The sequence below is a fragment of the Crinia signifera genome, chromosome 2, assembly GCF_055691185.1.
Source record: "Crinia signifera chromosome 2, ASM5569118v1, whole genome shotgun sequence".
Lineage (NCBI taxonomy): Eukaryota > Metazoa > Chordata > Amphibia > Anura > Myobatrachidae > Crinia > Crinia signifera.
In genome coordinates, this window is record NC_139218.1 from 402,248,537 (window position 1) to 402,376,537 (window position 128,001).

The following is a 128,001-nucleotide window of genomic DNA, read 5'->3' on the forward strand; positions in this document are numbered from 1 at the left end:
GTCAGACACTCTTCCAGCATCTGTTCACCTCCAGCCTGGATATGTCTCTAAATAAAGTAAAGGCCCACATACATTAGTCCTAAGGACAAGTCGGACCTGATTTCCCCTGCAGCTCCCCAGGAGGGGGACACACGATTAGGCACTTGATGTGCCAAGTTTTGCATATGATAAATCATGTGATTTATCATATACACAGGGTTGCTTATGTAGGGTACACACCAGGACGACCACCGTCGTCCACGACCGATAGACGACCATGGAACGATTTCCCTTGGACTTCCCGGGAGCTCCCAGGCAGTCCCCAGCAAACGATTAGCAAATATTGTGTTTTTTTTGCGGAACGATCTAGATCCGATCCCGATGCGCCTGTGATGGTCGTTAAGACGGTCGGATCGCTGGTTTTTGTTTTTTTGCAAGAACACATGCGACCGTCGTCAGATTGGCCTTTGAAATTTGAATGAAGGGGCTGGACTAGCAGAGGGGGATAGGAATAGCAGCATCCATTTTAAACCAGTGTATTTCTGCTTTGTGACTAGTGAGGCTTGGTTTATACCTGCTGAACGCTGGACATAGCTATTTACACATTACTTTGTTTTGCCTGCCATTACAAAGTGTCTTTTAACCCTGCACTATGGAGAATGCAGTGATGGGTAGTCACCAGCAACAGTACCTGCTCTATTATGCAGTGCTGAAGCTCAGGCGTCAGAGAGCCCAGCGCAGGAGAGAAAGATCATGCTGGACAAAGCAGTGGCTACTTCAGCGTCAGACTCGATCGCACATGCCACTGCTCAGGGACATCAGGGAAAATAACCCAGACGATTTCCGGAACTTCTTAAAGATGGATGATGCCACATTCCAGGAATGGCTGCGTCTGGTGACTCCCCACATCGAGAAGCAGGATAACAAGTATCGCATTGCTATCCCTGCTGAGGAACGGCTGGTGGTGACCCTGAGGTTTCTGGCGACAGGACGGTCTCTTGCTGACCTGAAGTTTGGATCCCTCATCTCCCTGCAAGCTTCGGGCCTCATCATCCCGGAGACCTGCAAAGCCATTGTGAAGGTGCTGCAGTACCAGTATTGCAAGGTAAGGATGAAAAATACACCGTACACTTTATTGTGCAAACAAAATATTTTTATTTATAATTTAGGCCTAGGACAGAAACAGGTTTTTTAGGCCTTTCATATGTAAAACATGTAAAATAGTAAATAGATTTATTGTGTCAACACAAATATATTATAATACCATATATAAAAGATATTGTACAAAAACACACACTATATATAAACATTTAAGTATGTATGACCCAGTTTAAACTTTCCCAATAAGTACGGGCTACTGTGTGGCAGAGGATGTCTGCCGCAGATATGTAAAGGCTGCGGCCCACATGGCGCAGATGCAATGGTCCCGGCCCCATTGATGTGTGCCATACGACATGTGAGCAGTGGCCATCACATACCTGCAGCTGAGACCATGTCTGCCGCACAGTACCCCATACTATTGGCAAAGACAAAAGGGCAATAAATGGAGTTTGCTCTCCAGATTGAGGAGAATCCTGTTCTCCCTCTGGTAATGCAGGTACAGGTAGCAGCATATATGTAGAAAACCAAGACAAAAGACACTCTGGTAACTTATGAAACAGGCCCTTGTGTGGCAGAGGATGTCTGCTGCAGATATGTAAAGGCTGCGGCCCGCATGGCGCAGATGCAATGGTCCCGGCCCCATTGATGTGCGCCATACGCCATGTGAGCAGTGGCCATCACATACCTGCAGCTGAGACCATGTCAATGGTAAATGATAAAATAGCCTATTTTTTAAGACAGATCCTCAAAAACAGGAGACTCTGGATCTTCTATCAGTAAAGAACTGTAGAATTGACGGTACTGGGGGGGTTGAGAAGGCTGTGTAGGTGTTGACTGGGTATGTGTTGGAAGTGTGCTCGACTGGCCTGGTACGGTGGTAGTTGGTACGGTGGCAGACGGAGTAGGCACTGGTGAATCTAATGACAGTGGTGTGTCTGGTGCACTACCCATGCCAACTATTTTAGTGCCACTGTTGAGATACCCTAAACTGCCATTATACACCAACTCCATGCATAACTTTTCAAAAGTAAGTTGCTGGTCCGGAGCCATGTTGCGAACACACTCTGCCACATAAGTGAAGTAGTTGTCATGTTTGTCCGGGTTTCTTTGCAGGACTCGCTGTGCCCGCATCATAAATTCTTCATGTGCTGCTGCTTCTCCTTTTTTTCCTTTGCCACGCATTTTTTTGGCACGGGGGAGTGGGTTCCAGGGTGGGTGGCGGAGTGCGTGCCGGAGTAGGAGCTTCGCTCGATGTGCATGCATTATCAGATAGGACAGACAGGTCTGGGGTTGCAGGTGGGTAGTCACCAAGCTGTAAAAAAATTGAACATGTTTACTAATCAATTCTATTTACTTCTAATTTCAGTTCCCTACCAGCGTGAATGAATGGAAAGTCATCGCAGAGGAGTTTGAACAGCGATGGAACTTTCCAAATTGCGGTGGAGCCATTGATGGCAAACATGTCCGCATAGCCCAGCCTATCAATAGTGGTTCCTACTACTTTAATTACAAGGGCTATTTTAGCATTGTACTAATGGCTGTGGTGAATGCGAACTATGAGTTTATCTTCCTGGATGTAGGAAGGAATGGCCGTGCATCGTATGGTGGCACTTTAAAGGACACAAAGTTCTACGAAAGGCTCATAGCGAACACCCTTCACTTGCCGTCTGTCCAGGAAACTAAACAGGGGCTTAACTTTGTGTTTGTGGCAGACGAGGCTTTTGGCCTGCACGAGCATGTCATGAAGCCATAAGCGCAAAGGGGCCTGAACCATGACAAAACGATCTTTAACTACAGGCTATCCAGGGCACGGCGTATTGTGGAAAATGCTTTTGGCATCCTGGCTAGCCGGTTTCGCATTTTCCACACTGCCATTAACCTGAGGGTGGACAAAATTGACTGGGTTGTCACGGCGTGCTGTGTCCTGCACAATTTGCTCCGCAGAAAAGCCACACAGCAAAGGGCTACAGGCACAGCACTCCAAGAAGACCAAGATCTGCCAGAGGAGGTAGTGCCGATATCCTCCTTGCAAACCCCAACACAACACTTCACAGGGAGTGCACGAGCCAAACAGGTGAGGGAAGAGTACATGGCCTACTTTAATGGGGAGGGGGCTGTGGATTGGCAGGAGGAATCAATTAGATAGCCCAAAAAATAGACTCACCGATGCAGACTGCGAATTCTCCTCCTCCTGCGCCATGACTTCTTGGTTTTCGTGTTCGACCATCAGGACTACTCCTGTCCTCATCGACTCCTGGCTGAGGGTGAACGTCAACCTGTCGTAGTACCAGAGCGATGTTTGATACATCTCGTCGACTCCAGCACCAGACTTCTTTGCAGCCTCCACCTTCTTGTGTTCCTTTAAGAACACCGTGCGCAGATTCTGGATGCGTTTCCGCACCCATTCTACATTGGCCTCTGGGTGAAATGGGAGACTGTAGCGAGACAAGTCCTCCAAGGCTTGGGTTCTTTTCATTTTATTTGAATACTCCTTGGACTTGGTTCGCCACAGGCATTCGTGTGAACGATACTTCTCGATAAACCCTTCTAAAAATTCTTGTTCTTTTGCGTTGGACATTGGGACTGTAAAAAGATAAAACCATTTTAGTTGTTATATAGTTATATCCATGTTTTGTTTCATATTTAAATGTTTATAGTTATAGTTACCAGTTTACCTAGTTCTTATGTTTTAAGTATTTAAAATGTTAATAAACTTTTATGAAAACCACTATACATTTTATTGTGCAGATTGCTATTCACACACACAGGTGAATGGGGCCTAGCAGAGAGGAGTGCATGGAATACTGCAATGGTGGACAATGGTTATATGTATATATCTATATATACACAAACACACACACAGGTGAATGGGGCCTAGCAGAGAGGAGTGCATGGAATACTGCAATGGTGGACAATGGTTATATGTATATATCTATATATACACAAACACACACACACACAGGTGAATGGAGCCTAGCAGAGAGGAGTGCATGGAATACTGCAATGGTGGACAATGGTTATATGTATACACACACACATGGGGCCCACCCGAGCAAACAGTGACATGGTCGGGTGCACGGTTGCCAAACCAGTGCTCTATACACACTATATACATTGGTGGCAACAGTGGGCATGCATAGGAGAGCATTGGGAGTGCAAACATACCAGGTTGTTGTTCTGGGAGATGAGACAAGAAGGAGAGTCCAACTGCTGCACCAGCACTGTTTGCTATGTGGAAAAACATGGCGCCTGGGGAGTGTTTACTAAATGCCACTCAAATAGGCTGGATCAAACGACGGACGCACCGACGGACGGCCGACGGAGGCGGCAAAAAACACTCATGATCTGCATGCGATTGACGGTCGGCCGGCCTGGGATTGAGGGATCCTACCTGCAGCGACCAAACGAGTGGCGTGTACGCGCATCGGATCGGAATCGGATCAAATAAATGACAAAAACACACAAAAGTACATACAATCTGCATACAACCGGTCGGAATTGGATCTAAATTGACAGAATCGTGCCCTAGTCGTCCTGGTGTGTACCCAGCAATTACCCTCCCGGAATGGCCGGGAGGGTCCCGGAAATCGGGTCCCCCTCCCGGTCCCCCGGAAAGGGTGGCAATCCTCCTGCATATCCCCCCCAGCTCCCGGAATGTGTCCCGGGGCGGGGGGGGGGGGGGGGTCCGCAGGTAAAATGCTGCAATCGAGGCATTTTAGCCCCGCCCCCGCAATGCAATGACTGAAATACCGGCATTGCACGGCGGGGGGCAGGGCTAAAATGCTGTGATGCTGTAGACATGCCCCCTGTGTGGCCACGCCCCCGGACCACCTCTTTTTCCAGTCCTGGAAATGGCCCCGCCCCCCTGCCTGACAGAGCTGGCTGCCCTCTCCCAGAGAGGGCAGCTCAAAAGTCTGCAACTATGCATATACAGCCCCCAGGGAGCTGCAAGGTGGAGGGAGCAGGGGGGCGTCGGACATCGAGGTGGCGGGCGGGGGACGCTGGGGGGGACACAGGCGGCAGATGCCGGTGAGGGTAACGGAGATCTAGACAGGGGGAGCCAGAGCAGGGAGCTTTCAGTGCTGCAAGAAAAAAAAAAGTCCATACAATGAGTGGGCAGCCAGTGATTGGCTGAGTGCTCTCTTAGCCAGTCAGCAATTGGCTGAGAGAGCGCTCAGCCAATCACAGGCTGCCCATTCATTGTATGGGCTTTTTTTTTTCTTGCAGCCTCACTGTGATCAGTGCTGCCCAGTGTGGAAAGTATTGGTGGGCGGCCTACTAATGGATGTGGACGTATTAACTTAGCACAGCTTCAAGTAAGCCTGCTCTCCTGTCCTGCTGGTGTCCCCAGATTCAAGTGATCCTGCTTCCTGTCCTGCTGGTGTCCCCAGCTTCAAGTGATCCTGCTTCCTGCATTGCTGGTGTCCCCAGATTCAAGGGATCCTGTTTCCTGCATTGCTGGTGTCCCTCAAGGGATCCTGCTTCCTGCATTGCTGGTGTCCCTCAAGGGATCCTGCTTCCTGCAGTGCTGGTGTCCCCAGCTTCATGTGATCCTGCTTCCTGCATTGCGGGTGTCCCCAGATTCAAGTGATCCTGCTTCCTGCATTGCTGATGTCCCCAGCTTCAAGTGATCCTGCTTCCTGCATTGCTGATGTCCCCAGCTTCATGCGATCCTGCTTCCTGCATTGCTGGTGTCCCCGGATTCAAGGGATCCTGCTTCCTGCATTACGGGTGTCCCCAGCTTCATGCGATCCTGCTTCCTGCATTGCTGGTGTCCCCGGATTCAAGGGATCCTGCTTCCTGCATTACGGGTGTCCCCAGCTTCAAGTAATCCTACTTCCTGCATTGCTGATGTCCCCAGCTGCAAGTGATCCTGCTTCCTGCATTGCTGGTGTCCCTCAAGGGATCCTCCTTCCTGCATTGCTGGTGTCCCTCAAGGGATCCTGCTTCCTGCATTGCTGGTGTCCCCAGATTCAAGTGATCCTGCTTCCTGCATTGCTGATGTCCCCAGCTTCATGTGATCCTGCTTCCTGCATTGCTGGTGTCCCCAGATTCAAGTGATCCTGCTTCCTGCATTGCTGATGTCCCCAGATTCAAGTGATCCGGCTTCCTGCATTGCTGGTGTCCCCAGCTTCATGCGATCCTGCTTCCTGCATTGCTGGTGTCCCCAGCTTCAAGTGATCCTGCTTCCTGCATTGCGGGTGTCCCCAGATTCAAGTGATCCTGCTTCCTGCATTGCTGATGTCCCCAGCTTCATGTGATCCTGCTTCCTGCATTGCTGGTGTCCCCAGCTTCAAGTGATCCTGCTTCCTGTATTGCTGGTGTCCATCAAGGGATCCTGCTTCCCGCATTGCTGGTGTCCCTCAAGGGATCCTGCTTCCTGCATTGCTGGTGTCCCCAGTTTCAAGTGATCCTGCTTCCTGCATTGCTGATGTCCCCAGATTCAAGGGATCCTGCTTCCTGCATTGCTGGTGTCCCCAGATTCAAGTGATCCTGCTTCCTGCATTGCTGGTGTCCCCAGATTCAAGGGATCCTGCTTCCTGCATTGCTGGTGTCCCCAGATTCAAGTGATCCTGCTTCCTGCATTGCTGGTGTCCCCAGATTCAAGGGATCCTGCTTCCTGCATTGCTGATGTCCCTCAAGGGATCCTGCTTCCTTCATTGCTGGTGTCCCTCAAGGGATCCTGCTTCCTGCAGTGCTGGTGTCCCCAGATTCAAGTGATCCTGCTTCCTGCATTGCTGATGTCCCCAGATTCAAGTGATCCTGCTTCCTGCATTGCTGATGTCCCCAGATTCAAGTGATCCGGCTTCCTGCATTGCTGGTGTCCCCAGATTCAAGTGATCCGGCTTCCTGCATTGCTGGTGTCCCCAGATTCAAGTGATCCTGCTTCCTGCATTGCGGGTGTCCCCAGATTCAAGTGATCCTGCTTCCTGCATTGCTGCTGTCCCCAGCTTCAAGTGATCCTGCTTCCTGCATTGCTGCTGTCCCCAGCTTCAAGTGATCCTGCTTCCTGCATTGCTGCTGTCCCCAGCTTCAAGTGATCCTGCTTCCTGCATTGCTGGTGTCCCCAGATTCAAGTGATCCTGCTTCCTGCATTGCTGGTGTCCCCAGATTCAAGGGATCCTGCGTCCTGAATTGCTGGTGTCCCTCAAGGGATCCTGCTTCCTGAATTGCTGGTGTCCCTCAAGGGATCCTGCTTCCTGCATTGCTGGTGTCCCTCAAGGGATCCTGCTTCCTGCATTGCTGGTGTCCCCAGCTTCAAGTGATCCTGCTTCCTGCATTGCTGGTGTCCCTCAAGGGATCCTGCTTCCTGCATTGCTGCTGTCCCCAGCTTCAAGTGATCCTGCTTCCTGTATTGCTGGTGTCCATCAAGGGATCCTGCTTCCCGCATTGCTGGTGTCCCTCAAGGGATCCTGCTTCCTGTCCTGCTGGTGTCCCCAGATTCAAGTGATCCTGCTTCCTGCATTGCTGGTGTCCCCAGATTCAAGTGATCCTGCTTCCTGCATTACGGGTGTCCCCAGATTCAGGGGATCCTGCTTCCTGCATTACGGGTGTCCCCAGATTCAAGTGATCCTGCTTCCTGCAGTGCTGCTGTCCCCAGCTTCATGTGATCCTGCTTCCTGCATTGCTGGTGTCCCCAGCTTCAAGTGATCCTGCTTCCTGCAGTGCTGCTGTCCCCAGCTTCATGTGATCCTGCTTCCTGCATTGCTGGTGTCCCCAGCTTCATGTGATCCTGCTTCCTGCAGTGCTGCTGTCCCCAGCTTCATGTGATCCTGCTTCCTGCATTGCTGGTGTCCCCAGCTTCATGTGATCCTGCTTCCTGCATTGCTGGTGTCCCCAGCTTCAAGTGATCCTGCTTCCTGCATTGCTGGTGTCCCCAGCATCAAGTGATCCTGCTTCCTGTCCTGCTGGTGTCCCCAGCTTCAAGGGATCCTGCTTCCCGCATTGCTGATGTCCCCAGCTTCAAGTGATCCTGTTTCCCGCATTGCTGATGTCCCCAGATTCATGTGATCCTGCTTCCTGCATTGCTGGTGTCCCCAGCTTCATGAGATCCTGCTTCCTGCATTGCTGGTGTCCCCAGATTCAAGTGATCCTGCTTCCTGCATTGCTGGTGTCCCCAGCTTCAAGTGATCCTGCTTCCTGCATTGCTGACATTCCCAGTTGCTAGTATCAGACATCCTACCGTCAGCCATTGACTCTTCTTGTAAACCTCTTCTTTATGAATACAGTACAGGTAGGTCTTACATCAAACTTGCTAGCTTCCATCCTTGTACACCCAGCCAATCGGGAATCTGCTCTCATCCGGATTCACGACAACCTTGGCCCTGACAACCCTCTCTCCTCTCTATGGGGCCCATTTCCTATTGGATCACATATGCAATGCGATCTGGGCACATTCCTTTCTCCTGTATGTATATATGTCCCTGCAGACACAGGGACAGCCCCCCATCCCCCCGACCCTGCTCACAACACTGCCCCAATGGCAGTGCGGTCTGTAGCAATAGGCTACAATGGGCTCCTGCCATTTTAGAATGCTGGTAGCCCAGGCACCTACTGTGATGCAAAACCTATGGGGGATGTGGCTGGTGGCAAGGAAGGAGGGATTGCAGCTTGGATTGGAGTTTCCTGCTGCGTTCCCTCCATGATACATGGGGGGTACTTAATATTCATTGCTAACCAGGAGTTTGGGGGGAATTAACCACAAATATTTAGGAGGAAATGGGCCCCTATGTTCTCTATCTCCCTATCCTCTCCCATCTCTTCTCCCTATTCCCTCTATCTCTCCATGTCTATCTCTTTCTATCTTCTCTCCCCTCTCTCTCTCTCATCTATCTCTCCCTCTCTATCTATCTCTCTCCCTATCTTCTTTCTCTCTCTTCTTTCTCTATTCTCTCCCCTCTCTTTTTCCCTATCCTCTCCCTCTCCTTATCTCCTCTCTATCTCCTCTCTATCCCCTCTCTCTCCCTCTTACTATCCTCTCCCCTCCACCTCTATCCCCTCTATCCTCCTTGTCTCTCCCTATCTTCTCCCCCTCTCTTAACTCCCTCTCTATCTCCTCTCTATCTCTGTTCCTCCCTCTCTATTTCTCCCTATACTCTCCCCTCTTTCGCTTCTCTCTCCCCTACGAACTCCCGTCCTATACTCTCTCTTCCCATCTTTTTTTCTCCCCCTCTCTCCTCTATCCCTTCCGGTCTATCTCTCCCTCTCCTCCCAAACCCCTCTCTTATCATGCCTGTCTATATCTCCCTATCCTCTGTCCACCTTTCTCCATATCCTCTCCTCATCTCTCCTATCTAACCCTCCCTCCATCTCTTTCTATCCCTATCTCCCCCTCTCTATCTCACACCCTGTTTATCTCACTTTCCACCTCTCTCTGCTCTCTCTCCCTATCTTCCCTGTCTCTCTCTCTCTCAATCCTATCACACCCTCTCTCTCCTTGTCTATCTCTTAATATCCCCTGTCCCCCTCTCTCCCTATCCTCTCCTATCTTCACCCCCTCTCTTTCCCCTCTATCTATTCCTCCCTGTCTATCTCTCCCTGCCCTTTCTCTCTCTATCCTCTCCCGCCTATATCTCTCTCCCTCCATCTCTCTCAATATTCCCCCCCTCTCTATGCCCTCTATCTCCCTTTCTTCTCCCTATCTGTCTCTTCCTATTCTATCTCCTTTAACTCTATATTTCTACCTCCCTCTTTCTATCTCTCTCTCTTACTCACCATTTCTCCTTATCACCCTATTCTCTCTCCCCTCTTTCCCTTTCTCCTCTCTGTCCCTCCTTTTCTCTCTCATCCTATCCTCTTCCCTCTATATCTCCCTATCCTCTCCCCTATTTTTCCTTTCTATCCTATGTCCCTTTCCTCTACCTCCACTTCTCTCCTCTCTATCTCCCTCTCTATCCCATCTATTGTTCTCATTCTCCCTCTCTATCTCTCACTATCTTCTCCCCCTCTCTATCACCCTATTCTCTCTCCCCTCTTTCTCAACTCTATCTTTCTCCCTTTCCCTGTCCTCTCTCCCTATCTTCCACCCCAATCTCTCTATTCTCCCCCCCCTCTCTCTCTCTCTCTCTCTGTATCCTCTCTCAGCACCTCTCATCTCTCTATCTCTCTGCTAATCCTCTCCCTCAGTCTCCTCGCTATCTCTCCCTATCCTCTCCTTATTCTCTCTACCCTCTATCTACCTCTCTTTACCTATTCTCTCCCCACCTCTCCCCCATATCTCTAATCCCTCTCTCTCTCTTTCCTTATCCTTTAGTCTCTCTCTTAGCTGTCACATCTCATTTTCCTTTCTCTCTCTTCCTATATGCCCTCCTCGCGCTCTCCTCGTATTCTTACCTTTTTCTTCCTACCGGTCTTCATTTCCTCTTACCTCTCTCACACTTTCTATCCTTTCTCTCTACCTGTCTCCCCTTCGCTCTTCCTACTCTCTATATTTCTTGCTGTCTCTCTTTACATATCCTCTTCTCCCTCCTCTCTATTCCCTCTAACTCTCTATCCTTAATCTCACATCCCTTGTCCCCCTCTTTCTTCCTACTGTATATGCCCTCCTCTCTCTCCTCTTCCATTATCTCCCCTCTCTCTATATCATTGCCCCCCTCTCTCTCCCTATCCTCTCTCCCTCTATCTCCTCTTATCCTCTCCCCCTTTCTCTCCCTGTCCTCTGTTCCTCTATCTTTTCCTATCCTCTCCACCTCTATCTCTTCCTATCATCTCCCCCTCTCTGTCCCTATCCTCTCCCCCCTCTCTCATCCTATCCTCTCCCCTCTCTATATTCCTATCCTTTCTCCATCTATCTCTCCCTATCCTCTCTCCCTCTATCTCCTCCTATCCTCGACCCCCTCTCTCCCTATCCTCTCTCCCTCTATCTCCTCCTATCCTCTCCCCCTCTCCATCTTCTTATCATCTCCCCCTCTCTGTCCCTATCCTCCCTTCCTATCCTTTCTCCCTCTCCTTATCCTCTCCCTCTATATCTTCCTATACTCTCCCTCTCTCTCTTCCTATTCTCTCCCCCCTCTCTCTCTCTCTCCCCCTATCCTCTATCCCTCCATCTCTTCCTATCCTCTATCCCTCCATCTCTTCCTATCCTCTCACCCTGCTCTCTCTTCCTATCCTTTCTCTTATCCTCTGTCTCCCCTTCTCTCTCTTCATAACCTCTCTCCCTCCTCTCATCCTTTCTCTCTGACCCTCCCGTCTCTTCTCTTTTTCTTTCCTCTCTCCACTTTTTTCCTTTTTCTGTCCCCCTGTTATTCTCTCTCCCCCTCTCTCCATCAGTCTCTCTCTTACTCCTGCTCTCTTTAATCCTCTCTCTCTTTCAATTATGTCTCTCTCTGCAGTCTCCCACTTCTTTTCTTTTTTTCCCTCTTCCCCACCTCTTTGCCTTTTTATCCTCATTTCTCTCTCTCTTTCTCTCTCTCTCTCTCTCTCTCTCTCTGTCTGTCTCTCTCTCATGTGTGTGTCTATCTATCTATCTATCTATCTATCAATCAGTAAAGCCGCTGAAGTGCTGGGTGCCACTGGGGGAGAGGATGAGACAGTGCTATCTGTTTCACACTGTCTTACAGGAGAGAGCAGAGTTCTGACCCAGGACATCTAATTACACATGTCAATCACCACAGCTGCCAGGAGTTGGCCAGGAGTCCCATTGATGTTGCTGTGAATTAGCCATCTCATTGTGTTCCTCAGTGACAGCTGATAGTTGCAGTACTATCAGACAGCCAGAGGAGGGAGCCCGAGCACTGTACACACAGTACAGAGCAGGAGGCAGTGGTGGGAATGTGAGCTTATCCCCAGCACACACGCTGACTGGTCCCAGTCTCTGACTGCCAGCACAGGAGCAACCTGCTACTACTCTACAGGAGGCACAAGCATGGGAAGAGGCAGGAGAGACACAAAGTGACAGGGAAGTCACCATGAGAGCACACCTGGCTCTGGGGATATAGGAGATGACACAAGGAGCCCTCACATAACCTGGACCAAGGGGAGAAGATGGACAACCTGCGGCTGCCAGGGAACATCACTTACCAGGAGCTTCTGTGCAGACAAAGCCTTCTCCACAGGCTCAGCAGCTCCAGCTGGCACAACCTGACCACCAATGCCACCGGGAACCTGACAGCTGGCCTCCAGGGCTTAAACCTCAGCTGCGAGTCCCTGTGGCCGAGGAAAACCCAGAACCCCACCGGTAAGGAGGAGGGGGGTCATGGGGTACCTGGTGGGACCCGTAGTCCTGGGTCTCTCCTGTGCCCAATAAATATTATAGGCATCCAGTCCTCAAGTACCACCAACAGGTCATGTTTTCAGGATGTACTGTATATCAGTGGAAACAAGAGAATTACAGACCCAACAGCAGGGGAACGCCGCCGGGACGCCGGACCAGACTAAGTCCTTGCAGAAAACTCTGCCATTCTGGACCTTGTAGTGCTTGTGTACATGCGTCTGGGTGTCTGTGACATGTTACTGAGTAGAGATTACAGCCTCACGTAGGGCCCAGGGATGGGGTAATAACCGGAGCGGTCCGCACCATATGGAGGTGCTGTCATCTCTCCCTACCCGCTATTGTTACTATTACACGCTTCCCCTGTGTTAGCTGGCACAGGAAACTCCCAGACAGTGACCGATGGGGAGGTGCACTACAAGTTCCAGAAAAGCGGAGCTTGCTGCAGGGAGTCAGGGGCAGATTTATTAAGCTTGGTGAAGTGATAAAGTGTCTGGTTTTTATCACCGGCCAATCAGCTCCTACCTGTGAAGTTACAGGCTTGGTTTGAAAAAAGACAGGTAGGAGCTGATTGGCCGGTGATAAAAACCAGACACTTTATCACTTCACCGGACCTAATAAATCTACCCTTCAGTCTTGTCCAGCGCCCACTAACTACATACATAATCTAATCTGTGCTATTATTCCCTGTATTCCTCTGTGCTGCTGTAACCCATCATACTCAGCGTCCCCTTGTCCTGTTCTGTGCTACCGACTTCTGTATTCCTCTGTGCTGCTGTAACCCCTCATACTCAGCGTCCCCTTATCCTGTCCTGTGCTTCTGACTCCTGTATTCCTCTGTGCTGCTGTAACCCCTCATACTCAGCGTCCACTTATCCTGCCCTGTGCTACTGACACCTGTATTCCTCTGTGCTGCTGTAACCCCTCATACTCAGCGTCCCCTTGTCCTGTTCTGTGCTACCGACTTCTGTATTCCTCTGTGCTGCTGTAACCCCTCATACTCAGCGTCCCCTTATCCTGTCCTGTGCTTCTGACTCCTGTATTCCTCTGTGCTGCTGTAACCCCTCATACTCAGCGTCCACTTATCCTGCCCTGTGCTACTGACACCTGTATTCCTCTGTGCTGCTGTAACCCCTCATACTCAGCGTCCCCTTATCCTGTCCTGTGCTTCTGACTCCTCTATTCCTCTGTGCTGCTGTAACCCCTCATACTCAGCGTCCCCTTATCCTGTCCTGTGCTACTATCACCTGTATTCCTCTGTGCTGCTGTAACCCCTCATACTCAGCGTCACCTTATCCTGTCCTGTGCTACAGACACCTATATTCCTCTGTGCTGCTGTAACCCCTCATACTCGGCGTCCCCTTATCCTGTCCTGCGCTACTAACACCTGTATTCCTCTGTGCTGCTGTAACCCCTCATACTCGGCGTCCCCTTATCCTGTCCTGCGCTGCTGACACCTGTATTCCTCTGTGCTGCTGTAACACCTCATACTCAGCGTCCCCTTATCCTGTCCTGTGCTACTGACTCCTGTATTCCTCTGTGCTGCTGTAACCCCTCATACTCAGCGTCCCCTTATCCTGCCCTTTGGTACTGACACCTGTATTCCTCTGTGCTGCTGTAACCCCTCATACTCAGCGTCCCCTTATCCTGTCCTGCGTTACTGACTCCTGTATTCCTCTGTGCTGCTGTAACCCCTCATACTCGGTGTCCCCTTATCTTGTCCTCAGCTACTGACACCTGTATTCCTCTGTGCTGCTGTAACACCTCATACTCGGCATCCCCTTATCCTGTCCTGCGCTACTGACACCTGTATTCCTCTGTGCTGCTGTAACCCCTCATACTCAGCGTTCCCTTATCCTGTCCTGTGCTACTGACACCTGTATTCATCTGTGCTGCTGTAACCCCTCATACTCAGCGTCCCCTTATCCTGTCCTGTGCTACTGACTCCTGTATTCCTACGTGCTGCTGTAACCCCTCATACTCGGCGTCCCCTTATTCTGTCCTGCGCTACTGACACCTGTATTCCTCTGTGCTGCTGTAACCCCTCATACTCGGCTTCCCCTTATCCTGTCCTGTGCTACTGACACCTGTATTCCTCTGTGCTGCTGTAACACCTCATACTCAGCGTCCCCCTTATCCTGTCCTGTGCTACTGACTCCTGTATTCCTCTGTGCTGCTGTAACCCCTCATACTCAGCGTCCCCTTATCCTGCCCTGTGCTACTGACACCTATTCCTCTGTGCTGCTGTAACCCCTCATACTCAGTGTCCCCTTATCCTGTCCTGTGCTACTGGCTCCTGTATTCCTCTGTGCTGCTGTAACCCCTCATACTCGGCTTCCCCTTATCCTGTCCTGTGCTACTGACACCTGTATTCCTCTGTGCTGCTGTAACACCTCATACTCAGCATCCCCTTATCCTGTCCTGCGTTACTGATTCCTGTATTCCTCTGTGCTGCTGTAACCCCTCATACTCAGTGTCCCCTTATCCTGTCCTGTGCTCCTGACTCCTGTATTCCTCTGTGCTGCTGTAACCCCTCATACTCGGCATCCCCTTATTCTGTCCTGCGCTACTGACACCTGTATTCCTCTGTGCTGCTGTAACCCCTCATACTCAGCGTCCCCTTATCCTGTCCTGCGCTACTAACACCTGTATTCCTCTGTGCTGCTGTAACCCCTCATACTCAGTGTCCCCTTATCCTGTCCTGTGCTCCTGACTCCTGTATTCCTCTGTGCTGCTGTAACCCCTCATACTCGGCATCCCCTTATTCTGTCCTGCGCTACTGACACCTGTATTCCTCTGTGCTGCTGTAACCCCTCATACTCACACCTGTATTCCTCTCTGCTGCTGAAACCCCTCATACTCAGTGTCCCCTTATCCTGTCCTGTGCTACTGACTCCGGTATTCCTCTGTGCTGCTGTAACCCCTCATACTCAGCGTCCCCTTATCCTGTCCTGTGCTACTGACTCCGGTATTCCTCTGTGCTGCTGTAACCCCTCATACTCAGCTCCCCCTTATCCTGTCCTGTGCTACAGACTCCTGTATTCCTCTGTGCTGCTGTAACCCCTCATACTCGGCGTCCCCTTATCCTGTCCTGCGCTACTAACACCTGTATTCCTCTGTGCTGCTCTAACCCCTCATACTCGGCGTCCCCTTATCCTGTCCTGTGCTACTGACTCCTGTATTCCTCTGTGCTGCTGTAACCCCTCATACTCGGTGTCCCCTTATCCTGTCCTGTGCTATTGACTCCTGTATTCCTCTGTGCTGCTGTAACCCCTCATACTCAGCGTCCCCTTATCCTGCCCTGTGCTACTGACACCTGTATTCCTCTGTGCTGCTGTAACCCCTCATACTCAGCGTCCCCTTATCCTGTCCTGCGCTACTGACACCTGTATTCCTCTGTGCTGCTGTAACCCCTCATACTCGGCGTCCCCTTATCCTGTCCTGCGCTACTTACACCTGTATTCCTCTGTGCTGCTGTAACCCCTCATACTTGGTGTCCCCTTATCCTGTCCTGTGCTACTGACTCCTGTATTCCTCTGTGCTGCTGTAATCCCTCATACTCAGCGCTCCCTTATCATGTCCTGTGCTCCTGAGTCCTGTATTCCTCTGTGCTGCTGTAACCCCTCATACTCGGCGTCCCCTTATCCTGTCCTGCGCTACTGACACCTGTATTCCTCTGTGCTGCTGTAACCCCTCATACTCGGCGTCCCCTTATCCTGTCCTGTGCTACAGACTCCTGTATTCCTCTGTGCTGCTGTAACCTCTCATATTTGGCGTCCCCTTATCCTGTCCTGTGCTACTGACACCTGTATTCCTCTGTGCTGCTGTATCCCCTCATACTCAGCGTCCCCTTATCCTGCCCTGTGCTACTGACACCTGTATTCCTCTGTGCTGCTGTAACACCTCATACTCAGCGTCTTCTTATCCTGTCCTGTGCTAATAACTCCTGTATTCCTCTGTGCTGCTGTAACCCCTCATACTCAGTGTCCCCTTATCCTGTCCTGTGCTACTGACTCCTGTATTCCTCTGTGCTTCTGTAACCCCTCATACTCTGCGTCCCCTTATCCTGTCCTGTGCTAATGGCTCCTGTATTCCTCTGTGCTGCTGTAACCCCTCATACTCAGCGTCCCCTTATCCTGTCCTGTGCTACTGAATCCTGTATTCCTCTGTGCTGCTTTAACCCCTCATACTCAGCTTCCCCGTATCCTGTCCTGTGCTACTGACACCTGGATTCCTCTGTGCTGCTGTAACCTCTCATACTCAGCGTCCCCTTATCCTGTCCTGTGCTACTGACACCTGTATTCCTCTGTGCTGCTGTAACCCCTCATACTCAGCGTCCCCTTAGCCTGTCCTGTGCTACTGACACCTGTATTCCTCTGTGCTGCTGTAACACCTCATACTCAGCGTCTTCTTATCCTGTCCTGTGCTACTGACACCTGTATTCCTCTGTGCTGCTGTAACCTCTCATACTCAGCGTCCCCTTATCCTGTGCTACTGACACCTGTATTCCTCTGTGCTGCTGTAACCCCTCATACTCAGCGTCCCCTTATCCTGTCCTGTGCTAATGACTCCTGTATTCCTCTGTGCTGCTGTAACCCCTCATACTCAGTGTCCCCTTATCCTGTCCTGTGCTACTGACTCCTGTATTCCTCTGTGCTGCTGTAACCCCTCATACTCTGCGTCCCCTTATCCTGTCCTGTGCTAATGGCTCCTGTATTCCTCTGTGCTGCTGTAACCCCTCATACTCAGCGTCCCCTTATCCTGTCCTGTGCTACTGGCTCCTGTATTCCTCTGTGCTGCTGTAACCCCTCATACTCAGTGTCCCCTTATCCTGTCCTGTGCTGCTGACCCCTGTATTCCTCTGTGCTGCTGTAACCCTCATACTCAGTGTCCCCTTATCCTGTCCTGCTGACCCCTATATTCCTCTGTGCTGCTGTAACCCCTCATACTCAGGGTCCCCTTATCCTGTCCTGTGCTACTGACACCTGTATTCCTCTGTGCTGCTGTAATCCCTCATACTCAGCGTCCCCTTGTCCTGTCCTGTGCTACTGACACCTGTATTCCTCTGTGCTGCTGTAGCCCCTTATACTCAGTGTCCCCTTATCCTGTCCTGTGCTACTGACTCCTGTATTCCTCTGTGCTGCTGTAACCCCTCATACTCAGCGTCCCCTTATCCTGTCCTGTGCTAATGACTCCTGTATTCCTCTGTGCTGCTGTAACCCCTCATACTCAGTGTCCCCTTATCCTGTCCTGTGCTACTGACTCCTGTATTCCTCTGTGCTGCTGTAACCCCTCATACTCTGCGTCCCCGTATCCTGTCCTATGCTAATGGCTCCTGTATTCCTCTGTGCTGCTGTAACCCCTCATACTCAACGTCCCCTTATCCTGTCCTGTGCTACTGGCTCCTGTATTCCTCTGTGCTGCTGTAACCCCTCATACTCAGTGTCCCCTTATCCTGTCCTGTGCTGCTGACCCCTGTATTCCTCTGTGCTGCTGTAACCCTCATACTCAGTGTCCCCTTATCCTGTCCTGCTGACCCCTATATTCCTCTGTGCTGCTGTAACCCCTCATACTCAGGGTCCCCTTATCCTGTCCTGTGCTACTGACACCTGTATTCCTCTGTGCTGCTGTAATCCCTCATACTCAGCGTCCCCTTGTCCTGTCCTGTGCTACTGACACCTGTATTCCTCTGTGCTGCTGTAGCCCCTTATACTCAGTGTCCCCTTATCCTGTCCTGTGCTACTGACTCCTGTATTCCTCTGTGCTGCTGTAACCCCTCATACTCGACGTCCCCTTATCCTGTCCTGTGCTACTGACTCCTGTATTCCTCTGTGCTGCTAAAGGGCGGGATGTATTAAAATACATCGCCGCCCATCGCGGCCCCCCCGCCGCGATGCCGCCGCATATGTACTAACATATGCGGCTGGCATCGCGATGCGGTGACGGAGGCCCCCCGCGATACCTGGAATGTGGTGTGCGGGGGGTCTCCGTCACCTCTCTGCCCCCTTCTGCATCCCTCACGCCGGGGACAGCTATGCAAGCTGTCCCCGGCGCCTCTTCCTCCCCCCTGCAGCCGGAAGGACGTCCGGCTGCGTCACTAGGGGGAGGAAGGTGTTACCTTCCGGGTCCAGGAGGACCTGGATCTGGTAAGAGAGGGAGGGGGAGAGGGGGGTCAGCGGGTTTTTCGGCGGAGGCGTCGGGCGGCGAAAAGAAGCCCATAGGCTTCTATAGGGTATCGCCACCCAAAGGTGGCGATACCCTACACTGCGGTGACGGTGCGGTCGGGTAATAGTACATAGGAAAATGCGGTAAAACGGGGGTTTTACCGCATTTTCCCTTTAGTACATCTCTCCCTTAACCCCTTGAGTGGTGGGTTTTGCTGGGGCAGGACAAACCTACCAGGGTTTGTCCTGCCCCAGCAAAACCCATCACAGATCGTAGGAAGCCGCCTCGTTAGTACGCCGGAGCTCCCCTGCCCACACAGGCGGCAGGCTCGGGGATGTTTTGCGGCGGCTCGGGAGGACTCGGGGGCCTGAACTCTCCCGAGTCCCCCTGAGCCACCCCGAAAATCCCAGAGCCTGCAGCCTACGTCACTACAGTATGGTGATTGGCGGCGGGGGAGGTCGTACGCCGGGTACACCGGAGCGGAGGGACCGACATGAGGGGTGGGGGAGTGATGGAGGGGGGAACCGACCCCTAAAGGTAGTGCGCCAGTGGTGCTCCGATTGAGGCACCATTGGTGCGCACCTACTACATAGTGGTATACCCGGAAATTTTCCGAGACAGCCCGCTACGGCAGCGCAGCTGAGCCTAGAAAATTTCACCGCATACCACTCAAGTGGTTAAAGTCTTTACGTGGTTCGGTGATAGGATGCCTCCTTTACGTGATACTCTGATAGATGTCGCCATTACGTGATACTCTGATAGATGTCGCCATTACGTGGTACTCTGATAGGATGCCGCCATTACGTGGTACTCTGATAGGATGCCGCCATTACATGGTACTCTGATAGGATGTCGCCATTATGTGGTACTCTGATAGGATGCCGCCATTACGTGGTACTCTGATAGGATTCCGCCATTACGTGGTACTCTGATAGGATGCCACCATTACTTGGTACTCTGATAGGATGCTGCCGTTACGTGGTACTCTGATAGGATGCTGCCTTTACGTGATGCTCTGATAGGATGCCGCCTTTACGTGATGCTCTGATAGGATGCCGCCATTATGTGGTAATCTGATAGGATGCTGCTGTTATGTGGTAATCTGATAGGATGCCGCCGTTATGTGGTACTCTGATAGGATGCCGCCATTACGTGGTACTCTGATAGGATGCCACTATTACGTGGTACTCTGATAGGATGCCGCCATTACGTGGTACTCTGATAGTATGCTGCCTTTATGTGGTACTCTGATAGGATGCCGCCATTACGTGGTAATCTGATAGGATGCTGCCGTTATGTGGTAATCTGATAGGATGCCGCCGTTATGTGGTAATCTGATAGGATGCCGCCGTTATGTGGTAATCTGATAGGATGCCGCCATTACGTGGTACTCTGATAGGATGCTGCCTTTACGTGATACTCTGATAGGATGCCGCCATTATGTGGTAATCTTATAGGATGCTGCCGTTATGTGGTACTCTGATAGGATGCTGCCGTTACGTGGTACTTTGATAGGATGCTGCCGCCATTACGTGGTACTCTGATAGTATGCTGCCGTTATGTGGTACTCTGATAGGATGCCACCATTACGTGGTACTTTGATAGGATGCCGCCTTTTGTTGGTACTTTAATAGGATGCTGCCTTTATGTGGTACTTTGATAGGATGCTGCCTTCATGTGGTACTCTGATACGATGCCGCCTTTACGTGGTACTCTGATAGGATGCCACCACTACGTGGTACTCTGATAGGATGCTGCCGTTATGTGGTACTCTGATAGGATGCCACCATTACGTTGAACTCTGATAGGATGCCGCCATTACGTGGTACTCTAATAGGAAGCCACCATTACATGGTACTCTGATAGGATGCTGCTGTTACGTGGTACTCTGATGGTACGGGGCTGGCTAGGAGGGATAATGGTACGGGGGCTAGCGGGGGCAGGAATAGTTTGGGGGCTGGCGGAGGGGGAATAATGGTACGGGGGCTGGCAGAGGGATAATGGTCCGGGTGCTGGTGGAGGAGGGATAATGGTACAGGGGCTGGTGGAGGGGGTATAATGGCATGGGGGCTGGTGGAGGAGGGATAATGGTATGGGGGCTGGTGGAGGAGGGATAATGGTACAGGGGCTGGTGGAGGAGGGATAATGGTACAGGGGCTGGTGGAGGAGGGATAATGGCATGGGGGCTGGTGGAGGAGGGATAATGGTACTGGGGACTGGTGGAGGAGGGATAATGGCACGGGGGCTGGTGGAGGAGGGATAATGGTACTGGGGACTGGTGGAGGAGGGATAATGGTACAGGGGCTGGTGGAGGAGGGATAATGGCACGGGGGCTGGTGGAGGAGGGATAATGGTACAGGGGCTGGTGGAGGAGGGATAATGGTTCAGGGGCTGGTGGAGGAGGGATAATGGTACAGGGGCTGGTGGAGGAGGGATAATGGTACAGGGGCTGGTGGAGGAGGGATAATGGTACAGGGGCTGGTGGAGGAGGGATAATGGTACAGGGGCTGGTGGAGGAGGGATAATGGTACAGGGGCTGGTGGAGGAGGGATAATGGTACAGGGGGTGGTGGTGGAGGAGGGATAATGGTATGGGGCTGGTGGAGGAGGGATAATGGTACTGGGCTGGTGGAGGAGGGATAATGGTACATGGGCTGGTGGAGGAGGGATAATGGTACAGGGGCTGGCGGAGGAGGGATAATGGTACAGGGGCTGGCGGAGGAGGGATAATGGTACAGGGGCTGGTGGAGGAGAGATAATAGTACAGGGGCTGGTGGTGGAGGAGGGATAATGGTACAGGGGGTGGTGGTGGAGGAGGGATAATGGTATGGGGCTGGTGGAGGAGGGATAATGGTACTGGGCTGGTGGAGGAGGGATAATGGTACATGGGCTGGTGGAGGAGGGATAATGGTACAGGGGCTGGCGGAGGAGGGATAATGGTACAGGGGCTGGCGGAGGAGGGATAATGGTACAGGGGCTGGTGGAGGAGAGATAATAGTACAGGGGCTGGTGGTGGAGGAGGGATAATGGTACAGGGGCTGGTGGTGGAGGGATAATGGTACAGGGGCTGGTGGTGGAGGGATAATGGTACAGGGGCTGGGTGAGGAGGTATAATGGTACAGGGGCTGGTGGAGGAGGGATAATGGTACAGGGGCTGGTGGAGGAGGGATAATGGTACAGGGGCTGGTGGAGGAGGGATAATGGTACAGGGGCTGGTGGAGGAGGGATAATGGTACAGGGGCTGGTGGAGGAGGGATAATGGTACAGGGGCTGGTGGAGGAGGGATAATGGTACAGGGGCTGGTGGTGGAGGAGGGATAATGGTACAGGGGCTGGTGGAGGAGGGATAATGATACAGGGGCTGGTGGTGGAGGGATAATGGTACAGGGGCTGGGTGAGGAGGGATAATGGTACAGGGGCTGGTGGAGGAGGGATAATGGTACAGGGGCTGGTGGAGGAGGGATAATGGTACAGGGGCTGGTGGTGGAGGGATAATGGTACAGGGGCTGGGTGAGGAGGGATAATGGTACAGGGGCTGGTGGAGGAGGGATAATGGTACAGGGACTGGTGGTGAAGGGATAATGGTACAGGGGCTGGGTGAGGAGGGATAATGGTACAGGGGCTGGTGGAGGGATAATGGTACAGGGGCTGGTGGTGGAGGGATAATGGTACAGGGGCTGGGTGAGGAGGGATAATGGTACAGGGGCTGGTGGAGGAGGGATAATGGTACAGGGGCTGGTGGAGGAGGGATAATGGTACAGGGGCTGGTGGAGGGATAATGGTACAGGGGCTGGTGGTGGAGGGATAATGGTACAGGGGCTGGGTGAGGAGGGATAATGGTACAGGGGCTGGTGGAGGAGGGATAATGGTACAGGGGCTGGTGGAGGAGGGATAATGGTACAGGGGCTGGTGGTGGAGGGATAATGGTACAGGGGCTGGGTGAGGAGGGATAATGGTACAGGGGCTGGTGGAGGAGGGATAATGGTACAGGGGCTGGTGGTGGAGGGATAATGGTACAGGGGCTGGGTGAGGAGGGATAATGGTACAGGGGCTGGTGGAGGGATAATGGTACAGGGGCTGGTGGTGGAGGGATAATGGTACAGGGGCTGGGTGAGGAGGGATAATGGTACAGGGGCTGGTGGAGGAGGGATAATGGTACAGGGGCTGGGTGAGGAGGGATAATGGTACAGGGGCTGGGTGAGGAGGGATAATGGTACAGGGGCTGGTGGAGGGATAATGGTACAGGGGCTGGGTGAGGAGGGATAATGGTACAGGGGCTGGTGGAGGAGGGATAATGGTACAGGGGCTGGTGGAGGAGGGATAATGGTACAGGGGCTGGTGGAGGGATAATGGTACAGGGGCTGGTGGTGGAGGGATAATGGTACAGGGGCTGGGTGAGGAGGGATAATGGTACGGGGGCTGGCGGAGGGGGAATAATGGTACGGGGGCTGGCAGAGGGATAATGGTCCGGGTGCTGGTGGAGGGGGTATAATGGCATGGGGGCTGGTGGAGGGATAATGGTACAGGGACTGGTGAGATCCGGGTACAGATCAGTGAGATACAGCCTGGTTCTGTAAAAAAAAAAAGCATAACCAGCTACGGGCTCATTGAACCGATCCTGGTTCCCCAAATACAGAGAAAAAATCGTCAGAATCCCCCCGTATTTAAGAAACTAGCAACAGGCTATTGGACCAGTCTTGTTTCATAAATATAGGGGACAAAAAGGCTTGGGGTTCAGATAAACCTCCGCCCTGATAGAGTGAAATGTAATTAATGTGATCACTGTGGATGTGTATGGAACTGTGCAAATACATCCAAACCGCATTATAACGGACTCGCTTTCTAATGATTAGTATACTTGGCACAAATTATCGCAGACTCAGAATAGCCCAGGACATACTCGGCGGTGCGATGGAAAAAGATGTATCCGGCCTGGAGCTGATGCCACACACCCTCCCCTAACACACTCAGGCACGCTTACCGTTTCCTTAGATGACCCCAGCGTTATTCCCGGACGCTCCCGGCGTTATCCCCGAGCACCCCTGGCATTATCCCCGGACACTCACGGCATTATCCCTGGATGCTCCCAGCATTATCCTCAGACACTCCCATCTGTCACATGCCACCACAGTAGTACACTGCGGGCATGCTACTCACCTGTCCTTGTCCGCCGTCGGCTAGCATGTGTCCACCGGGGTCTGCGGGCCTGTGAGCGGCGGCAGAGGGAAGGTGGTCGTGAGTCTGACTTTGCTTGGTGGCGCTGTGACGCCGGTGCTGCCATCTCGACTTAGGGCAAGTGATTATTGGGCCAAGTCAGGGTCTTTCCTGAATGTTTGAATAGAATAGAATTCCTTTATTCGTCTCACAATGGAGAAATTTCAGTGTTACAGCAAGGTTCAAGTACAGATAAGAGTAGTAGCATAATAATAAGAACACACATAATAAGATAAGATCCAAACAATATAACTCAAGAATCTAGGACCATGCAGGTCTTCTTCAGACCATGACAGTTGTACATTCTAATTGCAGCCGGAAGGAACGATCTGCGATATCTCTCCGTTGAGCATCGAGGGTGAAGCAACCTATCACTGAAAGTGCTACACAGATCTGTCAAAACGTTTTTGAGCGGGTGTGAAGCATTATCCAATAATGATGTCACCTTGCTGATCATTCTCCTCTCACCCACAACCTCTACAGAATCCAAAGGCATTCCTAGGACAGCACTGGCCTTCCTTACCAGTCTGTTTAGTCTCTTATTGTCGGCTGTTGAAACACTGCTGCCCCAGCAGACCACTCCATAGAATATGGCTGATGCCACTACACAGTTGAAGAAGGTCTTCAGGAGCGCTCCCTGCACTCCACAGTACCTCAGTCTCCTCAGCAGATAGTCTACTCTGCCCCTTCCTATACAGAGCAGCAGAATTATCAGACCAGTCCAGTTTATTGTTAAGGTGAAAACCCAGATACTTGTAAGTTCTTACGATCTCAATATCCATTCCCTGAATGCTCACAGGAGTTGGGGGGGTATGCTGACGTTTCCTGAAATCAACTACCAGCTCCCCAGTTTTCCTCGTATTGAGTTGAAGATGGTTCCCCACACACCAGGTAGCAAAGTTCTGCACAAGTTCTCTGTACTCCCTATCGTCCCCATCTACGATAAGGCCCACAATAGCAGAGTCATCAGAGCACTCCTGTAGATGACAGGTTGATGAATTGTATGTGAAATCTGCAGTATAGAGAGTAAAGAGAAATGGTGCCATAACCGTTCCCTGCGGCGCCCCTGTACTACAGATAATAGTATCGCACTGGCACTCCTTGGTCCTCACATACTGTGGACGGTTTGTAAGGTAATCCAGGATCCAGGTGATTAGATGATGATCCACCCCCGAGTCAACCAGTTTCTCCCCCAGGAGCATGGGCTGAATGGTATTAAAAGCACTGGAGAAGTCAAAGAACATTATTCTCACGGTGGCCCCAGCTCCCTCCAGATGAGGTAGGGCCCTCTGCATCAGATGTATGACAGCATCATCCACACCAATTCCAGGCTGATAAGCAAACTGCAATGGGTCCATAGAAGTTCTCACTAGAGGTCGAAGATAGCCAAGGACCAGCCTCTCCAGGGACTTCATCAGCTGAGATGTCAACGCCACCGGCCTGTAGTCATTGAAGTCCTTAGGACGTGATGACTTTGGCACAGGTACCACACACAAGTTTTTCCACAGCATCGGAACCCTCCCTTGCTCCAAGCTTAGATTGAAGATGGCCGCTACTATCCCACACAGCTGACCAGCACAGGACTTAAGGACACGTGAACTGATACCATCTGGGCCCTCAGCCTTCCTTACATTACACCTACTTAATTCTCCCCTCACCTGATTTGTTGTCAAGGACAGGGTGGAGGTGGAACTATGCCCAGGCTTTGGTGATAGAGGGCCCCGCTGTTGGTGGTGACAGTTTACCGGGGGTGAGGTGACAGTCTGATCAAATCTGTTGAAGAAAACATTCAAATTATTCACCCACTCAAAATCCTCCTTAGGCTGGGATACCGCATCTTTGAACCCGGAAATAGTTTTTAGATATCTCCAGACTCCCCTAACATTCTTACGCTGGAGCTGTTCCTCCATCCTCCTTCTATAGCTCAATTTACCCTCCCTAATCTTCACCCTCAATTTCCTCTGCACAGACCTTAACTCCTCCTTGTTGCCTGACTTAAAAGCCCTCTTTTTATCTTTGAGAAGAGCCTTTATACCAGAATTAATCCAGGGTTTATTGTTTGAGAAGCACCGTACTGTTTTTACAGGCACAGTGTTCTCCACACAAAAGTTGATATAGTCCGTAACACAATCCGTTAGACCATCGATGTCCTCCCCATGGGAGTCTATGAACACATCCCACACAGTAGAATCAAAACAGTCCTTCAGGGCCTCCTCTGACTCCTCAGACCATCTTTTCACAGTACGAGTTGACACTGGCAGCCTGTTTACAATAGGCACATTTACCAGTTGGATGTGTACCAAGTTGTGGTCCGATCTTCCCAGGGGAGGAAGAGATGATGAACTATATGCCTCCTTAATGTTGGCATATAGTAAGTCCAGTATTTTATTGTCCCTGGTGTTACAAGTGACGTACTGAATAAATGTTGGCAAAGTGGTGGCCAGAGAGGCATGATTAAAGTCTCCCGAGATCAGAAGAAGGGCATTGGGGTGCTGAGACTGCATCTTGCTTACAGAAGTATTAATCACATCACATGCCTCATCAGCATTAGCAGAGGGGGGGATGTACACAGCTACTGTAATAACATGCGAGAATTCCCACGGCAGATAGAACGGCCTCATGCCAACGGCTAATAGCTCAATATCCTTACTGCAGATCTGATCCTTAATAGTGATGTGCCCAGGGTTACACCATCTATTATTCACAAACACAGGTAGCCCTCCTCCCTTCCTCTTACCACTCTCTTTTGACCTATCCGCCCTCAGCAAGTAAAAGCCATCCAAAGAAGCATTCGTGTCTGGTATTATCTCAGTTAGCCACGTTTCTGTAAATAACATGATACTGCATTCCCGATACACCTGCTGGTGCCAGGTCAGCGCTGTTAGCTCCTCCATTTTATTGGGGAGAGATCGAAGGTTCCCCATAATGACGGTTGGAAGGACAGGTCTATATCTCCTTCTTCTATCCCTCCGCTTCACCCCTGCACGGCATCCCATTCTCCTCCTCAATTCGCAGGGAACTACTGGTCTATCTGCAGTTAGCGTCTCCACCCTCCGGAGAGCCAGCAGTTGATCTCTGGTGTACGCAATACAGTTCTGGTTCCCTCCCACACCTCCCACCACAAACATTACAACAACAAATAAAATAAAATAAGTAAATTAAAATAAATGTGGACTGGAATAGATAGAAAAATAGAAATAGACAGAAAAACTACACAGAGTAAATAGAATAAGATATGCTGTAACAGGCAGCCACTCTCGCAGCGCCAGCTGGGACCACTGTAGTGGTGAGATCAGTGCTTCAGCAAAGCACAGAGGGATACCAAGAAGGCCACCACCTCATATACAGGCATTAACTGGCTGGGGAAACAGTACCAAGCAAAACATAAAAAACAGTCTGAGCCTCACCAATGGCTCATCTTATCTACCAGCAGGTCTGCAGGAAACCTAAGTTAGTACCTGCAGCTCAGGAGTGACTGGGGACAGCGTGATGGCTGCAGCTGAGTCCTGGAGCTCCAGGCCGGGCAGAGACAAAATCAAGGTCCCGACTCCGTTCAGTGATAGGCCGTGATCTTTCTGAGGCCTATGCTAGCTCCCAACTCCTCCGTGCGTCCCCGCAGCACCTTGTTTGTATAGAGGAGGACCCCCTATACAGGCACTGTTGTTGTGGCAGGTCCGGCGTGTCCTGAGGCCGAGCAGCTTCCACGGGTGAGTGCTGGAGCTCCAGACTAGGCCTATGCCAAATCGAGGCCCCGGCTTCCGGACTGAAGTAGGCCGCAAACTTGACTGGAGCCTCTGCTAGCTCCCAGCTCGTCCGTGCATCCCTGCAGCACCTTGACTACGCAGAGGAGAACCCCCGATACAGGCCGCTCTGGAGTGCACGGAGGCCGTGCTACATCCACAGGTGTGAGCTGGAGCTCCAGGCCGGGCCTATGCCAAATCGAGGCCCCGGCTTCCGTACCAAGGTAGGCCGCAACCTTGCTGGTGCGGGGACAAGCTCCCTGTTTCTCAGATTTTCCTCGCAGCTCCTTTGCAGGCTTCAGTTGCAGTTGTAGCTATAGAGTGCTGTAATCCCCAAGTAGTCAATGATATTGCAGGCCCCCCAATTCCATGTATAATGCTAGGTAGGAATTCACCTCAGAACGGAGCCCAGCTGAGGCACATCCACCACCTTCAGTGGTTAGTCCAAATAGGAGAGGAGAACCGGTGCCTGTATCGGGGGTTTGCCCTGTCCGCCAATGGCAGTCATCTACTAGGTATAAAGGGGATCTGCCTAGGCTGATCTGGGTCAGTGCAAAAAGACTTCTGAGCCGGTTGCATCGTTTGGGAAGATTCCTGACTCTCCTAGTGCCTGTTGCTGCTCCCAGCCTAACCTGTCAGTTCTCTTCTGCTGGCCTGATCCCATTGCATTATTCACAGCCTGTCCCAGTCCATGTCCTCGGGTCCAGTCCAACTGGCCTCCTGTGGTTTTGACAGTGCTCTTCTGCTCCGGTTCCTGATCCACCTCCAGTCAAGTTCCAAAGTCTTTCTGCAAGGGATAGTCAGCCACCTGGAACAATTAGCGGCGTCCCAGTAGTAAGTGGTTCAATATCTTCAAACTCTAATACCTCTGTTGCACCTGCTCCTCCATTGGTATCTTAAATTGCTTCTTCATCAGCCTCCGTATCTGCTCCAGCCAGTTCCAGGTCACCTACACTTACCCACGCCAAATAAATACGACGGGTCTCCTAAGGATTGTTGTGGGTTCCTTAACCAGTGCAATGTGAACTTCACTTTGCAGAAGTCCAACTTTCTGACACCAAAGTCTCACTCCTCACTGGTCCAGCCCTGGAATGGGTCTCTCCATTATGGGAATGATCTGACCCATTGCTGCTTACATTACCACCTTTCGACGGATCTTCGACGAGCCGGGGAGAGTTTCTTCTGCGGCTACGGAAATCCTGAAAATCCGTCAAGGTGGACGACCAGTGGGCTAATATATTGTACAATTTAAGACTTTATCTTACAAATTAAGTTGGAATGAAGAGGCTTTGGTGTCTGCCTTCTGGAATGGTATCACCTGTAAGATTAGCTCACTACACGTGACATGCCTTCCACTTTAGATGAGCTGATATCCCTATGGAATAAAGCGGATCTACGGTTTCAGGGTGTCCGTTGGAGAGAAGTAGAGCAGATCTTCTCAGATTCCGGCCTCCTCCCAGTCCTACTTCTGCGCTTAGACCTAGTCCTTCCTTGATTCTACCACCAGAAGAATCAGTGGAGGTCAGTTATTTCTGCCTCTCTCAGGAGGAGAAGACTCCGTGAAGGAAGGAGAATGTATGTATGTACTGCGGATACTCCTCTCACTTAGTATCTGCATGTTCCCATCGTCCGGAAAACGACCTCTATTAATCTCCAAGGGAGCGGTTAGATTAGGAGTTCTGTTCTAATCTCCCACTCCAGTCGAATCCTTCATCTTTTTCACCCTCATCATATCCCAGAAGAAGACTAGGGTTAAGGCATTATTAGACTCCGGAGCAGCCAGCAACTTCCTCTCTTCCAAAATTGTTACTCAGCTCTCCCTGCCTGTGCAACCATTGGACCAACCCCTCTTCCTGACAGTAGTAGATGGCAGTCGCATTCCCAATGGACAGACCTTGCAAAGTCCACTGGGGCTTCTAGTAGGGGCTCTTCATAGGGGTAAATGTACTAAGACGTGTATTCTACTTCACATGTGATGTTGCTGTGGGCAACCAATCAGAATCTACTTCTTAGTTATTTAGCACCCTCTAGAAGATAGTAGACAGGGTCTGATTGGTTGCCCATAGCAACATCACATGCATTATCCCCGGACACTCCCAGCATTATCCCCGGACACTCCCAGCATTATCCCCGGACACTCCCAGCATTATCCCCGGACACTCCCAGCATTATCCCCGGACACTCCCAGCATTATCCCCGGACACTCCCATCATTATCCCCGGGCACTCCCAGCATTATCCCCGGACACTCCCAGCATTATCCCCGGACACTCCCAGCATTATCCCCGGACACTCCCAGCATTATCCCCGGACACTCCCAGCATTATCCCCGGACACTCCCAGCATTATCCCCGGACACTCCCATCATTATCCCCGGACACTCCAAGCATTATCCCCGGACACTTCAAGCATTATGGAATATGACTTAGCCGACGCTTGGAATATTCCCAGGTGGTCACAGGTTCTCTCCCATGCAACGGGTGGCATATGAGAATAAGAAATGATATATGATAGTGAAGTACGTTTAGACAACTTCATTTAATACATATAAAAACATTCATGAAAGACATATGCCCATAATAAAACGATGTAAGCACATAAACAAGTGCTTCAACTTTAAAAGTAATTCAATCCTTGAATGCAATAGGGAAGGTAATTACCGGATCCAGGGGGAACTTGCTGTTAAGCAGTTCCACAAAAGCATGTGAGAGTCACAATCCAACGTAAACAGCTGCTGGGCTCATCACCATGAATTTCTTCTGGTCCCTCCTTGCTTCAGGATAGCTCTTGTGCAGATCACCAACGCGTTTCTTCCCCTTATGGGGTCTTTTTCAAGGTGTCCTGTCTGAATGCACATGAGCCCTTTAAATACCACAAAATTCCCGCGCCGCAGCTGGACTCCTAATCAGAATCGTATGCCTACAAGTCCCATAGTCCCCTGCTGCGGCGTAGGACTTCCTGTCTAGCCGTCTCCGGCTTCCAGGGTTTCCATAGCTGCCACAGCATCTGACGCAGCAGCACATTGGGAGCCGTTCTGTCACATCCGGCCAGGCGTGTCTCTGTGCTTACTCTGCGGCATCTCGTGTATGTCGTTTCTCATAGGGTCCAGGGTGCCGAAACGTCACTACCGGTTTCCCCGTCTTCCAGTTATATTGAAGGTGGTATTGATCGGCATTTCGTCACCTTCTAGCCGCATATAGTGTAAACATCTGTTGCTAGGTAACGCCTGCCGGAATCTTATGTCTGGTATTCATACCTATTACACAATAAGTGAAAACAGAGCAAAGTTAGTAATGGGACTCCGAACATACACAAATCACCATGGGGCATTTATTTCATAGAAATCATTTGATTTCGAAGTCCGTATTGAGACCAGCGGGACTCAGTGTGTTTAGATCGTAAATAGTCTGCATTTCTGCTTTGGCTAATCTACTAGCCAGGTCCCGCTGTCTCCAATTTGCTTTTATTTGCCTAAGGCCACAGAAACATTTGATCCCAGAGGGGCAACTGTTGTGTTTAACCCTAAAATGTTCGGACAGCGCATGTGTTGTTACACCTTTCCTTATATTTCTAAGGTGTTCGCTGATCCGAGTTTTAAGTGGTCTCGATGTCCGACCTATATACCACAGGTCGCATTTGCAGCCAATGGCATATACTACATTGCTGCTATTGCAAGTGACGAAGTCCCTTATTTTGAAATTATTTTTGTTGATGGTCACCTCATTGATCTTAGTTCCTCTAAGATCAATGAGGTGACCATCCGGGGATAACGCCGGGGATAACGCCGGGAGTGTTGGGCTTCTCCAGCGGCTTCCCTGTTGGGTCCCTGTGTGGCGACGTTGGGGCTGATACGGTCATCGGTGACGCAGGGACCTATGCTGCTTCCAGGTCTGAAGAAGCAGAGGCTGGCTTGCTGTTGTTGAGGAGGCAATCCGTGGTTCCAGCAACAATGTAGACTCATTGGCCTCCATGGTTTTGATGTACCTAAAATTTTGTATAGAGATCAGTGTGGCAGGGGATTAAACATATTACGAACCGCAGTGGTTCCAATTCTGGTTTATGTAAAACTAATGGGCCTTCTGCCAAAGAGTTTAATCAATTGTATGCCAGGTTTGAGGAGGAGAATTTGAACCCTGCAGTTAAAATCCATAAGCGGTCAGATTCCCCACTGGAATTATCAGAGTCAGAAGTTAGGGTGTTTCTTCGGCAAACTAATGTTAGGAAAGCCCCAGGCCCAGACGGTATCCCAGGTAGGGTCTTTCGTGCCTGTGCTGACCAATTAGCAGGAATCTTTACAAAGATTTTTAACTTCTCGTTAGCATATATTGTTGTTCCACAATGTTTTAGTCACTACAATTATTCCTGTCCCTAAGTCGGCGGGGGTATCTTGCTTGAACGATTACTGCCCGATTGCCCTCTCTTCCTTAGTTATGAAGTGTTTTGAGAGAGTGTTTTTGAATCACCTAAAGGGTGTCATCCCGGCAGAATTTGACAGTTATCAGTTTGCGTATAGGTGAAATCGATCCACGAGGATGCTGCTCTTGCTGTCCTTCATAGGATTCTCCTAAATGGTAAAAAGACCAAGGAGGTGGTTATTGACTTTAGAAGATCCAGAAGCTCAATCATCTGTCTGCTGGGTTTAAATAGTGAAGAGGTGGAGAGGGTTACTAATACTACATTTTTGGGTATTACGTTCTCTGAAGATCTGTCCTGGTCCACACACACACACCGCCATGACAATGGGAAAGGCTCAGCAACGCCTTTTTTTTCTGGGAAGATTACGGGCAGCCGGTTTATCTAGGCCTATGCTTATGAACATTTACTGCTGCGTAATCGAGAGTCTGTTGACTTATGCCATTGCGGTATGGTATGGGAATTCAAAGTGCTCTGATCGTAGATCCCTAGACAGGATAGTTACGGCTGCAGAAAAAGTCATTGGCCAACCCCAGCCTAGGATGGCAGATAAGTGGAAAAGCGAAGGCTAAAAAATTTATTTTAGACCCTAGTCATCCCTGCTATTCTCTTTTCTCCCTGTTGCCCTCTGGGAAACGTTCCAGGTGCTTGAGTTGCCGTACTAGTCGGTTGCGGAACAGTTTTTTCCCATCTGTTATTTTGTGTTAGTATGTGAATTATGATGAGTATTTCCTTATCTCTCTTCTTTTTTCCATTTGAATTTCACTTACGCATTTTTAATGTTGTATGTGACAATAAATTATTATTATTATTATTATTATAATGTTGTTATAATAGGGGGTGTCCGGGGATAATGCTGAGAGTGTCCGGGGATAACGCTGGGAGAATCCGGGGATAACGCTGGGAGAGTCCGGGGATAACGCTGGGAGAGTCCGGGGATAACGCTGGGAGTGTCCGGGGATAACGCTGGGAGTGTCCGGGGATAATGCTGGGAGTGTCCGGGGATAACGCTGGGAGTGTCCGGGGATAACTCTGGGAGTGTCCGGGGATAACGCTGGGAGTGTCTTTTTCCATGGCAGCGCCGAGTACGTCCTGGGCTACGCTGAGCCTGCGATGACTTGGCTGTGCAATCAGATCTGAATTACCCCCACAGTGTGTATGTTACTGTACATGTGTTGGGTGCAGACCTATATGTGTAATACAGCTGTAATATGACGGCAGTGACTAGCAGGGATAATACAGGATTACACGGCATGGCCACGGTATAGACAGGGGATTTATTTCCATTTCAGGATTAATAAAATACATCATTCTGACCCAGAGTAACACAGCCACACACCTATTACACATGGAGAACACGCAGAGTAACACAGCCACACACCTATTACACATGGAGAACACGCAGAGTAACACAGCCACACACCTATTACACATGGAGAACGCGCAGAGTAACACAGCCACACACCTATTACACATGGAGAACACGCAGAGTAACACAGCCACACACCTATTACACATGGAGAACACGCAGAGTAACACAGCCACACACCTATTACACATGGAGAACACGCAGAGTAACACAGCCACACACCTATTACACATGGAGAACACGCAGAGTAACACAGCCACACACCTATTACACATGGAGAACACGCAGAGTAACACAGCCACACGCCTTTTACACATGGAGAACACGCAGAGTAACACAGCCACACGCCTATTACACATGGAGAACACGCAGAGTAACACAGCCACACACCTATTACACATGGAGAACACGCAGAGTAACACAGCCACACACCTATTACACATGGAGAACACGCAGAGTAACACAGCCACACACCTATTACACATGGAGAACACGCAGAGTAACACAGCCACACACCTATTACACATGGAGAACACGCAGAGTAACACAGCCACACACCTATTACACATGGAGAACACGCAGAGTAACACAGCCACACACCTATTACACATGGAGAACACGCAGAGTAACACAGCCACACACCTATTACACATGGAGAACACGCAGAGTAACACAGCCACACACCTATTACACATGGAGAACACGCAGAGTAACACAGCCACACACCTATTACACATGGAGAACACGCAGAGTAACACAGCCACACACCTATTACACATGGAGAACACGCAGAGTAACACAGCCACACACCTATTACACATGGAGAATACGCAGAGTAACACAGCCACACGCCTATTACACATGGAGAACACGCAGAGTAACACAGCCACACACCTATTACACATGGAGAACACGCAGAGTAACACAGCCACACACCTATTACACATGTAGAACACGCAGAGTAACACAGCCACACGCCTATTACACATGGAGAACACGCAGAGTAACACAGCCACACACCTATTACACATGGAGAACACGCAGAGTAACACAGCCACACACCTATTACACATGGAGAACACGCAGAGTAACACAGCCACACGCCTTTTACACATGGAGAACACGCAGAGTAACACAGCCACACACCTATTACACATGGAGAACACGCAGAGTATCACAGCCACACACCTATTACATATGGAGAACACGCAGAGTAACACAGCCACACACCTATTACACATGGAGAACACGCAGAGTAACACAGCCACACGCCTTTTACATATGGAGAACACGCAGAGTAACACAGCCACACACCTATTACACATGGAGAACACACAGAGTAACACAGCCACACACCTATTACATATGGAGAACACGCAGAGTAACACAGCCACACGCCTTTTACACATGGAGAACACGCAGAGTAACACAGCCACACACCTATTACACATGGAGAACACGCAGAGTAACACAGCCACACACCTATTACACATGGAGAACACGCAGAGTAACACAGCCACACGCCTATTACACATGGAGAACACGCAGAGTAACACAGCCACACGCCTATTACACATGGAGAACACGCAGAGTAACACAGCCACACACCTATTACACATGGAGAACACGCAGAGTAACACAGCCACACGCCTATTACACATGGAGAACACGCAGAGTAACACAGCCACACGCCTATTACACATGGAGAACACGCAGAGTAACACAGCCACACACCTATTACACATGGAGAACGCGCAGAGTAACACAGCCACACACCTATTACACATGGAGAACACGCAGAGTAACACAGCCACACACCTATTACACATGGAGAACACGCAGAGTAACACAGCCACACACCTATTACACATGGAGAACACGCAGAGTAACACAGCCACACACCTATTACACATGGAGAACACGCAGAGTAACACAGCCACACGCCTATTACACATGGAGAACACGCAGAGTAACACAGCCACACACCTATTACACATGGAGAACACGCAGAGTAACACAGCCACACGCCTATTACACATGGAGAACACGCAGAGTAACACAGCCACACACCTATTACACATGGAGAACACGCAGAGTAACACAGCCACACGCCTTTTACACATGGAGAACACGCAGAGTAACACAGCCACACACCTATTACATATGGAGAACACGCAGAGTAACACAGCCACACACCTATTACATATGGAGAACACGCAGAGTAACACAGCCACACACCTATTACACATGGAGAACACGCAGAGTAACACAGCCACACACCTATTACACATGGAGAACACGCAGAGTAACACAGCCACACCTTTTACACATGGAGAACACGCAGAGTAACACAGCCACACGCCTATTACACATGGAGAACACGCAGAGTAACACAGCCACACACCTATTACATATGGAGAACACGCAGAGTAACACAGCCACACGCCTATTACACATGGAGAACACGCAGAGTAACACAGCCACACACCTATTACACATGGAGAACGCGCAGAGTAACACAGCCACACACCTATTACACATGGAGAACACGCAGAGTAACACAGCCACACACCTATTACACATGGAGAACACGCAGAGTAACACAACCACGCACCTATTACACATGGAGAACACGCAGAGTAACACAGCCACACGCCTATTACACATGGAGAACACGCAGAGTAACACAGCCACACACCTATTACACATGGAGAACACGCAGAGTAACACAGCCACACACCTATTACATATGGAGAACACGCAGAGTAACACAGCCACACGCCTTTTACACATGGAGAACACGCAGAGTAACACAGCCACACGCCTATTACACATGGAGAACACGCAGAGTAACACAGCCACACACCTATTACATATGGAGAACACGCAGAGTAACACAGCCACACGCCTTTTACATATGGAGAACACGCAGAGTAACACAGCCACACGCCTATTACACATGGAGAACACGCAGAGTAACACAGCCACACACCTATTACACATGTAGAACACGCAGAGTAACACAGCCACACACCTATTACACATGGAGAACACGCAGAGTAACACAGCCACACGCCTTTTACACATGGAGAACACGCAGAGTAACACAGCCACACGCCTATTACACATGGAGAACACGCAGAGTAACACAGCCACACACCTATTACACATGTAGAACACGCAGAGTAACACAGCCACACACCTATTACACATGGAGAACACGCAGAGTAACACAGCCACACACCTATTACACATGGAGAACACGCAGAGTAACACAGCCACACGCCTATTACACATGGAGAACACACAGAGTAACACAGCCACACGCCTTTTACACATGGAGAACACGCAGAGTAACACAGCCACACGCCTTTTACACATGGAGAACACGCAGAGTAACACAGCCACATGCCTATTACACATGGAGAACACGCAGAGTAACACAGCCACACACCTATTACACATGGAGAACACGCAGAGTAACACAGCCACACACCTATTACACATGGAGAACACGCAGAGTAACACAGCCACACACCTTTTACACATGGAGAACACGCAGAGTAACACAGCCACATGCCTATTACACATGGAGAACACGCAGAGTAACACAGTCGCACGCCTATTACACATGGAGAACACGCAGAGTAACACAGCCACACACCTATTACACATGGAGAACACGCAGAGTAACACAGCCACACACCTATTACATATGGAGAACACGCAGAGTAACACAGCCACACACCTATTACACATGGAGAACACGCAGAGTAACACAGCCACACACCTTTTACACATGGAGAACACGCAGAGATCACATGCACAATACACACTCAGCGTGCTCAGAGTACACATATACCGCCCCCTGCCTGCACACCGCCCCCTGCCTGCACACTGCCCCCTGCCTGCACACCACCCGCTGCCTGCACACCACCTCCTGCCTGCATTAATGATTGCTGAATATTTTTGGGATGTTGCTCCACTGTGACTGCGTCAGACTTTCTTAGGCTGCCCATTGCAGGGCGGATTGCAAGCCAAGCCTCTTCACAGAAAACACCCCCATTTCCGGCAACCCAGTCTGCCCCCTCAACACAGACTGACCACACAACGGTGTGTCCTCGATAGCTGTGCCCGAGATGCCAGGTGCAAGTGAGCCACCAGGTGCCGCTTCACTGAGCCACCAGGTGCCGCACACCTCTTACTGTGTAATGTGATGTGCCACCTGTATACTGTCTGCGACTGAGTCTGTATATGGAGCGTGACAGAAAAAAGCTGCAGCTGCTACTTTGTAGCACTTTGTGTACAGATAAGAGACTGTAATGGCGATCTACCGGCGATGTGTGGAGTGATCTGCCTAGATAGCTCAGCACACATCGCTTCGTGTGTATGGGCGATCTACCGGCGATGTGCGGAGTGACCTGCCTAGATAGCTTAGCACACATCGCTTTGTGTGTATGGGCGATCTACCGGCGATGTGCGGAGTGATCTGCCTAGCCTAGATAGCTCAGCACATATCGCTACGTGTGTATGGGCGATCTACCAGCGATGTGCGGAGTGATCTGCCTAGATAGCTCAGCACACATCGCTTCGTGTGTATGGGCGATCTACCGGCGATGTGCGGAGTGACCTGCCTAGATAGCTCAGCACACATCGCTTCGTGTGTATGGGCGATCTACCGGCGATGTGCGGAGTGATCTGCCTAGATAGCTCAGCACACATCGCTACGTGTGTATGGGTGATCTACCGGCGATGTGCGGAGTGATCTGCCTAGCCTAGATAGCTCAGCACATATCGCTACGTGTGTATGGGCGATCTACCGGCGATGTGCGGAGTGATCTGCCTAGATAGCTCAGCACACATCGCTACGTGTGTATGGGTGATCTACCGGCGATGTGCGGAGTGATCTGCCTAGCCTAGATAGCTCAGCACATATCGCTACGTGTGTATGGGCGATCTACCAGCGATGTGCGGAGTGATCTGCCTAACCTAGATAGCTCAGCACACATCGCTTCGTGTGTATGGGCGATCTACCGGCGATGTGCGGAGTGACCTGCCTAGATAGTTTAGCACACATCGCTACGTGTGTATGGGCGATCTACTGGCAATGTGCGGAGTGATCTGCCTAGATAGCTCAGCACACATCGCTACGTGTGTATGGGCGATCTACCGGCGATGTGCGGAGTGATCTGCCTAGCCTATCGCTACGTGTGTATGGGCGATTTACCGGTGATGTGCGGAGTGATCTGCCTAGCCTAGATAGCTCAGCACACATCGCTACGTGTGTATGGGCGATCTACCGGCGATGTGCAGAGTGATCTGCCTAGCCTAGATAGCTCAGCACACATCGCTACGTGTGTATGGGCGATCTACCGGTGATGTGTGGAGTGATCTGCCTAGATAGCTCAGCACACATCGCTACGTGTGTATGGGCGATCTACCGGTGATGTGCGGAGTGATCTGCCTAGCCTAGATAGCTCAGCACACATCGCTACGTGTGTATGGGCGATCTACCGGCGATGTGTGGAGTGATCTGCCTAGATAGCTCAGCACACATCGCTACGTGTGTATGGGCGATCTACCGGCGATGTGCGGAATGATCTGCCTAGCCTAGATAGCTCAGCACACATCGCTACGTGTGTATGGGCGATCTACCGGCGATGTGTGGAGTGATCTGCCTAGATAGCTCAGCACACATCGCTACGTGTGTATGGGTGATCTACCGGCGATGTGCGGAGTGATCTGCCTAGCCTAGATAGCTCAGCACACATCGCTACGTGTGTAGGGGGGCGATCTACCGGCGATATGCGGAGTGATCTGCCTAGCCTAGATAGCTCAGCACACATCGCTACGTGTGTATGGGCGATCTACCGGCGATGTGCAGAGTGATCTGCCTAGCCTAGATAGCTCAACACACATCGCTACGTGTGTATGGGCGATCTACCGGCGATGAGCGGAGTGATCTGCCTAGCCTAGATATCTCAGCACACATCGCTACGTGTGTATGGGTGATCTACAGGCGATGTGGGGCGTGATCTGACTAGCCTAGATAGCTCAGCACACATCACTGCGTGTGTATGGGCGATCTACCGGCGATGTGCGGAGTGATCTGCCTAGATAGCTCAGCACACATCGCTACGTGTGTATGGGCGATCTACCAGAGATGTGCGGAGTGATCTGCCTAGATAGCTCAGCACACATCGCTGCGTGTGTATGGGCGATCTGCCGGCGATGTGCGGAGTGATCTGCCTAGATAGCTCAGCACACATCGCTGCGTGTGTATGGGCGATCTGCCGGCGATGTGCGGAGTGATCTGCCTAGATAGCTCAGCACACATCGCTACGTGTGTATGGGCGATCTACCAGAGATGTGCGGAGTGATCTGCCTAGATAGCTCAGCACACATCGCTACGTGTGTATGGACGATCTACCGGCGATGTGCGGAGTGATCTGCCTAGCCTAGATAGCTCAACACACATCGCTACATGTGTATGGGCGATCTACCGGCGATGTGCGGAGTGATCTGCCTAGATAGCTCAGCACACATCGCTACGTGTGTATGGGCGATCTACCGGCGATGTGCGGAGTGATCTGCCTAGCCTAGATAGCTCAGCACACATCGCTACGTGTGTATGGGCGATCTACCGGCGATGTGCGGAGTGATCTGCCTAGATAGCTCAGCACACATCGCTACGTGTGTATGGGCGATCTACCAGAGATGTGCGGAGTGATCTGCCTAGCCTCGATAGCTCAGCACACATCGCTACGTGTGTATGGGCGATCTACCGCCGATGTGCGGAGTGATCTGCCTAGCCTAGATAGCTCAACATACATCGCTACGTGTGTATGGGCGATTTACCGGCGATGTGCGGAGTGATCTGCCTAGCCTAGATAGCTCAGCACACATCGCTACGTGTGTATGGGCGATCTACCGGCGATGTGCGGAGTGATCTGCCTAGATAGCTCAGCACACATCGCTACGTGTGTATGGGCGATCTACCGGCGATGTGCGGAGTGATCTGCCTAGATAGCTCAGCACACATCGCTACGTGTGTATGGGCGATCTACCGGCGATGTGCGGAGTGATCTGCCTAGCCTAGATAGCTCAGCACACATCGCTACGTGTGTATGGGCGATCTACCGGCGATGTGCGGAGTGATCTGCCTAGCCTAGATAGCTCAGCACACATCGCTACGTGTGTATGGGCGATCTACCGGCGATGTGCGGAGTGATCTGCTTAGCCTAGATAGCTCAGCACACATCGCTACGTGTGTATGGGCGATCTACCGGCGATGTGCGAAGTGATCTGCCTAGCCTAGATATCTCAGCACACATCGCTACGTGTGTATGGGCGATCTACCGGCGATGTGCGGAGTGATCTGCCTAGCCTAGATAGCTCAGCACACATCGCTACGTGTGTATGGGCGATCTACCGGCGATGTGCAGAGTGATCTGCCTAGCCTAGATAGCTCAACACACATCGCTACGTGTGTATGGGCGATCTACCGGCAATGAGCGGAGTGATCTGCCTAGCCTAGATATCTCAGCACACATCGCTACGTGTGTATGGGTGATCTACAGGCGATGTGGGGCGTGATCTGACTAGCCTAGATAGCTCAGCACACATCGCTGCGTGTGTATGGGCGATCTACCGGCGATGTGCGGAGTGATCTGCCTAGATAGCTCAGCACACATCGCTACGTGTGTATGGGCGATCTACCAGAGATGTGCGGAGTGATCTGCCTAGATAGCTCAGCACACATCGCTGCGTGTGTATGGGCGATCTGCCGGCGATGTGCGGAGTGATCTGCCTAGATAGCTCAGCACACATCGCTACGTGTGTATGGGCGATCTACCAGAGATGTGCGGAGTGATCTGCCTAGATAGCTCAGCACACATCGCTACGTGTGTATGGGCGATCTACCGGCGATGTGCGGAGTGATCTGCCTAGCCTAGATAGCTCAACACACATCGCTACGTGTGTATGGGCGATCTACCGGCGATGTGCGGAGTGATCTGCCTAGCCTAGATAGCTCAGCACACATCGCTACGTGTGTATGGGCGATCTACCGGCGATGTGCGGAGTGATCTGCCTAGATAGCTCAGCACACATCGCTACATGTGTATGGGCGATCTACCAGAGATGTGCGGAGTGATCTGCCTAGCCTCGATAGCTCAGCACACATCGCTACGTGTGTATGGGCGATCTACCGGCGATGTGCGGAGTGATCTGCCTAGCCTAGATAGCTCAAACACATCGCTGCGTGTGTATGGGCGATTTACCGGCGATGTGCGGAGTGATCTGCCTAGCCTAGATAGCTCAGCACACATCGCTACGTGTGTATGGGCGATCTACCGGCGATGTGCGGAGTGATCTGCCTAGATAGCTCAGCACACATCGCTACGTGTGTATGGGCGATCTACCGGCGATGTGCGGAGTGATCTGCCTAGATAGCTCAGCACACATCGCTACGTGTGTATGGGCGATATACCGGCGATGTGCGGAGTGATCTGCCTAGATAGCTCAGCACACATCGCTACGTGTGTATGGGCGATCTACCGGCGATGTGCGAAGTGATCTGCCTAGCCTAGATATCTCAGCACACATCGCTACGTGTGTATGGGCGATCTACCGGCGATGTGCGGAGTGATCTGCCTAGATAGCTCAGCACACATCGCTACGTGTGTATGGGCGATCTACCGGCGATGTGCGGAGTGATCTGCCTAGCCTAGATAGCTCAACACACATCGCTACGTGTGTATGGGCGATCTACCGGCGATGTGCGGAGTGATCTGCCTAGCCTAGATAGCTCAGCACACATCGCTACGTGTGTATGGGCGATCTACCGGCGATGTGCGGAGTGATCTGCCTAGATAGCTCAGCACACATCGCTACGTGTGTATGGGCGATCTACCAGAGATGTGCGGAGTGATCTGCCTAGCCTCGATAGCTCAGCACACATCGCTACGTGTGTATGGGCGATCTACCGGCGATGTGCGGAGTGATCTGCCTAGATAGCTCAGCACACATCGCTACGTGTGTATGGGCGATCTACCGGCGATGTGCGGAGTGATCTGCCTAGATAGCTCAGCACACATCGCTACGTGTGTATGGGCGATATACCGGCGATGTGCGGAGTGATCTGCCTAGATAGCTCAGCACACATCGCTACGTGTGTATGGGCGATCTACCGGCGATGTGCGAAGTGATCTGCCTAGCCTAGATATCTCAGCACACATCGCTACGTGTGTATGGGCGATCTACCGGCGATGTGCGGAGTGATCTGCCTAGCCTAGATAGCTCAACAGACATAGCTACGTGTGTATGGGCGATCTACCGGCGATGTGTGGAGTAATCTGCCTAGCCTAGATAGCTCAGCACACATCGCTACGAGTGTATGGGCGATCTACCAGTGAAGTGCGGAGTGATCTGCCTAGCCTAGATAGCTCAGCACACATCGCTACGTGTGTATGGGCGATCTACCGGCGATGTGTGGAGTGATTTGCCTAGATATCTCAGCACACATCGCTACGTGTGTATGGGCGATCTACCGGCGATGTGCGGAGTGATCTGCCTAGCCTAGATAGCTCAGCACACATCGCTACGTGTGTATGGGCGATCTACTGGCAATGTGCGGAGTGATCTGCCTAGATAGCTCAGCACACATCGCTACGAGTGTATGGGTGATCTACCGGTGATGTGCGGAGTGATCTGCCTAGATAGCTCAGCACACATCGCTGCGTGTGTATGGGCGATCTACCGGCGATGTGTGGAGTGATCTGCCTAGATAGCTCAGCACACATCGCTTCGTGTGTATGGGCGATCTACTGGCAATGTGCGGAGTGATCTGCCTAGATAGCTCAGCACACATCGCTACGAGTGTATGGGTGATCTACCGGTGATGTGCGGAGTGATCTGCCTAGATAGCTCAGCACACATCGCTGCGTGTGTATGGGCGATCTACCGGCGATGTGTGGAGTGATCTGCCTAGATAGCTCAGCACACATCGCTTCGTGTGTATGGGCGATCTACCGGCGATGTGCAGAGTGATCTGCCTAGATAGCTCAGCACACATCGCTACGTGTGTATGAGTGATCTACCGGTGATGTGCGGAGTGATCTGCCTAGCCTAGATAGCTCAGCACACATCGCTACGTGTGTATGGGCGATCTACCGGTGATGTGCGGAGTGATCTGCCTAGCCTAGATAGCTCAGCACACATCGCTACGAGTGTATGGGTGATCTACCGGCGATGTGCGGAGTGATCTGCCTAGATAGCTCAGCACACATCGTTACGTGTGTATGGGTGATCTACCGGTGATGTGCGGAGTGATCTGCCTAGCCTAGATAGCTCAGCACACATCGCTACGTGTGTATGAGCGATCTACCAGCGATGTGCAGAGTGATCTGCCTAGCCTAGATAGCTCAGCACACATCGCTACGTGTGTATGGGCGATCTACCGGCGATGTGTGGAGTGATCTGCCTAGATAGCTCAGCACACATCGCTACGTGTGTATGGGCGATCTACCAGCGATGTGCAGAGTGATCTGCCTAGCCTAGATAGCTTAGCATACATCGCTACGTGTGTATTGGCGATCTACCGGCGATGTGCGGAGTGATCTGCCTAGCCTAGATAGCTCAGCACACATCGCTACGTGTGTATGGGCGATCTACCAGCGATGTGCAGAGTGATCTGCCTAGCCTAGATTGCTCAGCACACATCGCTACGTGTGTATTGGCGATCTACCGGCGATGTGCGGAGTGATCTGCCTAGCCTAGATAGCTAAGCACACATCGCTACGTGTGTATGGGCGATCTACCGGCGATATGCGGAGTGATCTGCCTAGCCTAGATAGCTCAGCACACATCGCTACGTGTGTATGGGCGATCTACCGGCGATATGCAGAGTGATCTGCCTAGCCTAGATAGCTCTGCACACATCGCTACGTGTATGGGTGATCTACCGGCGATGCGCGGAGTGATCTGCCTAGCCTAGATAGCTCAGCACACATCGCTACGTGTGTATGGGCGATCTACCGGCGATGTGCAGAGTGATCTGCCTAGATAGCTCAGCACACATCGCTACGTGTGTATGGGCGATCTACCGGCGATGTGCGGAGTGATCTGCCTAGCCTAGATAGCTCAACAGACATCGCTACCTGTGTATGGACGATCTACCAGCGATGCGCGGAGTGATCTGCCTAGCCTAGATAGCTCAGCACACATCGCTACATGTGTATGGGCGATCTACCGGCGATGTGCGAAGTGATCTGCCTAGATAGCTCAGCACACATCGCTACGTGTGTATGGGCGATCTACCGGCGATGTGCGGAGTGATCTGCCTAGATAGCTCAGCACACATCGCTACGTGTGTATGGGCGATCTACCGGCGATGTGCGAAGTGATCTGCCTAGCCTAGATATCTCAGCACACATCGCTACGTGTGTATGGGCGATCTACCGGCGATGTGCAGAGTGATCTGCCTAGCCTAGATAGCTCAGCACACATCGCTACGAGTGTATGGGCGATCTACCGGCGATGTGCGGAGTGATCTGCCTAGATAGCTCAGCACACATCGCTACGTGTGTATGGGTGATCTACCGGCGATGTGGGGAGTGATCTGCCTAGCCTAGATATCTCAGCACACATCGCTACGTGTGTATGGGCGATCTACCGGCGATGTGCGGAGTGATCTGCCTAGCCTAGATAGCTCAACAGACATCGCTACCTGTGTATGGACGATCTACCAGCGATGCGCGGAGTGATCTGCCTAGCCTAGATAGCTCAGCACACATCGCTACATGTGTATGGGCGATCTACCGGCGATGTGCGGAATGATCTGCCTAGCCTAGATAGCTCAGCACACATCGCTACGTGTGTATGGGCGATCTACAGGCGATGTGCGGAGTGATCTGCCTAGATAGCTCAGCACACATCGCTACGTGTGTATGGGTGATCTACCAGCGATGTGCGGAGTGATCTGCCTAGATAGCTCTGCACACATCGCTACGTGATTATGGGCGATCTACCAGCGATGTGCGGAGTGACCTACCTAGCCTAGATAGCTCAGCACACATCGCTACGTGTGTATGGGCGATCTACTGGCAATGTGCGGAGTGATCTGCCTAGATAGCTCAGCACACATCGCTACGAGTGTATGGGCGATCTACCGGTGATGTGCGGAGTGATCTGCCTAGATAGCTCAGCACACATCGCTACGTGTGTATGGGCGATCTACCGGCGATGTGTGGAGTGATTTGCCTAGATAGCTCAGCACACATCGCTACGTGTGTATGGGCGATCTACCGGTGATGTGCGGAGTGATCTGCCTAGCCTAGATAGCTCAGCACACATCGCTACGTGTGTATGGGCGATCTACCGGCGATGTGCGGAGTGATCTTCCTAGCCTAGATAGCTCAGCACACATCGCTACGTGTGTATGGGCGATCTACCGGCGATGTGCGGAGTGATCTGCCTAGCCTAGATAGCTCAGCACACATCGCTACGTGTGTATGGGCGATCTACCGGCGATGTGCGGAGTAATCTGCCTAGCCTAGATAGCTCAGCACACATCGCTACGTGTGTATGGGCGATCTACCGGTGATGTGCGGAGTGATCTGCCTAGCCTAGATAGCTCAGCACACATCGCTACGTGTGTATGGGCGATCTACCAGTGATGTGCGGAGTGATCTGCCTAGCCTAGATAGCTCAGCACACATCGCTACGTGTGTATGGGCGATCTACCGGCGATGTGTGGAGTGATTTGCCTAGATAGCTCAGCACACATCGCTACGTGTGTATGGGCGATCTACTGGCGATGTGCGGAGTGATCTGCCTAGCCTAGATAGCTCAGCACACATCGCTACGTGTGTATGGGCGATCTACCGGCGATGTGCGGAGTGATCTGCCTAGCCTAGATAGCTCAGCACACATCGCTACGTGTGTATGGGCGATCTACCGGCGATGTGCAGAGTGATCTGCCTAGCCTAGATAGCTCAGCACACATCGCTACGTGTGTATGGGCGATCTACCGGCGATGTGCAGAGTGATCTGCCTAGCCTAGATAGCTCAGCACACATCGCTACGTGTGTATGGGCGATCTACCGGCGATGTGCGGAGTGATCTGCCTAGATAGCTCAGCACACATCGCTACGTGTGTATGGGCGTGTATACAGCGCTTGCAATGGGCAGCTCAGTCCTCGCACATACAAACGTACAGATGTACGGCAGGGAAGGGCTGTGTAGTCGCAGACAGGCATCTACTGTACATTACATTGTATTAAAGCATGAGACCTTCCACTTGGCTCCAGCAGGGGGAGTCTGGGAGACTCTCCGTATACAGGAGATCTGTGACCGTATACATGGGGTTACGCTTTATACCACAGTGACAAATGTGCTGCAGCCGCATGAGTCTCACATCTTTGCATGAGGCTTCCCATATACTCCAGGGACCAGCTTCTCTCACACTGCAGCACTTACATTTCCCAGCTTAACTCTCTATGCCTTAGGTTGCAGCATTGTGTGAGCAGGATTCCTCTGGGGAGTAATATTCTTCTAGCCTTACTTCTGTGGAAATGAGGTCTGAACATAAAGACGGAGAGTGAGTAAACTCATCTCCTCTGCTATCCCCTTCTCCCTCCCCCTCCACTGCTGTCTCCCTCCACTCTCCCCTTCTCCCTCCCCCTCTACTGCTCTCCCCCACTCTCCCCTTTACACTCCCCCTCAAATGTTCTCTCCCCCCACTCTCCCCTTCTCCCTCCCCCTCTACTGCTCTCCCCCACTCTTCCCTTCTCCCTCCCTCCCCCACTCTCCTCTTCTCCCCCCTCTTCTACTCTCTCCCCTTCTCCCTCCCCACTCCCCCCTCTTCTGCTCTCTCCCCTTCTCCCTCCCCACTCTACTGCCCTCTCCCCCCACTCTCCCCTTCTCCCTCCCCCTCAAATGTTCTCTCCCCCCCACTCTCCCTACCTCTCTACTGCTCTCTCCCCCCACTCTCCCCTTCTCCCTCAAATGTTCTCTCCCCTTCTCCCTCCCCCTCTACTGCTCCCTCCCCCTCCCCTTCTCCCCCCCACTATCCTCTTCTCCCCCCTCTTCTGCTCTCTCCCTTTCTCCCTCCCCACTCTACTGCTCTCTCCTCTTCTCCCTCCCCCTCAATTGTTCTCTCCCCCTACTCTCCCATTCTCCCTCCCCCACTCTCCTCTTCTTCCCCCTCTTCTGCTCTCTCCCCTTCTCTCTCCCCATCCACTGCTCTCTCCCCTCCTTTCTCCCCATCTACTGCTCTCTCCCCTCCTTTCTCCCCATCTACTGCTCTCTCCCCTCCTTTCTCCCCATCTACTGCTCTCTCCCCTTTCCCCTCCCCTTCTCTCACCTCCTCTAATGCTCATTCCACCCCTCTCCCCTTCTCCCTCCCCTTCTAATTCTTTCTCTTGCCCACTCTCCCCTTCTCAAACCCCCTCTCTAATGCACTCTCCCCTCCCCCTCTAAGGTTCTCTTCCACACACTCTACTCTTCTGTCTCCTCTCCCCACACTTTCTCCCCACGACTCTCCCTGTGGCCGGAGAGCCCGGCACACATGGTTAATGGCCACCATGGCACTGAAGGGGTTAACCATCTGTGCCGCGGCGCCACCATAGACAAAGGGCGCTTGGCGCCAAATTCAAATGTGGATAGTATTGTGTTTTTTTTCATGGGCGCCGTGGCACCAGTCCCCATCCGGCGGCCACGGACACCCTCTGTGTGTACCCCGCAGGTCCCACCGAGAGCTGTGGTGGGTCAGAGCCCGGGAAGCTGACCGGCGCTGCCGCTGGGTGTCTGGACACGGCAGGCAGAATAAAGGATTAACCCCTAGAGCCCAGGGGCTAGGGGAAAGCGGATGTGCCGCCAAAGCCATGGGCACTGGGGGGGGACTGTGCCCACTGCAAGCCCCTGCAGCCAGCAGGGGTTAAGGGAACCCAGTGCTGAGCACTAGGCACAGTGTAAAACAAATATATTGTAAATGTATTTAAATTGTGTTGTTTGGTTGTGGAGCCTGTGCAGTCTGGGCTAGAGGTGTTCAGCTGGTCCCCTGGCTGGCACCTGGAAGTTTGTTTTGGAGGGAAACCTTCCCCCTAGCCAGACAGACCGGCACCTGGGTGGTACCTGGCCCCCCAGTTAGGCTGTGACTCAGAGGAGTAACCACTCCCCTCTGTCCATCAAGACCAATGTAGAGTGTGCATGTGCCCAGCGCATGCACGTCTCTGGAATTTAAGCTGATTGGTTGGAGACCACATGGTGGGCTTACCCCCTGTAGTAATGTGTATTGGAGAAGCATAAAAGGAGGGCTGCTGCCCTGTGTAAAATTGTACTTCTGCCTGACTTCAATGCTGTAACATCATCTGTATTCTGTGCCTGCTAGGGACCTACAGTAGGAGAGGGGTCTTCTTAGAGCTTATATTTGAGCAAATAAACCATCTTGCCTCAAGACGACTACTTTCATCTTGTGACCAACAGAATTACTGCAATAATTCCGTTCTCCGGCTGTTCTGGGTACCAGTATCCAGCGTCCTCCCAGTCTCCGCCCTGCCAGCTACCGAAGCAGAGGTCTGGTCCGTGTGTCACACGCTCCAGCAGGTAGTACTCAGGTGCCAGTGTTTGGGCCTGAGGAGGTAACGGTGATTCCAAGCATCACCTAAGTAGGAGCCTGGTGGTGGCAGCGATATCCCCGCCCACTGCAAAGTGGGCGGAGTCAGTAACAGGCGGTAACAGGGAATCCCCTATTGGCCTGGTCCTGTGAGACCAGGAATCTGTGGACAGGAAGGGTGTAGCCAGAGCGTAAGGGCAGGCGTCCGGTCACACTCCCCTTCTCCTTCCCCTATATACTGCTCCCCTTCTCTTCCCTTCTTCCTTCCCCTCTATTGTTTCCTTCTCTCCTTCTCCTCTAATGCTCTTTCACCCCCCTCTACTGCTCTCCCCCAGTCTGCCCTTCTCACTATCCCTCTCTAATACTTTCTCCCACCCCTCATACTCTCTCCTCCCCCATTTAATTCTTTATTTTCTTTACTCTCACTTTCTCCATCCCACTTTCTAGTACTCTCTCCCCCCACTCTCCCCTCCCGCTCTAAGGCTCTATTCCCCCCACTCTCCCTTTTCCCTCCCTCTCTAATGGTTTCTCTTTCGCAATCTCCCCTTCTCAATCCCCCTCTCTAAAGCACTCTCACCCTGTCTAAGGTTCTCTTCCCCTCATTCTCCCTCCCAGTCTGTAATGATCTCTTCTGCACACTTTTCCCTTCTCCATTCTCCCTCTAATGCTTTCTCCACCCATTCCCCCTACAAGGCTATCCCCCCCACTTTCCCCTTCTCCCTCCCCTCTAATGCCTTCTCTTCCCTGCACTCCTCTTCTCCCCTCTAATGCTTTCCCCCCTCAATCTACTCTTCTCCCTACCCCCACTCTAGTGCTCTCTTCCCCCACTCCCCCTACCCCTCCAAGGCTATCCCCCCACTCTCTCCCTTTGTCACCCTCTCTCTCTATGCGCTTCCTCCCCCACTCTCCCCTTCTCCCTCTTTTCTAATGCTTTCTCTTCCCCACTTTCCCCTTCTCCCTCTCATCTAATTCTCTCTTTGCCCTATATCCCTTTCTCATTCCCTCTCTCTAAGGTGCTCTTCCACCCATTCTCCCATTTCACTATCTAATTCTCTCTCTCCCCTTCTCCCTTTCCTCTCTATAACGCTCTCTTCCTCCCATTCTCCCTCCCCTCCTTAATGATTTCTCTTTCCCACTCTCCTCTTCTCCCTTACCCTCTCTGATGCACTCTACCACCCCTCTAATGTTCCCCTGACTCTCTCCTTCTTGCCACTCTAATAGATTCTCTTCCTCACTCTCCCCTTCCCTCTCTCTAGTGCTCTCACCCCTGACTCTCCTCTTCTCCCCTCTCGACCCTAGTCCCTTCCCTTCTCTAATATTCTTTCCACCCACTCTACCCTTCTCCCACCCCTCTAAAGCCCCCCCTCTCTCCTCCTCCCTCTTTGGTGCTTTCTCTTCCTCACTCTCCACTACTCCCTCCACCCTCTTAGGCTCTCTCCCCCCAACTCTCCCATTCCCCCTCCCCCTCTAATTCTTTCTCTTGCCCACTCTCCCCTTCTCAACCCCTCTCTAATGCACTCTTCCCTCCCCTCTAAGGTTCTCTTCCACACATTCTCCTCTTCTGTCTTCTCTTCTACCCCTCTCTACCCACCTACCGTTCTCCGCACCATTCTCCCCTTCTCCATCCCCTATCTACTGCTCCTCCTCTCTTCCCTTCTTCCTGCCCCTCTATTGTTTCCCACTCTCCTTCGCCTCTAATATGTTATTCCCCTCTAATGAGCTGTTGCTATAGGTGGACAGTAGTCCTGTATCTGAGCTGCTGCTGTAGTTGGACAGTAGTCCTGTAGTTATACAGTAGTTATACAGTGTTGCTGTAGTTGGACAGTAACCCTGTATCTGAGCTGTTGCTGTAGTTGGACAGTAGTCCTGTATCTGAGATGTTGCTGTAGTTGGACAGTAGCCCTGTGTCTGAGCTGCTGCTGTAGTTGGACAGTAGCCGTGTATCTGAGCTGCTGCTGTAGTTGGACAGTAGTCCTGTAGTTATACAATAGTTATACAGTGTTGCTGTAGTTGGACAGTAGTCCTGTATATGAGCTGCTGCTGTAGTTGGACAGTAACCCTGTATCTGAGCTGCTGCTGTAGTTGGACAGTAACCCTGTATCTGAGCTGCTGCTGTAGTTGGACAGTAACCCTGTATCTGAGCTGTTGCTGTAGTTGGACAGTAGTCCTGTAGTTATACAGTGTTGCTGTAGTTATACAGTAACCCTGTATCTGAGCTGTTGCTGTAGTTGGACAGTAGCCCTGTATCTGAGCTGTTGCTGTAGTTGGACAGTAACCCTGTATCTGAGCTGCTGCTGTAGTTATACAGTAGCCCTGTATCTGAGCTGTTGCTACAAGTGATGAGGGGCAGATGTTGCCCTTTGACAGCTGCTTCTGGCTGACTTGTTGGAGACATTTCTGATTAATGATCTCCCTGGAGTATAAGATATTTAATTAACGCCTCTCTTCAGTTCCTCTCCTGACAGCAGACAATGTATAATCCCTCTGCCGTGTTGCGCTCAGAAGGTGATATGCAGCCAGAATTCACTAGTTACATAGATATCCCTTCAGTACAATGCTGGTTATCAGTTATCTGCAGTACAATGCTGGTTATCGGTTATCTGCAGTACAATGCTGGTTATCGGTTATCTGCAGTACAATGCTTGTTATCGGTTATCTGCAGTACAATGCTTGTTATCGGTTATCTGCAGTACAATGCTGGTTATCGGTTATCTGCAGTACGATGCTGGTTATCGGTTATCTGCAGTACGATGCTGGTTATCGGTTATCTGCAGTACGATGCTGGTTATCGGTTATCTGCAGTACGATGCTGGTTATCGGTTATCTGCAGTACGATGCTGGTTATCGGTTATCTGCAGTACGATGCTGGTTATCGGTTATCTGCAGTACGATGCTTGTTATCGGTTATCTGCAGTACGATGCTGGTTATCGGTTATCTGCAGTACGATGCTGGTTATCGGTTATCTGCAGTACAATGCTGGTTATCGGTTATCTGCAGTACAATGCTGGTTATCGGTTATCTGCAGTACAATGCTGGTTATCGGTTATCTGCAGTACAATGCTGGTTATCGGTTATCTGCAGTACAATGCTGGTTATCGGTTATCTGCAGTACAATGCTGGTTATCGGTTATCTGCAGTACAATGCTGGTTATCGGTTATCTGCAGTACAATGCTGGTTATCGGTTATCTGCAGTACAATGCTGGTTATCGGTTATCTGCAGTACAATGCTGGTTATCGGTTATCTGCAGTACAATGCTGGTTATCGGTTATCTGCAGTACAATGCTGGTTATCGGTTATCTGCAGTACAATGCTGGTTATCGGTTATCTGCAGTACAATGCTGGTTATCGGTTATCTGCAGTACAATGCTGGTTATCGGTTATCTGCAGTACAATGCTGGTTATCGGTTATCTGCAGTACAATGCTGGTTATCGGTTATCTGCAGTACAATGCTGGTTATCGGTTATCTGCAGTACAATGCTGGTTATCGGTTATCTGCAGTACAATGCTGGTTATCGGTTATCTGCAGTACAATGCTGGTTATCGGTTATCTGCAGTACAATGCTGGTTATCGGTTATCTGCAGTACAATGCTGGTTATCGGTTATCTGCAGTACAATGCTGGTTATCGTTATCTGCAGTACAATGCTGGTTATCGGTTATCTGCAGTACAATGCTGGTTATCGGTTATCTGCAGTACAATGCTGGTTATCGGTTATCTGCAGTACAATGCTGGTTATCGGTTATCTGCAGTACAATGCTGGTTATCGGTTATCTGCAGTACAATGCTGGTTATCGGTTATCTGCAGTACAATGCTGGTTATCGTTTATCTGCAGTACAATGCTGGTTATCGTTTATCTGCAGTACAATGCTGGTTATCGTTTATCTGCAGTACAATGCTGGTTATCGTTTATCTGCAGTACAATGCTGGTTATCGTTTATCTGCAGTACAATGCTGGTTATCGGTTATCTGCAGTACAATGCTGGTTATCGTTTATCTGCAGTACAATGCTGGTTATCGGTTATCTGCAGTACAATGCTGGTTATCGTTATCTGCAGTACAATGCTGGTTATCGGTTATCTGCAGTACAATGCTGGTTATCGGTTATCTGCAGTACAATGCTGGTTATCGGTTATCTGCAGTACAATGCTGGTTATCGGTTATCTGCAGTACAATGCTGGTTATCGGTTATCTGCAGTACAATGCTGGTTATCGGTTATCTGCAGTACAATGCTGGTTATCGGTTATCTGCAGTACAATGCTGGTTATCGGTTATCTGCAGTACAATGCTGGTTATCGGTTATCTGCAGTACAATGCTGGTTATCGGTTATCTGCAGTACAATGCTGGTTATCGGTTATCTGCAGTACAATGCTGGTTATCGGTTATCTGCAGTACAATGCTGGTTATCGGTTATCTGCAGTACAATGCTGGTTATCGGTTATCTGCAGTACAATGCTGGTTATCGGTTATCTGCAGTACAATGCTGGTTATCGGTTATCTGCAGTACAATGCTGGTTATCGGTTATCTGCAGTACAATGCGGGTTATCGGTTATCTGCAGTACAATGCTGGTTATCGGTTATCTGCAGTACAATGCTGGTTATCGGTTATCTGCAGTACAATGCTGGTTAACGGTTATCTGCAGTACAATGCTGGTTATCGGTTATCTGCAGTACAATGCTGGTTATCGGTTATCTGCAGTACAATGCTGGTTATCGTTATCTGCAGTACAATGCTGGTTATCGGTTATCTGCAGTACAATGCTGGTTATCGGTTATCTGCAGTACAATGCTGGTTATCGGTTATCTGCAGTACAATGCTGGTTATCGTTATCTGCAGTACAATGCTGGTTATCGTTATCTGCAGTACAATGCTGGTTATCGGTTATCTGCAGTACAATGCTGGTTATCGTTTATCTGCAGTACAATGCTGGTTATCGTTTATCTGCAGTACAATGCTGGTTATCGTTTATCTGCAGTACAATGCTGGTTATCGGTTATCTGCAGTACAATGCTGGTTATCGTTTATCTGCAGTACAATGCTGGTTATCGTTTATCTGCAGTACAATACTGGTTATCGTTTATCTGCAGTACAATGCTGGTTATCGGTTATCTGCAGTACAATGCTGGTTATCGGTTATCTGCAGTACAATGCTGGTTATCGGTTATCTGCAGTACAATGCTGGTTATCGGTTATCTGCAGTACAATGCTGGTTATCGGTTATCTGCAGTACAATGCTGGTTATCGGTTATCTGCAGTACAATGCTGGTTATCGGTTATCTGCAGTACAATGCTGGTTATCGGTTATCTGCAGTACAATGCTGGTTATCGGTTATCTGCAGTACAATGCTGGTTATCGGTTATCTGCAGTACAATGCTGGTTATCGGTTATCTGCAGTACAATGCTGGTTATCGGTTATCTGCAGTACAATGCTGGTTATCGGTTATCTGCAGTACAATGCTGGTTATCGGTTATCTGCAGTACAATGCTTGTTATCGGTTATCTGCAGTACAATGCTGGTTATCGGTTATCTGCAGTACAATGCTGGTTATCGGTTATCTGCAGTACAATGCTGGTTATCGGTTATCTGCAGTACAATGCTGGTTATCGGTTATCTGCAGTACAATGCAGGTTATCGGTTATCTGCAGTACAATGCAGGTTATCGGTTATCTGCAGTACAATGCTGGTTATCGGTTATCTGCAGTACAATGCTGGTTATCGGTTATCTGCAGTACAATGCTGGTTATCGGTTATCTGCAGTACAATGCTGGTTATCGGTTATCTGCAGTACAATGCTGGTTATCGGTTATCTGCAGTACAATGCTGGTTATCGGTTATCTGCAGTACAATGCTGGTTATCGGTTATCTGCAGTACAATGCTGGTTATCGGTTATCTGCAGTACAATGCTGGTTATCGGTTATCTGCAGTACAATGCTGGTTATCGGTTATCTGCAGTACAATGCTTGTTATCGGTTATCTGCAGTACAATGCTGGTTATCGGTTATCTGCAGTACAATGCTGGTTATCGGTTATCTGCAGTACAATGCTGGTTATCGGTTATCTGCAGTACAATGCTGGTTATCGGTTATCTGCAGTACAATGCTGGTTATCGGTTATCTGCAGTACAATGCTGGTTATCGGTTATCTGCAGTACAATGCTGGTTATCGGTTATCTGCAGTACAATGCTTGTTATCGGTTATCTGCAGTACAATGCTGGTTATCGGTTATCTGCAGTACAATGCTGGTTATCGTTATCTGCAGTACAATGCTGGTTATCGGTTATCTGCAGTACAATGCTGGTTATCGGTTATCTGCAGTACAATGCTGGTTATCGGTTATCTGCAGTACAATGCTGGTTTGGTTATCGGTTATCTGCAGTACAATGCTGGTTATCGGTTATCTGCAGTACAATGCTGGTTTGGTTATCGGTTATCTGCAGTACAATGCTGGTTATCGGTTATCTGCAGTACAATGCTGGTTATCGGTTATCTGCAGTACAATGCTTGTTATCGATTATCTGCAGTACAATGCTTGTTATTGGTTATCTGCAGTACAATGCTGGTTATCGGTTATCTGCAGTACAATGCTGGTTATCGGTTATCTGCAGTACAATGCTGGTTATCGGTTATCTGCAGTACAATGCTGGTTATCGGTTATCTGCAGTACAATGCTTGTTATCGGTTATCTGCAGTACAATGCTTGTTATCGGTTATCTGCAGTACAATGCTGGTTATCGGTTATCTGCAGTACAATGCTGGTTATCGGTTATCTGCAGTACAATGCTGGTTATCGGTTATCTGCAGTACAATGCTGGTTATCGGTTATCTGCAGTACAATGCTGGTTATCGGTTATCTGCAGTACAATGCTGGTTATCGGTTATCTGCAGTACAATGCTGGTTATCGGTTATCTGCAGTACAATGCTTGTTATCGGTTATCTGCAGTACAATGCTGGTTATCGGTTATCTGCAGTACAATGCTGGTTATCGGTTATCTGCAGTACAATGCTGGTTATCGGTTATCTGCAGTACAATGCTGGTTATCGGTTATCTGCAGTACAATGCTGGTTATCGGTTATCTGCAGTACAATGCTGGTTTGGTTATCGGTTATCTGCAGTACAATGCTGGTTATCGGTTATCTGCAGTACAATGCTGGTTTGGTTATCGGTTATCTGCAGTACAATGCTGGTTATCGGTTATCTGCAGTACAATGCTGGTTATCGGTTATCTGCAGTACAATGCTTGTTATCGATTATCTGCAGTACAATGCTTGTTATCGGTTATCTGCAGTACAATGCTGGTTATCGGTTATCTGCAGTACAATGCTGGTTATCGGTTATCTGCAGTACAATGCTGGTTATCGGTTATCTGCAGTACAATGCTGGTTATCGGTTATCTGCAGTACAATGCTGGTTTGGTTATCGGTTATCTGCAGTACAATGCTGGTTTGGTTATCGGTTATCTGCAGTACAATGCTGGTTATCGGTTATCTGCAGTACAATGCTGGTTATCGGTTATCTGCAGTACAATGCTGGTTATCGGTTATCTGCAGTACAATGCTTGTTATCGGTTATCTGCAGTACAATGCTTGTTATCGGTTATCTGCAGTACAATGCTGGTTATCGGTTATCTGCAGTACAATGCTGGTTATCGGTTATCTGCAGTACAATGCTTGTTATCGGTTATCTGCAGTACAATGCTGGTTATCGGTTATCTGCAGTACAATGCTGGTTATCGTTATCTGCAGTACAATGCTGGTTATCGGTTATCTGCAGTACAATGCTTGTTATCGGTTATCTACAGTACAATGCTGGTTATCGGTTATCTGCAGTACAATGCTTGTTATCGGTTATCTGCAGTACAATGCTGGTTATCGGTTATCTGCAGTACAATGCTTGTTATCGGTTATCTGCAGTACAATGCTTGTTATCGGTTATCTGCAGTACAATGCTGGTTATCGGTTATCTGCAGTACAATGCTGGTTATCGGTTATCTGCAGTACAATGCTTGTTATCGGTTATCTGCAGTACAATGCTGGTTATCGGTTATCTGCAGTACAATGCTGGTTATCGGTTATCTGCAGTACAATGCTTGTTATCGGTTATCTGCAGTACAATGCTTGTTATCGGTTATCTGCAGTACAATGCTGGTTATCGGTTATCTGCAGTACAATGCTGGTTATCGGTTATCTGCAGTACAATGCTGGTTATCGGTTATCTGCAGTACAATGCTTGTTATCGGTTATCTGCAGTACAATGCTGGTTATCGTTATCTGCAGTACAATGCTGGTTATCGGTTATCTGCAGTACAATGCTTGTTATCGGTTATCTGCAGTACAATGCTGGTTATCGGTTATCTGCAGTACAATGCTGGTTATCGGTTATCTGCAGTACAATGCTTGTTATCGGTTATCTGCAGTACAATGCTGGTTATCGGTTATCTGCAGTACAATGCTGGTTATCGTTATCTGCAGTACAATGCTGGTTATCGGTTATCTGCAGTACAATGCTGGTTATCGGTTATCTGCAGTACAATGCTGGTTATCGGTTATCTGCAGTACAATGCTTGTTATCGGTTATCTGCAGTACAATGCTGGTTATCGGTTATCTGCAGTACAATGCTGGTTATCGTTATCTGCAGTACAATGCTGGTTATCGGTTATCTGCAGTACAATGCTTGTTATCGGTTATCTGCAGTACAATGCTGGTTATCGGTTATCTGCAGTACAATGCTGGTTATCGTTATCTGCAGTACAATGCTGGTTATCGGTTATCTGCAATACAATGCTGGTTATCGTTATCTGCAGTACAATGCTTGTTATCGGTTATCTGCAGTACAATGCTTGTTATCGGTTATCTGCAGTACAATGCTGGTTATCGGTTATCTGCAGTACAATGCTGGTTATCGGTTATCTGCAGTACAATGCTTGTTATCGGTTATCTGCAGTACAATGCTGGTTATCGTTATCTGCAGTACAATGCTGGTTATCGGTTATCTGCAGTACAATGCTGGTTATCGGTTATCTGCAGTACAATGCTGGTTATCGGTTATCTGCAGTACAATGCTGGTTATCGGTTATCTGCAGTACAATGCTTGTTATCGGTTATCTGCAGTACAATGCTGGTTATCGGTTATCTGCAGTACAATGCTGGTTATCGTTATCTGCAGTACAATGCTGGTTATCGGTTATCTGCAGTACAATGCTGGTTATAGGTTATCTGCAGTACAATGCTGGTTATCGTTATCTGCAGTACAATGCTGGTTATCGGTTATCTGCAGTACAATGCTGGTTATCGGTTATCTGCAGTACAATGCTTGTTATCGGTTATCTGCAGTACAATGCTGGTTATCGGTTATCTGCAGTACAATGCTGGTTATCGTTATCTGCAGTACAATGCTGGTTATCGGTTATCTGCAGTACAATGCTTGTTATCGGTTATCTGCAGTACAATGCTGGTTATCGGTTATCTGCAGTACAATGCTGGTTATCGGTTATCTGCAGTACAATGCTGGTTATCGGTTATCTGCAGTACAATGCTGGTTATCGGTTATCTGCAGTACAATGCTGGTTATCGTTATCTGCAGTACAATGCTGGTTATCGGTTATCTGCAGTACAATGCTTGTTATCGGTTATCTGCAGTACAATGCTGGTTATCGGTTATCTGCAGTACAATGCTGGTTATCGGTTATCTGCAGTACAATGCTGGTTATCGGTTATCTGCAGTACAATGCTGGTTATCGGTTATCTGCAGTACAATGCTGGTTATCGGTTATCTGCAGTACAATGCTGGTTATCGGTTATCTGCAGTACAATGCTGGTTATCGGTTATCTGCAGTACAATGCTGGTTATCGGTTATCTGCAGTACAATGCTGGTTATCGGTTATCTGCAGTACAATGCTGGTTATCGGTTATCTGCAGTACAATGCTGGTTATCGGTTATCTGCAGTACAATGCTGGTTATCGGTTATCTGCAGTACAATGCTTGTTATCGGTTATCTGCAGTACAATGCTTGTTATCGGTTATCTGCACAGCGCTATTACAGTATATGATGCATCTCCAATATTTACTACATCTCTGCGCCGCCAGCTCCGACCCTTGCACCTGTTTCCTATCCAGTTACGTTATCCGTATTATATAAAGTGTGACCGTCACATAAATCCTGCGCTGTTGGCCGTCATATGGTCCACCACTAATGGTGGACAGTCACAAGGTCGACAGGGTCAAAAGGTAGACAGTCAGAAGGTTGACAGGGTTAAAAGGTAGACACACAATAGGTTAACAGGGTCTAAAGGTCGACATGGTCAAAATGTCAACATGGAAAAGGGTGACATGAGAAATTTAGACGTGTTTTGTTTACAAAATTTTCAGCCGACATGTGCCGACAGGCGGTATTTCATGCCCTACCATCCACTAGGGTGTGGAGGGAGACTATAATAGTGTGCCGAGCGCAGTGAGCCATGCGAGGGGACGCAGTACATAGACACCCTAAAAACATTAAAAACTCATTTCAACCTTATTCCATGTCGACCGTTTGTCTGTCGACCTTAAATTAAATTATTATTTATGGTCAATGTAATAGGCAAAACCAGTGCTTGTGGCTTCCAGTTTTAATATATGTGGATAAACCGAAGTGAATCCTGTCCCTAACCACATAACTGGACCTAAGGATGATATATACGCACAATTTATTTAATTTAATATTGTTTTCTGAAATTCTTGGTAGCAAACTTTGCACCTAGGGGTTTTGTGACAAATATTCTGATAATCTAGGGTGCCGTGATGCAAAAAAGTTTGGGAACCACTGTTTTATACCATAACCGTGCTCCTCTGCCTGCACTATATAATCTCCAGGGGGCAGGGACTGATATCACTGACATACATTCTATGTACATCACTATATAATCTCCGGGGGCAGGGACTGATATCACTGACATACATTCTATGTACAGCTCTTTATAATCTCCAGGGGGCAGGGACTGATATCAGTGAGATACATTCTATGTACAGCACTATATAATCTCCAGGATGCAGGGACTGACATCAGTGACATACATTCTATGTACAGCGCTATATAATCTCCGGGGGCAGGGACTGATATCAGTGAGATACATTCTATGTACAGCACTATATAATCTCCAGGTGGCAGGGACTGATATCAGTGACATACATTCTATGTACAGCGCTATATAATCTCCAGGGGGCAGGGACTGATATCAGTGACATACATTCTATGTACAGCACTATATAATCTCCAGGTGGCAGGGACTGATATCAGTGACATACATTCTATGTACAGCGCTATATAATCTCCAGGGGGCAGGGACTGATATCAGTGACATACATTCTATGTACAGCACTATATAATCTCCAGGTGGCAGGGACTGATATCAGTGACATACATTCTATGTACAGCGCTATATAATCTCCAGGGGGCAGGGACTGATATCAGTGACATATATTCTATGTACAGCGCTATATAATCTCCAGGTGGCAGGGACTGATATCAGTGACATACATTCTATGTACAGCGCTATATAATCTCCAGGGGGCAGGGACTGATATCAGTGACATATATTCTATGTACAGCGCTATATAATCTCCAGGGGGCAGGGACTGATATCAGTGATATACATTCTATGTACAGCGCTATATAATCTCCAGGGGGCAGGGACTGATATCAGTGACATATATTCTATGTACAGCGCTATATAATCTCCAGGGGGCAGGGACTGATATCAGTGACATACATTCTATGTACAGCACTATATAATCTCCAGGGGGCAGGGACTGATATCAGTGACATACATTCTATGTACAGCGCTATATAATCTCCAGGGGGCAGGGACTGACATCAGTGACATACATTCTATGTACAGCGCTATATAATCTCCAGGGGGCAGGGACTGATATCAGTGACATACATTCTATGTACAGCGCTATATAATCTCCAGGGGGCAGGGACTGATATCAGTGACATACATTCTATGTACAGCGCTATATAATCTCCAGGGGGCAGGGACTGATATCAGTGACATACATTCTATGTACAGCGCTATATAATCTCCAGGGGGCAGGGACTGACATCAGTGACATACATTCTATGTACAGCACTATATAATCTCCAGGGGGCAGGGACTGATATCAGTGACATACATTCTATGTACAGCGCTATATAATCTCCGGGGGGCAGGGACTGACATCAGTGACATACATTCTATGTACTGCGCTATATAGTCTCCAGGGGGCAGGGACTGACATCAGTGACATATATTCTATGTACAGCGCTATATAATCTCCAGGGGGCAGGGACTGACATCAGTGACATATATTCTATGTACTGCGCTATATAGTCTCCAGGGGGCAGGGACTGACATCAGTGACATACATTCTATGTTCAGCGCTATATAATCTCCAGGGGGCAGGGACTGACATCAGTGACATACATTCTATGTACAGCACTATATAATCTCCAGGGGGCAGGGACTGATATCAGTGAGATATATTCTATGTACAGCACTATATAATCTCCAGGGGGCAGGGACTGATATCAGTGAGATATATTCTATGTACAGCACTATATAATCTCCAGGGGGCAGGGACTGATATCAGTGAGATATATTCTATGTACAGCGCTATATAATCTCCAGGGGGCAGGGACTGATATCAGTGAGATATATCCTATGTACAGCGCTATATAATCTCCAGGGGGCAGGGACTGACATCAGTGACATACATTCTATGTACAGCGCTATATAATCTCCAGGGGGCAGGGACTGATATCAGTGACATATATTCTATGTACAGCGCTATATAATCTCCAGGGGGCAGGGACTGACATCAGTGACATACATTCTATGTTCAGCGCTATATAATCTCCAGGGGGCAGGGACTGACATCAGTGACATACATTCTATGTACAGCACTATATAATCTCCAGGGGGCAGGGACTGATATCAGTGAGATATATTCTATGTACAGCACTATATAATCTCCAGGGGGCAGGGACTGATATCAGTGAGATATATTCTATGTACAGCACTATATAATCTCCAGGGGGCAGGGACTGATATCAGTGAGATATATCCTATGTACAGCGCTATATAATCTCCAGGGGGCAGGGACTGACATCAGTGACATACATTCTATGTACAGCGCTATATAATCTCCAGGGGGCAGGGACTGATATCAGTGACATATATTCTATGTACAGCGCTATATAATCTCCAGGGGGCAGGGACTGACATCAGTGAAATACATTCTATGTACGATTATAGGTGTCAGCATTCATGAGGGAGATCTAATTCCTCCGTCAGTTCCCGAAGCCTCGCAGGACCAGTCTCCGCTCAGTCACGTCTTCCTCCTGGTGCCTGGGGCTGTGTAGCTGTGTTCTGCTGAGGACGCGGCGTCCCAGGGATGCAGCCAGATCTGTCCGCTGCACCAGCCGATAGGTCTGTTTACTGCATTATATACAGCCACAGAAGCCTACATTATATTGTGCTGCAATGTTATTATTGTGACTCCGAATGAGGCCTGGGACTAATAAAATAGTCAGGACCCCTCGTCTTTCCCTGCCATCTTCCCATCAGCCTGGCAGACTTATACATTAGCCAGGGCAAGCTGTTTTGTATGCTCCCCTCTGTGTTATACTGTACTTGCCTACTTTTGAAAACTAGTTTCTGGGAGATTATAGTTGGTAGTAGAATTTTGCACAACGCCCCATTGAGGGGGCGTGTTATGCTCCATCCATAGGGCGTGGCTAGTTCCATATATGGAGTGATTGTGAAGCCTGGGTGTCAGTGGCGGCTCCTGCCTTTAGACTTAATGGAGCTGCAATTTCCTGGCTACTGCTCGTTGCAAACAGTCATTAATTATTTGCAGGTTATTAGTTTGATTTGCGCTGTACCAGTGTTTGTGTGCAATTACTGTAAATAAATGATGTACTCCTATGCACACAAACGCAGGTACAGAGAAATACACACTTTTTTTTTTGTTTCAAAATTTTTATTTCTCTTTTGTCATTTTTAAACAACAGTCGAAGCTGCGACATGTTACATATAAAAATTGTGTATATAAAGTATAAGGGTTAGAGATCTTCTCACAATGGCTTTTGATCATGTAAACATTTAGCATAACATTTAAGGCAAAGTCACAATGATTATTGAGTTGTACAGTGGTCTATGGAGAAGTGCAAAACGTATCACTTTAAACTTGCAACTGGACCGTTACTTCAACAGTATTATCACCTTTATAACTTTTCTCAGTAACCTTAATAACTATAAAACATACAAGACAAGACACATCAGGAAAGGGGTAAGCAGAAAATTGTAGTTGGGGGGGGGAGTTAGTATTTCCAAAAGGAGGGACAGTCATGAATGTTATGGGGGCGTTGAGAGGTTTAAGATCTTCTGTTTTCCTTTCGTCTTCTGGTACACATGAATGAGAGAAGGTCCCAGTCACACTGGTCTCCGTGAGAGGCAATTATGCGAATAAAAGTCACAAGATCTGAGTAGGTTGAGGGGGTGACTGGAGCAATGTTATATTACGAGCTTTTGAAGTTAAACGCTATGGATGCTGTGGTGTTAAGGCGTACTGGTATGAGGTATGGGGGATAATATCTGTAGCTTTTGGGTCAAAGGTAGGGATTCAATGAATATTCCCCATTTCTGCATCAGCTTATCCATTGAATAAGGAGGAAATTGGGTGGTTGCTCTCTTATCAAAGAGGAGAATTTGATATAATCCATCTTGTAGTTCGTTCAGAGTTGGCGCTGTTCTCACTGTCCAATGGGTCAGAATTAGTTTCTTAGCCATTGTGAGGAAGGGTATGGTAGCCGAGACTGGAGGGGGAATAGACCACTTTTTAAAATTAATACAAATACATGTCAGAGGATCCAGAGGGAAGTCTGCTGAATATATTTTGTTAATATATGCCATTAACTTTCGACAAAATCTCAGGATCCCAGAAACCGTGAAAGTATTTTGCGTTACTCATTCTGCACTTCAAACACTCTCCAGTCGCCATATGGCGCAATATACAATCTATGTAAGGACTTGAAGTGCACTTCTTGTAGGTACGCTGAATGCAGAAGTTCATAGTTTGTGTGAAGTTACCAAAGAGAACGTCCTGATCTATAACATCTGGGATGTCTGATGACCAGGACTGGACTAAGGAGGCGAGTGGAGGGAGGTTGTCATATGTAAGGAGTGTATCATATATAAAGCTGGTTTTACATTTGGTGTTGGCTAGGACATTGAACAAATGAAGGAGAGGATCTGGTTTTGGGGGGTTGGTTATGTTTAGGATAAGTGGAAACACCATAATGTCTCGCCTGTAAATACATATAAAAATGTGCATTAGGGATGTCATATGTGTCCTTTATGGTAGAGAAAGGGATTATCCCTCCTCCTGGGTCGAAGAGTTTAGTGGCAAGGCTTTAGTTTCCATCCCTGAAAGCAAGAGTTGGATAGTGATGGTGCGAATCCGGGGTTTCCCCACAGGGGGATGAAAGGTGTTATGGTAGGATCCCTTTTTATCTTTCTGTTGATGCATTATATGTGCCTTGGAATAATATGTGACTCATTACTTACTGTCACACCAGGGGTCTGAGTCGTGGGGACCTGGACCGGTACCTGAACCGGGGAGGTTGCAGAGGACCCTTTCGCATGTGATGCGAGACAGTGCACCCAGAGCCAGTAAACAGTCAGTGGTAAAATACAACCGAGTTTTATTAGCAGATGGTTGTAATACACAAGCAGTAAAGTATGCAGATGAAATAGTACAGTCTATGTAGATAGCAATACTTTACAGCTGGATGATGATGTGGTATCGATGGTGGAACATCGGATCCGGAATATCGGATATGGAGTAGTAGACTGTGGGTCCGGAATGACAGACGGAAACTGGAAGTGATGAATCCGGAATATCGGACTTAGTGATGAGGGAACATCGATGGTAGACAATGGCGGAACATCGGAAGGACCAGAGTCCTGGAGCTAGGCTTGAGTGCTGGGATGTTGAAGCAGGATCGCAGGAGATGGAATGCCTGGAGTACACTGCAGAATAGGAGATAACAACACCAGCAGGAAAACACTTGTATGGAGACAAGGACAGCTGAACACACACTGGAGACAACTGAAGCACTAGCAATGATTCTGAGAGCTCCCAGCATACTTATACCCACTGGGTGGCCAGGATTGGCCGGGCAGGTATGACAGGGAGATCAGAACCATCAGGATAGGAAAGTGCAAACATGTGACTGGGAAAAACATGGCAGCCCCCATGTCTGCTATGGCGGGAAAGAGTGTTTGTACAAGCCATGCTTGTGGCCAGGAGCATTAACGAGTGCAGCTGTAGTGAGCTGATGCATCAGGTCAGACTGCAGGCTTTGCTTCACAGCTGCAGCATTAAGGAGTTACTGAAGAGACTGTGGAGAGGCACTAGAAGGTAAAATAATGTCTGTTTTATCCAGATCGTGACACTTGTGTAGGAATCTTGTAAAGCGGTGTGTGGAGAAGGGCACTAGGGGATACAGGGTGGAATATTGCCTTGTCAAGTAAGTTGTCCGTGTATATGGACGTGTTATGAAACCAGTCATTAATACATTTAAATTGTACTGACCAAGAGTAAAATTGAATATTTGGGAGTCTGAGTCCACCATCCGCCTGTCCCCTCATCAATTTAGAGATGGACATTCTTGGTTTTTTTCCACTCCATAGGAATTTAGACATGAGTTTGTTAAGAAGAAGGAAATCCGAGTTGGGAAGGATGCATGGCAGTAGTTAAAGGCAATAAAATGTTTTAGGGAATATGATACTTTTCAACAGCGAAGCTCTCCCCAATAATGATAGTGGAAGTTTATTCCAGCAATCTAGTTGGGATGTGATTTTGGTTATTATTGGAGTAAAGTTAGCTTTGTAGATACGATGTGGGTCTCTGGTAATGGAGATTCCTAAATATTAATGTGTGTTTGTTGTATTGTAAATTGGGTCTTACTGGGATGATTGAGAATCCTTGCTGATGGGGAGGATATGGGGAGGATCTCAGATTTAGTGACATTCATTTTATAACCGGATTTGGGACCATATGCTTCTATTATTCCCATTATTGCAGGGATTGATGATAACGGATTTGAGATAAAGAGAAGCATATCATCCGCAAATAGGGCCAATTTCAGTTCAATGTTTCTGATGGATATAACAGTAAAATTAGGGGAAGATCTTAAAGCTATGGCTAGGGGTTCTATGGCTATGGCAAAAAGCAAGGGGGGTAAGGGACATCCCTGTCTCGTTCCTCTTTGTATTGGGAAAGGAGGAGAGAGTAACCCATTACAGGCGACTTGGGATGATGAGTTGGTATATATGGTTTCTATGGAGGAGATATAAGTGGAAGGGACACCAAACTTGGTCATGGAGGAAAAAAGGAGGGGCCATAAGACTAGGTCAAAGGCTTTCTCAGCGTCTATTGTTAAAATTAGGTTTGGATTGTCTGAACTTTTAGTGGAATATAGATGTTGGGTGGCAGCTAGTACTTTTCTTATATTTCGGACCGAATGTCTGCCGGTTATAAATCCCGTCTGATGCGGGTGAATGATGTGTGGTAATATTGGGTTTAATCTGTCCGCTAGGATTTTTGTGAGGATTTTATAATCACAACTAGGTGATTCATCGCGCCCTACGGGCGCTCTTCACACCGTCGTAAGGGGCTGCGCCCCCTTAATTTGTGAACGTTTGTATATGAGAAATATGGTTAGAATTGTATGAAAGATGCCCTGTATTGCAACTTGAGTTATAGGTGAAATGTGTTAAATAGAGAGCATATGATGTGGAAGGGGGTGTGTATTGTTTTGTTTAATTAAAAAGCGGTTACAGAGTAAGATGTACATTGATAGTGTGGAGGGTACAGTGACATTTGTGTGTGGGGGGGGTGCGTTTTGTTTAGGTGTGTGTGCAATAGTATAGTAGGGTGTTTTTGAGTCAGCGGCTCCCCACTGGCGGAGGTCACGACACAGGAAAACAGGAGGCTGGGTAGTGATAGGGGTGTGTGGGCATACGGGGGACTAAAGAGGAGGGTGGGGGACACTGTGCAGCTTCTGCCAGTGGGTGAGGGTCCAGCGTGGCAGCACAGGAGTACAGGACGGTGGCCCTGAGTCAGTGTCTCCTCCTACTGGGTGGGAGTTAGGGTGCATGAGAGCAGGAGGCTGGGCTATGAGGCATGATAGGGGTATGTGGGCAACACAGCGTCAGCGACTCCACAGTGGTGGAAGTTACGGTTCAGGAGAGCAGGAAGCTGGGTAGTGATAAGGGTGTGTGGGCATTCGGGGGGGGGGGGGGGGGTGCGTGCAGGGAATCGCGGGGGGGGGGGGGGGCGGTGGGCTGCCGCAAATCGCGGGTGGCGGGGGTCGCTGGGGTTGCCGCGAATCGTGGGAGGGGGTGCGGGGTGCCGCGAATTGTGGGAGGGGCGTCACGGGGTGGGGGGTGCTGCAAATTGCGGGAGGGGGGGGCGCGGGGGGTGGGGGGTGCCGCAAATCGCCACAAGAAAAAATTAACACAGAAACAAGTAAATGTTGACATAAGTGTGGCACTTCATTGGTGTCCATGTCGACACATGAGAATGAATATGAAAACAAATATATATGAAATATATATATGAAAATAAATCTTCAAAAACTCATGTCAACCTTTTTCATTGTCGACCATATCCATGTCAGTGTTTTGCTTGTGCCATTTAATCCTGGGGTTGCTGTGAATCGCGGGGGGGGGGGGGGGGAGTTGGTGGTTGGGGGGGTCCGTGAATCGCGGGAGGGTGGGTCGGTGGTGCAGCGAATTGCGGGAGGGGGGTCGCGGGGGATGGGTGCCGTGAATCACAGGAGGGAGGGGGAGTTGGGGGGGCTACGAATCGCGGGAGGGGGGGTTGGGGGGGGGTTTGCAGTGAATTGCGGGAGGGTGGGTCGCGGGGGGTGGGTTCCGCGAATCACACAGAGCTGATCACACTGGCCAGGTTCATCAGACACACACAGAGCTGATCACACTGGCCGGGTCCATCAGACACACACAGCTGATCACTGGGTCGGGGAGGGGGGGTCGCGAAACGGGGGTGTGCCGCAAATCACTGGAGGGGGGGTGGCACTTCATTGGTGTCCATGTCGACACATGAGAATGTATATGAAAACATTAAAAAATTTAAAAATAAATCTTCAAAAACACGTCAACCTTTTTCATTGTCGACCATAGCCATGTCAGTGTTTTGCATGTGCCATTTAATCCTGGGGTTGCTGTGATTCGTGGGGGGGGGGGGGGTGGGCGGTGTCCGCAAATCCCGGGAGGGGGGTTCGCAGGGGGGGTGCCGCGAATTGCGGGAGGGGGGGTCTCGGGGGGTGGGTGCCGCGAATCACGGGAGGTTGCGGGGGCAGGGTTGCTGCGAATCGTGGGAGGGGGGGGTTGCGTGGGGGGGGGGGGGTTGCTGGGGGGGTGCCGCGAATCATGGGAGGGAGGGGCTCGCGGGGCTTGCCGCGAATTGTGGGGGGGGGGTGCCGCGAATTGCGAGAGCTGGGTAGCGGGGGGGGGGGGTGCCGCAAATCGCGGGAGGGGGGGTGGAAGCGTGTTTTGCAGCGAATCGCGGGAGGGGGTGTCGCAGGAGGGGGTGTCGCGGGGGGGGGGGTGGGGGTGCCACGAATCGCGGTAGGGTTTTTTTTTTACGCGAATAGCGGGAGGGGGGGGGGGGCGGGGGATGCTCACCTGGTGGCTGTGGAGTAGGTTCCTGGGCAGCATGGGGAGGCAGAGGGTGTCTGGCACTGTGGGCTCACTGGGCTGGTTCTCTGTCATGTGAGTCAGAGGCTCCACCCAGCGTTACAGACACACTCACACACTTTGAGTGACAGATGTAGCCAAATATATAAGAGATTAAGAAGGGATATGGGACGGTAGGATCCAGGGTTAGAGAGGTCCCTGCCCGGTTTAGGGAGGACTTTTATTATGGCGGAGTTGAAGTGGGGTGGTAGTTGATTAGTGGATAGTATGTGATTAAATACTGATACTAAGATCGGAGTTAATCTATCTAGATTTGTGCAATAAAAATCACCTGAGAAACCATCAGGTCCTGGGGCTTTAGCTGGTTTCATATGTTTTATGGCTTTATTAACTTCATCCATGGAAATTGGTTTGGTAAGTAATTCTGAGTGTACTGTGGAAATTTGGGGATATAAAAGGTCTTCCCAATAGGATTGGTCAGATTCCTGTGTGGGTTGTTCCTGAGGTAAGGGAGGGGAGGTAGAACTTCCTGGTAGTTGGGGAGAGTAAATGGAGGCATAGAAATCTGGGTACTTCTTTACTTTCACGGCGCCACTAGAAATCGCGGGCATCGCGGCCATTGAATGCACTAAAAATCGGGTGCGACGCGATGCCCGCGATTTCCCATAGGGAACAATGTTAAATTTCTCAATTGACCCGATTTTTCCATAGGAAACAATGTTAAATGGCCCACAGAGGCCAAATAGGCACCCTGAAGTGTGAAATGGCCCCCACAATTGTTAACGCCACCCCACGATCAACGTCAACCCAAAGCGTGGCGAGCGCAGCGAGCCCGCGTGGGGCGGCGGTACGCGTCCTCCGACCTTTTCATACCCCCACTATCCACGTCGGCGTGGAGTTGAGAATAGAATAGTGTGGCGAGCCACCGAGCCCGAAGCGTGGCGAGCCACCGAGCCCGAAGCGTGGCGAGCGCAGCGAGCCCCGCGAGGGGACGCGGATAACTTCACAGGTAAACGCGTCCCTTCGCGGGCTTCACAGGTATCCTCGTCCCCTTCGCGGGCTTCACAGGTATCCTCGTCCCCTCGCGGGGCTCGCTGCGCTCGCCACGCTTCGGGCTCGGTGGCTCGCTGCGCTCGCCACACTATTTACGTTTTAGACGTTTAGACGTTTTAAATCCATCCCAGCAAAGACGACAAGAACTACAAAAGGCTTCTTCCCAATAGCTGTCCACCAACTAAACCGTATTGAACATACCAAATACTAACTCGAACTTTTCTAGATACATGTGAAATGTATGTGATGTATGTTTATGCCTCTCTTCCCATAGGAAACAATGTTAAATGGCCCACAGAGGCCAAATAGCCACCCTGAAGTGTGAAATGGCCCCCACAATTGTTAACGCCACCCCACGATCAACGTGAACCCGAAGCGTGGCGAGCGTAGCGAGCCCGCGAGGGGCGGCGGTACGCGTCCTACGACCTTTTCATACCCCCACTATCCACGTCGGCGTGGAGTTGAGAATAGAATAGTGTGGCGAGGGGACGCGGATACCTTCACAGGTAAACGCGTCCCTTCGCGGGCTTCACAGGTATCCTCGTCCCCTCGCGGGGCTCGCTGCGCTCGCCACGCTTCGGGCTCGGTGGCTCGCTGCGCTCGCCACACTATTCTATTCTCAACTCCACGCCGACGTGGATAGTGGGGGTATGAAAAGGTCGTAGGACGCGTACCGCCGCCGCTCGCCACGCTTCGGGTTCACGTTGATCGTGGGGTGGCGTTAACAATTGTGGGGGCCATTTCACACTTCAGGGTGTCTATTTGGCCTCTGTGGGCCATTTAACATTGATTCCTATGGAAAAATCGTGTCAATTGAGGCATTGAACAGAAAAATCGTGTCAATTGAGAAATTTAACATTGGTCCCTATGGGAAATCGCGGGCATCGCGTCGCACCCGATTTTTTAGTGCATTCAATGCCCGCGATGACCGCGATATCCTATCTTTCCTAATCTAATGGCGCCGTGAAAGTAAAGAAGTACCCAATAGAGATTAGGGGGGGGGGGGGGGGGGAGGAACAAGGAGCACATATTTTTTTTTTTTTTTTGCAATCAACCTTATAATTCTTGGTAAAGTTTTTGTGAAAGACACATAAGTGATAGTCATCAGACAGTCATTTGGTAGACCAGCTTTCTTCTGGTACATGCAGAATGGCTACCTTAATATCAAACAGCTTATATATTATATGACCGGTGTCCTCAGGATGGGGAAGCAGTAGCAATAGTTCCACGGGAGTAAGTGACAGAAGGGTGTCAAATAGGAACGCAGTAGGGGACGGTAATTTCAGGTTGGTGGGTCAGAGAGGTCATGGGATTTGGCTCTCCTTAAGGAATTCTTGGGCATCTTCCGGAGTGGAGAAATTGTATTGGGAGTCCTCAGTAAAGATACGCAGCTTTGCTGGGTACATCAGGGCAAACTTGTTTTTTTGTGTAACCAATGCGGTGCAAATTGGGGAAAAAGCTTTGCGTTGCCTGGAAAGTTCCACTGAGTAGACTTGAAACAGTCTTATCTTGTGGCCCTCCCACATCAGATTTTGAAATTTGCGGGATGATCTCCAGAACGCCATTTTGTGAGGGTAGTTCATGTATCGAAATAATATTGCTCTGGGACGTTTGTCTGTGGGTCTGGGTGGGGGTCCTACCCTGTGGACTCTCTCTATGATTAAGTCCTTGCACTCAGTTGAGATCTCCAGCAAAGACGGCAGCGTTTCCGTGACAAAGGAAACTAACACTGGCCCTTTAGGAGATTCAGGTAACCCAACCACTCTGACATTATTACGTCTGGAGCGGTTCTCCATGTCGTCTAATTTGTTCCTGATGTGTAAATTGTCCTTTTGGAGCCTGATGGTGTCACGCTGGACCAGATGCATATCACGGGATATCGCTCCTATTTTGTTTTCATTGTCTGTAACCCTCGCGTTAAGGTGCTGCAGCTGCAGTGTGATGTCGGCCACTGCTTTGTTTAGTAAAGGTGCCATGGCTGTATTTATTGCAGTGATAATGTCACTATATGTGACTGGGGCGGACACACTAGATGCAGCCTGAGGTCCCTGTGATTCTGATGCTTTAAGGCAGGGTTGTGGGGAGCAGAGTCCGGTCCGGGCGCCATCTTGGATTCGGCTGGGCGCTTTTCGTTTCTCTGCTGAGGCGCTTTTAAGGTGCCTGGCGGAGATAGAAATTTCTCCATTGTCGGGAGCGGCATTTCTGGAAGGGCTGGCGGTGATTTGGAGGGCTGAGAGGAAGCCCTATCTGCGGGTGGGTTAGTCCGTGTGCGGAGCAGTGTCTATCACGCTGCTGCCCGGATACAGCCGGAAGCAGAAGTCAAAATACACACTCTTAATAACTTTAATATTAATTAAAGTACACAAAATAATACTCTTAATAAAGATCTACACACAAATATTATTCAAATAAAATAAACTTCAATGCACCTCTCTGGTGCACTGCATACCTTCCTTCAGCTGCATCACACTGACTCACTGAGTCTGGGCATGCTCACTGCAGAGGATTGCTTCTGGGCTGCACAGACTGCAGCCCATAGAAGTACTGTAGCTCTGGTGATGTGCACAGAACGGCTTCCTGCTGGAAGCTATTGCTGTCATCACTCCATGTACTGGCAGCCCAAGAGGGGGAGGAGTTTCCAGCTCTGTGTATGATGAGCAGTAGCAGCTTCCAATAGGAAGCTACCACATGCAGGGTTGGGCTGTTGCTGTGTCTGTCCTACTGCTTCATGGAGTCTGGTGAGAAGACGTTACCAGCGTGTCCGAGACGCAGACAGCCAGTACCAGAGCTCTGGAGGTAGCCCGCATCACCTGAGCTCTGGTGCTGTCTTTCTGTGTGTTGTGATTTTAACTGGAGGGGCTGCAGTTCTGCAGCTCAATAGAAGGAGCCGCCACTGGTGGGTGTGTACTGCTACATCTGAGAGGAATCTTTTATAATGACTTGTACAAATGTAGATCTGATCCATCAGTAACTTTCTACGTGTCCTGCAATTGTTGGTATTTATTCTGTAGAAACCTTTCATTGCACATAATACCCGCAAGTCATTTTGCTGTAGACAACATTATGGAGAGGTAAAGAACTATTACTTTTGCCCTATGATAATAACTTTAGCTTTATAACTGACAGCATGCTCGCCAAACTACTCATTTACATATCGGGGGAAATTTACTAAAGGAAATTTGTAAAAAATAGGTGTATTTGTACCCAGAAAATCAGAAATACACTCATTTTTGACATTTACTATCCCGAAAATACGGCAATTCGTATTGATAGCACGAATTGCCATATTTTCGGGATAGTAAATGTCATGTCAAATCTACTCATCGTACACTACCCCTACAACTGTCCCCTCTGTGCACATCTCTGCTTCCATTATTCACTCCCCTCTTCTGAACACTCATAAGCCTTTACTCCCTTCTCTACATGCACTTTATCATCCAAAACTTGTCACCGCACCAAATATTCACAAACCTTGAACCTTGTGACAATGTGTGTGTTTGTATGTGTGTGTGTGTAAGACTGTGGGGCTAATTCAGACCTGATGGCATGTGAGGGCTATTTGATGTTTGCGTCCCATGTATTCCCCATATTTATGTCCTGAGCATTCGCCTGTGATCCTCTCTGAGCACGTTCCCTGCCGATCCCGCGTCTCCCAGCAGTGGTGACCTCGCTCTGTAGACTTGTCATGGCAGCACCTCTTACACCACCTGCTCGCACAGATGGGGATAACACATCTTTAAGCCACAATAATATTAGGGGAGATGTGTGGTGCCTGGTGCACAGGACAGAGGTGGTGTAACCCCTAGTGACCCTTATCCAGCAGGTTATATGATAGTGGATGCCTGGTGCACAGGACAGAGGTGGTGTAACCCCTAGTGACCCTTACCCAGCAGGTTATATGATAGTGGATGCCTGGTGCGCAGGACAGAGGTGGTGTAACCCCTAGTGACCCTTACCCAGCAGGTTATATGATAGTGGATGCCTGGTGCACAGGACAGAGGTGGTGTAACCCCTAGTGACCCTTACCCAGCAGGTTATATGATAGTGGATGCCTGGTGCGCAGGACAGAGGTGGTGTAACCCCTAGTGACCCTTACCCAGCAGGTTATATGATAGTGGATGCCTGGTGCGCAGGACAGAGGTGGTGTAACCCCTAGTGACCCTTACCCAGCAGGTTATATGATAGTGGATGCCTGGTGCACAGGACAGAGGTGGTGTAACCCCTAGTGACCCTTACCCAGCAGGTTATATGATAGTGGATGCCTGGTGCACAGGACAGAGGTGGTGTAACCCCTAGTGACCCTTACCCAGCAGGTTATATGATAGTGGATGCCTGGTGCACAGGACAGAGGTGGTGTAACCCCTAGTGACCCTTATCCAGCAGGTTATATGATAGTGGATGCCTGGTGCACAGGACAGAGGTGGTGTAACCCCTAGTGACCCTTATCCAGCAGGTTATATGATAGTGGGTGCCTGGTGCACAGGACAGAGGTGGTGTAACCCCTAGTGACCCTTACCCAGCAGGTTATATGATAGTGGATGCCTGGTGCACAGGACAGAGGTGGTGTAACCCCTAGTGACCCTTATCCAGCAGGTTATATGATAGTGGATGCCTGGTGCACAGGACAGAGGTGGTGTAACCCCTAGTGACCCTTACCCAGCAGGTTATATGATAGTTAGTGGATGCCTGGTGCACAGGACAGAGGTGGTGTAACCCCTAGTGACCCTTACCCAGCAGGTTATATGATAGTTAGTGGATGCCTGGTGCGCAGGACAGAGGTGGTGTAACCCCTAGTGACCCTTACCCAGCAGGTTATATGATAGTTAGTGGATGCCTGGTGCGCAGGACAGAGGTGGTGTAACCCCTAGTGACCCTTACCCAGCAGGTTATATGATAGTGGATGCCTGGTGCACAGGACAGAGGTGGTGTAACCCCTAGTGACCCTTATCCAGCAGGTTATATGATAGTGGATGCCTGGTGCACAGGACAGAGGTGGTGTAACCCCTAGTGACCCTTACCCAGCAGGTTATATGATAGTGGATGCCTGGTGCACAGGACAGAGGTGGTGTAACCCCTAGTGACCCTTACCCAGCAGGTTATATGATAGTTAGTGGATGCCTGGTGCACAGGACAGAGGTGGTGTAACCCCTAGTGACCCTTATCCAGCAGGTTATATGATAGTGGATGCCTGGTGCACAGGACAGAGGTGGTGTAACCCCTAGTGACCCTTATCCAGCAGGTTATATGATAGTGGATGCCTGGTGCACAGGACAGAGGTGGTGTAACCCCTAGTGACCCTTACCCAGCAGGTTATATGATAGTGGATGCCTGGTGCACAGGACAGAGGTGGTGTAACCCCTAGTGACCCTTACCCAGCAGGTTATATGATAGTTAGTGGATGCCTGGTGCACAGGACAGAGGTGGTGTAACCCCTAGTGACCCTTACCCAGCAGGTTATATGATAGTGGATGCCTGGTGCACAGGACAGAGGTGGTGTAACCCCTAGTGACCCTTATCCAGCAGGTTATATGATAGTGGATGCCTGGTGCACAGGACAGAGGTGGTGTAACCCCTAGTGACCCTTACCCAGCAGGTTATATGATAGTTAGTGGATGCCTGGTGCACAGGACAGAGGTGGTGTAACCCCTAGTGACCCTTACCCAGCAGGTTATATGATAGTGGATGCCTGGTGCACAGGACAGAGGTGGTGTAACCCCTAGTGACCCTTATCCAGCAGGTTATATGATAGTGGATGCCTGGTGCACAGGACAGAGGTGGTGTAACCCCTAGTGACCCTTATCCAGCAGGTTATATGATAGTTAGTGGATGCCTGGTGCACAGGACAGAGGTGGTGTAACCCCTAGTGACCCTTACCCAGCAGGTTATATGATAGTGGATGCCTGGTGCACAGGACAGAGGTGGTGTAACTCCTAGTGACCCTTATCCAGCAGGTTATATGATAGTTAGTGGATGCCTGGTGCACAGGACAGAGGTGGTGTAACCCCTAGTGACCCTTACCCAGCAGGTTATATGATAGTGGATGCCTGGTGCGCAGGACAGAGGTGGTGTAACCCCTAGTGACCCTTACCCAGCAGGTTATATGATAGTGGATGCCTGGTGCACAGGACAGAGGTGGTGTAACCCCTAGTGACCCTTATCCAGCAGGTTATATGATAGTTAGTGGATGCCTGGTGCACAGGACAGAGGTGGTGTAACCCCTAGTGACCCTTACCCAGCAGGTTATTTGATAGTGGATGCCTGGTGCACAGGACAGAGGTGGTGTAACCCCTAGTGACCCTTACCCAGCAGGTTATATGATAGTTAGTGGATGCCTGGTGCGCAGGACAGAGGTGGTGTAACCCCTAGTGACCCTTACCCAGCAGGTTATATGATAGTTAGTGGATGCCTGGTGCACAGGACAGAGGTGGTGTAACCCCTAGTGACCCTTATCCAGCAGGTTATATGATAGTGGATGCCTGGTGCACAGGACAGAGGTGGTGTAACCCCTAGTGACCCTTACCCAGCAGGTTATATGATAGTGGATGCCTGGTGCACAGGACAGAGGTGGTGTAACCCCTAGTGACCCTTACCCAGCAGGTTATATGATAGTGGATGCCTGGTGCACAGGACAGAGGTGGTGTAACCCCTAGTGACCCTTATCCAGCAGGTTATATGATAGTTAGTGGATGCCTGGTGCACAGGACAGAGGTGGTGTAACCCCTAGTGACCCTTATCCAGCAGGTTATATGATAGTTAGTGGATGCCTGGTGCACAGGACAGAGGTGGTGTAACCCCTAGTGACCCTTACCCAGCAGGTTATATGATAGTGGATGCCTGGTGCACAGGACAGAGGTGGTGTAACCCCTAGTGACCCTTATCCAGCAGGTTATATGATAGTTAGTGGATGCCTGGTGCACAGGACAGAGGTGGTGTAACCCCTAGTGACCCTTACCCAGCAGGTTATATGATAGTGGATGCCTGGTGCACAGGACAGAGGTGGTGTAACCCCTAGTGACCCTTACCCAGCAGGTTATATGATAGTGGATGCCTGGTGCACAGGACAGAGGTGGTGTAACCCCTAGTGACCCTTACCCAGCAGGTTATATGATAGTTAGTGGATGCCTGGTGCGCAGGACAGAGGTGGTGTAACCCCTAGTGACCATTACCCAGCAGGTTATATGATAGTGGATGCCTGGTGCGCAGGACAGAGGTGGTGTAACCCCTAGTGACCCTTATCCAGCAGGTTATATGATAGTGGATGCCTGGTGCACAGGACAGAGGTGGTGTAACCCCTAGTGACCCTTACCCAGCAGGTTATATGATAGTTAGTGGATGCCTGGTGCACAGGACAGAGGTGGTGTAACCCCTAGTGACCCTTACCCAGCAGGTTATATGATAGTGGATGCCTGGTGCACAGGACAGAGGTGGTGTGACCCTTACCCAGCAGGTTATATGATAGTGGATGCCTGGTGCACAGGACAGAGGTGGTGTAACCCCTAGTGACCCTTACCCAGCAGGATATATGATAGTTAGTGGATGCCTGGTGCACAGGACAGAGGTGGTGTAACCCCTAGTGACCCTTACCCAGCAGGTTATATGATAGTTAGTGGATGCCTGGTGCACAGGACAGAGGTGGTGTAACCCCTAGTGACCCTTATCCAGCAGGTTATATGATAGTGGATGCCTGGTGCACAGGACAGAGGTGGTGTAACCCCTAGTGACCCTTATCCAGCAGGTTATATGATAGTGGATGCCTGGTGCACAGGACAGAGGTGGTGTAACCCCTAGTGACCCTTATCCAGCAGGTTATATGATAGTGGATGCCTGGTGCACAGGACAGAGGTGGTGTAACCCCTAGTGACCCTTACCCAGCAGGTTATATGATAGTGGATGCCTGGTGCACAGGACAGAGGTGGTGTAACCCCTAGTGACCCTTACCCAGCAGGTTATATGATAGTGGATGCCTGGTGCACAGGACAGAGGTGGTGTAACCCCTAGTGACCCTTACCCAGCAGGTTATATGATAGTGGATGCCTGGTGCACAGGACAGAGGTGGTGTAACCCCTAGTGACCCTTACCCAGCAGGTTATATGATAGTGGATGCCTGGTGCACAGGACAGAGGTGGTGTAACCCCTAGTGACCCTTACCCAGCAGGTTATATGATAGTGGATGCCTGGTGCACAGGACAGAGGTGGTGTATCCCCTAGTGACCCTTACCCAGCAGGTTATATGATAGTGGATGCCTGGTGCACAGGACAGAGGTGGTGTAACCCCTAGTGACCCTTACCCAGCAGGTTATATGATAGTGGATGCCTGGTGCACAGGACAGAGGTGGTGTAACCCCTAGTGACCCTTACCCAGCAGGTTATATGATAGTGGATGCCTGGTGCACAGGACAGAGGTGGTGTATCCCCTAGTGACCCTTACCCAGCAGGTTATATGATAGTGGATGCCTGGTGCACAGGACAGAGGTGGTGTAACCCCTAGTGACCCTTACCCAGCAGGTTATATGATAGTGGATGCCTGGAGGGTAATGGGGTGCAGCACCTTTTTGCCTCTGCACCAGCTTTGGGTGAGGGACATTGTGGGGGCAGCACCAGGGGAGGGTTGTTGGTGGGTTTGATAGTGATGGCGCTGTGGCAGATTTTTAGAGCTGACAGAAACATCTTCTTTTTTCAGACTTTAACTGGGTGCGGATCCTGCTGTACTGCATCATATTCCTGCTCAGCGTCTTTGGAAACACCCTCATCATCATCGTCCTGGTGATGAACAAACGTCTCCGAACCATCACCAACTCCTTCCTGCTGTCCCTGGCCGTCAGTGACATCATGCTGTCTCTCTTCTGCATGCCCTTCACCCTCATCCCCAACATCATGGAGAATTTCATCTTCGGAGAGGTCATCTGCAAGACGGCGGCTTACTTCATGGGTGAGGCCCCACCGCCCACTATGCGGCTTATTTACTAATCGTTGGGACTTGACGACTATAATTGCAATTTCTTATTGTCACTCATCATGCCAATGGGAAATTATACAGGCAGTACGGACGGTGTAATGGTTATAGCATTACTGCCTCACAGCGCTGAGGTTATGGGTTCTATCCCCACCATGTGTTATATATATGGGTAGTACGGATGGTGTAATGGGTACATTACTGCCTCACAGCGCTGAGGTCATGGGTTCTATCCCCACCATGTGTTATATATACGGGAAAGTACGGATGGTGTAATGGTTACATTACTGCCCCACAGCGCTGAGGTCATGGGTTCTATCACCACCATGTGTTATATATACTGGGCAGTACGGATGGTGTAATGGGTACATTACTGCCTCACAGCGCTGAGGTCATGGGTTCTATCCCCACCATGTGTTATATATACGGGGCAGTACGGACGGTGTAATGGTTATAGCATTACTGCCTCACAGCACTGAGGTCATGGGTTCTATCCCCACCATGTGTTATATATACGGGGTAGTACGGATGGTGTAATGGGTACATTACTGCCTCACAGCGCTGAGGTCATGGGTTCTATCCCCACCATGTGTTATATATACGGGGCAGTACGGACAGTGTAATGGTTACATTACTGCCTCACAGCGCTGAGGTTATGGGTTCTATCCCCACCATGTGTTATATATATGGGTAGTACGGATGGTGTAATGGGTACATTACTGCCTCACAGCGCTGAGGTCATGGGTTCTATCCCCACCATGTGTTATATATACGGGGCAGTACGGATGGTGTAATGGTTACATTACTGCCTCACAGCACTGAGGTCATGGGTTCTATCCCCACCATGTGTTATATATACGGGGCAGTACGGACGGTGTAATGGTTACATTACTGCCTCACAGCACTGAGGTCATGGCATCTATCCCCACCATGTGTTATATATACGGGGCAGTACGGTTGGTGTAATGGTTACATTACTGCCTCACAGTACTGAGGTCATGGGTTCTATCCCTACCATGTGTTATATATACGGGGCAGTACGGACGGTGTAATGGTTAGCATTACTGCCTCACAGCGCTGAGGTCAGGGGTTCTATTCCCACCATGTGTTATATATACAGGGCAGTATGGACGGTGTAATGGTTATAGCATTACTGCCTCACAGCGCTGAGGTTATGGGTTCTATCCCCACCATGTGTTATATATACGGGGCAGTACGGATGGTGTAATGGTTAGCATTACTGCCTCACAGCGCTGAGGTCATGGGTTCTATTCCCACCATGTGTTATATATACAGGGCAGTATGGACGGTAAAATGGTTATAGCATTACTGCCTCACAGCGCTGAGGTTATGGGTTCTATCCCCACCATGTGTTATATATACGGGGCAGTACGGACGGTGTAATGGTTAGCATTACTGCCTCACAGCACTGAGGTCATGGGTTCTATCCCCACCATGTGTTATATATACGGGCAGTACGGATTGTGTAATGGTTAGCATTACTGCCTCACAGCGCTGAGGTCATGGGTTCTATCCCCACCATGTGTTATATATATGGGTAGTACGGATGGTGTAATGGTTAGCATTACTGCCTCACAGCGCTGAGGTCATGGGTTCTATTCCCACCATGTGTTATATATACGGGGCAGTTCGGATGGTGTAATGGTTACATTACTGCCTCACAGCGCTGAGGTCATGGGTTCTATCCTCACCATGTGTTATATATACAGGGCAGTACGGGTGGTGTAATAGTTAGCATTACTGCCTCACAGCACTGAGGTCATGGGTTCTATCCCCACCATGTGTTATATATATGGGGCAGTACGGACGGTGTAATGGTTACATTACTGCCTCACAGTCACAGCGCTGAGGTCATGGGTTCTATCCCCACCATGTGTTATATATACGGGGCAGCACGGATGGTGTAATGGTTAGCATTACTGCCTCACAGCGCTGAGGTCATGGGTTCTATCCTCACCATGTGTTATATATACGGGGCAGTACAGATGGTGTAATGGTTACATTACTGTCTCACAGCACTGAGGTCATGGGTTCTATCCCCACCATGTGTTATATATACGGGGCAGTACGGGCGGTGTAATGGTTACACAGTGCTGAGGTCATGGGTTCTATCCCCACCATGTGTTATATATATGGGTAGTACGGATGGTGTAATGGTTAGCATTACTGCCTCACAGCGCTGAGGTCATGGGTTCTATCCCCACCATGTGTTATATATATGGGTAGTACGGATGGTGTAATTGTTAGCATTACTGCCTCACAGCGCTGAGGTCATGGGTTCTATTCCCACCATGTGTTATATATACGGGGCAGTTCGGATGGTGTAATGGTTAGCATTACTGCCTCACAGCACTGAGGTCATGGGTTCTATCCCCACCATGTGTTATATATATGGGGCAGTACGGACGGTGTAATGGTTACATTACTGCCTCACAGTCACAGCGCTGAGGTCATGGGTTCTATCCCCACCATGTGTTATATATACGGGGCAGTACAGATGGTGTAATGGTTACATTACTGTCTCACAGCACTGAGGTCATGGGTTCTATCCCCACCATGTGTTATATATATGGGTAGTACGGATGGTGTAATGGTTAGCATTACTGCCTCACAGCGCTGAGGTCATGGGTTCTATCCCCACCATGTGTTATATATATGGGTAGTACGGATGGTGTAATGGTTAGCATTACTGCCTCACAGCGCTGAGGTCATGGGTTCTATTCCCACCATGTGTTATATATACGGGGCAGTTCGGATGGTGTAATGGTTACATTACTGCCTCACAGCGCTGAGGTCATGGGTTCTATCCTCACCATGTGTTATATATACAGGGCAGTACGGGTGGTGTAATAGTTAGCATTACTGCCTCACAGCACTGAGGTCATGGGTTCTATCCCCACCATGTGTTATATATATGGGGCAGTACGGACGGTGTAATGGTTACATTACTGCCTCACAGTCACAGCGCTGAGGTCATGGGTTCTATCCCCACCATGTGTTATATATACGGGGCAGCACGGATGGTGTAATGGTTAGCATTACTGCCTCACAGCGCTGAGGTCATGGGTTCTATCCTCACCATGTGTTATATATACGGGGCAGTACAGATGGTGTAATGGTTACATTACTGTCTCACAGCACTGAGGTCATGGGTTCTATCCCCACCATGTGTTATATATACGGGGCAGTACGGGCGGTGTAATGGTTACACAGTGCTGAGGTCATGGGTTCTATCCCCACCATGTGTTATATATATGGGTAGTACGGATGGTGTAATGGTTAGCATTACTGCCTCACAGCGCTGAGGTCATGGGTTCTATCCCCACCATGTGTTATATATATGGGTAGTACGGATGGTGTAATTGTTAGCATTACTGCCTCACAGCGCTGAGGTCATGGGTTCTATTCCCACCATGTGTTATATATACGGGGCAGTTCGGATGGTGTAATGGTTAGCATTACTGCCTCACAGCACTGAGGTCATGGGTTCTATCCCCACCATGTGTTATATATATGGGGCAGTACGGACGGTGTAATGGTTACATTACTGCCTCACAGTCACAGCGCTGAGGTCATGGGTTCTATCCCCACCATGTGTTATATATACGGGGCAGTACAGATGGTGTAATGGTTACATTACTGTCTCACAGCACTGAGGTCATGGGTTCTATCCCCACCATGTGTTATATATATGGGTAGTACGGATGGTGTAATGGTTAGCATTACTGCCTCACAGCGCTGAGGTCATGGGTTCTATCCCCACCATGTGTTATATATATGGGGCAGTACGGATGGTGTAATGGTTACATTACTGCCTCACAGCGCTGAGGTCATGGGTTCTATCCCCACCATGTGTTATATATACAGGGCAGTACGGACGGTGTAATGGTTAGCATTACTGCCTCACAGCGCTAAGATCATGGGTTCTATCCCCACCGTGTGTTATATATACGGGGCAGTACGGACGGTGTAATGGTTAGCATTACTGCCTCACAGCACTGAGGTCATGGGTTCTATCCCCACCATGTGTTATATATACGGGGCAGTACGGACGGTGTAATGGTTAGCATTACTGCCTCACAGCACTGAGGTCATGGGTTCTATCCCCACCATGTGTTATATATACAGGGCAGTACGGATGGTGTAATGGTTAGCATTACTGCCTCACAGCACTGAGGTCATGGGTTCTATCCCCACCATGTGTTATATATACGGGAAAGTATGGACGGTGTAATGGTTACATTACTGCCCCACAGCGCTGAGGTCATGGGTTCTATCACCACCATGTGTTATATATACGGGGCAGTATGGATGGTGTAATGGTTAGCATTATTGCCTCAAAGCGCTGAGGTCATGGGTTCTTTCCCCACCATGTGTTAAATATACGGGGCAGTACAGATGGTGTAATGGTTATAGCATTACTGCCTCACAGCGCTGAGGTCATGGGTTCTATCCCCACCATGTGTTATATATACGGGGCAGCACGGGCGGTGTAATGGTTAGCATTACTGCCTCTCAGCACTGAGGTCATGTGTTCTATCCCCACCATGTGTTATATATACGGGGCAGTGTGGACGGTGTAATGGTTAGTATTACTGCCTCACAGCACTGAGGTCATGGGTTCTATCCCCACCATGTGTTATATATACGGGGCAGTACGGACGGTGTAATGGTTACATTACTGCCTCACAGCACTGAGGTCATGGGTTCTATCCCCACCATGTGTTATATATATATATATATATATATATATATATATATATATATATGGGGCAGAACGGATGGTGTAATGGTTAGCATTACTGCCTCATAGCACTGAGGTCACGGGTTCTATCCCCACCATGTGTTATATATACACGGGGCAGTACGGATGGTGTAATGGTTACATTACTGCCTCACAGCGCTGAGGTCATGGGTTCTATCCCCACCATGTGTTATATATATGGAGCAGTACGGATGGTGTAATGGTTATAGCATTACTGCCTCACAGCGCTGAGGACATGGGTTCTATCCCCACCATGTGTTATATATATATGGGGCAGTACGGATGGTGTAATGGTTACATTACTGCCTCACAGCGCTGAGGTTATGGGTTCTATCCCCACCATGTGTTATATATACGGGGCAGTACGGATGGTGTAATGGTTAGCATTACTGCCTCACAGCGCTGAGGTCATGGGTTCTATTCCCACCATGTGTTATATATACAGGGCAGTATGGACGGTGTAATGGTTATAGCATTACTGCCTCACAGCGCTGAGGTTATGGGTTCTATCCCCACCATGTGTTATATATACGGGGCAGTACGGACGGTGTAATGGTTAGCATTACTGCCTCACAGCACTGAGGTCATGGGTTCTATCCCCACCATGTGTTATATATACGGGCAGTACGGATTGTGTAATGGTTAGCATTACTGCCTCACAGCGCTGAGGTCATGGGTTCTATCCCCACCATGTGTTATATATATGGGTAGTACGGATGGTGTAATGGTTAGCATTACTGCCTCACAGCGCTGAGGTCATGGGTTCTATTCCCACCATGTGTTATATATACGGGGCAGTTCGGATGGTGTAATGGTTACATTACTGCCTCACAGCGCTGAGGTCATGGGTTCTATCCTCACCATGTGTTATATATACAGGGCAGTACGGGTGGTGTAATAGTTAGCATTACTGCCTCACAGCACTGAGGTCATGGGTTCTATCCCCACCATGTGTTATATATATGGGGCAGTACGGACGGTGTAATGGTTACATTACTGCCTAACAGTCACAGCGCTGAGGTCATGGGTTCTATCCCCACCATGTGTTATATATACGGGGCAGCACGGATGGTGTAATGGTTAGCATTACTGCCTCACAGCGCTGAGGTCATGGGTTCTATCCTCACCATGTGTTATATATACGGGGCAGTACAGATGGTGTAATGGTTACATTACTGTCTCACAGCACTGAGGTCATGGGTTCTATCCCCACCATGTGTTATATATACGGGGCAGTACGGACGGTGTAATGGTTACACAGTGCTGAGGTCATGGGTTCTATCCCCACCATGTGTTATATATATGGGTAGTACGGATGGTGTAATGGTTAGCATTACTGCCTCACAGCGCTGAGGTCATGGGTTCTATCCCCACCATGTGTTATATATATGGGTAGTACGGATGGTGTAATGGTTAGCATTACTGCCTCACAGTGCTGAGGTCATGGGTTCTATTCCCACCATGTGTTATATATACGGGGCAGTTCGGATGGTGTAATGGTTAGCATTACTGCCTCACAGCACTGAGGTCATGGGTTCTATCCCCACCATGTGTTATATATATGGGGCAGTACGGACGGTGTAATGGTTACATTACTGCCTCACAGTCACAGCGCTGAGGTCATGGGTTCTATCCCCACCATGTGTTATATATACGGGGCAGTACAGATGGTGTAATGGTTACATTACTGTCTCACAGCACTGAGGTCATGGGTTCTATCCCCACCATGTGTTATATATATGGGTAGTACGGATGGTGTAATGGTTAGCATTACTGCCTCACAGCGCTGAGGTCATGGGTTCTATCCCCACCATGTGTTATATATATGGGGCAGTACGGATGGTGTAATGGTTACATTACTGCCTCACAGCGCTGAGGTCATGGGTTCTATCCCCACCATGTGTTATATATACAGGGCAGTACGGACGGTGTAATGGTTAGCATTACTGCCTCACAGCGCTAAGATCATGGGTTCTATCCCCACCGTGTGTTATATATACGGGGCAGTACGGACGGTGTAATGGTTAGCATTACTGCCTCACAGCACTGAGGTCATGGGTTCTATCCCCACCATGTGTTATATATACGGGGCAGTACGGACGGTGTAATGGTTAGCATTACTGCCTCACAGCACTGAGGTCATGGGTTCTATCCCCACCATGTGTTATATATACAGGGCAGTACGGATGGTGTAATGGTTAGCATTACTGCCTCACAGCACTGAGGTCATGGGTTCTATCCCCACCATGTGTTATATATACGGGAAAGTACGGATGGTGTAATGGTTACATTACTGCCCCACAGCGCTGAGGTCATGGGTTCTATCACCACCATGTGTTATATATACGGGGCAGTATGGATGGTGTAATGGTTAGCATTATTGCCTCAAAGCGCTGAGGTCATGGGTTCTTTCCCCACCATGTGTTAAATATACGGGGCAGTACAGATGGTGTAATGGTTATAGCATTACTGCCTCACAGCGCTGAGGTCATGGGTTCTATCCCCACCATGTGTTATATATACGGGGCAGCACGGGCGGTGTAATGGTTAGCATTACTGCCTCTCAGCACTGAGGTCATGTGTTCTATCCCCACCATGTGTTATATATACGGGGCAGTGTGGACGGTGTAATGGTCAGTATTACTGCCTCACAGCACTGAGGTCATGGGTTCTATCCCCACCATGTGTTATATATACGGGGCAGTACGGACGGTGTAATGGTTACATTACTGCCTCACAGCACTGAGGTCATGGGTTCTATCCCCACCATGTGTTATATATATATATATATATATATATATATATGGGGCAGAACGGATGGTGTAATGGTTAGCATTACTGCCTCATAGCACTGAGGTCACGGGTTCTATCCCCACCATGTGTTATATATACACGGGGCAGTACGGATGGTGTAATGGTTACATTACTGCCTCACAGCGCTGAGGTCATGGGTTCTATCCCCACCATGTGTTATATATATGGAGCAGTACGGATGGTGTAATGGTTATAGCATTACTGCCTCACAGCGCTGAGGTCATGGGTTCTATCCCCACCATGTGTTATATATACGGGGCAGTACGGACGGTGTAATGGTTACATTACTGCCTCACAGCACTGAGGTCATGGGTTCTATCCCCACCATGTGTTATATATATATGGGGCAGTACGGATGGTGTAATGGTTACATTACTGCCTCACAGCGCTGAGGTCATGGGTTCTATCCCCACCATGTGTTATATATACGGGGCAGTACGGATGGTGTAATGGTTATAGCATTACTGCCTCACAGCACTGAGGTCATGGGTTCTATCCCCACCATGGGTTATATATACGGGGCAGTACGGATGGTGTAATGGTTATAGCATTACTGCCTCACAGCACTGAGGTCATGGGTTCTATCCCCACCATGTGTTATATATACGGGCTGTACGGATGGTGTAATGGTTACATTACTGCCTCACAGCACTGAGGTCATGGGTTCTATCCCCACCATGTGTTATATATACAGGGCAGTACGGACGGTGTAATGGTTATAGCATTACTGCCTCACAGCACAGAGGTCATGGGTTCTATCCCCACCATGTGTTATATATACGGGGCAGTACGGATGGTGTTAATGGTTACATTACTGCCTCACAGCACTGAGGTCATGGGTTCTATCCCCACCATGTGTTATATATACGGGGCAGTACGGACGGTGTAATGGTTACATTACTGCCTCACAGTGCTGAGGTCATGGGTTCTATCCCCACCATGTGTTATATATACAGGGCAGTATGGGTGGTGTAGTGGTTAGTATTACTGCCTCACAGCACTGAGGTCATGGGTTCTATCCCCACCATGTGTTATATATACGGGGCAGTACGGATGGTGTAATGGTTATAGCATTACTGCCTCACAGCACTGAGGTCATGGGTTCTATCCCCACCATGTGTTATATATACGGGCAGTACGGATGGTGTAATGGTTACATTACTGCCTCACAGCACTGAGGTCATGGGTTCTATCCCCACCATGTGTTATATATACAGGGCAGTACGGGCGGTGTAATGGTAATAGCATTACTGCCTCACAGCACAGAGGTCATGGGTTCTATCCCCACCATGTGTTATATATACGGGGCAGTACGGATGGTGTAATGGTTACATTACTGCCTCACAGCACTGAGGTCATGGGTTCTATCCCCACCATGTGTTATATATACGGGGCAGTACAGACGGTGTAATGGTTAAATTACTGCCTCACAGCGCTGAGGTCATGGGTTCTATCCCCACCATGTGTTATATATACGGGGCAGTACGGATGGTGTAATGGTTACATTACTGCCTCACAGCACTGAGGTCATGGGTTCTATCCCCACCATGTGTTATATATACGGGGCAGTACAGACGGTGTAATGGTTAAATTACTGCCTCACAGCGCTGAGGTCATGGGTTCTATCCCGACCATGTGTTATATATACAGGGCAGTTTGGGTGGTGTAGTGGTTAGTATTACTGCCTCACAGCGCTGAGGTCATGGGTTCTATTCCCACCATGTGTTATATATACGGGGCAGTACGGGCTGTGTAATGGTTACATTACTGCCTCACAGCACTGAGGTCATGGGTTCTATCCCCACCATGTGTTATATATACGGGGCAGTACGGACGGTGTAATGGTTAGCATTACTACCTCATGGTTTCTATCCCCACCATGTGTTATATATACGGGGCAGCACGGATGGTGTAATGGTTAGTATTACTGCCTCACAGCGCTGAGGTCATGGGTTCTATCCCCACCATGTGTTATATATACTGGGCAGTACGGACGGTGTAATGGTTAGCATTACTGCCTCACAGCGCTGAGGTCATGGGTTCTATCCCCACCATGTGTTATATATACGGGGCAGTACGGATGGTGTAATGGTTACATTACTGCCTCACAGCGCAGAGGTCATGGGTTCTATCCCCACCATGTGTTATATATACGGGGCAGTACGGATGGTGTAATGGTTACATTACTGCCTCACAGCGCTGAGGTCATGGGTTCTATCCCCACCATGTGTTATATATACGGGCAGTACGGATGGTGTTATGGTTACATTACTGCCTCACAGCACTGATGTCATGGATTCTATCCCACCATGTGTTATATATACGGGGCAGTACGGGTGGTGTAATGGTTAGCATTACTACCTCATGGTTTCAATCCCCACCATGTGTTATATATACAGGCAGTACGGATGGTGTAATGGTTAGCATTACTACCTCACAGCACTGAGGTCATGGGTTCTATCCCCACCATGTGTTATATATACTGGGCAGTACGGACGGTGTAATGGTTAGCATTACTACCTCATGGTTTCTATCCCCACCATGTGTTATATATACGGGGCAGCACGGATGGTGTAATGGTTAGTATTACTGCCTCACAGCGCTGAGGTCATGGGTTCTATCCCCACCATGTGTTATATATACTGGGCAGTACGGACGGTGTAATGGTTAGCATTACTGCCTCACAGCGCTGAGGTCATGGGTTCTATCCCCACCATGTGTTATATATACGGGGCAGTACGGATGGTGTAATGGTTACATTACTGCCTCACAGCACTGAGGTCATGGGTTCTATCCCCACCATGTGTTATATATACGGGGCAGTACGGATGGTGTAATGGTTAGTATTACTGCCTCACAGCGCTGAGGTCATGGGTTCTATCCCCACCATGTGTTATATATACTGGGCAGTACGGACGGTGTAATGGTTAGCATTACTGCCTCACAGCGCTGAGGTCATGGGTTCTATCCCCACCATGTGTTATATATACGGGGCAGTACGGATGGTGTAATGGTTACATTACTGCCTCACAGCACTGAGGTCATGGGTTCTATCCCCACCATGTGTTATATATACGGGGCAGTACGGATGGTGTAATGGTTAGCATTACTGCCTCACAGCGCTGAGGTCATGGGTTCTATCCCCACCATGTGTTATATATACGGGGCAGTACGGATGGTGTAATGGTTAGCAATACTGCCTCACAGCACTGAGGACATGGGATCTATCCCCACCATGTGTTATATATACGGGGCAGTACGGATGGTGTAATGGTTACATTACTGCCTCACAGCGCTGAGGTCATGGGTTCTATTCCCACCATGGGCGGTATTCAATGAGAATACCTGCGAGGTGCAGCGAATCCTTTTTAGGATTCGCTGCACATTCGCCACGTTCCGGAGCCGGCGGGCTCCGGTATTCAACGTGTCAGGGGCTCGCTGCCCCTGACTGGCGAATATGAGCTCCTGCGGCGATTGCCGCAGGGAGCCTGAGGACGGTGCCAGGCAGAGAGATGGAAGTCTCTCTGCCTGGCCCAGAGCGTTTGTGGGGGTTAGGTGGGCTCCCCGGGTGCCAGGCAGCACAGCCTGCCCCCCGGGGGTGCCAGCAGGGGACCTATATTCACTATACCCGATCGTAACGATCGGGTGCAGTGAATATATGAATATGTAATGAGCGGCTCCGCTCCGGCGCCCCCTGCTGGCTGCTGTGTAAAAAAAATAAATATATATTTTTTAAATTAAATATATATTCATGTGCTTACAGCACATGAATAAAAAATAGCATGCCCTTCTTTAGAATAAAATTCCTGATTTTTTGACACCAAATGTAAAAAACAAAACACTTTATTTTAAAAGTTCACATTCCACTTCACCATAAAAAGATAGTGATTGCTACTCGGTGAATCATGGCGAAAAAAACCTTCAAATGTATTCGCCATGTGGTCATTAAATAGGGTGATTCACCGTTTTAGTCAGAATTTCGCCAAACAGCACAAATTCGCCATAAAAACATGGCGAATCAGGCTCATTGAATACCGCCCCATGTGTTATACATACGGGGCAGTACGGACGGTGTAATGGTTAGCATTACTGCCTCACAGCGCTGAGGTCATGGGTTCTATCCCCACCATGTGTTATATATACGGGGCAGTACGGACGGTGTAATGGTTAGCATTACTGCCTCACAGCACTGAGGTAATGGGTTCTATCCCCACCATGTGTTATATATACGGGGCAGTACGGATGGTGTAATGGTTACATTACTGCCTCACAGCGCTGAGGTCATGGGTTCTATCCCCACCATGTGTTATATATACGGGGCAGTACGGATGGTGTAATGGTTAGCATTACTGCCTCACAGCACTGAGGACATGGGTTCTATCCCCACCATGTGTTATATATACGGGGCAGTACGGATGGTGTAATGGTTAGCATTACTGCCTCACAGCGCTGAGGTCATGGGTTCTATCCCCACCATGTGTTATATATACGGGGCAGTACGGACGGTGTAATGGTTAGCATTACTGCCTCACAGCGCTGAGGTTATGGGTTCTATCCCCACCATGTGTTATATATACGGGGCAGTACGGATGGTTAGCATTACTGCCTCACAGCGCTGAGGTCATGGGTTCTATCCCCACCATGTGTTATATATATGGGGCAGCACGGACGGTGTAATGGTTAGCATTACTGCCTCACAGCGCTGAGGTCATGGGTTCTATCCCCACCATGTGTTATATATACGGGGCAGTACGGATGGTGTAATGGTTAGCATTACTGCCTCACAGCGCTGAGGTTATGGGTTCTATCCCCACCATGTGTTATATATATGGGGCAGCACGGACGGTGTAATGGTTAGCATTACTGCCTCACAGCGCTGAGGTCATGGGTTCTATCCCCACCATGTGTTATATATACGGGGCAGTACGGATGGTGTAATGGTTAGCATTACTGCCTCACAGCGCTGAGGTCATAGGATCCACCATTTGTTATATATGCGGGGCAGTACGGATGGTGTAATGGTTACATTACTGCCTCACAGTGCTGAGGTCATGGGTTCTATTCCCACCATGTGATATATATACGGGGCAGTACGGACGGTGTAATAGTTAGCATTACTGCCTCACAGCACTGAGGTCATGGGTTCTATTCCCACCATGTGTTATATATACGGGGCAGTACGGACAGTGTAATGGTTAGCGTTACTGCCTCACAGCTCTGAGGTCATGGGTTCAATCCCCACCATGTGTTATATATACGGGGCAGTACGGATGGTGTAATGGTTACATTACTGCCTCACAGCGCTGAGGTCATGGGTTCTATTCCCACCATGTGTTATATACACGGGGCAGTACGGACGGTGTAATGGTTAGCATTACTGCCTCACAGCACTGAGGTCATGGGTTCTATTCCCACCATGTGTTATATATACAGGGCAGTACGGACGGTGTAATGGTTAGCATTACTGCCTCACAGCACTGAGGTCATGGGTTCGATTCCCACCATGTGTTATATTTACGGGGCAGCACGGATGTTGTAATGGTTACATTACTGCCTCACAGCGCTGAGGTCATGGGTTCTATCCCCACCATGTGTTATATATACGGGGCAGTACGGATGGTGTAATGGTTACATTACGGCCTCACAGCACTGAGGTCATGGGTTCTATCCCCACCATGTGTTATATATACGGGGCAGCACGGATGGTGTAATGGTTATATTACTGCCTCACAGCGCTGAGGTCATGGGTTCTATCCCCACCATGTGTTATATATACGGGGCAGTACGGATGGTGTAATGGTTACATTACTGCCTCACAGCGCTGAGGTCATGGGTTCTATCCCCACCATGTGTTATATATACGGGGCAGTACGGATGGTGTAATGGTTACATTACTGCCTCACAGCACTGAGGTCATGGGTTCTATCCCCACCATGTGTTATATATACGGGGCAGTACGGATGGTGTAATGGTTACATTACTGCCTCACAGCACTGAGGTCATGGGTTCTATCCCCACCATGTGTTATATATACGGGGCAGTACGGATGGTGTAATGGTTACATTACTGCCTCACAGCACTGAGGTCATGGGTTCTATCCCCACCATGTGTTATATATACGGGGCAGTACGGATGGTGTAATGGTTACATTACTGCCTCACAGCACTGAGGTCATGGGTTCTATCCCCACCATGTGTTATATATACGGGGCAGTACGGATGGTGTAATGGTTACATTACTGCCTCACAGCACTGAGGTCATGGGTTCTATCCCCACCATGTGTTATATATACAGGGCAGTACGGACGGTGTAATGGTTACATTACTGCCTCACAGCGCTGAGGTCATGGGTTCTATCCCCACCATGTGTTATATATACGGGGTAGTACGGACGGTGTAATGGTTACATTACTGCCTCACAGCGCTGAGGTCATGGTTTCTATCCCCACCATGTGTTATATATACGGTGCAGTACGGACGGTGTAATGGTTAGCATTACTGCCTCACAGCACTGAGGTCATGGGTTCTATCCCCACCATGGCCATAACTGTGCGGAGTTTGTATATTCTCCCTGTACTTGCGTGGGTTTCCTCTGAGTACTTCGTTTTCTCCCACAATCCAAAAATATACTGGTAGGTTAATTGGCTCCTAACAAAAATTAACCCTAGAATGTCTGTATGTGTGTACATGTGGTAGGGAATATAGATTGTAAATTCCACTGGGGGAGGGACTGATGTGAATGTTCTAATATTCTCTGTACAGCGCTGCGGAATATGTGTGCGCTATATAATAACTGGTAATAATATTCTCTGTACAGCGCTGCGGAATATGTGTGCGCTATATAATAACTGGTAATAATAATCTCTGTACAGCGCTGTGGAATATGTGTGCGCTATATAATAACTGGTAATAATAGTCTCTGTACAGTGCTGCGGAATATGTGTGCGCTATATAATAACTGGTAATAATAGTCTCTGTACAGCGCTGTGGAATATGTGTGCGCTATATAATAACTGGTAATAATATTCTCTGTACAGTGCTGCAGAATATGTGTGCGCTATATAATAACTGGTAATAATAGTCTCTGTACAGCGCTGTGGAATATGTGTGCGCTATATAATAACTGGTAATAATAGTCTCTGTACAGCGCTGTGGAATATGTGTGCGCTATATAATAACTGGTAATAATATTCTCTGTAAAGCGCTGCGGAATATGTGTGCGCTATATAATAACTGGTAATAATGGTCTCTGTACAGCGCTGTGGAATATGTGTGCTATATAATAACTGGTAATAATAGTCTCTGTACAGCGCTGCGGAATATGTGTGCGCTATATAATAACTGGTAATAATATTCTCTGTAAAGCGCTGCGGAATATGTGTGCGCTATATAATAACTGGTAATAATATTCTCTGTACAGTGCTGCAGAATATGTGTGCACTATATAATAACTGGTAATAATATTCTCTGTAAAGCGCTGTGGAATATGTGTGCGCTATATAATAACTGGTAATAATATTCTCTGTACAGCGCTGCGGAATATGTGTGCGCTATATAATAACTGGTAATAATAGTCTCTGTACAGCGCTGCGGAATATGTGTGCGCTATATAATAACTGGTAATAATAGTCTCTGTACAGCGCTGCGGAATATGTGTGCACTATATAATAACTGGTAATAATATTCTCTGTAAAGCGCTGTGGAATATGTGTGCGCTATATAATAACTGGTAATAATAGTCTCTGTACAGCGCTGCGCAATATGTGTGCGCTATATAATAACTGGTAATAATACTCTCTGTACAGCGCTGTGGAATATGTGTGCGCTATATAAATAACTGGTAATAATAGTCTCTGTACAGCGCTGCGCAATATGTGTGCGCTATATAATAACTGGTAATAATACTCTCTGTACAGTGTTGCGGAATATGTGTGCGCTATATAATAACTGGTAATAATAGTCTCTGTACAGCGCTGCGGAATATGTGTGCGCTATATAATAACTGGTAATAATAGTCTCTGTACAGCGCTGCGGAATATGTGTGCATTATATAATAACTGGTAATAATATTCTCTGTAAAGCGCTGCGGAATATGTGTGCGCTATATAATAACTGGTAATAATAGTCTCTGTACAGCGCTGTGAAATATGTGTGCGCTATATAATAACTGGTAATAATAGTCTCTGTACAGCGCTGCGGAATATGTGTGCGCTATATAATAACTGGTAATAATATTCTCTGTACAGCGCTGTGGAATATGTGTGCGCTATATAATAACTGGTAATAATAGTCTCTGTACAGCGCTGTGGAATATGTGTGCGCTATATAAATAACTGGTAATAATAGTCTCTGTACAGCGCTGTGGAATATGTGTGCACTATATAAATAACTGGTAATACTATTCTCTGTACAGCGCTGCGGAATATGTGTGCGCTATATAATAACTGGTAATAATAGTCTCTGTACAGCGCTGCGGAATATGTGTGCGCTATATAATAACTGGTAATAATAGTCTCTGTACAGCGCTGCGGAATATGTGTGCATTATATAATAACTGGTAATAATATTCTCTGTAAAGCGCTGCGGAATATGTGTGCGCTATATAATAACTGGTAATAATAGTCTCTGTACAGCGCTGTGGAATATGTGTGCGCTATATAATAACTGGTAATAATATTCTCTGTACAGTGCTGCGGAATATGTGTGCGCTATATAATAACTGGTAATAATAGTCTCTGTACAGCGCTGTGGAATATGTGTGCGCTATATAATAACTGGTAATAATAGTCTCTGTACAGCGCTGCGGAATATGTGTGCTCTATATAATAACTGGTAATATTCTCTGTACAGCGCTGTGGAATATGTGTGCATTATATAATAACTGGTAATAATATTCTCTGTAAAGCGCTGCGGAATATGTGTGCGCTATATAAATAACTGGTAATAATAGTCTCTGTACAGCGCTGTGGAATATGTGTGCGCTATATAAATAACTGGTAATAATATTCTCTGTACAGTGCTGCGGAATATGTGTGCATTATATAATAACTGGTAATAATAGTCTCTGTACAGCGCTGCGGAATATGTGTGTGCTATATAATAACTGGTAATAATAGTCTCTGTACAGCGCTGTGGAATATGTGTGCGCTATATAATAACTGGTAATAATAGTCTCTGTACAGCGCTGCGGAATATGTGTGCGCTATATAAGAATCTGTTGATAAATAAATAATAAATAAATAAATACATTTGGGGATAAGTAGCCATCTCAGGTGACCATTATTTCATTAAACCAGTGTACGCTTTTCGGTCGCGAACGCATTTCTTCCATACATGTATCACAGAACATATGAAGTCCAGAAATCCCACTCACGTTTATGGTTCTTGTTACATATTAAATGAAGAAACCTTCCTACAGCGTAAGGTATGTAATTAGCTGCGGTACTTTACTGCAGGGCTATCCAATGTACTCCTGATGCGCAGCATTTATTGAGTATTGTGCTTTGGGGGCCTCAGGCGCACGAAGTATAATCCCGCTATAAGCAGCCACCGGAGACCCGTTTCTGTGTGATAACCCAGGGTCCAGCTCCCATGTGGAGAATATGGGGAATCACCCAGAGAGAGGTCATTTACTGCATGATAATAATGGGCTGGAATTGGATAGTCCCATATACTGTACTATCCGGCTATTATAACCTGTTTCTGTCGTTAGGTAAATTACCGCCGGCAATTGCATACTGACCTAAGATCCCGATAGCATAGATCGCAGAAGTGCTGAAACTGCAATTGGTCAGTGATAGAACATTTGTGCAGACAAACACGCGACCTCTTAAACTGTAGTGATGGCAGATTATGGGGTGTCAAATCGGCATGGCAGTGGTGCGTTTGTGAGGGTCACAGTTCGGCTGTGCATAATAGTGATGTAATCACAAAATGTCAGATTGAGGCGCGGGGTGGGACCCGGGATGTAGGATGGCCTTGCCATGTGCCGCCCACATACTACCACCGAAAGTTGTAGTTTTACGAATCCTCACAAAACTACAACTGAGGCTGAATTAGGCCCGAAGTTTAATTTTTCATTTCAGGTGTCTTCGCTATCTTCCAACAAACCATTTTCTCCTTTCAAAACCTCTCTGGAGGGGCATCCTGGATGCCTGCCAGAGGGGCACACATATACACACACACACCTCTCAACATGTCATGTGATAGCAATGAGAAGGAATGAAGGTCATAAGGTCACCGTGCACAGAAAAGCAGAGCTCAGGGGGACATTTCCAAGCCTCTCTGCTAAAGCAGAGCTCAGGGGGACATTTCCAAGGCTCTCTGCTCACTACATTGCGCACCATGGGGTCTGATTTTGGTTTACTTGCAAAAGCAAATTATCTCTCTAATGGACAAAACCATGTGCACTGCAGGTGGGACAGATGTAACATGTGCAGAGAGATAGACTTGGGTGTTATTTTGTTTCTGTGCAGGGTAAATACTGGCTGCTTTATTTAACACTGCTATACAGATGATCAATTTGAAGAACAAACCCCCTCCACCTCTAACTCTCTCTGCACATGTTACATCTGCCCCACCTGCAGTGCACATGGTTTTGTCCATTAGAGAAATTGCTTTTGCAAGTGAACCAGAATCATGCCCCATGTGTGCCTGTAATTACTATGGGTGTTGCATGACACTGTGCACAATGTATGATACGAAGCACTGCTATTGTCTAACTGCTACTGTCTCACTGCTATTGTCTAACTGCTACTGTCTCACTGCGATTTTCTAACTGCTACTGTCTCACTGCTATTGTCTAACTGCTACTGTCTCACTGCTATTGTCTAACTGCTACTGTCTCACTGCGATTGTCTAACTGCTACTGTCTCACTGCGATGTTGCTTTAATACCCATACATGTTTCTCAATGCTCACAGCCAATGTCGTCCTTTTACAGGTATCTCTGTCAGTGTCTCCACCTTCAATCTGGTGGCCATCGCCATTGAACGCTACAGCGCCATCTGCAATCCCTTGAAATCTCGTGTCTGGCAGACGCGGTCCCATGCCTATAAGGTCATCGCTGCCACCTGGATCTTGTCCATTGTGATAATGATCCCGTATCTGGTTTACAATAAGCTGGTGGTCTTCAGCATGAAAGCCGGAAGCCGACAGGGCTACCAGTGCAGACTGAAGTGGCCCAATGAAGAGGTGCAGCAGGCCTGGTAAGATGCTCACTGCGGTCTGTCTGTGTGTGACCAACTGGAGGCTCGTTCCAGGGTACCCTCATTCCCCGCTCTCTCATTCCCCGCTCTCTCATTCCCCGCTCCCTCATTCCCCGCTCCCTCATTCCCCGCTTCCTCATTCTCCGCTCCCTCATTCCCCGCTCTCTCATTCCCCGCTCCCTCATTCCCCGCTCCCTCATTCCCCGCTACCTCATTCCCCGCTCCCTCATTCCCCGCTCCCTCATTCTCCGCTCCCTCATTCTCCGCTCCCTCATTCCCCGCTCTCCCATTCCCCGCTCTCCCATTCCCCGCTCCCTCATTCCCCGCTCCCTCATTCCCCGCTCCCTCATTCCCCGCTCCCTCATTCCCCGCTTCCTCATTCCCCGCTCCCTCATTCCCCGCTCTCTCATTCCCCGCTCCCTCATTCCCCGCTCCCTCATTCCCCGCTCCCTCATTCCCCGCTTCCTCATTCCCCGCTTCCTCATTCCCCGCTCCCTCATTCCCCGCTCCCTCATTCCCCGCTCCCTCATTCCCCGCTCCCTCATTCCCCGCTCCCTCATTCCCCGCTACCTCATTCCCCTCTCTCTCATTCCCCGCTCCCTCATTCCCCGCTTCCTCATTCTCCGCTCCCTCATTCCCCGCTCTCTCATTCCCCGCTCCCTCATTCCCCGCTCCCTCATTCCCCGCTCCCTCATTCCCCGCTCCCTCATTCCCCGCTCCCGCTCCCTCATTCCCCGCTTCCTCATTCCCCGCTTCCTCATTCCCCGCTCCCTCATTCCCCGCTCCCTCATTCCCCGCTCCCTCATTCCCCGCTTCCTCATTCCCCGCTCCCTCATTCCCCGCTCCCTCATTCCCCGCTACCTCATTCCCCGCTACCTCATTCCCCGCTCCCTCATTCCCCGCTCCCTCATTCCCCGCTACCTCATTCCCCTCTCTCTCATTCCCCGCTCCCTCATTCCCCGCTCCCTCATTCCCCGCTCCCTCATTCCCCGCTCTCTCATTCCCCGCTCCCTCATTCCCCGCTCCCTCATTCCCCGCTCCCTCATTCCCCGCTACCTCATTCCCCGCTCCCTCATTCCCCGCTCCCTCATTCTCCGCTCCCTCATTCCCCGCTCTCTCATTCCCCGCTCCCTCATTCCCCCGCTACCTCATTCCCCGCTCCCTCATTCTCCGCTCCCTCATTCCCCGCTCCCTCATTCTCCGCTCCTCATTCCCCGCTCTCTCATTCCCCGCTCTCTCATTCCCCGCTCTCTCATTCCCCGCTCCCTCATTCCCCGCTCCCTCATTCCCCGCTCCCTCATTCCCCGCTTCCTCATTCTCCGCTCCCTCATTCCCCGCTCTCTCATTCCCCGCTACCTCATTCCCCGCTCCCTCATTCCCCGCTCCCTCATTCTCCGCTCCCTCATTCCCCGCTCTCCCATTCCCCGCTCCCTCATTCCCCGCTCCCTCATTCTCCGCTCTCTCATTCCCCGCTCTCCCATTCCCCGCTCTCCCATTCCCCGCTCCCTCATTCCCCGCTCCCTCATTCCCCGCTTCCTCATTCCCCGCTTCCTCATTCCCCGCTCCCTCATTCCCCGCTCCCTCATTCCCCGCTCCCTCATTCCCCGCTCCCTCATTCCCCGCTTCCTCATTCCCCGCTCCCTCATTCCCCGCTCCCTCATTCCCCGCTACCTCATTCCCCGCTCCCTCATTCCCCGCTCCCTCATTCCCCGCTACCTCATTCCCTCTCTCTCATTCCCCGCTTCCTCATTCCCCGCTCCCTCATTCCCCGCTTCCTCATTCCCCGCTCTCTCATTCCCCGCTCCCTCATTCCCCGCTACCTCATTCCCCGCTCCCTCATTCCCCGCTCCCTCATTCTCCGCTCCCTCATTCCCCGCTCTCTCATTCCCCGCTCCCTCATTCCCCCGCTACCTCATTCCCCGCTCCCTCATTCCCCGCTCCCTCATTCCCCGCTCCCTCATTCTCCGCTCCTCATTCCCCGCTCTCTCATTCCCCGCTCTCTCATTCCCCGCTCTCTCATTCCCCGCTCCCTCATTCCCCCGCTACCTCATTCCCCGCTCCCTCATTCTCCGCTCCCTCATTCCCCGCTCTCCCATTCCCCGCTCTCTCATTCCCCGCTCCCTCATTCCCCGCTCCCTCATTCTCCGCTCCCTCATTCCCCGCTCTCCCATTCCCCGCTCTCCCATTCCCCGCTCCCTCATTCCCCGCTCCCTCATTCCCCGCTTCCTCATTCTCCGCTCCCTCATTCCCCGCTCTCTCATTCCCCGCTCCCTCATTCCCCGCTACCTCATTCGCCGCTCCCTCATTCCCCGCTCCCTCATTCTCCGCTCCCTCATTCCCCGCTCTCCCATTCCCCGCTCCCTCATTCCCCGCTCCCTCATTCTCCGCTCCCTCATTCCCCGCTCTCTCATTCCCCGCTCTCCCATTCCCCGCTCTCCCATTCCCCGCTCCCTCATTCCCCGCTCCCTCATTCCCCGCTCCCTCATTCCCCGCTCCCTCATTCCCCGCTCCCTCATTCCCCGCTCCCTCATTCCCCTCTCTCTCATTCCCCGCTCTCTCATTCCCCGCTCTCTCATTCCCCGTTCCCTCATTCCCCGCTCCCTCATTCCCCGCTCCCTCATTCCCCGCTCCCTCATTCCCCTCTCTCTCATTCCCCGCTCTCTCATTCCCCGCTCTCTCATTCCCCGCTCTCTCATTCCCCGTTCCCTCATTCCCCGCTCTCTCATTCCCCGTTCCCTCATTCCCCGCTCCCTCATTCCCCGCTCTCTGTCACGATGCAGAAAAACTTAAGCCCTGTACACACGCTTAGATTTGCTTTAGATTTGATGTTAGATTTGATTTTCTATTAGATCTGGCATTAGATCTTCCCATTAGATTTGGCATTAGATCTGTACTTTTGCATTCAATTCAATTTCGATTTCACAATGTAGGCACAATGTACTCATTCGATTTACTGGATCGAATTTGAGATTTCCTTGGCTGCACAGTAGATTTTTCTATTCGATTTTGAGAAAACGGGAGCGAATCGAATGCAGATCGAAAGTGTCCTAAAAACCATTCGATGTGGATTCGATTTTGCTTCTATAAGCAAAATCGAATCGAAAACAGGGGAAAATCTAAGCATGTTTACACAGCTTTAGGGGACTAGGCTGAAAGCTGAGGGACCCCTCTGTCCATGGGTACAATAATTTTAAAAATCGGCCCTTGGGAACCGGAGAGATCTGACTTCAAAGCAGTGGTCCCCATCCAAGTCTGTAAGTTGCTTTTCCCAGTCAAATATTTCAGGTTCTGTCTGACTTAGAGTTTTTCTGAGGGTTTATTCCAAAATCTGGGACTCTCCCCCTTTGATGGACACTAGTAGCTTGTCTCTACTGTTCCCAGAACCAGAGATATCAGCTTTCCAGCAGCTGGTTGCTGCTCCAGCTCCACACACCTGGTATGTAGTTTTATATACCGTCCGCCGAAATCCCGACATGGGGGGGACGTGGAGTGCCCCCCCTTGCGGGCTCGCTGCGCTCGCCACGCAGCGGGCCCGGTGCCTCGCTACGCTCGGCACGCTATTTTATTCTCCCTCTATGGGTGTCGTGGACACCCACGGAGGGAGAAAGTTTCGGGATTTCGGCTGTCGGGATTCCAGTGTCGGGATTCCGACCGCCGGGATCCCGGCCGCCGGCAAATTGACTGCATCCCGTATATATATATGTATATATGTGTGTGTGTGTGTGTGTGTATGTATGTGTGTGTATGTGTATGTATATATATATATATATATATATATATCTCCTATATATTTGGCTACATCTGTCACTCAAAGTGTGTGTCTGTGTCTATAACGCTCTGTTCCTGGACTTTCCTCTTAATGTGTGATTGCCTTCATCTGTGCTGAACACCTTTCTGAGAAATTAACCTGTTTAAAACAGGTGATGGCAATCATACATTAAGGGGAAGTCTAGAAACAGAGCATTGTGTCCCTCCTGGAGAGGGTCATGTTGGGAGGTATGTGACAGAGAACCAGCCCAGTGAGCCCACAGACAGTGCCAGACACCCACTGCCTTCCCATGTTGCCCAGCACTGCTACTCCACAGCCACCAGGTGAGCGCCCCCCTCCCGCGATTTGCGGCAAAACCTCCCCCCCCGCGCGCCCCCCCCTCCCGCGATTCGCGGCAAAAACACCCGCTCCCCCGCGACCCCCTCTACCGCGATTCGCAGCAAAAACACCCCCGCGACCCCCCCCTCCCGCGATTCGCTGCAAAAAGAACCCCCCACGACCCCTCCCGCAATTCGCGGCATAACCACCACCCCGCGACCCCCCCTCCCGCGAATCGCGGCAAACCCTCCCCCGTGACCCCCCCCCCCGATTCGCGGAAAACCCCCCCCCCCCCGCGACCTCCCTCCCGCGATTCGCGGCAAAAAGAACCCCCCCGCGACCCCCCCTTGCACGATTGGCGGCACCCCCCCTGCGACCCCCCTCCCGCGATTTGCGGCACCCCCCCCCCCCCCCCGCAATTCGCAGCAGCCCCAGGATTAAATGGCACATGCAAAACACTGGCACGGCTATGGTCGACAATGAAAAAGGTTGACATGAGACATGAGTTTTTGAAGATTTATTTTTAATTTTTTTAATTTTTTCATATTCATTGTCATGTGTCGACATGGACACCAATGAAGTGGCACACTTATGTCAACATTTACATGTGTTGACCTTTCTGTGTTGATTTTTTTCTTGTGGCGATTCACGTCACACCCCCCGCAACCCCCCTCCGGCGATTCGCGGCACCCCCCCGCGACCCCCCCCTCCCGCAATTCGCGGCAACCCCCCACCGGAACCCACATGAACCCCGCTCTCCCGCGATTCGCGGCACCCACCCCCCGCAACCCCCCCCCTCCCGCAAATCGCGGCACCCCCCGCGATTCGCGGCAGCCCCAGGATTAAATGGCACATGCAAAACACTGACATGGCTATGGTCGACAATGAAAAAGGTTGACATGAGTTTTTGAAGATTTATTTCATTTTTTGAATGTTTTCATATTCATTGTCATGTGTCAACATGGACACCAATGAAGTGGCACACTTATGTCAACATTTACATGTGTTGACCTTTCTGTGTTGATTTTTTCTTGTGGCGATTCGCGTCACACCCCCCGCAACCCCCCCTCCCGCGATTCGCGGCACCCCCCGTGACCCCCCACCTCCCGCAATTCGCAGCAACCCCCCACCGGAACCCCTGTGAACCCCGCCCTCCCGCGATTCGCGGCACCCAACCCCGCGACCCCCCCCTCCTGCAATTCGCGGCACCCCCCGTGATTCGCGGCAGCTCCAGAATTAAATTGCACATGGAAAACACTGGCATGGCTATGGTCGACAATGAAAAAGGTTGACATGAGTTTTTGAAGGTTTTTTTTTCATTTTTTGAATATTTTCATATTCATTCTCATGTGTCGACATGGACACCAATGAAGTGCCACACTTATGTCAACATTTACATGTGTTGACCTTTCTGTGTTGATTTTTTCTTGTGGCGATTTGCGTCACCCCCCCCACCACCACCACCCCCCCCACAACCCCCACTCCCGCGATTCACGGCACACACACACACACCTCCCCCGCGATTCTCAGCACCCCACCCCGTGACCCCCCCTCCCGTGATTCATGGCACACCCCCGCGACCCCCCCTCCCATGATTCGCAGCAACCCCCGCCCCGTAACCCCCCCTCCCGCGATTCGCGGCACCCACCCCCGCGACCCCCCCTCCCGCAATTCGCGGCACCCCCCCACGATTCGCGGCAGCTCCAGAATTAAATTGCACATGGAAAACACTGACATGGCTATGGTCGACAATGAAAAAGGTTGACATGAGTTTTTGAAGTTTTTTTTTTTCATTTTTTGAATGTTTTCATATTCATTCTCATGTGTCGACATGGACACCAATGAAGTGCCACACTTATGTCAACATTTACATGTGTTGACCTTTCTGTGTTGATTTTTTCTTGTGGCGATTCGCGTCACACCCCCCCCCACCCCCTCCGCAACCCCCACTCCCGCGATTCACGGCACACACACACACCCCCGCGATTCTCGGCACCCCACCCCGTGACCCCCCCTCCCCTGATTCACGGCACACCCCCCGCGACCCCCCCTACCATGATTCGCCGCAACCCCCGCCCCCGTAACCCCCCTCCCGTGATTTGCGGCATCCCACCCCGCGACCCCCCTCCCGCGATTCTCTGCAATCCCTCCCCTCCCGCGATTCGCAGCATCCACCCCCCCCACAATCCCCCCTCCTGCAATTCGCGGCACCCCCCGCGACCCCCCCTCCTGCAATTCGCGGCACCCTCCGCGACCCCCCCTCCCGCGATTCGCGGACACCTAAGTTGCAATACAGGGCATCTTTCATACAATTCTAACCATATTTCTCATATACAAACGTTCACAAATTAAGGGGGCGCAGCCCCTTACGACGGTGTGAAGAGCGCCCGTAGGGCGCGATGAATCACCTAGTATATATATATATATATAGAGAGAGAGAGAGAGAGAGAGAGAGGGGGCAGGAAGGAGCATGCGCCCGTACCCCCGGCCTATGTGTGTGGGCATTGTATATAGAGGGCAGGAAGGAGCATGCCCCTGCATCCCCGGCCTATGTGTGTGGGCATTGTATATAGAGGGCAGGAAGGAGCATGCGCCCGTACCCCCGGCCTATGTGTGTGGGCAGTGTATATAGAGGGCAGGAAGGAGCGTGCGCCCGTACCCGCGGCCTATGTGTGTGGGCATTGTATATAGAGGGCAGGAAGGAGCATGCGCCCGTACCCCCGGCCTATGTGTGTGGGCATTGTGTATAGAGGGCAGGAAGGAGCGTGCGCCCGTACCCCCGGACTATGTGTGTGGGCGTTGTATATAGAGGGCAGGAAGGAGCATGCGCCCGTACCCCCGGCCTATGTGTGTGGGCATTGTATATAGAGGGCAGGAAGGAGCATGCGCCCGCACCCCCGGCCTATGTGTGTGGGCAGTGTATATAGAGGGCAGGAAGGAGCGTGCGCCCGTACCCCCGGCCTATGTGTGTGGGCATTGTATATAGAGGGCAGGAAGGAGCATGCGCCCGTACCCCCGGCCTATGTGTGTGGGCATTGTGTATAGAGGGCAGGAAGGAGCGTGCGCCCGTACCCCCGGCCTATGTGTGTGGGCGTTGTATATAGAGGGCAGGAAGGAGCATGCGCCCGTACCCCCGGCCTATGTGTGTGGGCATTGTATATAGAGGGCAGGAAGGAGCATGCGCCCGCACCCCCGGCCTATGTGTGTGGGCAGTGTATATAGAGGGCAGGAAGGAGCGTGCGCCCGTACCCCCGGCCTATGTGTGTGGGCAGTGTATATAGAGGGCAGGAAGGAGCGTGCGCCCGCAGCCCCGGCCTATGTGTGTGGGCTTTGTATATAGAGGGCAGGAAGGAGCATGCGCCCGTACCCCCGGCCTATGTGTGTGGGCATTGTATATAGAGGGCAGGAAGGAGCATGCGCCCGCACCCCCGGCCTATGTGTGTGGGCAGTGTATATAGAGGGCAGGAAGGAGCGTGCGCCCGTACCCCCGGCCTATGTGTGTGGGCATTGTATATAGAGGGCAGGAAGGAGCATGCGCCCGCACCCCCGGCCTATGTGTGTGGGCAGTGTATATAGAGGGCAGGAAGGAGCGTGCGCCCGTACCTGCGGCCTATGTGTGTGGGCATTGTATATAGAGGGCAGGAAGGAGCATGCCCCCGCACCCCTGGCCTACAACTACTGTGTATACTGGCAGCAGATAACAGGCCTCAGGAGAGAGTTACATAACTGCACAAGGGCATTAAGTGTCCTATTTACACTACGTCCGTTATCAGATCTGAGGAATGGCAGCAATGTTCCAGTAACACCTCCGCAGTCTGCAGGCCGGGGCTATGTACTAACGCCTGTGACTGATATGTAACAGGAGGGAAGGTCACAGCGGCAGATAAGGAGCTGAGTAGCCTGGGAAATCTCTGCTGCGCTGCTCAATATGTTGTGTGGGGTCTGTGCGCATCGTGTGACTTGTAGTGTGGGGTCTGCGCGCGTTGGGTGACTTGTAGTGTGGGGTCTGCGCGTGTAGGGTGACTTGTAGTGTGGGGTCTGCGCGTGTCGGGTGACGTGTAGTGCGGGGTCTGTGCGTGTCGGGTGACTTGTAGTGTGGGGTCTGTGCGTGTCGGGTGACTTGTAGTGTGGGGTCTGTGCGTGTCGGGTGACTTGTAGTGTGGTGTCTGCGCGTGTCGGGTGACTTGTAGTGTGGGGTCTGCGCGTGTCTGGTGACTTGTAGTGTGGGGTCTGCGCGTGTCGGGTGACGTGTAGTGCGGGGTCTGTGCGTGTCGGGTGACTTGTAGTGTGGGGTCTGTGCGTGTCGGGTGACTTGTAGTGTGGGGTCTGCGCGTGTCGGGTGACTTGTAGTGTGGGGTCTGCGCGTGTCTGGTGACTTGTAGTGTGGGGTCTGCGCGTGTCTGGTGACTTGTAGTGTGGGGTCTGTGCGTGTCGGGTGACTTGTAGTGTGGTGTCTGCGCGTGTCGGGTGACTTGTAGTGTGGGGTCTGCGCGTGTCTGGTGACTTGTAGTGTGGGGTCTGCGCGTGTCGGGTGACGTGTAGTGCGGGGTCTGTGCGTGTCGGGTGACTTGTAGTGTGGGGTCTGTGCGTGTCGGGTGACTTGTAGTGTGGGGTCTGCGCGTGTCGGGTGACTTGTAGTGTGGTGTCTGCGCGTGTCGGGTGACTTGTAGTGTGGGGTCTGCGCGTGTCGGGTGACTTGTAGTGTGGGGTCTGCGCGTGTCGGGTGACTTGTAGTGTGGGGTCTGCGCGTGTCGGGTGACTTGTAGTGTGGGGTCTGCGCGTGTCGGGTGACTTGTAGTGCGGGGTCTGTGCGTGTCGGGTGACTTGTAGTGTGGGGTCTGCGCGTGTCGGGTGACTTGTAGTGTGGGGTCTGCGCGTGTCGGGTGACTTGTAGTGTGGGGTCTGCGCGTGTCGGGTGACTTGTAGTGTGGGGTCTGAGCGTGTCGGGTGACGTAGTGTGGGGTCTGCGCGTGTCGGGTGACTTGTAGTGTGGGGTCTGTGCGTGTCAGATGACTTGTAGTGTGGGGTCTGTGCGTGTCGGGTGACTTGTAGTGTGGGGTCTGCGCGTGTCGGGTGACCTGTAGTGTGGGGTCTGCGCGTGTCGGGTGACTTGTAGTGTGGGGTCTGCGCGTGTCGGGTGACTTGTAGTGTGGGGTCTGTGCGTGTCTGGTGACTTGTAGTGTGAGGTCCGCGCGTGTAGGGTGACTTGTAGTGTGGGCTCTGCGCGTGTAGGGTGACGTAGTGTGGGGTCTGCGCGTGTCGGGTGACTTGTAGTGTGGGGTCTGTGCGTGTCAGGTGACTTGAAGTGTGGGGTCTGTGCGTGTCTGGTGACTTGTAGTGTGGGGTCTGTGGGTGACTTGTAGTGTGGGGTCTGTGCGTGTCTGGTGACTTGTAGTGTGGGGTCTGTGGGTGACTTGTAGTGTGGGGTCTGCGCGTGTCTGGTGACTTGTAGTGTGGGGTCTGCGCGTGTCTGGTGACTTGTAGTGTGGGGTCTGCGCGTGTCTGGTGACTTGTAGTGTGGGGTCTGTGCGTGTCTGGTGACTTGTAGTGTGGGGTCTGTGGGTGACATGTAGTGTGGGGTCTGCGCGTTTCGGGTGACTTGTAGTGTGGGGTCTGTGCGTGTCAGGTGACTTGTAGTGTGGGGTCTGTGCGTGACTTGTAGTGTGGGGTCTGCACGTGTCTGGTGACTTGTAGTGTGGGGTCTGCGCGTGTCTGGTGACTTGTAGTGTGGGGTCTGCGCGTTTCGGGTGACTTGTAGTGTGGGGTCTGCGCGTGTCGGGTGACTTGTAGTGTGGGGTCTGCGCGTGTCGGGTGACTTGTAGTGTGGGGTCTTTGCGTGTCGGGTGACTTGTAGTGTGGGGTCTGCGCGTGTCGGGTGACGTGTAGTGTGGGGTCTGCGCGTGTCGGGTGACTTGTAGTGTGGGGTCTGCGCGTGTCGGGTGACTTGTAGTGTGGGGTCTGCGCGTGTCAGGTGACTTGTAGTGTGGGGTCAGCGCGTGTCAGGTGACTTGTAGTGTGGTGTCTGCGCGTGTCAGGTGCCTTGTAAATGTGGGGTCTGCGCGTGTCGGGTGACTTGTAGTGTGGGGTCTGCGCGTGTCGGGTGACTTGTAGTGTGGGGTCTGCGCGTGTCGGGTGACGTGTAGTGTGGGGTCTGCGCGTGTCGGGTGACTTGTAGTGTGGGGTCTGCGCGTGTCGGGTGACTTGTAGTGTGGGGTCTGCGCGTGTCAGGTGACTTGTAGTGTGGGGTCAGCGCGTGTCAGGTGACTTGTAGTGTGGTGTCTGCGCGTGTCAGGTGCCTTGTAAATGTGGGGTCTGCGCGTGTCGGGTGACTTGTAGTGTGGGGTCTGCGCGTGTCGGGTGACTTGTAGTGTGGGGTCTGCGCGTGTCAGGTGCCTTGTAAATGTGGGGTCTGCGCGTGTCGGGTGACTTGTAGTGTGGGGTCTGCGCGTGTCGGGTGACTTGTAGTGTGGGGTCTGCGCGTGTCGGGTGACTTGTAGTGTGGGGTCTGCGCGTGTCGGGTGACGTGTAGTGTGGGGTCTGCGCGTGTCGGGTGACTTGTAGTGTGGGGTCTGCGCGTGTCGGGTGACTTGTAGTGTGGGGTCTGCGCGTGTCAGGTGACTTGTAGTGTGGGGTCAGCGCGTGTCAGGTGACTTGTAGTGTGGTGTCTGCGCGTGTCAGGTGCCTTGTAAATGTGGGGTCTGCGCGTGTCGGGTGACTTGTAGTGTGGGGTCTGCGCGTGTCGGGTGACTTGTAGTGTGGGGTCTGCGCGTGTCAGGTGACTTGTAGTGTGGGGTCTGCGCGTGTCAGGTGACTTGTAGTGTGGGGTCTGTGCGTGTCGGGTGACTTGTAGTGTGGGGTCTGCGCGTGTCGGGTGACTTGTAGTGTGGGGTCTGCGCGTGTCGGGTGACTTGTAGTGTGGGGTCTGCGCGTGTCAGGTGACTTGTAGTGTGGGGTCAGCGCGTGTCAGGTGACTTGTAGTGTGGTGTCTGCGCGTGTCAGGTGCCTTGTAAATGTGGGGTCTGCGCGTGTCGGGTGACTTGTAGTGTGGGGTCTGCGCGTGTCGGGTGACTTGTAGTGTGGGGTCTGCGGGTGTCGGGTGACTTGTAGTGTGGGGTCTGCGCGTGTCGGGTGACTTGTAGTGTGGGGTCTGCGCGTGTCGGGTGACTTGTAGTGTGGGGTCTGCGCGTGTCAGGTGACTTGTAGTGTGGGGTCAGCGCGTGTCAGGTGACTTGTAGTGTGGTGTCTGCGCGTGTCAGGTGCCTTGTAAATGTGGGGTCTGCGCGTGTCGGGTGACTTGTAGTGTGGGGTCTGCGCGTGTCGGGTGACTTGTAGTGTGGGGTCTGCGCGTGTCAGGTGACTTGTAGTGTGGGGTCTGCGCGTGTCAGGTGACTTGTAGTGTGGGGTCTGTGCGTGTCGGGTGACTTGTAGTGTGGGGTCTGCGCGTGTCGGGTGACTTGTAGTGTGGGGTCTGCGCGTGTCGGGTGACTTGTAGTTTGGGGTCTGCGCGTGTCGGGTGACTTGTAGTGTGGGGTCTGTGCGTGTCGGGTGCCATGTTGTGTGGTGTCTGCGCGTGTCGGGTGCCATGTTGTGAGGGGTCTGCGCGTGTCGGGTGCCATGTTGTGTGTACTGTAGGAACCTGTTGCTCCCGGGGGCGCTTCTCTATAACCTAACCTGTTCGCTTTGTCTTCTGCACCCAGGTACGTCATCCTCCTGACCATGCTCTTCTTCATCCCTGGGGTGGTGATGATTGTGGCGTATGGGCTCATCTCACACGAGCTGTACCGGGGGATTCAGTTTGAGATGGATTTAAACAAAGAAGCAAAAGGTAATACAGTGAGAGTAAAAGTACAGAGAACCAATCAGCAATTACACTGAGAGTATTAGTACAGAGAACCAATCAGCAATTACACCAAGAGTATTAGTACATAGAACCAATCAGCAATTACACCGAGAGTATTAGTACAGAGAACCAATCAGCAATTACACCGAGAATATTAGTACAGAGAACCAATCAGCAATTACACCAAGCGTATTAGTACAGAGAACCAATCAGCAATTACACCGAGAGTATTAGTACAGAGAACTAATCAGCAATTACACCGAGAGTATTAGTACAGAGAACTAATCAGCAATTACACTGAGAGTATTAGTACAGAGAACTAATCAGCAATTACACTGAGAGTATTAGTACAGAGAACCAATCAGCAATTACACCGAGAGTATTTGAACAGAAAATAATCAGCAATTACACCGAGAGTATTAGTACAGAGAACCAATCAGCAATTACACCGAGAGTATTAGTACAGAGAACCAATCAGCAATTACACCGAGAGTATTAGTACAGAGAACCAATCAGCAATTACACCGAGAGTATTAGTACAGAGAACCAATCAGCAATTACACCGAGAGTATTAGTACATAGAACCAATCAGCAATTACACCGAGAGTATTAGTACAGAGAACCAATCAGCAATTACACCGAGAGTATTAGTACAGAGAACTAATCAGCAATTACACCGAGAGTATTAGTACAGAGAACCAATCAGCAATTACACCGAGAGTATTAGTACAGAGAACCAATCAGCAATTACACCGAGAGTATTAGTACAGAGAACCAATCAGCAATTACACCGAGAGTATTAGTACAGAGAACTAATCAGCAATTACACTGAGAGTATTAGTACAGAGAACCAATCAGCAATTACACCGAGAGTATTAGTACAGAGAACCAATCAGCAATTACACCGAGAGTATTAGTACAGAGAACTAATCAGCAATTACACCGAGAGTATTAGTACAGAGAACCAATCAGCAATTACACCGAGAGTATTAGTACAGAGAACCAATCAGCAATTACACCGAGAGTATTAGTACAGAGAACCAATCAGCAATTACACCGAGAGTATTAGTACAGAGAACTAATCAGCAATTACACTGAGAGTATTAGTACAGAGAACCAATCAGCAATTACACCGAGAGTATTAGTACAGAGAACCAATCAGCAATTACACCGAGAGTATTAGTACAGAGAACTAATCAGCAATTACACCGAGAGTATTAGTACAGAGAACTAATCAGCAATTACACTGAGAGTATTAGTACAGAGAACCAATCAGCAATTACACCGAGAGTATTAGTACAGAGAACTAATCAGCAATTACACTGAGAGTATTAGTACAGAGAACCAATCAGCAATTACACCGAGAGTATTAGTACAGAGAACCAATCAGCAATTACACCGAGAGTATCAGTACAGAGAACCAATCAGCAATTACACCGAGAGTATTAGTACAGAGAACCAATCAGCAATTACACCGAGAGTATTAGTACAGAGAACCAATCAGCAATTACACCGAGAGTATTAGTACAGAGAACCAATCAGCAATTACACCGAGAGTATTAGTACAGAGAACCAATCAGCAATTACACTGTAAGGGTAAAAGTACAGAGAACCAATCCGCAATTACACCGAGAGTATTAGTACAGAGAACCAATCAGCAATTACTTGTTTGCTTTTTTACATAAATCTACAGAAAGAATGTTATTATTTTCCTTGGCTTGTTTCTTTAAGCTCCTATTGATAATTTAATATTCTAGAATACCATGGCAACCACAGTCGCATGGCTTTATATAACCACTTATTTAGCAATAAACCTGTACAGAGATAGAAAGTGCTTTATCCAGTACATATAGGCGTGCTGTCAGCCCCTATAGAGCATTTACATGAAAGGCAGCACTGGGCCGACTGTGGTTCCGGCACACTGCACCCGGGGCTCAGGAGAACACGCCTGTATACAGCACTGGGCCGACTGTGGTTCCGGCACACTGCACCCAGGGCTCAGGAGAACACGCCCCTATACAGCAGTGGGCTGACTGTGGTTCCGGCACACTGCACCCAGGGCTCAGGAGAACACATCCCTATACAGCAGTGGGCCGACTGTGGTTCCGGCACACTGCACCCGGGGCTCAGGAGAACACGCCCGTATACAGCAGTGGGCCGACTGTCGTTCCGGCACACTGCACCCGGGGCTCAGGAGAACACGCCTGTATACAGCACTGGGCCGACTGTGGTTCCGGCACACTGCACCCAGGGCTCAGGAGAACACGCCCCTATACAGCAGTGGGCTGACTGTGGTTCCGGCACACTGCACCTGGGGCTCAGGAGAACACGCACGTATACAGCAATGGTCCGACTTTGGTTCCGGCACACTGCACCCGGGGCTCAGAAGAACACGCCCGTATACAGCAGTGGGCCGACTGTGGTTCCGGCACACTGCACCCAGGGCTCAGGAGAACACGCCCGTATACAGCAGTGGGCCGATTGTGGTTCCGGCACACTGCACCCGGGGCTCAGGAGAACACGCCCGTATACAGCAGTGGGCCGACTGTGGTTCCGGCACACTGCACCCGGGGCTCAGGAGAACACGCCCGTATACAGCAGTGGGCCGACTGTGGTTCCGGCACACTGCACCGGGGGCTCAGGAGAACACGCCCGTATACAGCACTGGGCCGACTGTGGTTCCGGCACACTGCACCCAGGGCTCAGGAGAACATGCCTGTATACAGCACTGGGCCGACTGTGGTTCCGGTACACTGCACCCGGGGCTCAGGAGAACACGCCCCTATACAGCACTGGGCCGACTGTGGTTCCGGTACACTGCACCCGGGGCTCAGGAGAACACGCCCCTATTCAGCAGTGGAGTAGCCGCAGCACAGGGTTTCGGTGCACCCGCCACACACCTGGGGGTTATTATTGTAGTGACCCCTCTGTGTAACAGCAGATCAGAGCCTATCGGCACCTGCTAATACCTGGAGATCCGGTATGGGGCAAAGGGATAATGACTTGTATGAGGCAGCGACCGTCACACTATCAGGGTTACTCACCTGGATATCTACTAACCTGGGTAATAACGTGACTTGTACACCACAGCTATAGCTAACACGTATGTAACATACAGCCATGCAGTTCCCACTATCACACATCAGCCAGAGCTATAGCTAACACGTATGTAACATGCAGCATACAGCCAGGCAGTTCCCACAGTCACAGGTCAGCCAGAGCTATAGCTAACACGTATGTAACATGCAGCATACAGCCATGCAGTTCCCACAGTCACACGTCAGCTGCAGCTATAGCTAACACGTATGTAACATGCAGCATACAGCCGTGCAGTTCCCATAGTCACACGTCAGCCGCAGCTATAGCTTACACGTATGTAACATGCAGCATACAGCCATGCAGTTCCAGTAGGCACACGTCAGCCGCAGCTATAGCTTACACGTATGTAACATGCAGCATACAGCCGGGCAGTTCCCACAGTCACACGTCAGCTGCAGCTATAGCTAACATGTATGTAACATGCAGCATACAGCTATGCAGTTCCCACAGTCACACGTCAGCTGCAGCTATAGCTAACACGTATGTAACATGGAGCATACAGCCGTGCAGTTCCCATAGTCACACGTCAGCCGCAGCTATAGCTAACACGTATGTAACATGCAGCATACAGCCGTGCAGTTCCCATAGTCACACATCAGCCGCAGCTATAGCTAACTCGTATGTAACATGCAGCATACAGCCAAGCAGTTCCCACAGTCACACGTCAGCCGCAGCTATAGCTAACACGTATGTAACATGCAGCATACAGCCATGCAGTTCCCACAGTCACACATCAGCTGCAGCTATAGCTAACACATATGTAACATGCAGCATACAGCCGTGCAGTTCCCACAGTCACACGTCAGCTGCAGCTATAGCTAACACATATGTAACATGCAGCATACAGCCATGCAGTTTCCACAGTCACACGTCAGCTGCAGCTATAGCTAACACATATGTAACATGCAGCATACAGCCGTGCAGTTCCCATAGTCACACGTCAGCCGCAGCTATAGCTAACACATATGTAACATGCAGCATACAGCCGTGCAGTTCCCACAGTCACACGTCAGCCGCAGCTATAGCTAACACGTATGTAACATGCAGCATACAGTCATGCAGTTCCCACAGTCACGCGTCAGCCGCAGCTATAGCTAACACGTAGGTAACATGCAGCATACGGCCATGCAGTTCCCACAGTCACACGTCAGCCGCAGCTATAGCTAACACATATATAACATGCAGCATACAGCCATGCAGTTCCCACAGTCACACGTCAGCCGCAGCTATAGCTAACACGTAGGTAACATGCAGCATACGGCCATGCAGTTCCCACAGTCACACGTCAGCCGCAGCTATAGCTAACACATATGTAACATGCAGCATACAGCCATGCAGTTCCCACAGTCACACGTCAGCCGCAGCTATAGCTAACACGTATGTAACATGCAGCATACAGCCAAGCAGTTCCCACAGTCACACGTCAGCTGCAGCTATAGCTAACACGTAGGTAACATGCAGCATACGGCCATGCAGTTCCCACAGTCACACGTCAGCTGCAGCTATAGCTAACACGTATGTAACATGCAGCATACGGCCATGCAGTTCCCACAGTCACGCGTCAGCCGCAGCTATAGCTAACACGTAGGTAACATGCAGCATACGGCCATGCAGTTCCCACAGTCACACGTCAGCCGCAGCTATAGCTAACACATATGTAACATGCAGCATACGGCCATGCAGTTCCCACAGTCACACGTCAGCCGCAGCTATAGCTAACACGTATGTAACATGCAGCATACGGCCATGCAGTTCCAGTAGTCAAACGTCAGCCGCAGCTATAGCTAACACGTATGTAACATGCAGCATACAGCCATGCAGTTCCCACAGTCACGCGTCAGCCGCAGCTATAGCTAACACGTATGTAACATGCAGCATACAGCCAAGCAGTTCCCACAGTCACATGTCAGCTGCAGCTATAGCTAACACGTATGTAACATGCAGCATACAGCCAGGCAGTTCCCACAGTCACACGTCAGCCGCAGCTATAGCTAACACGTATGTAACATGCAGCATACAGCCAGGCAGTTCCCACAGTCACACGTCAGCCGCAGCTATAGCTAACACGTATGTAACATGCAGCATACAGCCAGGCAGTTCCCACAGTCACACGTCAGCCGAAGCTATAGATAACACGTATGTAACATGCAGCCTACAGCCATGCAGTTCCCACAGTCACACGTCAGCCGCAGCTATAGATAACACGTATGTAACATGCAGCATACAGCCGTGCAGTTCCCATAGTCACGCGTCAGCCGCAGCTATAGCTAACACGTATGTAACATGCAGCATACAGCCATGCAGTTCCCACAGTCACACGTCAGCCGCAGCTATAGATAACACGTATGTAACATGCAGCATACAGCCGTGCAGTTCCCATAGTCACGCGTCAGCCGCAGCTATAGCTAACACGTATGTAACATGCAGAAATAACCGTGTTGCTTGGTCTCCTGCAGCTCATAAGAACGGGGTGAATGCAGCGACATCATCTACCGCCATCTGTGACGAGGGTGACGGCTGCTACATCCAAGTCAACAAACGGCGTAACACCATGGAGATGTCTACTCTGACCCCCGCCAGCTGCTCCAAGATCGACCGCGCGCGCATCAACAACTCCGAGACCAAGCTGATGGCCAAGAAACGCGTCATCCGAATGCTGATTGTCATCGTGGCCATGTTCTTCATCTGCTGGATGCCCATCTACGTCGCCAACACCTGGAAGGCCTTTGACGAGAAGTCCGCCTTCGACCTGTTATCCGGAGCCCCCATCTCCTTCATTCACCTGCTGTCTTACACGTCCGCGTGCGTCAACCCCATCATCTACTGCTTCATGAACAAGCGTTTCCGCAAGGCCTTTCTGGGAACCTTCGCCTTTTGCATCAAGCCGTGCCGGCGTTTTCGGGAGCCAGAGGAGGATATAGGCGCCACTGGGGCGTCCCTCTCCAAATTCAGCTATACCACTGTCAGCAGCTTGGGTCCCCCCTGAGGGCCGCTCTACCCCTGCAGAGGATCTGCTCTCAGGACAGCCACCACTAAGGCCACCGGTCAGGTCCAAGTCTTTGTGGCCTCACGCAAGGGCGTAACTACCATAGGTGCATGGGGTGCAGCTGCTGTGGGGCCTAGAGCTGCAGGGGCCCATCTTTGCTGTCTAAGTAATCTGTTTTACATACATTTATCACCATCAGTTGCTAAATAGGGGCCCTTACAAACTTTTGCTATGGTGCCTATGAATATTTAGTTATGCCTCTGGCCTCACGCCAAACCATGACTGGTGTCGGGGGGACACGCTTCTGCTTTCAGGACCACGGACACTTCCCCAGAACTGTGAGTTCCCTGAAAGCCTTACAGATGCCACCTTTCCTGTACCACGCTCATTCCATTCTCATAGGACCACGTCTCACCACGTCGCACAGCCACTAAGGATCCGCCAGTTTCTCCATCGCCTGTCCTGTAGTGTAATATAGACTGGAGACACAGCCATAGATTATATAGCCAGACGTGGCGCTCTCCCCGTACATGTGACGTGGCTCCTTCCACCTTCAGTGCCAAATGCAGCCAACGTGGATGGACCACTGGAAGGAATTTCAATGATGTAAAAATTTGAAGTAAAAAAAAGAAATGTGGATTTTTATTTTTTTATTTAATTTTATTTATTAACCTGGGCCAAAACCAGGACTGTGCCGGGTTCCGTTCCGTAGGTAGACACGGGGTGTGACACCCCTCTCCATAGAACAAACAGAACAGTGTCCTGGACTGTACTCAGCCACAGTTATTGCATGTTCCGATCGTTCTGTTGCGTCCACGTGTGGTTTACATTGATCAATCCGATGCAAACAGCCGCCAGTCGGTGCGATTCTGGAGTTGGCTCCTGACTAATAGGAGGACCTTTGTATATAGGTTGTGTACTTGGTGTTGTGTATATACAGTTTTGTGTTAGGGATTGCTGGCTCCGTGTCCTGTTGGTAAGTGTTTGGTTCACCGAGCGCCTGCATTCCGGCTGTTCCTTATTCTCCGCAATAAATATTTCACTAGTCGTCGTGAATAATTTATCATTGAATACGCTCATATTTTATACTAACGATATCCCCCTGATATCAGAGACCTGGGCAGGAGGCGAGACGCGTCACACGCATGGCTGATCATCCGCACTCTGTCCTTAATGGTCTCACTCTGTATCTTATAATATGCACCGTGTGCTATTTCCTAGATGCGTGTGTCCGTGATCAGCAGAGCTTACAGTCTAAAGCCGGGTATGCATCAGACGGTGTGTACCTAGCGCCATCTCCTTCATGATGTCCGTCTAGTGTGTACATACATTAATGCTTCTCACAATAAAAAAAAAAAAGGTACTAGTGTACTAGCACGGCGCCCATCACATCGCAGACCATAAGGCATGCAATGCGATGGCAGCCGATGTTATACAATTTAAAATTGTATACCATTGAATTGTATGGCATTTTATGGCATTCTATCGTATATACAATGGTATGCGATTTAAAATTGTATAAGCACCCTAAATGGTTTTCCAATGTTAAAAGTGGCCCCTATTAGTTAATGAAACATGTTGGGGTGCTTACTATGTTAAAAGCACCCCCAACGGCACCCCCACTATCAACGCCAACCCGAAGCATGGCGAGCGCAGCGGTACGCCTCCTACGACCTTTTCATACCCCCACTATCCACGTTGGCGTGGAGTTGACTTTATATACCGAGCCCAAAGCATGGCGAGCGCACGCGGAATACATGTAAAGTAATACGCGTGCGCTCGCCACGCTTCGGGCTCGGTGGCTCGCTGCGCTCGCCACACTTTACAAAGTCAACTCCATGCCAACGTGGATAGTGGAGGTATGAAAAGGTCGTAGGATGCGTACCGCTGCGCTCGCCACGCTTCGGGCTCGGTGGCTCGCTGCGCTCGCCACACTAGATAGGATCAACTCCACATCGACGTGGATAGTGGGGTATGAAAAGGTCGGAGGACGCGTACCGCCACCGCGCTTCGGGTTGACGTTCATAGTGGGGGTGCATTTAACATTGTAAGCCCCCATTAAGGTGCCTATACACTTAAACATCGTATAGGGGGCTTATACAATTTAAAATCGCATTGCAGTGCATCGGGTGCATGCCATGCGATGCGATTATATGTCGTGCGACCTAATATCGTGGGCGCCGTGCTAGTACACAAGTACCAAAATAAAACCTGTATTACCGCGAAACATGATTCCGAATAATTATTTTTCTTACTAGACACGCCCCCAGGGGTAAAGCCAAGCCCACAACACCATGTAGCCACACCCCTTCACCCTCTCTTTTTTTGAGGGGGGCCACATCTGATTCCTGGACCAGACATGTTAGATACGTCCATCTCCTAAACTTCTATATATAACCAGTTCTGAGACTGTAATCTGTGCAATAGGGGAGAATGTAAACAGCAGCACAGAGTATGCCAGGAAGCACTGAGCCAGTGTAATCTGGGGGGGGGGGCAGTGACCCCAGGTCGGCCATGTATGACTGCGCAGGGTAACATGTCGCGGAGAATGTAGCCATTATCGGTACAGAGCAGTGTCATGTGTGAAGGTTGTGTCCTCGTGGAGGATTTTGGGGTGAAATGATGAGTTCCATTTTTATTTTAGACCCCCCCCCCCCCACTCACCTTTCCAACCAGCGATTCCTGGAATTATCTGTATTCTGGGGGTCCGGTTACTACCCAAAAGTCGAGTCTCTCGCACCTTCCGGGAGTGTGTGTAAGTGGGACGCGGTCATTAGGCTCTACGGGGTGTAGGTAGACAGTCAGAAGGTCGACATGGAGAGAGATTGATATGGATAAAGTTTGACGTGAGTTTTTCATCATTTATCCCGAGGACATAAGGGGAGAATGACAGTGCTGCAGGGAGATCCTGTACTATCTCCTGTACAAAGCAGTGACCAGCAGACGCTGTGTACATATAACACTGACAGTGCTGCTGGGAGATCCTGTACTATCTCCTGCACAAAGCAGTGACCAGCAGACGCTGTGTACATATAATACTGACAGTGCTGCTGGGAGATCCTGTACTATCTCCTGTAAGGAAAGCAGTGACCAGCAGACGCTGTGTACATATAACACTGACAGTGCTGCTGGGAGAACCTGTACTATCTCCTGCACAAAGCAGTGACCAACAGACGCTGTGTACATATAACACTGACAGTGCTGCAGGGAGATCCTGTACTATCTCCTGTAAGGAAAGCAGTGACCAGCAGACGCCGTGTACATATAACACTGACAGTGCTGCTGGGAGATCCTGTACTATCTCCTGCACAAAGCAGTGACCAGCAGACGCCGTGTACATATAACACTGACAGTGCTGCAGGGAGATCCTGTACTATCTCCTGCACAAAGCAGTGACCAGCAGACGCCGTGTACATATAACACTGACAGTGCTGCTGGGAGATCCTGTACTATCTCCTGTAAGGAAAGCAGTGACCAGCAGACGCTGTGTACATATAACACTGACAGTGCTGCTGGGAGATCCTGTACTATCTCCTGTAAGGAAAGCAGTGACCAGCAGACGCTGTGTACATATAACACTGACAGTGCTGCTGGGAGATCCTGTACTATCTCCTGTAAGGAAAGCAGTGACCAGCAGACGCTGTGTACATATAACACTGACAGTGCTGCTGGGAGATCCTGTACTATCTCCTGTAAGGAAAGCAGTGACCAGCAGACGCTGTGTACATATAACACTGACAGTGCTGCTGGGAGAACCTGTACTATCTCCTGCACAAAGCAGTGACCAACAGACGCTGTGTACATATAACACTGACAGTGCTGCAGGGAGATCCTGTACTATCTCCTGTAAGGAAAGCAGTGACCAGCAGACGCCGTGTACATATAACACTGACAGTGCTGCTGGGAGATCCTGTACTATCTCCTGCACAAAGCAGTGACCAGCAGACGCCGTGTACATATAACACTGACAGTGCTGCAGGGAGATCCTGTACTATCTCCTGCACAAAGCAGTGACCAGCAGACGCCGTGTACATATAACACTGACAGTGCTGCTGGGAGATCCTGTACTATCTCCTGTAAGGAAAGCAGTGACCAGCAGACGCTGTGTACATATAACACTGACAGTGCTGCTGGGAGATCCTGTACTATCTCCTGTAAGGAAAGCAGTGACCAGCAGACGCTGTGTACATATAACACTGACAGTGCTGCTGGGAGATCCTGTACTATCTCCTGTAAGGAAAGCAGTGACCAGCAGACGCTGTGTACATATAACACTGACAGTGCTGCTGGGAGATCCTGTACTATCTCCTGTAAGGAAAGCAGTGACCAGCAGACGCTGTGTACATATAACACTGACAGTGCTGCAGGGAGATCCTGTACTATCTCCTGTACAAAGCTGTGACCAGCAGACGCCGTGTACATATAACACTGACAGTGCTGCTGGGAGATCCTGTACTATCTACTGCACAAAGCAGTGACCAGCAGACGCTGTGTACATATAACACTGACAGTGCTGCTGGGAGATCCTGTACTATCTCCTGTAAGGACAGCAGTGACCAGCAGACGCTGTGTACATATAACACTGACAGTGCTGCAGGGAGATCCTGTACTATCTCCTGTACAAAGCAGTGACCAGCAGACGCTGTGTACATATAACACTGACAGTGCTGCTGGGAGATCCTGTACTATCTCCTGTAAGGAAAGCAGTGACCAGCAGACGCTGTGTACATATAACACTGACAGTGCTGCTGGGAGATCCTGTACTATCTCCTGTAAGGAAAGCAGTGACCAGCAGACGCTGTGTACATAAAACACTGACAGTGCTGCTGGGAGATCCTGTACTATCTCCTGTAAGGAAAGCAGTGACCAGCAGACGCTGTGTACATATAACACTGACAGTGCTGCAGGGAGATCCTGTACTATCTCCTGTACAAAGCTGTGACCAGCAGACGCCGTGTACATATAACACTGACAGTGCTGCTGGGAGATCCTGTACTATCTCCTGTAAGGAAAGCAGTGACCAGCAGACGCTGTGTACATATAACACTGACAGTGCTGCTGGGAGATCCTGTACTATCTCCTGTAAGGAAAGCAGTGACCGGCAGACGCCGTGTACATATAACACTGACAGTGCTGCTGGGAGATCCTGTACTATCTACTGCACAAAGCAGTGACCAGCAGACGCAGTGTACATATAACACTGACAGTGCTGCTGGGAGATCCTGTACTATCTCCTGTAAGGAAAGCAGTGACCAGCAGACGCTGTGTACATATAACACTGACAGTGCTGCAGGGAGATCCTGTACTATCTCCTGCACAAAGCAGTGACCAGCAGACGCCGTGTACATATAACACTGACAGTGCTGCTGGGAGATCCTGTACTATCTCCTGTAAGGAAAGCAGTGACCAGCAGACGCTGTGTACATATAACACTGACAGTGCTGCTGGGAGATCCTGTACTATTTCCTGCACAAAGCAGTGACCAGCAGACACTGTGTACATATAACACTGACAGTGCTGCTGGGAGATCCTGTACTATCTCCTGTACAAAGCAGTGACCAGCAGACGCTGTGTACATATAACACTGACAGTGCTGCTGGGAGATCCTGTACTATCTCCTGTACAAAGCAGTGACCAGCAGACGCCGTGTACATATAACACTGACAGTGCTGCTGGGAGATCCTGTACTATCTCCTGCACAAAGCAGTGACCAGCAGACGCCGTGTACATATAACACTGACAGTGCTGCTGGGAGAACGTCGTGTTTCTGTCCTGATAAATCCATATCAGGCGGAGGAGACATTGTCACTGCCCCAGGTTGTCCTTCAGCCAGCACAGAGATTAACCAGTGCGACCTGCTGCTCACCCTGTAACACCCACAGCGCACAGCATGGCCTTGCGGGATGGATCCTGTTTGAGCTGAGACTTTGTGACGGCGGCTCCTGTTACACTGGCTGGGTCCCTGCGCTGAGGACCAGACTCCATGGAAAAAGCCAAATACTCACAGTGGGGGTAGAATACTCAGCGTGCTGCTGCTACACAGGGTCACACGTTGGGCCTAATTCAGACTCAATCGCAAAGCACATTTTCTATGTTATAACCTATCTCCTAGGCATGACAGAGCAGCAGCAGGCAGCCCCAGCGATAACTCCAGGGAATCTGATTCATTTCAATGTTACATGCAGCAAAGAAAGGATTCGGCATGAACTGTCTGTACATTGTTATTGGGAATTATACATCCTTAATATGTATCACCACCATCGCAGCTGGAATACCTCCCAGGGCGGACTGTTCTGACGATGGTGAATAACTATCTTAGGTGTGGTAGTGGGGAATGAATCTCGCTGTGGGGGATGGTAGGGAATGTCTATCAGGATAGTGGGGGATGACTCTCTTTGGTGTGGTAGTGGGGGATGACTCTCTGGTGTGGTAGTGGGGGATGACTCTCTTTGGTGTGGTAGTGGGGAATGACTCTGTTTGGTGTGGTAGTGGGGGATGACTCTCTGGTGTGGTAGTGGGGGATGACTCTCTTTGGTGTGGTAGTGGAGAATGACTCTGTTTGGTGTGGTAGTGGGGGATGACTCTCTTTGGTGTGGTAGTGGAGAATGACTCTCTTTGGTGTGGTAGTGGGGAATGACTCTGTCTGGTGTGGTAGTGGGGAATGACTCTGTTTGGTGTGATAGCGGGGGATGACTCTCTTTGGTGTGGTAGTGGGGGATGACTCTCTGTGGTGTGGTAGTGGGGGATGACTCTCTTTGGTGTGATAGCGGGGGATGACTCTCTTTGGTGTGGTAGTGGGGGATAACTCTTTGGTGTGGTAGTGGAGAATGACTCTCTTTGGTGTGGTAGTGGGGAATGACTCTGTCTGGTGTGGTAGTGGGGAATAACTCTGTTTGGTGTGGTAGTGGGGGATGACTCTCTTTGGTGTGATAGCGGGGGATGACTCTCTTTGGTGTGGTAGTGGGGGATAACTCTTTGGTGTGGTAGTGGAGAATGACTCTCTTTGGTGTGGTAGTGGGGAATGACTCTGTCTGGTGTGGTAGTGGGGAATGACTCTGTTTGGTGTGATAGCGGGGGATGACTCTCTTTGGTGTGATAGCGGGGGATGACTCTCTTTGGTGTGGTAGTGGGGGATAACTCTTTGGTGTGGTAGTGGAGAATGACTCTCTTTGGTGTGGTAGTGGGGAATGACTCTGTCTGGTGTGGTAGTGGGGAATGACTCTGTTTGGTGTGATAGCGGGGGATGACTCTCTTTGGTGTGATAGCGGGGGATGACTCTCTTTGGTGTGGTAGTGGGGGATAACTCTTTGGTGTGGTAGTGGGGGATAACTCCAGAAATCATTCTGACTAGAGACGCCGAGGAGGAAACATCTCTGCGCCGGTGAAGTCCTGTAAGCCGGGTACCAGATGGGAGCAGCGCTTCTGCCGGAGAGGATGCCGAGGTCGTCGCCGAGGTCGTCGCCGGGGACCAGGTGAGTAGGATTTCCTTCCTTAGGTACCCCTGGGGACTACCTCGGATCCCGGACCCCGGATTCTTCAGGCCAGGAGCCTTGGAACCCCGGACCAGCCCCGGAACCAGGACCAAGGCCCCGGAACCGGACTCTTCTGCCCTGGAGCCCCGGAGCCCGGACCCAGGATCCAGGGACCGACCTACGGGCTCAAGGTAGGTAAGTATCAGTGTGTGTGTGTGTGTGTGTGTGTGTTCTGTGTGTATTAAACTTTAATTTTTTAGGGTGTCAGTGTGTTTTCTTTAACTATTTTTTGTACTGTAGAACTACAAGTGCCAGCGGGCCCTTTAATGCCCCGCATGCTGGGACTTGTGGTTCTCCAAGTATTTTGGGAACCAGCGCCGGACCTTGAGCCTGGTGCTGGTTTCATGAAATCAAGGGGACCCCTATTTGCCGGGGACCCTGATTTTAAGTCACCAGCACCGGCTTAATGAGCCCGGGGCTGGTTATGCTCTGGCGGGGGACCCCGCGCGCGTTTTTTTTTTTTACTTTGCGCTTTCCTGCAAACGTGCGATTTTCAGACATGAAAATCACACATTTTCAGGACTAAAGACAGCGCACCAATTCGCCGCAAATCGCACCACTTTGCACTTTTCAGCCTCCAAAACGCATCACATTATATATGCGAATTTTGACTGAAAAGTGCGATTTGAAAAAGTGCGATTTGCGGCGATGTGGTGCGCTAAAAAAACATGCGCATTTATCTCAAAGCATAGAATGTCACCCATTAGGTTCTTTCTGAGTTTTTCAGAGGGTATATTCCAAAAGCTGGGACTCTCCCCCTTTGATGGACACTAGCATCGTGTCTCTACTCTTCCCAGAACCAGAGATATCAGCCTTCCAGCAGCTTGTTACTGCTCCAGCTCCACACACCTGGAATGTAGTTTTATATACTCGTTGGCAAATTGCTCTGCCTCCTGAACTCTCATCCCCTAGTTTCCAATACAATTTGGTAGGTGGAATTCTCTAGTTTTTAATTCCATTCAAATCTAAGAAATCTATTTCTGGGAACTGGAGATATCTGCAGTCAAGCAAGCTGTCTTCCCACCAGAAAATTATGAATAATAAGCCCACTCCACTATACACCTATCCTCTGCGTATTAAACATCCTCTACCACCCTGGAAGTTATGTATCAGGGCCCCTTCATTCAGCCCAATGCCCCCTTCTCCCACCATCTGTGCTGTAAAGGGGTAATTAGTGGAAATTACTGATCCAGGCCCTACATGCTGAGCGGTTGATATAATACCCCCTACCACCCGTGGGACATCAAAGCTTCCGCTCATAGCACCCCCCATCCCTACCGTTGGAGGATAGGTAGGGACCCCAATACACTGCTGTTGACACCCCTGTATGTACTGTGTGTGTGTGTGTGTGTGTGTGTGTGTGTGTGTGTGTCTGTATGTATGTATGTGTATATATATATATATATTTTTTTTTTAATTATTATTATTAATATACATTTGGTCTATCTATAATACTTTAACTGACCCGGCATATACTGGGTTACCTAAGTGTCCATCTCCGTGCTTTGCTCCGCCCCTCTGGAAACCCCCTTCTGAAAATCCTGCGTTTGCCCCTGAGGTTGTGCCATACTGTACCCCCTGCACATCGGGAAGGGTATTCCCTATGTCACTGGCAGCCGAACGCTGTGACCTGTGCCGGGATACTGTCATGTCCAGGTGTCACCAATAGAGGTGTCTGTATTCTGTGCATGGGAATGCCGCTGTCACTGTTCTGACCCCCGGCACCCCGAGCACTGTGATCCTGTACCCCACCCACGTTACCTAGTGACCGCAGGCTGGGACCCCACTGAACTGTCTGCAGCTACACAGCAGTAATGGTGATGACCCCTCTGTGCAGCACAGAAGCCAGAGAGAGGGGCTGTCCCTGCTATATCTGAGGAGCCCTGAATATCACTAATTATCTCCCCCACTAACAATGACAAGACCGAACAGTATAATGAATGGAATTAGGAGACTCCTCTGCACCCTCGGGAGAGCCCTGTACCTGTCATTTGGGAATTTACTGACATATAAGGGCAGCAGAGAAGCTGAGTGATCAGTCCCTTGGCACACGTTGGCCTCTGCCCAACCTCCAGCTTCAGATAAGTAACCTCTCTGTGAGGACGTCACCTGGCACAGAACAGAAGAACGCTGCTTGTGCCAGTGGTAGATATTACTTTGTGTGCACAGGGATGACATCTGGTACGTTACAGTTATACAGACGTACAGTACTGCGCTGTGTACACAGCTACACAACTGGTGTACCCAGAGAGGCAGTGATGTACAGATATGGCCATGCTCATCCTGCCTGCCTGTGCTAACCCTAACCTCACCACAGTGCCTAACCTCCCCCAGTGACTAACCCTAACCTCCCCCTGTGCCTAACCTCACCACAGTGCCTAACCTCCCCCAGTGCCTAACCTCACCACAGTGCCTAACATCCCACAGTGACTAACCCTAACCTCACCACAGTGCCTAACCTCCCCCCAGTGCCTAACCTCCCCCCAGTGCCTAACCTCCCCCCAGTGCCTAACCTCCCCCAGTGCCTAACCTCCCCCCAGTGCCTAACCTCCCCCCCAGTGCCTAACCTCCCCCCAGTGCCTAACCTCCCCCAGTGCCTAACCTCCCCCCAGTGCCTAACCTCCCCCCAGTGCCTAACCTCCCCCAGTGCCTAACCTCCCCCAGTGCCTAACCTCCCCCCAGTGCCTAACCTCCCCCCAGTGCCTAACCTCCCCCCAGTGCCTAACCTCCCCCAGTGCCTAACCTCCCCCCAGTGCCTAACCTCCCCCAGTGCCTAACCCTAACCTCACCACAGTGCCTAACCTCCCCCAGTGACTAACCCTAACCTCACCACAGTGCCTAACCCTAACCTCACCACAGTGCCTAACATCCCCCAGTGCCTAACCCTAACCTCACCACAGTGCCTAACCTCCCCCAGTGACTAACCCAAACCTCACCACAGTGCCTAACCCTAACCTCACCACAGTGCCTAACCTCCCACAGTGACTAACCCTAACCTCACCACAGTGACTAACCCTAACCTCACCACAGTGCCTAACCCTAACCTCACCACAGTGCCTAACATCCCCCAGTGCCTAACCCTAACCTCACCACAGTGCCTAACCTCCCCCAGTGACTAACCCTAACCTCACCACAGTGACTAACCCTAACCTCACCACAGTGCCTAACCTCCCCCAGTGACTAACCCTAACCTCACCACAGTGCCTAACCCTAACCTCACCACAGTGCCTAACCTCCCACAGTGACTAACCCTAACCTCACCACAGTGACTAACCCTAACCTCACCACAGTGCCTAACATCCCCCAGTGCCTAACCCTAACCTCACCACAGTGCCTAACATCCCCCAGTGCCTAACCTCCCCCAGTGACTAACCCTAACCTCACCACAGTGCCTAACCTCCCCCAGTGCCTAACCTCCCCCCAGTGCCTAACCTCCCCCAGTGACTAACCCTAACCTCACCACAGTGCCTAACCTCCCCCCAGTGCCTAACCTCCCCCCAGTGCCTAACCTCCCCCCAGTGCCTAACCTCCCCCAGTGCCTAACCTCCCCCCAGTGCCTAACCTCCCCCAGTGCCTAACCTCCCCCCAGTGCCTAACCTCCCCCCAGTGCCTAACCTCCCCCCAGTGCCTAACCTCCCCCAGTGCCTAACCTCCCCCCAGTGCCTAACCTCCCCCCAGTGCCTAACCTCCCCCCAGTGCCTAACCTCCCCCAGTGCCTAACCTCCCCCCAGTGCCTAACCTCCCCCAGTGCCTAACCCTAACCTCACCACAGTGCCTAACCTCCCCCAGTGACTAACCCTAACCTCACCACAGTGCCTAACCCTAACCTCACCACAGTGCCTAACATCCCCCAGTGCCTAACCCTAACCTCACCACAGTGCCTAACCTCCCCCAGTGACTAACCCTAACCTCACCACAGTGCCTAACCCTAACCTCACCACATTGCCTAACCTCCCACAGTGACTAACCCTAACCTCACCACAGTGACTAACCCTAACCTCACCACAGTGCCTAACCCTAACCTCACCACAGTGCCTAACATCCCCCAGTGCCTAACCCTAACCTCACCACAGTGCCTAACCTCCCCCAGTGACTAACCCTAACCTCACCACAGTGACTAACCCTAACCTCACCACAGTGCCTAACCTCCCCCAGTGACTAACCCTAACCTCACCACAGTGCCTAACCCTAACCTCACCACAGTGCCTAACCTCCCACAGTGACTAACCTCACCACAGTGACTAACCCTAACCTCACCACAGTGCCTAACATCCCCCAGTGCCTAACCCTAACCTCACCACAGTGCCTAACATCCCCCAGTGCCTAACCTCCCCCAGTGACTAACCCTAACCTCACCACAGTGCCTAACTCAAACCTCACCACAGTACCTAACCCTAACCTCACCACAGTGCCTAACATCCCCCAGTGCCTAACCCTAACCTCACCACAGTGCCTAACATCCCCCAGTGCCTAACCTCCCCCAGTGACTAACCCTAACCTCACCACAGTGCCTAACCCAAACCTCACCACAGTACCTAACCCTAACCTCACCACAGTGCCTAACATCCCCCAGTGCCTAACCCTAACCTCACCACAGTGCCTAACCCAAACCTCACCACAGTACCTAACCCTAACCTCACCACAGTGCCTAACATCCCCCAGTGACTAACCCTAACCTCACCACAGTGCCTAACATCCCCCAGTGACTAACCCTAACCTCACCACAGTGCCTAACCTCCCCCAGTGACTAACCCTAACCTCACCACAGTGCCTAACATCCCCCAGTGCCTAACCTCCCCCAGTGACTAACCCTAACCTCACCACAGTGCCTAACATCCCCCAGTGCCTAACCTCCCCCAGTGACTAACCCTAACCTCACCACAGTGCCTAACATCCCCCAGTGAGTAACCTCCCCCAGTGACTAACCCTAACCTCACCACAGTGCCTAACCCAAACCTCACCACAGTGCCTAACCCTAACCTCACCAAAGTGCCTAACATCCCTCATTGCCTAACCCAAAAGTCACCACAGTACCTAACCCTAACCTCACCACAGTGCCTAACATCCCCTAGTGCCTAATCCAAACTA

The 128,001-nt window shown here is 50.2% G+C and overlaps 1 protein-coding gene and 1 long non-coding RNA gene across 6 annotated transcripts; both read left to right on the top strand.

The window, feature by feature from the left end:
* The first annotated feature begins 11,077 nt into the window (after window positions 1-11,077).
* On the top strand, window positions 11,078-116,429 carry CCKBR (cholecystokinin B receptor). 2 transcript variants are annotated; one of them, XM_083170614.1, is made up of 5 exons: window positions 11,420-12,256; window positions 78,292-78,540; window positions 97,105-97,369; window positions 109,154-109,281; window positions 114,852-116,429. In XM_083170614.1, exons 1-5 carry the CDS (start codon window positions 12,064-12,066, stop codon window positions 115,379-115,381), a joined length of 1,365 nt encoding a protein of 454 aa, XP_083026740.1. In that variant the 5' UTR covers window positions 11,420-12,063; the 3' UTR covers window positions 115,382-116,429. The 2 variants fall into 2 exon arrangements, with proteins under 2 accessions (XP_083026741.1, XP_083026740.1); XM_083170615.1 differs by lacking the exon at window positions 78,292-78,540 and having other exon boundaries at window positions 11,078-12,256.
* Window positions 72,528-78,266, top strand: LOC146058337 (uncharacterized). Of its 4 annotated transcripts, none has more exons than XR_014469852.1 (3): window positions 72,528-74,315; window positions 74,534-76,854; window positions 76,925-78,266. It is a non-coding gene; the product is annotated as an uncharacterized LOC146058337 (long non-coding RNA). The 4 variants fall into 4 exon arrangements; XR_014469850.1 differs by having other exon boundaries at window positions 74,534-76,463; window positions 76,822-78,266; XR_014469851.1 differs by having other exon boundaries at window positions 74,534-75,743; window positions 76,036-78,266.
* Window positions 116,430-128,001: the final 11,572 nt, after the last annotated feature.

Bases quoted from the DNA above. Each gene is read 5' to 3' on its own strand.
- CCKBR (XM_083170614.1), top strand. From the start codon at position 12,064: ATGGACAACCTGCGGCTGCCAGGGAACATCACTTACCAGGAGCTTCTG. The intron at 12,257-78,291 runs GTAAGGAGGAGG...TTCTTTTTTCAG, and splicing joins GAAAACCCAGAACCCCACCG to ACTTTAACTGGGTGCGGATC. The intron at 97,370-109,153 runs GTAAGATGCTCA...TTCTGCACCCAG, and splicing joins GAAGAGGTGCAGCAGGCCTG to GTACGTCATCCTCCTGACCA.